This window comes from Xiphophorus hellerii, chromosome 5, assembly GCF_003331165.1.
Source record: "Xiphophorus hellerii strain 12219 chromosome 5, Xiphophorus_hellerii-4.1, whole genome shotgun sequence".
NCBI classification, from domain to species: domain Eukaryota; kingdom Metazoa; phylum Chordata; class Actinopteri; order Cyprinodontiformes; family Poeciliidae; genus Xiphophorus; species Xiphophorus hellerii.
In genome coordinates, this window is record NC_045676.1 from 16,147,266 (window position 1) to 16,252,724 (window position 105,459).

General features: G+C 38.7%; 3 protein-coding genes and 2 long non-coding RNA genes across 9 annotated transcripts; 3 read left to right on the forward strand and 2 right to left on the reverse strand.

Moving 5' to 3' along the window:
• The first annotated feature begins 4,333 nt into the window (after nucleotides 1–4,333).
• Nucleotides 4,334–18,772, forward strand: smox (spermine oxidase). Of its 4 annotated transcripts, none has more exons than XM_032562048.1 (7): nucleotides 4,334–4,467; nucleotides 10,020–10,254; nucleotides 10,827–11,053; nucleotides 12,360–12,533; nucleotides 13,619–14,363; nucleotides 16,653–16,831; nucleotides 18,232–18,772. In XM_032562048.1, the coding sequence occupies exons 2-7, from the start codon at nucleotides 10,047–10,049 to the stop codon at nucleotides 18,358–18,360; spliced, it is 1,662 nt and encodes a 553-aa protein (XP_032417939.1). In that variant the 5' UTR covers nucleotides 4,334–4,467; nucleotides 10,020–10,046; the 3' UTR covers nucleotides 18,361–18,772. The 4 variants fall into 4 exon arrangements, with proteins under 4 accessions (XP_032417939.1, XP_032417940.1, XP_032417942.1 ...); XM_032562049.1 differs by having other exon boundaries at nucleotides 18,241–18,772; XM_032562051.1 differs by having other exon boundaries at nucleotides 16,653–16,813; nucleotides 18,241–18,772.
• LOC116719510 (uncharacterized) lies at nucleotides 14,370–16,317 on the forward strand. Its single transcript, XR_004339198.1, has 2 exons — nucleotides 14,370–14,483; nucleotides 14,558–16,317. It is a non-coding gene; the product is annotated as an uncharacterized LOC116719510 (long non-coding RNA).
• A 2,728-nt stretch (nucleotides 18,773–21,500) lies between the features above and the next one.
• fbxo41 (F-box protein 41) lies at nucleotides 21,501–58,749 on the reverse strand. Of its 2 annotated transcripts, none has more exons than XM_032562046.1 (14): nucleotides 58,653–58,749; nucleotides 49,254–50,024; nucleotides 47,582–47,811; nucleotides 37,299–37,506; nucleotides 33,794–33,867; nucleotides 31,989–32,368; nucleotides 29,106–29,344; nucleotides 28,894–29,009; nucleotides 28,232–28,384; nucleotides 27,978–28,073; nucleotides 27,760–27,878; nucleotides 27,086–27,244; nucleotides 26,792–26,907; nucleotides 21,501–25,592 (listed from the first exon to the last, which is right to left on the reverse strand). In XM_032562046.1, the coding sequence occupies exons 2-14, from the start codon at nucleotides 49,800–49,802 to the stop codon at nucleotides 25,530–25,532; spliced, it is 2,502 nt and encodes an 833-aa protein (XP_032417937.1). In that variant the 5' UTR covers nucleotides 49,803–50,024; nucleotides 58,653–58,749; the 3' UTR covers nucleotides 21,501–25,529. The 2 variants fall into 2 exon arrangements, with proteins under 2 accessions (XP_032417937.1, XP_032417938.1); XM_032562047.1 differs by lacking the exon at nucleotides 58,653–58,749 and adding an exon at nucleotides 58,438–58,523.
• LOC116719509 (uncharacterized) lies at nucleotides 58,609–76,655 on the forward strand. The gene is made up of 2 exons (XR_004339197.1): nucleotides 58,609–58,777; nucleotides 74,708–76,655. It is a non-coding gene; the product is annotated as an uncharacterized LOC116719509 (long non-coding RNA).
• A 9,116-nt stretch (nucleotides 76,656–85,771) lies between these two features.
• Nucleotides 85,772–89,919, reverse strand: LOC116720687 (early growth response protein 1-B). The gene is made up of 2 exons (XM_032564078.1): nucleotides 88,730–89,919; nucleotides 85,772–88,542 (listed from the first exon to the last, which is right to left on the reverse strand). The coding sequence occupies exons 1-2, from the start codon at nucleotides 88,887–88,889 to the stop codon at nucleotides 87,254–87,256; spliced, it is 1,449 nt and encodes a 482-aa protein (XP_032419969.1). The 5' UTR covers nucleotides 88,890–89,919; the 3' UTR covers nucleotides 85,772–87,253.
• Nucleotides 89,920–105,459: the final 15,540 nt, after the last annotated feature.

The window sequence follows — 105,459 nt, forward strand, 5'->3', positions numbered from 1 at the left end:
TAACTACATTTTACAAGTTCAAGAATTGAGGGAAGGAATAATAGATAGATAACATGGGAATAGTTGTGGAGCTCCAGAGGGTTTAGCACTGGAGCCACTATTTTATACTTTGCTTCATTTATTAAACTAAATTAATTAGATTGGTTGGAATTCCCTCACTTTTCTGATGCTGCTGAACAGTATTTATCCACAATGCTTGGTGAATCAAAGCTGTTAGTAAGGAAGCAAGCTTGTGTAAATTGTCTTATTTCTAGTCTGTCGACCCCAAGTTGCCGGACAGCCATCCACTCTGAGTTTGTTTCTGCTGAACGTTTCTTCCTGTTTCTAAGGCATCGCTCATTGTGCTTACTCAGGATGGAGGATTGCATGAAAATGAGAAGTCACTGTCATCTATTTTTTTCCTTAGATAGACAGTTTCACTGATTAGAATTAGAAATGTGCTTAATCTTATTTTTCTTACAATTCATTTGAGCACAATGAAAATACTTATAATTGCTATTGGATTATATGAATATGTTTAATGTTTCTAAAAGAATGTATTCAATAGAACTTTAATGCTTTTTTATGTAGCTGACACAAAATTTGTAAAAAATGAATGAAATAAGCAGAGAAGACTTATTCATTCATTCAATCATTTATAATTGATATATGTACATTTTGACATAATTTGACCGCTGTGCAAACTTTGAAAAGAAATGTCTTATTTCTCTAAGGATGAGGAAAGGTCATATTTCTTGCGGTCCAATCAAAGGAATATTGAAACTGGCCAGTAATTCGCAGCATCCTCATTGGTCCTCTGCTCCCTCCTCCTCAACCCTTCATGCCGGTACTTGGAGGTAATGAGCCATTCTATAATATTCATGTTGGCTGTTGCTGGGAAATAGTTCAAGATAATGAAAGGCCATTGCTGCCAGCTGAGTGACCCTTCCCCCCCTCCTCCCCCTAAACCCCCCACTTCGCCACCTCTTAGTTCCTGTGCATGCTCCAACTGACCCATCGATGAAAAGCCACTTTCTTCCCCATCTCTGGTGCATGGCTGTGCAGGAGAATGAGAGGGAGGTGTGGACGGACAATAGCAGTAACCCAGGCGCTGGCCGGACACACAATGTGAGGTCTCTGTGCACCAAGGGAACAGCTAACAGAGGGGCCATTCTCAAATGTTTCACCGATCCCACGCCAGCATTTCTCCTCACTTGAATTATGCAGCAAACACATGCATATTCACGTGCTGATCAGATCACCTCATCGGAAACACTCTGCTGAGTGATTAAAATAGCAAAGGAGCATGTGAAGATGGACATATGTGGAAGGTGGATTAATTATTTTGTGATTACATAATGCTGTCAGTGAACGATTGGCTGATTGTCTAATCTGTGCTGATGGTGCTGTTGGGTACTATGCTGTTTTAGCTTCAAAAACAATCTGTCAATACACATATTAGTCTATTGCATATTGCAATATAATGCAAATTTTATTGGTTTTGTAACTCCTGGCCAGCAAGTAAAAACTTTTGGCATGTTTGTCTATAGATTTATGTGATGTTTAAAACCTTTGGGAGAAACCTACAAGCGAAAATTATTTCTGCCTCCTGTAAACTGGCATTTTTAATTTCCCTGACCTTTTGTTAAATGGTTTGTTCAATTTTTCACCTCTAACCTTTGTGTGTGAGCCAGTTTTGCAGTGGAAACATTATTATGTTGCTCTCAGAGGAAACAAACCTTTTCATAGTCAAAACATCTGAAGCAGAAAAGTATGTTTAGATGCAGTGCGTGCGAAAAGTATTTACAGTTTCTCACTTTTTCCAAATTTTATGTTACAGCCTTATTACATATAAAGAAAAGGCTATAAATTCTTATGTAAATGTGATTTATTGTTTTTTTTTGGTTTTAAAGAAATTCCCAAAACACTAAAAGCTAATTTTCTACATTCTCATAATGGAGTATTTATGTGTAGAAATTTAAGGAACGGGGTTAACTTAATACAATTCGGAATAAGGCTGTAACATAACAAAATGTGGAAAAATTGAAGCAGCGTAAATATTTCCGGATGAACTGCATCTAGAAATATTGTTCTGCTTCAGATGTTTTCACTATGAAAAAGGCTGTTGCCTCTGAGTGCAAAGTATTAATGTTTCCATTGCTGGCAGTAAAACTGGTGCTCATAGAAGACTAGAAGTCACTATATTTATAACTTTGATCTCTTGAAGCAAAGCTGCATATTTTACGGCATTTTCTACCTATACCTGTATATCCAGTGGTTATATACATGCATGGTGTAATTCAATAACAGAACAAATGTAGGTCATCCTTTCTCAGCTAAAATATTTGTCTTTTTAAGCAGTACATGCAAATCAAGACCTTTCGATGGATTTGCATATACAACCGCCAGATTCTATCAAAAAATAGGGACCATGAAAGTTAAACAAAGGCAGCACAGTTCTTTTTGCTTTTGATATGTACAATATAAGCAATATATAATGTACATAATGGCAAACCTTGCACTGAAAACATGCCTCTTTGAACCAACTTTAAAAAATTGCTCTAATTTCTTACAGCTAGTTACAATAGTTTTGCTCAAGCTATAACTCTGATGTGAATAATTCTCGCATGCTTTTATGAAGCTGTCCCGTAGATTGTTTCATTTTCTGCTGATTATTTCAGTAACTTTAAACCAAATGGCCTTACTTTTTTAAGGGGAAGAGACAACGTGGAGAGCAGGAAGGGAGGAAACCCAGCCTTCAGAGATTATTGTACACAAGCAAAAACAAGACGTCTAAGAGGTGAGTCACCTCATGAGTTGTCTACATTAAATTCCATTTCATTTCTGTATAAGATGATGGTTCAACCTACCCAACATAAATATTTCCACTGAAAAAATTATTTCTTTGAACCAACTTTTAAAAAGTACTCTTATTAGTTACAGCCACATTTATTAGTTTCGTTCGAGGTATAATTGTGATTTCAGAATTATTCAAATCAGAATTATACCTTCAGCAAAACTAAAATAGTTAGCAGTAACAAACTGGACTATTTTTTAAATTTGGTTCTAAGAACCATTTTTTTAAGTGTGCTCTACCACATCAAACAACAGCCTATGTGTCACTGAAAGAGAATAGAAGACACTCCTTACCCAGTTCTCTTCTAGTTGAATGCACTGACTTGAGAAAACAATAAAAGATGCTTTATGGGTCTGACGTTAGAATGAGCAAGTGAATACATGTTTTTCCTTTCCAATTTGAACCTTTATTGTGAGCGCTTCAGAGTCACATTGTATTTGTATCTTTTACTTTGTGTTCTAGTTTGCAGTAGTTTCCTTTTGCTTAGTCTCATTGATGCTGGGTATTATCGCAATATGTTCTTTTGTGAATCATGTCCTGAAACCCACATTTCTCATTGCATGGTTCAATTGACCGTGAAAACTAGGGCAAACAGAAATACTTCCTTGTAGCATTTGAATGAATTTACTTGTCCTCCTTTCTGTCCACTGGCTATTTCTTATTCATTTTCCTTCAGATACAGTAAGTTTATAAATTGAATAAATATTTTGCTTCCGGTAATTCTTAATCGTCTGCTTTTGCTTGTCATTCTTGTTCAGATATTTCCAATAAAACACAATCCCCATTTTATTAAGTATGCAGCCTACAGTAATTACATACTTTGATGTATTTTACTGTGATTTTATATAGAGCAACACAAGTTAGTGCATAGTTGCCTAGGATGAAGGAAAATACTATGTTATTTACAAAATGTTTAAAAGTATAGCACAGTCTTCTCCATGCAGTCTGCTTTGAGGACCACCTTTCAAAGGAGTTACAGCTCTAACTCCTTTTGAAGTTCTTTTCTACACGCTTGTACATCTAGGAATATATATTTTTTTTTTACCAATTTTGTCCTTGCAAGACAGCTAAACACAGTCAAGTTAGTTGAAGATCTTCTGTTAACACAACTTTTTATTTGTTGCCACAGTTGGATCAGGACAAATACACAGATAAAGTGGTAAGTTTTTCTTTCAATCCTTTCATAGTTTGGTGAAATCCTTCATGAACCTTAAAAATGCTTTCGTCCCAGCTTGCAGATATAATAACCTTGATACCTAAAGGCGATCACATGGTGTTCTGAAGTGAATGAAAACCATTACTCGGTGTCATCACACCATAATACCACGAGCATGATCATTGACTGACTGTGAAGTGAAGGGATTTGTTGTGGCTGGCAGGTCAGATGTGCGTGAATCCGAGTGTGCTAACAGCCCTGTGACGGCTTTACTCAACGGAGGGCTGGTCTGCGCCGTCATCATAGCTCATGTTTAATTAATGAGGAGGCGGCGGCCACCAGAAAAACTGGCTGCTTCTGGTTTCCAGACATAAATACAAAGCCGAGCCGGTCGGTCAGAGAACCAGAGAGGCACAAAAGGAGAAGCGGAGCACTCTGAGGGGGATTTTATACAGAAGAAGACCAAGAGAGTCAGGTAAACTGCGGCTCCACGTACAGCACATTCACTCCGGTTATTGCTTACAAAGCGGGTCGCTGATGGTGAGCGCGTTCATCCTCTAGAACCCAGGCTGCGTGTCGCTGGCCAATAACGGGAGATAATCTTGTTTACACGTTTTTACTGAATGTCAGCCAGGTGTTTGTGAGGATAAACACTGAAAAAAACGCCGTACAAAGACAAACTGTACACAGGAGCGCCGCGCTGACCAAAAACAACATCTGACACACTGATGTGTGTTAAACAGAGCAAAGTGGCTCTGGCTTTGAACGGAAACGGAGTTTTTCACCCGTATTTTTCCACTTCCAGGCGCGTTTGTGTGTTGTCACGTCACCATCGCTGCTCTGTCTTCCAGATGAACTCCGTGAAGTGGCTCGCTTTGTTAAGAGCTGCTGCCACTTTGGCATCACAGCCTATAGACGTGGCAGGCTTTCACCACACAGCTGTTGCGCGCAGCACACAGGAAACATCTGATTTCAGCTGTCTTTGTTCTGACATGCGGCGAGCGGCTCTCACTTCTTTATTCTGCTAGGAAAAGTTTCAGCTTCCCAGTTTGGTGCGCTTATGTACAGTTTGTAGCACTATACTGGTGTTAAAGTGGTATCCTGAAAAACAACAAGTAAAACTAATTAGAACAAAGATAATAGATTTCTTTGGTTGAAACTCCTATCGCAATGTTTCGTTTTCACCGTTTACAACTAAATAATATATTTACAATTTTGGTCATTGCTTCGGTGGAAATTCTGTGAATATCCACCCCATAAAGTCATGCATTTGTTTCAATCTTCCTGGCATAAGTACATTTTCTCATCAGGAACTGATGACATGAAGGACGAACAAAAACAAGAGATTATCTCATTCTTAGATTAGAGTAGATTAGACTAGATTAGTCTATAAAATAATTGAAATAAAATGCAAGCCATTTTTCTTTTTCTAGTCAAACATAAGTTTACAGGAATCAAATTTTTATTAGAGTTGGGCTGTAAATACATCTTACAACTATTTACATTTTGTTTGATAAGATTTTGTGATTTATCGCAGTATTGATAAACTCTAACTGATGACATTTGCAAAGCAGAGAAATGAACAGTGTGCTAGGGTTCTCACTTTTACCATATTCTTCCACTGTAGGGTTCATAAGAGTATTAATAAATCATAATGTATCCAAAAATCTGAGTGGTTCCTGTGTTCTGTTTTATGACAAAAACATGTGTCTGTTACCCTGTAATGGACAGGTGACATGTCCAGGCAATAGACCTCTCCTCGTGTCCAATAACCCCTGGAGATAGACACTAAGCCCCGTGGGGTCTTACAAGGACAAGTGGGTAAAGACAATGTCAATAAAATTTGGTGTAGTCTCATTTGTAAATTAGAAAATAAAATTTTTGCAAGCAGTAGCTGTAGAGCTCAGGATTCTGTGCGAAAAACCTGCAGTACATTGTTATAATCACTTTTAACAGTAGCACAATACATACCACAAAATATTGTGATCAAATTCTAAATCCACAGCACTCATCCCTACTTATTATGTAGAACAATAAAAAACACAAATTACTGGCACAGTTTTAAAAAAAACAACAACTTTTTCTCATATTCGGACCGCCTCCTTTTGTAGTTTACGGATGACCATCAGGTTCACACGCAATGGAAAATTAGGTGATATTATTTCACAATGCTTATTCTTGTTCAATCTTGTCAAATCTTTTACAGATGAATGAGTTCTGTATGTCCTTGTTCATCTGTATTTGTTTCTTGAGAAAATAATTACTTCCGACAACAGCAAAAAAAAGTAACATGATATTGCTATAAAACAGCTGATGGTTCAATATGTACACCATGTTAACTGAAAACATGAAGTAAAAGCAGGAGATGTCAGCAGCCCAAACAACATTAAAAAAACACAAACAACCATTCAGTGCTGCACCCACCCTGTCATGGCAATATTTTTAAGATCCATTGATATATGTCTGTCTGAAGTTGAGAAAGATGGAAAGACATAAAAGAAAGAAACCACAACCTAGTTGAGAATGCTGAAAAATTGCATTTGCATAATTTTTCTTTATGTCAAAAATTGCTGAAGAATGATTATGTTACATAAGGAACCGCAAACTTGAGACATCAGTGCACTATAGCCTCCTCAGAAGAAATCATAGTCTCCAGTTCAAACTTTAGAGAAAGTTCTCACTCAGTCATTTTTCTGTTATATTATTGATATGCTCCCATTAGAGATTATTCTTTTCATTTATCAAGAAAACAATTTATTTTCTTTTTCATTTTTATGATTCCGCTTTAGACTAAGCCAACAGTACCCATCAGGGGGCCAACCAGTGTGGTGCGCTGCTGCACAGCTGTGAAGTGCACACGCGCATTTGCGTGCTCCCACTTGACCCCTGCAGCATGGGAAAATCAGAGTTGGGAGCGAAATGAGGAATGTCTGACCCTTGGCATGCATCCGCAAGACTAAACTGCAAGTTTTTCATGTAGAGATGTAGAAATGTCTGCTTCCCTGCCCCTGGTCTCACGGGACTGGTAGAGGAAATGCAGATGTGTGCGAGTGTGTGCGCACACAGCTGGAAAGAGCTGTGTCTGCGGGTGAAAACAGGGAGGGGAAACAGTTATGACGAGAGACAGGAGCTCAGACACAGTCATTTAAAAGAGTTCCTGCTGAAGGCCAGTCCTGCTCTTTGAGAGTCCATTGGCAGACTCGCTTCTCTGTAAATTGCCATTTCTAGGTCAGTGTTGGCAAACTCCCTTCCCTTCATCCTCACCCCACCCCACCCGCAGCCACCTGTCTAACCAAGGCTAGCCCACACAGTAATCTGTGGTGCTAGGGTAAAGCATGGAGCGGCGACATGTGGTGACTGTATTAACCAGCCATGGAATTACATGCAACCAGGAACGGATGCATAATCTGTCAGAGTAATGTGTGTGAGAGGCTCAGAGACGGTTTGTGTTGAATATTGATCGCCTTACATGAAATCACATGAGATCATGATGTAGAGAAAAATTCCTTTACATGCATATGCACATTACAGTGATAACTCCACAGAAATATTGAATTGTTGAAGCTTGTTTACCACAAAATGCATGAAAACTGCAGCTATAGTGTTTTAATTATTTATAACGATGAAATGTTTGGAGTGGAATAAATGCACTGCTGTACTTCTGTGATTTAAAGTCACATGAGGGGAGATTTATTGCTTTTAATTTTCCAGAAATACTCTTTATTTAATTTACAAAGAAATTACCTGGTTGTTTGGTAAATAGAAAATAAATTAAGCATTATTGCCTGAATCCTTTTTATTCTTAATATATACAGTATTGTAGGAATTATTGTTTATGCACGATATTCATTTCTGATTGTCCTATAAACCTGCAGGGTGTTTAAAGTGAAATTAGACCCAACATCATATGCTGACTCCAGCATATTATTGGGTTTAACCCATATCTCCCTGAGGGGACAGCAGTCAACCAAAACTCTATTTCCACTAAACTGTGCTTGTCCTCCATAAACAGTCACAGTTTAATTTTGACTTTACAGAGTGATTTTCACATATGTTTTCTTGAAGTCCGGGCTTGTGATTTCCTCTTTCTCTGTTAGTCAGATGACTTCTACCTGCCTGTAACACTACTTGTTCTATACTTGACTAGCGAGTCAACAACAGATTCTTTAATTTCTCAGTATGAAGAACTAAAATGTAAAAGGTATGAAATAAATATAGTTAAAATTTGATAGAAAACTGTTGTGAAAATGGGTTTCAGAATTATTCTTTAACATATATGTTTAATGGAAAGTAAAAAAAAAGAAGCTTTATTTGGGATTGGTTTACAGGTCAAGGCATGCCAGAAAACGTCTGATGTGTAACCTAATCAGATCTTCTAGAAGAGTCTCTTCACAGTTTTTTTGATCCTGAAATTAACCAGTCTGCTTGGCACACAGAAAAAAATGTGTTATGTAAACAGTAAACTTCCATTCAATATAGTTCAAAAATATTTTTGCATTAATGAGTCAGGTCATATGTTTTTTTTTTGTGGATTTCTTGAATCAGTTTGAGCTTTAAATGCACATTAAATGATGTACAATTAGAACCATATTTAGACTAGGGGGAATATATTTTTGATTAGAATTTAACTCGTAGATCTATTGTGTATCAATATATTATTTATGAATGTAATAATGTAACAGTAAACATTTCTGTCAACATCATCAAATAGAATAGAATTCTCTGTTATTTTTCGTATCAGCTTTTAAAGAGGTACATCTTTATCCATCCATCCATTTTCTAACTCCCTTGTCCCTAGTGGGGTTGGGATTGGTGCTGGTGCCTATCTCCAGCTAACATTCCGGGCGAGAGGCTACATCTTAAACCATTAAACTTAATTTAATTCTATTCCATTCTATTCTATTCTTTATGTATTTTCCACATACTGCTTACTGGGGTAACATTTAGTGATCTTTGTGTACACATACAATCACACAAAGCAGGATTATTTCGAAGAATTAATTAAACCATTTTACAATGCTTCCTTATAATGTAGGAGACAGTTTACTGTTAATCTTTGATAAAAGGCTACAAATGTTGGTGCTGAGTAAATGTCTATATTATGTTTTCAATCAAATGTCCTCGACTTGTTTTTACACACAGCTGTCCATACATTCACAGCAAAGAGCCTTGTGCTGAAGTAACAAGGTCGGCTTTGTACTCTTTCACCAGGAACTTTGCCATTTCTCTGTCTGGGAAATTCAGGAAATTGTAATAAGAAATGCTTCTCTTTTGTGTACGCTGTGTTCTCTGACAGAAATAACAAGGTTCTCCAAAGACCTTCTAATTTGGCCTCACGCTTAATAAACAGTAATACAGAGCCAGGGGACGAAGCAATGTAAACATGCCACAAAATGAAGACTCTAAATTAAGTTAATGATTGTAATAAACTGTGCTGTAAATGTGGGTCATGTTAAGTTGACTGCCGACTAACAGCACGGGTCGCCTGTTCAATAGGCTTTTGTAGTCGTAGCTTGATAAACAGCTCAGCACAGCTCCAAATCAGGCCGAATTATGTGTTGAATCTACTGGTGAAAATATTTTAAGGATTTACTCGTTTAACAACAGTAAACAACAAACTCTTTGGTTCCAGTTTCAACAGGTTTTTAGATGCCTCACCTCAATTGAGGTCTTTTTTAGGTATATAGGTCTTTGCAGCAATGATGAACTCATTTGTAGAAAGAATATCAGCATCAACACAGCTATTGTTTAAGCGCTCATCTCTCTTTTCCTTTTTTTGATAACGAACTTCCATGACTGAGGTTGCAAGGCATCCTTGCCATCACCCTAATCTTTAGCTCCATCCACAGATTCCAGTCGGGACTCTGCCCGGTTAAAATAAAAGATTATTTTAACTCATAATCTGCCAGGGATATGAGTAATTGCGGACATACCTCTATATCTTAGTAGCATACTGTGAGACAGTGCTCAACCAGATATAACTCCGATGTTGTGACTACTAACACCGTTTGTATTTGTCTCCTCCAGACTCAACCGAAGAAGAGTTTAGACGGCATGCAAAGTTGTGAAATTTCCTCAGACAGCACTGATGATCCTCTTAGTAGCGGCTTTCGCCCTCATCGACAGCCTCGAATAGTAGTAATTGGTGCTGGCTTGGCTGGCCTTGCTGCAACAAGGGTCCTACTGAAAAACGGATTCACGGATGTCACCGTCCTAGAAGCATCAGACCACATCGGTGGAAGAGTTCAGAGTGTTAAGAACGGTGAGATCATGTGTTGCTGTTTCGCCAAAGTTTTTGTTTTGAAAACTTTCTTTTAAACGTAGGGAACAAGTCGGTCAGTAGGGCGCTGGCTATTTTACCTGGTCATCAAGGATAGTTTAAAAATGCTAAATGTTTTCATTTTAGATACATCTGCAATGTTCAATTCTGGTCTTAACATGCCAAAGCCCTCAATCTTTATGTTTCCTTGCTTAAATTAAATGAATGGATTGTTAGCAGAACTCAGTGATAATGTGAGCAGCTATTTGACACAGGTGTGATGGAGCTTTATTACATCCAAAACAAGCTGGAAGAACCGGAACTGGACAGCACTGATAATAAAGAATACATAAATTAATTTAAAAACTGCATTTACCATGTAGTAAATCTATTATGTTATTGAACTTGACTTTCTAATGATTGAAGTTGAGCTATTCAGACTTTGTATGCAGTGCTGTTCATTCAGACATTATAACTACATCTGTGTAAATCATAACAAATTCAAACAGAGCTAATGTATTTCATTAATCCAAGTCAAATGTTTTTTTTTTTTTTTGTTGTTGTTGTTGTTGCAGGAGAAGCAACTTTGGAACTTGGAGCTACCTGGATTCATGGTGCCAATGGGAACCCAGTTTACCACCTGGCAGAGGAAAATGGGCTGCTGGAGCACACCACAGACGGAGAGAGGAGTGTGGGACGCATCAGCCTGTACACCAAGAATGGCGTGGCTCACTATCAGACCAATGTGGGCAAAAGGATCCCCAAAGACCTGGTGGAGGAATTCAGTGACCTGTACAATGAGGTGAGACTACACAGAGATGGATATGTGCACATCTGAATTCATATTACAATGTACAAATTGTGCTATGCATGGTTCAGCCTGCAAAGTAACAGAAAAAAACTGTGTGTGCTAATCTCACAAAGACCATTCTGCAGGCGGTCACAGCACAGTAAGCAGGTTATACAAGGTCACCAGTTACTTTTAAAGTAGGTTGCTGTGCTGTAAAAATTTAAACTCTAACCCTTTGTTTAAAATTCAGAAGGGGAAATTTCCACAGATGCTAATTGTGGGAGTTTGGAAAAAAAGGTGTAATAGTAAAAACCTAAAAATGTAAATATAGTCATGTACACGCAAACAAGGAAATGTTACTCTCTATCCAGTTAATTAAATAGTGATATGAAAAACATAATAATAATAACATAATAATAAAAATATGCATCCTGGAAGCAAGACGTCATGCATCTGATGCACCTGATAGTTCAGGATATCTCCTGGTTGTTCATACAACATAGAAATCTCTGTGACATAATCTCAGTCTTTTAGGACAAAATCACTTTATTCGTTAAAAAAGTGTTTATTATTATGTGTTCACTAAAGCAGCTTTGAGCAGAGTGAACTGGTAGAGGCGACACTGCAGTAGTAGCCTCAACATTCAGATTGATAATATCTTTAAACACAGTTTTGATGGTTATAATGTCCACATTGGTTGTAACTTTCCATCCACTTTACTAGGCACAGCACTCAATATCAATATTTTACCTCTGTTCGTCTGATGTATTCTGGAAGTGAGTAATGCAGGTTATTCTTTCTAAGAAATCCAGCTTCATTAACTGGAAGTTGGGACATTGTGGCACGACACTGTGATTGTTTTCCCTTGAAACATGTTGATGCATAATTGATTGCTGTTCATGAGAAAGGTGTGTTCAGTGACACAAACCAGCATATGCTAAGAGTCAGTAGGTGTGATTTCACTGGACTACTGTCAAAATTTTAAAACAAGACTGTATGACACGACCTAATTACTTCTTTTTAAAACAGAGAAAATTGACAATCATCCTCACATGTTGGTTTTTACAGTTAATAATAATGTGATCTATAGTCTTTATTTGTTCTATTTCCTTTAAAAAAAAAAACCTTGGTATACCGTAAACCAGGTAACCAGAACATACCTAGTTATATTTTATTTTTTTACATTTTTATTTCTTTTACATTTTGGCATAATTGAGATGCGTTTCTTACTCAAGTAAAGCTTCCACTGACTGACTGTCTTTCCTTACTTTCCTCCCCTTTCTCTTATCTTGAATTGCTGCATTCCTCCCTCCTGTAGGTATATGAGCTGACTCAGGAGTTCTTCCAGAATGGGAAACCAGTTTGTGCAGAGAGCCAGAACAGCGTCGGCGTTTTTACTCGAGACCTGGTGCGCAAGAGGATTATGGTGGACCCTGATGATTCTGAAAGCACCAAGAAGCTCAAACTCTCGATGCTTCAACAGTACCTCAAGGTATGTTTGGGTTCTTCACATCCATCTGTGGATTCTTGACAGTGAAAAAAATATTTAAACTGTTTTTAATATTTTTTACAAATAAAAATTGTATTAAATATTTTGGTTTGCATTTGTGCTCAGCCCCCTTTATTCTGATACCCTTTAATAAACAATTAAATTAATGGCCTTCAGTTTACTGTGTTCTCCTGTTAGCTTTTTTTGGTCACAATTAAATATTTCTAATCAGGCAAAGATATTTTGATTAAACACAAAAATCAATTCTCAAATGATTCTGGAAAACATAAACAAAATTCTGGAGAACATAAACAAAATGTTGTTTGTCCCCATTGTTTGATGATATTGTATTATGTGAAGTTGGTTAAAACATCTCAAAAAGAAACATTTTATTCCCCAGTCTAAAGAACTAAAAGAACAGATGAGGAAGGGTTTTAGCGACTCAACCAGGAGGTCACAAACAAATCCAGGACCTCATCTAAAGCCCTGCTGACCTCACTGGTCTCCATTAAAATAAGAGTTCAGCTTTAAGAACTAACTGTGCACAATGACATCATTGTGGGAGTTGAAAATCCAAATCCACTGCTGACCAAAATGAACACAAATGACTGAAATGCATCTTGATGATCCTCAAGATGTTTGGAAAATATTAAAATTCCTAAATGAAAATAACATTTTGATATTAGACCAGTTTGGTTTGGCAGGATTTAGTTGGTTTTTTTTACTTAATGAATGAAAGCAAAATTTGAAAACTCCTTTTCGTATTCACCCGGATTATATGTGCCTGATAATAATATTTGTTGATGATCTGAAAAAAAAAAAAGAAAGAAATTAGCGTGACAAACAAATAAAATGGAAGACATCTGTACAGTGATAAGTACATTTTCACAGCACTGAATGTTTGCTTTTTGCAGGCAAAATAGAAGTTTTGTTGTAAATCACTTGGATCATTGCCTGTGAGTTCTGACATGTTTGAAATGATTCGTTTAGGCTAATTTCTGTTGGGGTAACAACTTAATTACTTTTCAGTCTTGTTGCAAAAGGGATTTGATGTTTACACGAGTGATATAATGATGTCTTTCTTTAAGGTGGAGAGCTGTGAGAGCAGCTCTCCCAGCATGGATGAGGTGTCTTTGAGTGAGTTTGGAGAGTGGACAGAGATCCCTGGCGCACATTATGTCATTCCTGAAGGCTTCATGAAGATTGTGGACCTCCTGGCCCAGGACATCCCATCTCACACCATTTGTCTTTGCAAACCAGTCCGCTGCATCCACTGGAATTACTCAGCACAGCATCGAGAAGTCATCGGCAAGGGCAGCCATGTCAAGATGGAGGACAACCACAACGACAACAACCACAGCCACCAACGTAACGAGGAACCCCTGATCCTGGGTCAGCCCATTTGGGTGGAGTGCGAGGATGAGGAGTGGATCCCAGCAGACCACGTCATCGTGACGACTTCCCTCGGCGTGCTGAAGCAGAACCACGAGGCCATGTTCTCTCCATCTCTTCCCGAAGACAAGGTGCTCGCCATCGAGAAGCTGGGCATCAGCACCACTGATAAGATTTTCCTAGAGTTTGAGGAGCCCTTCTGGAGCCCAGAGTGCAACAGCATCCAGTTTGTGTGGGAGGATGAAGCTCAGCTCGAACAGCTGGCCTACCCCGAAGATTTGTGGTACAAGAAAATCTGCAGTTTCGATGTCCTCTACCCACCAGAGCGCTATGGCTACATGCTAAGCGGCTGGATCTGCGGCCAAGAGGCGCTGCACATGGAGCGCTGCGATGACGAGACAGTGGCTGAAACCTGCACCAAGCTGCTGAGGCGCTTCACAGGTCAGGACACACACATTCAAGCACAGGGAACTGGTCATCTGTTTCCTCACTTCATGAGCCTTCTCTCGTCTGAAATTAACCTAGTAACCTTGGATGACTAAGAGTGAGAATTTTTACCAAGTGAGTCATAAGTGGGTCATTATCTGGGAGTTTTTACAGCGTAACTGATGCTGTGATGTAATCTGCTTTCCTAGAAAAACAAAGTTTTACAATGGAATCAGCTGAATGACTCAGCTGTACTGCACCATGAGAAAGTATGTTACTTCGTTACATTTTGTCACACTACATCCACAAGCTTTAATGTATTTTAATGTGATTCCATATGATTGACGAATAAGGTAGAGGATAACGGTGGAGTGGAAGAAAAATCACACACTGTTTCAGCATTTTTCACAACTAAAAAGCATAAAAATAAAATCCTGTCTATTGTATACTGTATACAATAGACAGGATGTTAACTGCATATAGAGGGCAATAATAAAATCAAAGCAGCCAAAAGTCCCGGCAGTAACTGGAGAAATCATGGAGGTCCACAGCTCAGACGGGAGAGTCTGTTTCTCTAAAGAACATCTATAATGATCACAGATGCAGAACTGAACACCGAGTATCGATCACTGAGTAGATAAGACAAGCCTTGTTCACATTATTGGAGGGTGAACAACTCAGGGAAAAGTAGCGTAAGGGCACCAACGTGATTGCAACAGAACATGTAACCTGTTCTCTGGGCTGATTTACTGTGTGCTGAATGACAGTAGGTCAGGAAGGAAGTACAGAACATGCACAAGTCTGGCTTCTTCCTCTGAACTGGGTCACAGTCCAAGTACAGAGGCTGTATGTGTCACTTCATGCTGAGGTCAGTGCACTTCCTATTTATGTGTAATGTGAATTACACAAAAGTCATTCTCACACACACACACATAGAAAAATGGTCTTTATAATGTATCAAGTACAAACCCCCCCACACACACTCCTCAATTAGGTCAGTGTGTTTTTATTTATGCAGCTGTTGTTTAATTACATATATCCTCACAGGGGAGCCTCTGTTTGCACTCAAAGTTCTAAGCAAACGACTTCGACTCGTTGAACTTTATCTTTCTTCGTCCACAGCGATCATGTGACATACTGGCATATAAGCGACAATATGGCCACAGCTTTTACATCACTTTTTTTTTCATCTGACTTGTCTTTGTCAAAATACAAGATTACAGCGTCAATCCCCCTTATATATTAAGATTTTAGATTAAGTTGCCAAAAACTGTACTCAAATAACTTCAGTAGAAGAAAAAGAATTAACCCAAAAAATTAGTAAAAAAGTATAAGGGTACTTGAGCATCACTGTGTAATCTGATTTAATTTGTTAAAATATTGTATTTATACAGAAATTATACAAATGGAATAATAAAAGAATAAGTAAATATAAATAACATCATCATAAGATAAAAAATGGGCAACAAAACCACAAACTCAACAAATAGAAAATAACATGAAGCTTTTTTTTTTTACAAAACTTAAGTCTCACCATTCACAGCACTGTGTTTCTGTATCAGGTGGGTTTTTAGTCAAAACATACTTGCTGTATTTTGTGAAGTAACCGGAGTAGCCAAAAATTTGACTCAAACAAGAGTTTTATTTGTAAAACTTTTGTTTGAAGTAAAAAATATGATGCCGTAAAACTGCTCCTAATTTTTTTTTTCAAAGTTACTTGGGTAAATGTAGCTAACTAAATGTAACTAAAGTAAAAGTAACTAGTAACTACGTACTTCTGGTTCTAGAGCTGTTTTCTTTCTATATTTCTTGCTTTACTTTGCACACCAAAGTCTAAGAATTAAATACACAGCAAATAAACTGTTTTTCTTGTACTTAAGTTCTTCCCTTTTGCTGATCTGTAGCTTGACTACAGTTAATGATTCAGCACATTGTCATAGTGAGTCATATGCTGACAAACCCATGATAGTAAACATGCATATACCTGCACATGGAGTCATATAATAGATAACCAGAATCTATGCCATCGTCATATCCTAATTTCTTCATCACCTATCAGAGTTACAAACCTTGGGCCTCACTGCAGCTTCATCTGTGTCAGCATTGATTTTATTTATCACTATTGATTTAAGATATAATATCTTACACTTAATCACTATGCACATACCCTTTGTACATTTGAACTGAGTCTGACCTAAAACACACTGTCTGAGTTTTGTTATGGCATGGAAAGCAAACTCTATTTAATTTGAACATTCAGTAGTATATATGCTGACTTTTTCCCTTCATGTTGTCTGTTGATAGGGAATCCTGACATTCCAAAACCCAAGCGTATCCTGCGCTCATCTTGGGGCAGCAACCCCTACATCCAAGGCTCCTACTCCTTCACCAGGGTCGGGTCCAGTGGACAAGACTGTGAAAGGCTGGCCATGCCTCTGCCTTATGCTAACAGCACCAAGGCTCCAGTAAGACAACTGAACAAAGTACATTTCGTGTTTTTCTCATTTGCCATGCACTCAAACAAATCTGTTTTTTTAGAGGACTCACAATCTAAAAACATTTTACCCATTTTGTCACTTTGAGACCTTCAGCGTGTTTAATTGGAATTTTATGTGACAGGCCAACACAAAGTATTACATCATTGTGAAATGGAGAAAACACGTCATTTTCAAAGGTTTCTTACTGAGAAATAAGAGTGCGTCACGTTTTTCGCTCTAAATAAATTATCATGCAATCAGTTGCCTTCAGAAGTCTAAATACTACAGAGTGTTAACCTGTAATTTAATCTCAGTCTCAATCCAGTTGTTGCTTGAAGGCCTTAGATGCTTATTAGAGAACATCAGTGGACAAACAGCATCATGAAGATGAAGGAACAGCAAACATCAGGGAGAAATGGAGATGACAGCAACTAAACTGACAAACCAGGCAAAGAGACTCTTAATCAGGGGGCAGACAAGAGGCCTGTGGTGCCTCTGGAGGAGCTGCAGAGATCCACAGCTGAAGTCTACTATTTTTTGATTGAACAACTATTGCACTCCAGAAAGCTGGCCTTTATAGAAGAGTGGCAATTAACAAAGACATTTGTGAAAGAAAGGAAGAAAGAAAGAAAGAAAAGAAGAAAGAAAGACTTAAGAAGCTCATTTAATGTTGTCAAACCATGTGGAGATGTGACAGCAGCAAATGTAGTTCAGCTAATATTGATTCAGGAACACTGGGAAACTGAACACCAGCTAAACACCAGCTGGAAATACACACCGCACCATTCAGCTTTTTATTTATATAAAAAAATATTAAAACTATGCTTCATTGTCCTCATTTTGCACCACTGGGGTTTGCAAAACTAAATGGTTGTAAAATACATAGAAAATCGTGATTGTAATGTGTCAAAATGTGGAAAATGAACAGGTAATCTGTCACCCATTCAGTTCAGAGACAGTCATCATAAACTAGGTAAATATATGCACAGATCTAATATATCTTTACAGAGATCAGCAACCGTCACACCACCAACACAGTTAGAGCAAATGCTGTCAGAGAGCAAATGCTGATTGTTGCCCACAAGGCTGGAGCATGAAACCTGATGATTCTGGGTGAAGAGGAAAAGGAGCTAGAGGTGTGTTTGATTGGTGGGAGTTCTTCATGTACATTTGACACTCCTGCAGGAACAGCATGACCTCTCTCAGCTAAAATCACACTCAGGTTAGCTCCAGCAGCACTTCAACAAGTGAACCTCCAACGAGGGAAAGAGAAATTGCAGACGGTGCCTCTGGGAAGGCTAAAACCATATGATACTGACAAATGTTACTATTAATCTGGATTTGTTCTCTAACATGTTTTCCCTTTTGTCTCTCCCCTCCCCCGCTTTCTTTTGCTCCTTTCTTAGCCGCTGCAGGTCCTATTTGCAGGAGAGGCCACCCACAGAAAGTACTATTCCACAACACACGGTGCTTTGCTCTCAGGGCAAAGAGAGGCCACTCGCTTGATGGAGGTGTACCATGACCACAAAGCCTAATATAATCTATATAAAGATATTGAGCCTCCAACTAGTGAAAAAATTACAAACCATTGACTTAAAACTTTCTGTCTTAACGATTAGGTTCCATGTATAAGCATAGCTCGGGCATTATTACACTGATAAATGAGTATTTTTCACGTACTGTAGGTTTTAAATCAGCTTAATTTCATTTTAAATGTTTTGTTTAAACAGTTATCAACGGTGCTGTAATTTCTTGTCTTGGCCATTCTTTCATGATGCTGTTACTGTTTTTTTTTTCTATATCAGGAATTTAATGTTCATAGCAGCAACATCTTTAATTTACCTTTTTATAAGTGCCTTCTGTATTTAATATCATGTTTCTTCAAAAATAATGGAGATAATTAACAAAAATTGTGCAAATTTTAACAAAATAAAAGTTCTATGCTCATTCATCAGCTTCATAGCTTTTTATGTGAAACGGTCTCTGCTTATCGATTAGCTGTCAAATATAACACCCAAAACAACAATTTTAATTGACTGGAAAAAAAAGTAACAAATACCAGTGGTTTTTCTGGAAGTAATAAAATCACCTGAGTGCATTAAACATTAATACGACACTTGGTTGCTGTATTTTAAGTTCCACTGAAACTCTCACAGGAGTTTTACAACATTCAGCATTTTGCCTGAGATTGTTAAATCAGTCAAATTAGAGGATTGTGTGGATGATAAGCTGAAACTTTGTTTTCTGTCGACTGTCCACTCTCCTCCTCTATTCAGACAGGGAGAACAAGATGAGGAGAACGCTGGGACAAAGTTCTGGCATGAGTCCTGCTCTGGCAGAGGAACATGTGAGGCTGCAGAGGAATTAACCATTCAGCTGCAGCTTCACCATCACCAGACGGTCATGTATTCTGGCTTAATAAATTTAAAGACACAGTTTTAACGGCTTCGCTCAACATTGTCAGCTGAGAAAAAGCACAAATATCTGGGCTTAAAATGATATGTATTCAATACTTAGTGAAACCTAAATGATAAATGGCTCTTGGTTAGTTTTTGTCTTAAAGGAGTGAGTATTATTCTACATTTTTTAAACTTTGACACAACTAGATATTTTTCAAGACTGTTGTATTAAGACAAAAGTCAAGGAAAGTGAACGTCTGTTCAACTTTTTGAAGTAGCAAAGCTTAAAAGAAAGTGAACTTATTCACATTTATGCATTTAACATATGAAAATAAGAATCTTTTTTTCGGCTCTTGTGGCCTTTGGTAGTGAAGCAACAGGAAAGCTGGTTGTGAGAGATGGGGAAGAAGTGGCAAAAGTCAATGGACGGGGACTCAAACCCGTGACGGCCGCATCGAGAACTGAGGCCTCTGTACATGTCACAGGTTTTACTCTTGCACCACATCCTCTTGTCAAAACTCATTTTCATTATTAGTTCTCTGTCGGAGGGCCATATAAGTCAAGTTTATTTGTATCACAAATTTCAGCAATGAGGCAATTCAAACTGCTTTAAATGATAAAAACATACAATAAACAACAACAGCAAAAGGACATTACACTCCAGTGGCAAAGAAAAGAAAAGGAAGTCAGCGTTTCAGCATTTTTGCAGTTTTCTGGAAGGTTGTTCCAAATTATAGGAGCATAAAGACTGAATGCTGCTTCTCCATGTTTGGGTCTGGTTCTGGGGATGCAGAGCAGACCAGAACCAGACCTGATACAACGACAACAGATCTTTAAGGTATTTTGGTGCAAAGCTATTCTGTGATTTATAAACCAGCAAAATAATTTTATAAAGTCTTGATTGATGAGCCCTATTTTTCTAGATTTCCTTTGCATGTATCACATGGATTACACTGAATTAAGGAGAGTAAAGGGGACCAGATATGTGCGCACTCTTTTCAGACTTTTATTTGTATTAATTTTATTTGACATTATTCACTAATTGGAGAACTTCCATCTATCCATCTTCTTCCGCTTATCCGGGGTCGGGTCGCGGGGGTAGCAGTTTCAGAAGGGAGGCCCAGACTTCCCTCTCCCCAGCCACTTGTTCCAGCTCCTCCGGGGGAATCCCAAGGCGTTCCCAGACCAGCCGAGAGATATAATCCCTCCAGCGTGTCCTGGGTCTTCCCTGGTGCCTCCTCCCGGTGGGACGTGCCTGGAACACCTCACCAGGGAGGCGTCCAGGAGGCATCCTGACCAGATGCCCGAGCCACCTCAACTGGCTCCTCTCGACGTGAAGGAGCAGTGGCTCTACTCCGAGTCCCTCCTGGATGACTGAGCTTCTCACCCTATCTCTAAAGGAGAGCCCAGACACCCTACAGAGAAAACCCATTTCGACTGCTTGTATCCGCGTAATTGGAGAACTTTTATCATTTAATACCTCATAATATTCCAATTAAATGCGTTGGTGTTTGCTAAAGCGCTTCACAATTTGTATGTTCAAGTGTATGACTACTATTAAGGTAAGGTGCTGTAAATAGCAGAACTTTTGATCCTTTCACAAATGATTTGCTCAAAAGAAACCAGGAAAACCCCCAGACAGGGCGGTCTTTGTGTGGCAAGTGGCTTACACAAGTTTAGCTCTTTGTTACTTCCTGTGTGATATGCAGCCGAGCTTCCTGAATGCGGCTTTCAGGCATAACTGTCAGGGCACCTTGTTAACTTCCTGCTCGACTGTTCATGTATACTTTTTTCTGGAAATAACCAGACTTCCCTCATATTAAAGCAAGGCTCACAGCTCTTAGATTTACTGTACATACAGTGCTTGTAGCTTCAGAGAGCAGAGTTAGATTTAAAGTTAAATTTGGATCTCGTGTGCCAGATTTAGGTGGAGGGTAAAGTTTTGGTAGGTTTGTAGTTGTGTCATGATCTTTCCATTTTCTGATGAATGACTTCATGTGGTCAAATGTTGAGATATTGTTTTTTTAAGACAACTCCGCTGAAAATTTCTTTACAAAATTTTGCCTGATATTTAGGATTATCTGATGGGGTCTTGAGTTTTACTTTAATGTCTATGTTCTTGTATTACAGAGTTTTCGACTAGAATCCCAGAAAGGTTGTATACCAATTGTTTTTGGGTCAAATAACTAGAGTAATGCAGTCAAGGCCTCAGACATATATTAAATATAGTTCACCCCATACACATAGACATATATTTAAAGAACAAAAAGAGGAAGTACAATTTAAAGCAGATTTATTGATGACATCAAATGAATGAAAATCCATCTATTGCAGTCATCGTAGAAGGCTGTTTGATCTTTTTGGAAAAGTTTTTTGTTTTCATCAACAGAATTCATGTGTTCGCAGAAATTGGGATGAATCACCTGTCAATGGCAGTAAGAAACAAACTAATAACTTTAAAAAAAAAGAAAAGAAAATGCATTAATAATTGCCCTGTTAAAGGTTGAGGTAATGTGTAAAACACACTTCAGATGAATGGGCAGAGTACAATCATTCATACATAAAATATATACAGAAGTACATTAACACTCACGCAGTTTTCTTCTCCTATTGCATGGCATGATAAAAATGTTAACAGAAGACACTTGAGTCAAAAAAGTTACGGTTCAAGAAAGATGCATTGAGATAAGGTAAGTACACAGATGGAAGCCAAAGATACAGGTTTTTCCAGTGTCACTGGCATCTTTACGCCGTAGTTTTCTGGCCTACTGACCCTGCAGCGTCTACAAAGAGTCCGTATTCACAACCAAGCGAGAATACCGTTGATGTGAGTGTGAAATTTACAGGGTAGAAGTAAAACAAAGATGGCAACAAATACAAATATAAGGTCATACTGGCAACTTAAAAAGCACTTAAATGTAGTTAAAAGGGAGCGATAGGTTCCAGTGTGGGAGATGTTGCCTGTTCTCAAACAGAGATAAGCAATTTATTACTGTTATTTCCAACAATCAAGCAACAGACATCCCAGAAATATCTGTCTAAATGGATGACCAACGGGCCATGGAAAGTGTTCAAAAAAGGAAAGTGCATCTTTTTTATTTTTTTTTAAATACCCGAAAACATTAAAAACACTCATAATAAACATCTGAAATAGTGTTTTTCTCTATAGTGCAACAACAGACAGGATCAAATGAAGATTATTATTAACCTGCAGGCAATCAAAGCTCTTTAAACATTTAATTTTGTTTTTTTTGTTTTTTTGCCACAGTAGCAGAACAGTTAAAAGGCAACTCAATGAATGATGCATGAACACAAACATGCCAACATTATACTGTACACAGCGCTCTTTTTATATAGAAATAAATAGCTGAATTATCATCTTTAACCTTTTTAAATAATCTCCATCTCTATATGAATCTGATGCACATTTAATATAAAGTATCTAGTACACAACTGCAATTTTAACACTACTGTTAGACATAATATAGTTCTCTATGTGTAATTATTCATTGGACTCTAAATGAAGACCTGTAAACTTCAGTTTTTCCACTCCGACTCATCACCTTATTATAATAACATCAAATGTCGGTCATTTTTTCAGGATTTTTTTTTTCTTCTTTTTTTTTTTATATACAAACATTATATACAGAGTAGCTGATAATGAATGCAGGATTGTCTGAAACTCAAAATCAACAAGTGCTTTGTGGGGAGTTTTCCCTACTGTGAAGTTTATCTCCTTTATCGTTAGCCTTTTTCCTTCAGGTTAGCCAGCAACCAATCCACATCAGAGTGGAATAAAAAGAGGGAGAGTCACAGCTTACAGAATATTATATGTGACCATACACACAACTTAACATGTGCTTATGGTGAGCATGTCAGGCAAAGGGTTCCTTCAAACTTTTCCTTTCAAAACTCCGGACTTAAAATTTTCAAATTTCTCATTTCATTTTCAGGCAGTTTTTCGCAGGCAAGTGAAAAACAGCATCATGTTGAGATGACAAAAATCTAGAGCTGATTTTGTTATGTTCAAATGTTACTTTATCTGAAGATATCAAGATCTTGAGCTCAATATGTAATGATAGAAATTTTAGTCTTGTTTTGATAGGAAAATGCCTTAAAACATTTTTTTTGTTGAGATGACAACTTCATTGCTTTATGCTCTTGTCCTAAGCTCTGCATCTCATTTTCTCATTATATAATGCTTTCATTATATCATAACCTCAAAAAAGTTTATTTTTTTTAAAGATTGGGGTTTCCCTGTCTCATTATCTAAAGATAATAAAATTTCAAGCTTGCAGTAACAGTTTTCTTGTCTTTATTTTGTCAGTAACGAGATTTTAAACTCACTTCTCATTAAATATTTTTGATTCTACTATGCAGAGAAAAATGTCTTGGGATACGTTGTGCTTAAGATATGGCAGTTGTGGTAACCGTTTCATCATACCATTATCTTGAGATAATGAGACCATGGGCTTGATTTTGCTATCATCTCATTTATCTGATATCCAAAGCTCATATGTTTGAAATAATGAGCTAAAATGTTTTATCAACAATCCCCCCCCCCGAAAATAAGTCAAAACATCTATCATAGCCCCATAAGTTTTTGCAAATGTCATGCAAATTTCACACTTGTAAAGATTATGTTAGAACCGTCTCCGTAACCTGCAGCAAACAAATGGGAAGGACTGTTATGTTCATCCTGTAAAGTGATTTCATTTCAATCTGTAATCAGATTTTGTGCATGTTTTAGAGAATGATAAAATATTGCACATTATTAAAGTCAGAGATAAGGAGAAATCAGTGCACCAGAATGCAAAACATTTTTGGTCCGAAGTAGGGATTACATTCTATCAAATAAAACAGTGAATCCTTTTTAAGGCCTGGCAAACACACACACCTCTAACATCCAAAACTTTGAGCTCAAGACAGAGCCATCAGATCAACGGGCTTGTTGTTCCACTGTAGTAAAGCGGCACTGGAATCAGAAAATGTGTAGAGCAGTGCTGTCTTTAACCCAAAAAGACAATACAGCTAATCAAAGATTGGCTAAATTTCTGCCAAATCAATTTTCTAACTTGAAGGGAAGTCCTGAAGCATAATACTTGCCCCAGATCCCTTAATGTACAGGGGTCAGCTCTCTTCACCCTAGCTGTGATACTGGGTGGAAGAAAACATCAGAAGAGGGTCAGAGGATGTCACCTAATTAATTAAAATGAAGAGAATAGCCCCAGTGATGCAAATGGCACTGTTCAGTATGAATACAAACACTAGAACACCTGTACACACCTGGATAATTTGCTTTATAGGAAACACAACACTTTATATTCAGTTTGAGCTGCTTCTGCTCACAGCAAACTTGGGTCCAGTAGGGACACTGGTGACTTGCCTGGTCCCTCATCCTTTTATAATTGGCACACCGGAGAAGGAAATACTGGAATAAAGATGAACGTCGCTACAAAATGCACCAGCGACTTACTATACTCCAAACTGTCCTCTGACGCAAACAGGTCCAGAGATTACAACAAAGTTCATAAACACTGAATCCAGTTTGGCTGACATGGATATTCTCATACAAGGAAGCAGAGGACGGTACTGGAGGCAAAACCCAGCGCTACCATGCACTTTCAAGATAACATGGTCTGTGTGTTGCAGGGCGGGAGCCCTCCACCCTTTCTGCAGGGCTTGGAAGCAGTGCATGTTCACACCCTTGGATTTGGCAAGTTTTGGGGACAGAGTACAATAAGCACTTATTTCCTCAACATCACACCTAAGCATAAAGCTCCTGTTACAAACCTTTAGGAAAAAAATGCCTCAACCTCTTGTGAAAACAGAAGCTTGATGGGCATCTGTGGAAAATACGCACGTTCCCCATCTTGTTTCTGCAGTTGATGTTGAAGCTAGAGCTAGCTTGCATTAAGCATAATGCAGATGCAGAAAGTAAGAATGCAGCGTGTGACACTCCAAGTGGCTCCACGTTTAGAGAGATTGTGGATGAGAGACAGTTTTGAAAGCAGCTGTGTTTCTTGAGTTAGTAAGGTTTATACAGGCTCTTGGTTGAGAATCTACTGCCACTGAATATCACCAACATTTAGCACATTTTCATCAAATCTGGTGCTGTTTTATGATTTTTATTTAGTAAAATATACTTGGTAATCCTGGGCCTTTATTCATCAATAAGATCTTTCTTGGTTCTGTTTCTTGTGCTCCAAATGCATCTAGCCACCAAGAGGTGGGCTCAAGCTACCTGCGTCCTGCGGATCAACTCATACTGTGGTCGCACTCTCCAGCAACCTGCACAAAGGATGTTAGCAGAGGCTGTCTGCTTTCACATGGAGAATTTTGGAAAAACCCGGTCTCTTCTTTAGAGCCTGAAAAAACAGAAAACAAAAGAGAGATAAAAGATAGGAGGCCCTGGCTGTTCCTTCTCTAAACAGTAATAAAATATTATATCCTGTGATTTTTTTTTTCACATTTTCATTTTAACCTTCCGTATTAGAACCTGTGTGATAGACCAATACATAGTAGAGCATTACAGTGAAGTGAAAAATCAAAAAATGCCAATATTGAAGTGTGCAGCTAAATCATTCTCAAACTCAACTCTTTTCAGCAGTCTGTTTAGGGCATTGTTCTGTATTTTGCTCCATTCATCTTTTCAAAAACTGACCAGCTTCCCTGTCCCTGCAGAGGAAAAGCCTCCCCACAGCCTGATGCTGCCACCAGCAGGACTCACCCTGACAGTGTTCTGGCTGTGCAGTATTACGTTTCCACTACACAAAGCATTTTACACGTACAGCACAAGTTGAATTTTAGAAAGCGCACTGAATTGTAGGCCAGTGCACTTTCTTCTGCAAACAGCATTTGTCATGACTTACTTTCAACAATGGCTTTCGTCTGGCCAGTGCATTTATAGAGAATAAAAATAAATCCCTGCCACTAATAGCTGCGTTGCTAACAGATTCTCCCAATTTAGCAATGGATCACTGCAGCTCTACAGCTACCAAGGGCCTCTTGCCTGATTCTCTGTCCACTTCTGTAGGATATTCAGGATTATTGGTGTAAATGAGACTGAGAATGATTCCATGTTACAATAATTTTTTTTTTTTTTAAAGCAATACAAAATCATGTATCATTTTTAAAATTATGCACTACTTTGTATCGGTCTGCCGCATAAAATCCCAAATAAGTTCACTGAGGTCTGTGAACATGGCAATAATAAGTAAATGTGTCCAACACATGTTGTGGTGAAGCCACAGCACTGACTTCATTGCAGCACACGTCAGTCTGACACATCAAAACAAAGCCTTTCATGTCTCTAGTCATGGGTGTTATAAAACCAGCTCACACAGTCAATCCCACCCATCCAACACCAATAGATTCAACAATTGAATCAAGAATCAATTCTGACAAAAACAGATGTTTAATTTCTAGTTTGCCACAGGAACATTTTGCACACCAGGAACTATTCGCTGACAGGTAAAAGGTCAGCTTGTAAAATTCTAAAACTTTAGGCCATCAGTGGTTTGGAAAGTGCAGGGGCACTGCTGTGAAACAGAGAGGTGTTGTTTACCTGCAGCTTGTTAACCATTTCATCAAACAGCTTTCTGGCTTCTGGGCTGTTGGGGTCCTCAAAGTAGTCTTCTATACCAATCTGAACCACGATGGATTTCAGGTTGCGGCAAACACCTGGTTGGAAGGAGGATTTGTGGATGTAATTCACATCTGAAAGTTGTGGTTGGCTGGGGAGATTTAAATTACTCAAAAGAGCTCTAAAGAAAAAGCTTTGAAACAAAAAAATAAAAATAATTGGCTGTATAGTCCAGAATTTGACTTCAAATCGTGTTACACATCAGTTTCAACTCACTGTTGAAGTGGAGCAAGGCTTTAGGGGTGACCGGTGTGGATGAAAGCACCAACATCTCCAGACCCTTCAGACCCTCCCTGCAAACCTCTGCTGCCACCTCCTGGTTGATTTCGCTCACATGGTCCAACTCCAACACCTGCAGGCGCATGCAGTTCCTCGCTGAACAAATGGGAAAGAGGAACAGCCCACATTCAACACAAGGACCAAGTAGGAACACGTTTTAGTACAATACATTCCCCCAAATTATTTTTATGATCTATATTTTCAAGAAATCACGAAACAACACGATCCCTGAAGTTGGCTTGTGATTCAGCAGTGGATGGATTATCTTACACTCAGTGTAGATTGTGCTGGAAGAATCAAAAACCAAAGTAAACAATATGTTGACACAACTTAAGTTCTGAAAAAGAAAACCAAAAATAAAAGGCATCGGTGGCACATAACCAAATCATTTTCTTGAGTTCAGATTGGATTTTTTTTATTTTTAAAGCCATATTTGTAGAGTACACAATGACTGGTTGCCTTGTCAACAGATGCTCCCAACTGAGATCTCTGATTAATGTTCTCAGGGCAACCACAGAGGTCTTGTGGAAAGTCTCACGCTATAAGAATATTTTTCTAGGGTATTAAGTAAAACAAAAACACTATAAGTCTGCTGTATGTTCTATATTTACCCAGTGAGGCGAGTCCCTGAATCCCACATCCAGCTCCACCCACACCAAGAGCACGGAGATGTGGCCAGCATCTTCCAATCGTCTGCAGGCATCGGTTACTGAAACGTGCTGGTTGTTGACTGAGAGAAACAAACACTCTAATGAAAACATGATCCCCGGATTAGTGTTTCTGTTATTAATTTTATGGCTGATTATTAATTAATGTCCCATCATTTTACCATGGATGTAGGGGCGCCACCTGCAGAGAAATAATATCTCTGCACCCTGCGCCAAGGGCCCAGATAACCTCCTGGCCAACTGGATCTGTGGCGCTCCTGCAGAAAAAATAAACATGATGTATGTTTGAAGATACAGTTTGAAGATAGTGGCTTTGTTTACCTTACGTGAAATAAAATAAGGTTAAGAAAGACAATGAAGTAAGATTAATGCTGTAAAATTTTAAGATAGTTGGGATTTGATAGCAATGGTTCACCTATAGGTTACGGCCTGGAGGGCACGGCAGTAGCAGCTGGCCAACCATAGGGAGCGATCAGTCAGCAGGTTGGGACAGTGTGAAATCTTTAGTATCAGCAGGTTACTTCCTGTGGCCTTTAACAACGCCTCCAAACCTTCCTCAAGACAGCCACTTTTGACGGAAATATAAGAGAAGGTCACAAGAGAAAAAGAAAAAAAAAGACGTAAAAATAAAGGTCAATTTTAATCATACTTCACTTCTAACAACGTCAAGACATGCTCCTGGGAGCTCTGCTGCTGGCGCTTTTTTGCAACAATCATCAGATGTATTCAGCGTACAGCATTTAAGAGAACTTTATGCAACTAAATGTGTGTCCTTCATACAAACAACAATCCACTTGAATCAAACCTTGTTGCTTGTTTTCTTCCGGCAAATAAAAGCTGATATCCACATGCTGAGAATAATTAAACCGCACAAAAACGTCAGCATACATCACTCGTGTTCACTCTGCTGGCTTTCCTCTCATCAGTCACTGTTCAGGAAATCACGCAGTACGTCGCTCGGCCACAACAGTTGGGCAAACAATGGGGTTAATCAAGTCAAGGCAGCACACAGAGCTAAATACCCCGGAGGAACTAAAGCCATAATCTGCTACAACAGTGAACATGACTGTGTCTCACCGTGTGCTTTTAAGGTAGTCCTCCTTGGATTCTTTCTTGCCTCGCTGCCTTGGTTTAAGGTTTTGGAGAATGAGGGAGTGTGTCTGAGTGCACCACTGAGACAATGTGGTCAAAAACTAGAGAAATACATATATTTACAATAGTTACACTGTTCCACAATTATTTTCTTTGAAACAGAGGATAAAGCTCAATAACAAATGTTGACAATGCACCTTGGAAGAAATGCGAGCGTTTTCCAGCAGCACTCTGGTCCACACAGCTGGGTGTCGGGCCACGAACCTCCAGTTGCGGCAGACCTCGGCGGTTTTCAGGAGGGTTTTGGTGTCCAGGTAGGTAAAGATGCAGAAGAGCGCTGCACGCATCTTCAGGATCTCTGGACTTATCACCTCATTGGATTTCGATGGGCTCTTTTCATGGCGGCATGGCTTGCTGTAAACCACATCAGACCGACCTGTAGCAACAACACAGCTTTTCAGACCTTTAACAGCCTCAAGAAAGTTTCCATAGCTCTTGAAATTGATCCCATTTTGTCATTACAAAATACTAGACTAACACAAAGATCCATCATGCTAATAAAAGACTGAAATAATTGTAAATCTACAAAGACAAGGGAGAACATTACTCACTGCACGCTAATTCTGGTAGACTGAAACAGCAAAAAAATTGTCTGATTTAATGTCAGATAAAGAGGAAGAAAAGGCTTTGTGTTTATTTGTGTATGGAAATATCTGGTTTCAGGAGTTCCTAAAATAAGACACTTTTAATACTTGTGTTGCTTTGTAGAAGAGACAATCTAAAAAGGTTAACATTCTGTGCCATAAAATATTGATAACTGCTTTTCAATTTAGATCCTGTTAGACTATGTTATACAGTTTTCTTTTAACTAGTGCTTTTATTAATTAAGGTCATCAGCATGTGAGACTTGTGGGGTGGTCCATGATGAATAACTGATGATGATGAATTAACTAGCTTTAAGATGACCAAAGTAAAACTATTCTCAAATGAGAATTTTTTTTGTTTTTCTAACTTGGGAAAATTTAGACACATAGTGCAGGTCTGTTATAAGTCACTACATACAGTAGAACCCCATATATAAAACTAATTTAATCTATTTCAGTAAAACTGGGAGTCTTTTGGAAACAAAGCATAATAATAACTCTGTTTTTATATATTTCAGATAATGTACAGTTTCCAAGCTTGCTTTTATTTTTTTTTCCTGTCTGGTACATCTTGAACTGTGTTGCAGCTGTTTTGAAAGACCCCTTTTTATTAATATTATTTCACTTATTTGTTTTTAATGGGATCTCCTTATTCCTGAACATTATAAGTCGTTTGCCCCTTAAGGTGTGCTTACCTCATGATGAGTGTTAAGCAATCGGCTAAATATCTATGAGATAAATGTTGTGTCTTCACCATCCTGTGGTAAAACCCTTTTTGTCACATGGTGGCGCTAATCTCCAACTAAAAACCACAGGACCAGATTGCATAATTAGTTTTCTGCATTCTGTACTTTTTAATCCCATCTAATGCTGTTGTTACAGTGTGTCCAATCCCAGCCTGCCTTAACCCTTGAAGCAAAATTGCTCCTCCATGACTCACTTCATCTTTGGCCTTGGTAGGCATCTGCTTGAAACCATCAGGGCTGTGAACCAATGCATACTATTTGACTCTTTCTCTTTCTCACTCACGCACACCTCCTACACTCAAGACTGCCGAATGAACTAAAAAAACAAGCCTGTGTGCTTGCAGATACATACCACACAAACAACTCTGGCAGAGTCTCTCCTAATAGGGAGAACTACGTCAGAGCAGAGAGGCAACATGTTACATGAGACAAAAAAAACAACTTTTCAGCTAATGAGGAGGCCAAATTTGTGCATGTGAATTTGTCACTGAGCCTCGGCCCAATTTCCTTCAGTTCCAGACTGCCATGGTCCACCTGATACGTCCACAGCAGATGGGAAACGCAGAGTGCAGCAGCAGGGTTTGTAAGAAGGTTGGCATGGGATGATGCTAACAGAAAAATGCACAATCTGTTGTGCAGCTGAGCTGTGCAGCAATGACTGGCTAGCTAGTGTCTCAAAGCTCCATAAGAACTGTAAGAGATGGTTTATTGAACCTGCTAATTCCTTGTGTACTTGAGAGTAAAGCTGGTTAAACTGCAATTGATGCAAAAGTTGGATCATGATATAAATACAGTTAAGTGCAAAAGTATTCATAAAACTGGGACTTTTTCTCAGTTTGTGAAGTTACAACCACAAACGTCAGTGTGTGGCATTTTGATTTAATGTTATAAATTACACATAATTGCAAAGTGGAAGTAGAATGTTTTCACAAGTCACATAAATGAAGTCCACTTGTGTATAATGTAATCTCAGTGTAAATCCAACGGTTCTGTGAAGGCCTTAGAGGTTTGATAGAGAACATTAGTGAACAAATTGCATTATGAAGACCAAGGAATACAACAGACAGGCCCTAGAACCCAGTTCTGGAGAGGTTTCAGGCTGGGTAAGGTTAAAAACAGTATTCTAAGCTTTGCACATCTGACATCTACTTAACTTATTATCTAAAAATGGAAAGAGGATGGTGCAACTCCAAACCTACTAAGACAAGAAGAAAAGAGCACTGAAAGTTCAGTCCATTTACACTAACTTGAAACAGATAGCCAGAGATACATTGGAGTCGTTTAGGTCAAAGCATATTAATGAGACCAAATGGTCCAGTTGAAGTCCAGACCTAAATTAAAATGAAACTCTGTTGCAAGACTAAAAGGTAGATGTTGCTCTCCATCAAATCTGACTCAATCTGATGAATGAGCAAGGGGCAAAGGTTTAATCTCTAGATATGCAATGCTGGCAGATACATATCCCAAATTACTAAATGATAAATAACATCTCACCGTCTCCTGTTCATATAATTAATACAGCTGTTAATCAGGACAGCACAGCAACTGCCAGTTCTACGATGTTCCACTAACCTTTGAAGTCAGAACATCGACTTGATTTAGCCCTTTATCGTGCGTATCATTAAACTTGCCTTGGTGGCAGGTGAAGAAAATAGCTCAAGATTGTGACCATTTTGCAAACAACTGTTACCCGTGTTAGGGCGATACGCTGCCCTGCTGTGGTGAGTATAGGGTACTGCAGACTGCTGAATCTCAGCCACGGCTCTCCGCTCTTGCTCCCACATCTCCACTTCAGACTCGGTGGTCCGCGAGCCCACGTCCGACACGTCCCCCTCCTCACCCTCGGTGCTGTTCCTGTACGGTCGCCGCTGCCAGTTCTGAATGGCCTGCTTGCGAAGACCCCAGTTTCTAGATCCGCATCCCGGGGAGCGCTCGTAGCCACCCTCACCCATGCGGCACTGCATGTGATAGTACTGCGCCTCGGGACAATCCTCCATAGGATGCATCTCGACGCTGTCGCTGTCGTAACCTCCAGAACCCTGGGAGACAGACTTTATCCTCCCTGATGCTCTGCAGAGGAACACAGTATTTAAACATAAACATGGTCTTCCTGCTTCAAGCCAAACATATCTATAACATCTCATTCTCAAAGTTCACTTTAGTCTTACTAAACAACAAAATAAGCTTGACTGACTATTAGCATGATAAAAGTTTTAGAAACATAAGCATGAACCTGCACAGAAACGTATAAGAATCAAAACCTCTCTGAAATCTGCATTAGAAATATAAAGCCATAAATTAGAAACGAGAAAAATGTATTTCTTTACTCAACCAGAGCATGTAAATCTCTGCTTTTCACAGAAAAATCTTTCTGAAAATGACAGATTGTGTTTTTAATGGGGGTTAAGTGAAAAACGGTTTCTTGGACCAGCATCATTACCACAAGTTTGCTTGGCGACAAACAGAAATTCACTCCACAACAGAAGGAAGTATTCCTCTAAACTGTGACAAAACTACTAACATCTACCATAATTTAATATGCGAATACAAAACCTAATCTGGAGTTAGAGAGCAAATCTAAAATACCTGAATCAGTAGAGAAGACATATTGTCTTATTTTGTCTCAGAAGAAAAGCCCTGTATAATGTGCACCACATGCTAAAATATTTTCCATTTCTCAGATGTATCTTTGCAAGCCATGCTTACGCTGATGAAGTCACATCCAATATGTCACATAAACCGCTTCCTATTTTCTGAAATGATGCCTAACAACAGCAAGGGTATAGAATGTATTGATCCTCAGTGAGGAGCTATTATTAACCCAAGACAGGAGGCTCAGACGAGTGCTTCTGGCCACAGTGTGTGTCTGTGTCTGTTCTGCTGTCAGTGATTCAACGGGGAAGGCCTGACGTCACGACAGGAAAGACATTCACTACCAACTGGGAATGACAGTTGGGTTAGTCAAAATACTACGGTACAGCCATGTGTCTGAGGTTGGTGCCAGAGACCCAGAAATAGTTCAGTCACACCTCAAATTGGGACATCAACCCTGTGTCTCAGTACTGCTAATTAGGGAGATGCTAAAACTCCAGTACACTTCCCATGACCCAACAACATCCATCATGGAGACAACACAAAACAATAAATCTTACCAGTTTATCACATAACAGCATTAGGTAATAGGTCAAAACCTCTTCACCTCCAATAAAGAGAGATTGTCTTTCTGACAACAGCGAACTGCTATGTTGTGTAGCCTTTAAACATTTTCTCACATCAGATTTGGGAAAAAAAAAACAGTCTATTGGCCAAATTTAGCACATTAAAAGGTTCTGACTATGTTCCTTATCTCTTTTTTAAATAAATAAATAGATAAAGGAAGCATGAATTACCTATTTTTTACATGTGAGAAAAACAACCTGTTTTTCTTCTGTTTTTGTCTTTAGATTTATCTGAAAAAATTATATTTCAAACTTCAGGTGATAGTTTCTGACCTACCCTGTGCTGGGAGAAGATCGTCTCTCTGATACTTGGTACATTCCTCTTGTGCTCCCAGAGAGGCTGGAATTTCTCTGAAGAAAAATGACAAGTAAACAAGTGAGACCAAAGAGTTAATTTGTTTGGAAGAGATGGAAATCATGAAAAAATAAAATAAAATCCAAAATGTTCATTAGTTTTGGAATCTGGAAATCGTCTGAGGGGTAAATGTATCATTTTTCAGTATGGTGCTGATTCACAACTCACTAACACTAAGAAGAAAGTGCTGACCAGGATGGAACACCAACATTCCTGGGGCGAAGCATTATTAATGCAGAGATCATTTTGAAAGAAAGAACTAATCAAAAACAACCAAATACTCACCTAAAAAATACGAGAATTGAGTATGTGTGAAGGATAGTTTCAGTTTTAGGTGCCACAAAATAAAACCTCTTTACTATAAAAACACTTACAAGATGTAATTTAGAATTACTCAGACTCAGCTGACACCTGCTACTACTTTCTACTTTCTATTATCTTTTCCATGACCCTGCCAGTAATGAACTCAAAAATCCTATTTTTTTTTATATGTAGTGAACACACCAGACCTAAGTACAACCAGGCTATTCTAAACAAAATCTGAACCTCTATGCAACCCCATCAAGTACAAATAAGAAAGTAGGGCTAGCTGAAAATTTAGGCAGCATACTGATCATCAAGACAGTAGCTGTTAGAAGTCAAAATTTGAAAAAATAAAAATAAAACAAACTGATCAATAAATATTTAAATCCATAAATTGTAAAATTTATGGAAAGCAGATCTGAAAGCAGATGACAATGCTATTTGTTCACAGGTCTTAAAAGCTGATTCTCACGCTTTTTTCTTTGAAACAAATTCCTCTCGTCACTCTTTCACACATCACTCATCCCCAAAGCACTTGCTGTTTGCACGAGACTGTGCACAGACATGAGTGAAGCACAGCCAGGTGTAGGTTTGTGTACTGACATGCCTCAGAGGCAGAGCAAACACAACCACAATTTCTCCTTTTTTCCCTTCTTTCTTGTCAGTGGAAATGGTCTATACAGGAAATAGGCAAACTGTCTGAGGCTCTGAGCCCGAGACACACTGGTGAAAAACAGAAGAGGGCCAAGTCTTTATAACATGGACGAAATACTAATGCATTCATCTATAGCGGTGTGGATGAAATTTGAGTATGTTTCCGCTTCAAAGAAATTTCAGCAAACGCTGACATTTGATTCAAGTTGTGTTCCCTTTGTTTTCTGTGACAAAACACTTCAAATCAGCCTGGAATTAAAATCAGAGAGAGCCGGAAACAAGTCCACTCTGAGTGTCAGCCCTCAAATAAGTCTTTGGCTGAGAGACCCGTCTCCTCGGAGATGAGGGCGACCCCGCTGCCACCGGATGGAGGGAGGAACAGAGGCTGTGAGGGTGGGTGGCTGCCTGGGTAACATCTCCAGGCTTCCCATTCACTGCGTTACAAGGTGTCAGACAGTTTGAGCTTTACTCCGCACTTATGCTCGTCATGCTGATTTTTCAAAGTCAGACAGCACTGCACATGCATGCAAACACGAAACTGAGATATCTCAACTTTTAACACAATGCAGCTAAATGTAGGCTGCATTGATCAAAAACAGTATTGATCAAAAATGGGTAACGTGGCATTTCTGAATGAATATGGTAACAGAAGTGAAACTTTTCAATCCTGGAAATGTAAGTAGCAGGCGTTTACAGGTTATCTGAGCTTTTATTTAGCTGAAAATACCACTATGCTCTTCTCTCTTAAATTCAGATCACTAGTTTTTCAATAAGACCTAGGTTTTAGAACTGGGATGGCCTTGGAAAAAGGTTCACCAGTGAACCATAACGGTATTGCTTTAACCATATGTTTTGGATCATGAACTTATTAAAAGATATGGTAACAACATGTAATAGCTTGCTTGTAGAGTCCATCAGATTGTGATTTAAAATGTCCTGATGATTCGAAGAGCTCATAATGCCATGCACAAGGTTCCCAGAGCTTCTGGAGGAGAAACAAAGCATCACAGATTTCCTATTGTACCTGGCAGCAAGCAATATGTGCCACACATTCATCATTTATTTTATGGCAAATAGCCCTGGACCGTTTGTTGCTAAAGAAATTGAAGTCCCATTAGAGTTTAGCATACTTTTAACATGTTTACATTTGTTATGGTAGGAGGGAAAAAGCACTTTGCTGCCATGTCTCGAAAAAAACAATTTGTCTTGTGTAAGACATAAAAAAAAATATACATTTGTTTTAAAGGGATTCATAAGTATTCCACTAGGGACTTTTGTTAAATTATCTTTTAGAATGTTTAACTAAAGAATGCAAATATAGCTGTGAATGCAAAGAAATTGCTTAATAAATTAAATAGTTTAACTTTTTAATTTGAGGTGGTTGTAAATTAGTATATGGAGCAGTTACTGTATATGGATATTTGGAAATTGCTTGATCAAATTTACAAATTAAAAGTTAGGGAAAAAAACTGTGAAAGTATGCTGCAGCGAGAAAAGAGAAACATAATTTAAGGATTAATTTGCACCTTCACAAGGGATGACAACAAATTTGTCAGTTTCTGTGCATCATGAACAATGGTAAAACATTGCACTAAGTCAGGGATTAATAATGCCTCTGTACAGTAACTGATGGTCTTTGAAGTAAAGGATTTTCACACAGAGTCTAAGAGAAAATTTAGTCTCAGGCAGATCTGAAGCACATCTGATTAAAAATCCTGTTAAAACCTTGATGGAAAGCAGGAGTTAGTTTCCATGGCAGCACACACATTTGCAGAATATGAAGCAGGTCACCTCTTTATCCACAGGTGTTGGATAATAATTTAAAAAGGTGTCATTTTAAGATCGACCTTTTGGGTATTATTTGTTTTTTTTTTTCTTTCTTTTTTGCATCGTTGTGTAACAAGGCAAAACACAAGGGGAGAGTGGCATAGTTCAAGCCCGGAGCCTGGAGACAAAAGAGCTGGACGTCAGTCTAAAGCTGCAGAGGCTCCTCTTTGTGCATTACACTCTCTGGTAAGGATAAATTGCAGCAGAGACTCGATGTTCTGACTGATGTGGTGCTGAATGATAAGCAGACAAGGATCATGCTTCCTGTTTCTGTAGTCTCCTTGTTCAGGAAGCATCAGCTGATCAAAAGATCATCTGGGGACTCCTGTTGGAGGAACTTAACCCAAAAACCTCCCTGATCTTTCACTTTAGGAGATCTGAAGACCTGCAGGTTTAAAAAGCAAACTATGTCTGTGACTAGCCTCATTAATTCAAATTGGCATTACTGTATGAATAAAAAATGCATTTGTGTGTTTTGAGGCAAAGATTGACAGTTCAGCATTCCCAATGAATTTGATATCTACGACTCTAGCTATTTTATTTACCCCTCAAACACATTTAAAACGGAACCAAAACAATCCAACAGTAGTGCATAAATACTACATTAAGAGCACAAACTAAAAATTTGTCGAAAGATCCGAACCTGGCGCCCAGTGCCCTTCGAGGCCTGCAGACTGCAGCGTCCTAAGCTGCCGTTCGGTGTGGTGCCACAGCTGCTGATGATCTGCAGCTGTTTCTCAGCACGGTCAGCTCGGTCCAGAAGCTCCTCAATGAACTGCTGCAGGCGGACCTTAGCATTGGCTTCCCGCGCCGCCGTCTCCTGAAGGAACTGGTCAATCTGGGAAACCTCCCTGCACACACGGTGGAAGGAGGCAGTTTTATAAGGACAGTCTTTAAACTAGAAGCTATTTCCCAATGGGACAGAAGTGTGAGGGCAGAAGCAGCTGTCCTAGTAAATCCCAGATACTCTAAGTGGATGCAACTGGAGCAACAACAATTTGTCGTTGTGGCACAGCATTATTTAAACATTTAGTCGACTCTTCCAATGTGATAAACAGATAATCTTTACTATACTTGTTTGGTATATTTTCTTTTAAGATGTTGAAATGTAGACAGATGCATTTCTTTTCTGTGCAGAAGAGCTACTGCACAGAATTCACCTGAGAATGAAAAAGGAGTCACTGAAAATGTCCCAGCCATTAAAAGAAAACTGGGCCAGAAGTGTATTTGTTTGTGAGCATGATGGTCATTAGTTTGGATTGTTTACGTTTAGCTGAAATCCATCAGTCAGTGCATCGAAACATCATACATCCCAGAATCTACTCCTCAGCAGCAGCAACACGCATAATAAACCTTTCTGGAATGGGGACATTTAGAGATAAAAATAGTTTGGTGTCTGGCACAGTTAACTTTACTCCTCTCCAGGCACAGATGACAAGAATTGTGAATCCAAAATTAGTCAAGGTAGCTGACAGTCAGCTAGACGTAAAAGCTGCATTACAAAACAATGAATCAGCAAATGAAATGACAGTGAACTGTTTAAGGAGGGTTTTTCTTTTTTGTTTTCACTAAAAATTGCCCTTTGAGGTTTCACATGGTGAGAAAATGCAGATGCATTTTTATTCAATCTTATTTACTTAAATAAGTAAATTTATTTCAGTGGGTCAATTTAAAAACTGAAACTTAAGTATTTATTTTAGACAGGGTGACATTTTTCAAATTATATTTATGGCAATTTTGATAGCTATGGCTTACAACAAATGAAAATAATTTGTTGTAATTTTAGAATATTACATACCACCAATAAAAAAAACAAAACAACGTCTTTAATACATTAATGCAATGTTATGGTTGAGACAATAAGGGAGAAAATTGCAACCAGGAAAAGGTAATTGTTAAATTAGCTGTCTATTAATGTGATGCATCCAAGCATACTAAAGGAAACTTAAGTGGAAGAAAAAAAGTAAAGTTTGTCAGAATGCCTGATTCAGAAAAATCAATCTTGAAGTCAGATTGGCCAGTCAAAGAGTCAGTCACACAAACAACCTAAAAATCTAACATGGCTGCCTTGCTTGGTAGGACTAATGACAGCAGCAGTTAAAACATTTTATTTGTGCGTCTTTCAGTCTTCTAAAATATGTCAGACACACAACTGCTAAAAAAAATATGAAACCATATAAAGAAGGGCTCCACGGTTCATCACAAATTCATCATTACCACTGCACAAATTAAGCACAGTGTGCAGAAGTGCAATAAAAGTTTCCAAACTAGGTACCATGCATTCAGGCAATGACTGCAAAACTTTGGTGAGGTGTGAGGTGGTCATATCATTATGAAAATACAACAGACATCAGTCAGAAGGAACTTTTTCAATAATACCTGATTGTTGAGATGGACATAATGATTTTCTTTCTTTCCAGTGGCTGGACAAACTACTCATTACTTGCGGTCTATGTCTGTTATTAACCTACGGCAGTAAGACTTTTTAATTATTTGTTTATGTATCCCAAGTCATATTCTTTGTATTTCACCAAATTGACATTTTCCAAAATTCTGGCAGTGATAGTTTGAAAATATAGAGAAATACATCATTATCAACTAGTGTTGCCTAGTCAGATTGGTTAGTGAGCACAATTAGCAAATCTAACAGTTTTTTTCGACAAGCAGCCAGAATGAAGTACATCTAATGTAGGTAAACAGAATGCTGCCTCATTTGTCAGGCATTTTATTTTATGTTATTTAAAAAGTCTAGTATAAGAACAGGGACAAATCATTCACCCCATTTATGTACACCAAAGAAAGCAGCATAGAGCTGTATGAGGAAACATAGAAAAATACGTTTTTGGTAGTAACCAGTAAGTGAAAGCATTTTGTGCTTTGGCATCAGCATATTCATGCAGCTTGTCTTCATTAATTATTCAACTGTATCAGAAATTTGCTTCATATGACGATAACAGGAGCAACCAATACATTAGACTGTTTCCTCCTCTTACAGAATGAAAGGATGAAATGTCTGGCAGACATAATACTTTAACAGCATAAAACCGTTCATACTGTTGACAATTTACCGGCAATATTGGTTGACCTTGTTTTATTGTATCCAGGAAGGGAGAAAATAGAATATTGTGGGGGGGGAGGGTTTATCCCTATGCAAAAAAAATATGTGAGAAAGCAGAGGGTGAGAGACAGTGGATTGTGTCAGTTAAGGCAAAGAGAACAATGACTGGGAAGGAAAAAAGAACATACTGCAGCGTCTGAAACAACAGGTGAAAATCTGCAGTCATGTGGAAGCAGAAAAAACAGGATGTTTGTCAGTAAAGGAAAGGAAATGATGGGAGGTGCAGTCTTCCTGTTTTAATCCATATTTCTATACAAACGCAGACATTTTATGATGACGTATGAACAATTTTATCTCAGCAATATTCACACAGATCTCTGAAATACATCTAAACACACATGTTCACACCGTCTTATGCACCTGAAACACTGCCATATGTCTGCCTTGTGACTCAATAACATCAGAATATTTGTGGCTTATGTTACTTCTGCCTTACATGTCAATCCTAAAAATGAGAACTGGAAAAATAAATCCCCAAAAAAAGACAAAGTTATCCATTCTTTTTCTTATCCTCACTTTTCAAATAGCTTCACAAAACTTGTAGGACACTCGTATTAGCTTCTTATTGCTAACCACAGACACACACGGTCCCTCCGCTCATAAATCCTCATCTAAATGTAGACCAATATCGACCAAGCCATCCATTCACTTCAGTCTGAGAAATCCATCAAATACGATCATAAGTGCCTTCATCTCGACAGAAAACCGGTCTGTACTGTCAGAATACAAATACTTGCTGTTCACAGAACATTCCCTTAAGACTGTCATGACTATTGCGCACTCCAGATACAGTAATATACCTGCAGATAAAAAGGGTGATTAAATGAGGCCCATTGATACCTAATAGTATATTCATAATATTCTTCCACAAATAATTAATGACTAATATTTTTAATAATGAAAACCTTTCCAAATATTCCTAGAGAAAACAGTGAAGGCATCTGCAAAACGAATTCTTCTGTTATCAAAAGCGAAGAATTTGTTTCTTTGGGACTAATTAGGTTTGGGCAATACTTCCCGTAAAGATAAACTACAATTTATTCACTGCAGTTCAGTAGTTATTTTTTATGGATCACTACTGAATTGCAGTGAATAATGACCCTTGAGCTATATTTTTCATTTTCCTTCTTTCCAATTCCAAATCCATTCCATGTTTCTGAGGGAGAAAGAAATCCCTACATCATAGTGCTGCCACCACCATGTTGAACCATAGGGATGTTGTGTTTGATGATATGTGAAATTGTAGTTTTCCAACACACATAGCCTTTGACAAGATACCCCAAAATTGAAATTTGTTCTTATCTGACAAGAGCACCTTCCTCCACACATTTGTTGTGCGGCCTACATGGTTTGTACACCAGTCGTTTTCTTTCAAAGGCTTCTTTTGTGTCACTTTTCCATAAAGGTCAGATTTCACAACCAGCAGCTGTAATGTTCACAGATCTCTGCAACTTGTCTGGAGTTACCATAGACCTCTTGGCTGCTTCTCTAAAAAAAAAAAAAAAAACTGCTCACAGTGAGAAGTCTGTTAAGTCAGGCAGAGGGTCATATCTTAGTGGATCGGAGCCAATATTTTCTAATAGTTGTTAGTCTAATAGTTCTAATTGTTTATTTATTGATTCAATTATATCCAATTATAACCAGTGATGGGTTTTGCTTGAATAGATTTTGATCATCCAGCAAATTACAAAGACAGATAAAATGAGCTGATTTGAGGGAAAATTTTAAAGGCTGAAATTAAGATGTTTCAGCATTTTCATTTGTCCGCAAGCCCTAGTTTTTTAATGATTCAAGCTGTTCTTATTTTTTCCAGCTGTTATTAAGCCAGTTAACAGCCACGCCCGAGCAACTTCTGTTTGTTTTCATCCCAGGGAGTTTTATCTTAATTATGTATATACAGTGAGTATTTAAAGAGCTGTTTGTGGTGCATAATTGTTCTGTGAATGAATCTCTCTACAATGTTATCTGCATACAAAGTAATAAATGAGCAACTTTGCGTGAGGCATTGTGCCTGCTCATCATCATTACCTACAAAGGTTTTAAGCTCGGGACAAATGATCAGACGGGTGTCATTTTATTCTTAGTGCTGCTGAAGGCAAAATTCAGTTTGAGAAAGCCATTTGTGAATGCGAAAGTCACAAAAGCTAGACCTCTGATGTGAAACATTACTCCTGTTTGGAGTTTCTGAGGGCCTTAGCAGCCGCTGATATCTTCGTGATCTTGACAAACATTGGGATGAGTCAAAGAAAATGTGTGACTGTGTTATTCAAAGGCTGTCAGCTCATTGGAGTCTGCCTAGTCATTGGGCTGGCAGTAAATTTTCTAACTGTGATGCCCTTTTTCCACCTCAGACCTATGATGTACTTTAGAGTCTGAATAAGCTCCCTGTTTCACTGCCAGCTTTTCCTCAGAGACACAGACACATGATATGTGTGTGTGTCCGTGTGTGGGGATGTGTGTGCACGCTGGAGAAGAGGTTGCTTTGGATAGGATTTTAAGGAAGTAGTTTCACAAATTTCACTCTGATTCAGCCAGAAAACATGTGAGCAGCAGCTTTACATTTCATAAGAGAAATAAAAGAAAAGCCGATCTCATTCAAATACATAAGAAAATTCTATGTATGATTTCCTGTATCTAGAAATGACAATTAAATGTAACATTTAAAGTGGCAGGTGTCGTGTATTTTCTGTCTCACAGATAGTTTTGACATGAAAAAAATGCTTAAGCACTATTTAGGTAGCCTATTCACGTCTTAGCTAAAGTTTGCACAGGAACAGTCCTGTTGGTAAAGTATTAGCAGGAGGATAATTTTTTTTTACACTCATCTGTGCATAAACCGAAATCAACAGGTCGTTTTTCAGGGTGCAATGATTTAACAAGTTACAACTTCTAGAATTATTAAAAACAAGAATTTGGTGAACAAATTTGGATTTATTGCAACATTCCTCTAATCCACACAGGGTCCACACAAGTATGCATTTTGAATACATCATTAAGTTCCTTTCATCATTGTGACTGAATATTTGTCCATCCCTTTTTCTTTTGAAATGGTGGAATGTTTTTAAGTCGGACTTGTTCAAGGTTTCATATGCGTTCCTTCTCCAACACGCCTGGAGCATCTTTCAGCCCAGCAGAGGCCAAGTAATGAACCATTCATTTGATTCAGGTGTTGAATCAGAGATGCTGAGATCCAGGTTCCAGCCTTCTCAGCTAAACAGTCACCACAAACCAAAAGGTTGCCTATGATGTTCACAAATAACCCAGGAATCCCCAAAGCTCAAGCTGATCAATGTGTTGATATTAATAATGTTTCTTAAGAAACCAAACTGGCTGGATGCTTCACACTGTCAAAAAGTAACAGCCATCTTTGACTACTGGCATTTTATAAACCAAACCATTTTTTGTAGTCAACAGATGACACCACTATCTGCTATCTGATACCGATAATTATAGCCTTCTATTAATCATCAATAGGCACTAATGCAATGTGTTCATTTGAATGTCTGTTTGTTATCTACATGGTATTTAACAATGCCATTAGTGAGAGTTGGTAAATAGCCAATGCATGCATCATTTCTAGACACAGAGTAGTGATGTGTGGAGCTGTGTTTGTACAGAATGTTTCAGTAGTTTAACCTGATTTTCTTTTTTTTGCATGTTAGTTTTTGAAACCGCTGTTTGAATAAAAATGGAGCATTTTATGATAGAAAGCACTTCTATATTTCTATATGCAGAAGAGTCAAGAAAGAGATAAAAATGAAAGGAGCCATGGTTTGACATGTAAAGATGTCTTTTAGACTTAGTTTTTTAGAAAGGTAAGACATTTCTTTTTCACTTAGGTTTTATTTCTAAATGCCTCTGTTTCACAACCTGGAGGATCTCCCTCTTATTTTTGAGAGAACTCAATTTTTAATTTATCAATAAAATAGAAAACAGTATTTTATTATTACTATTATGAAAGTATGCTTTTGGAAACTTCTAGTAGACTAATTGACATTTGAGTTGATTGGACACACAGCTGTGGATGTATTTTAAGGAAACACGTGCTTTCTTGTTTGACACAAGAAAACATGTGTTCTTGGGTAAGACACTTCACACACCCGGTGGCACTGGTGCATGGCAGGCTGGTTTCTGTCAGACAGCCCCAAGGCAGCAGCTGTGGCTATAATATAGTAGCTTATCACATTGTGTGCATGGTTGGGTGAATGAGTTAATATAGTGTAAAGTACTTTGGAGTTCATTGGACTACATGAAGTGGTATACAAATACATTGACCATGTTCAAGGAGAAAGTCAAAAGAAATCAGGCAAATTGTGAGCAAGAGTGGAGTCTGGTTCTGTGACCCAGAGATTAAAAATGCTTTGGTCAGAAATGTTTAAATTGACCCCAAAACAAAAGTCAAAAACCTCGTCTCCTGCTGAAGCTGGAGACGGCGCCATTATAAACTATAAAATGTGTCCTGTACTTACATGAGCAAAAAGGCCACTCAGCAAAGCAAGGTGGATTTAATAAATAAATCTCTAATATATTCTTTCTCTCTATGTGATTTAGAACATAGAGATAATTTTGGTAATTCTAACTGACCTAAACCATGAGACGTTTGGTCTAATTTAACTTTGTACAATGAAAAAAAAAAGTTTTTTTATTCAATATGTGTAAATTTCTGGTTTAATTATGTTCTGTTGGTCTTGTCATCCTCGGTTACATTCTCAGTGTTCATTATGCATTAGGTGTTTCCATATCAGTTCCTTCCTTTGTGTTTGGTTTCTTGATTTATTCTTCTGTTCAGGCCTTTGTTAATTTAGATTTATTTATTCCAGTTTAGTGTTGTTCTTATTTTTTTCCTAGATTTGTGGTTCTTGTTGAGTCTTAGTTCAGACACTTTGTATTCTTTTTTACTCCTCCCTCAAGTCTCCTGCTGTCATTCTGCCACTGCTGCTTCACATACATCTCGATTAATTCACCTACTTTCAATGTCAATCTCTAGTCTTTCCTACTGTATATAAACTCATCAGTTTTCATTGTTCTTCATTGGTTCCTTCCATTCCTCTGTCTCTTCCCCTCCACCTGTTCTCTTCGTGCCAGACCTGTATGTAGCTATGTACACTCCAAGGTTTTGTCTTCATTTAAGGCCAACAATCAACGAACAAAGGTGAGAGCTTTACAAGATCTCTGATCAATTAGTCTAGATGAGACATAAATTTAATTCTGTTTGTTTCTTAACAAACATAATGGATCGGATGGAGAAGGTTACAAGACTTACTCTCTGGTAAAAACATTTTTTTGCACAGCTTACAGGTTGCAACTAAAAATAACATCAGTGTCTGGAAACAAACAATAAATCAGTCTGGGATTAATTTCAATAAAAGCTCTGAAAGCATTTCAGCTCTCACTTTCAGTGCCAGACTGCCAGACAGCTCCAAATCACGTTCAACTTGCTTCATAATGCCATGATTTACGTCCAAGTCCATTTACAGAGCAGAAGTGGCACTAGTTCATGAAGGAGCTTGGCAGCTTTATGAAGAGACTGGCAGGATGTAGTGAGATGAATTTGCTGCTACCTGCCCAGCTGCTTCTTTCCAACCATCCAATCAGCACCTGAACGGTCCTGAAGGGCACTGGTGTACAAGAGGAGAGGACAGATGCAACACTCATCTGCTGAATTAAAACATCAACAAGGGTAAGGTGAAAGAAACAAGGGGAACAAGTCTTTCTTTGGAGGATAACATTGCCTGTAGCAAGGCATTGTGGAAAAAAATAAAGACAGCGTGTTAAAGTTAATTAGTGTGAGATAATACAACTGAACTGATTTGTTTATTTTTACCCTTTCTTTAAACAGGGTGCCAATAAAGGTGCAGCACATTGTACCATTATTGTTTGGCTAATTGTGCAACACAAAGCCTAAGTTGAGTCAACACTTTACAGAACCTTACAGAAGCTGCAAGCGTTTTGGGATATGTGTCTGAATGGTTTGCAGGGTTCTTCAATTAAAAACAACCAGACTGAAAGCTGACCATCTGTGGACATCAATGTATAAGTCTTGCCACAGATTTCTAATTCCTTTTAGGTCTGGATATTTGACTAGGCCATTTTAACACACAACTATGTCTCAATCTGAACCATTGCATTGAAATTTCAGCTGTATGTTTAGGGTCCTTGTCATGCTGAAGGTTCATGTCTTTTGCAGTTTCTGTCAAGTTTTCTTAATTCCATCTTAATTAAATCCACTGGGAACTTAGTCTCCACTAACACTCTTAAGCACATCACTCACTCACCTGTGACAAATGAAACAGTCCAGCAAAAGTTACAGAGTTTCAAGAGTCAGATATATTATGTTTACTTATTTCTGAAGGAAAAAGGTTTGAATCAGGCTTTTTTGGGGTTTTGTGAAAGCTACTGTTTGGCCTATAATCTTACAGAAGGAGGAAGAAAAAAATACGGAAAAACTTAGGAGGTTGCAGGCTGCTGTGCAACAGACAGACTCATGGAGTTGTCAAGGCACCATTACATGCTATCACTGTGTGGCTTGCAAAAAAATTAACAAAAGTTTCGGTTGAAAACTGGTACGTACTGTAGCTCTTTGTGTAATGACTTTGATTCTGATTTCTGCCTGCTGTCTTTTAGGCTGTCTCCAACTTCATCTGCTCCCAGTCACATGTACCGTGTTTATTTTAAGCCTAAAACAGTAGCCTGCGGTGAGGACTTTCTCTAGCAAGATGTGGTTAAATGGCTGCTCCAGAAATCACTGGAAACTAAAGAATGCTTTTGCACATGCAGGCTCATACCGTATCATCTTTCAGTTTGTTGTTTGTTTTTGTTTGGCATTTAATAATCTTCTGATTTGTTCAGTTAGGTGTTGTCACACTTTGTGATTATTAATCACAGAGATTTGTACTAACATTTGCAGCAGGACAGCTGCTCTGTTTTTATTTTTTTTTCATCCTGCTGTTGAAAACAGGGTTAGAGTCCGAGTCTCTGTTTGTACTTATAACGTTAAAACTTATTACATCTTTTATTATTATGTTTCATAAAGTTCATGGTATATTAAGATAAAGCCTGATTATTGAAAAATTATTTTGTGCTAGATCTCGGTTTCTGGCTCTGTAGATTTCCACAATGTTATTTGTCTAGTTTGTCTCCCATTAACCATGAAAAAACCCCCACAAAAACAAGAACACAACTGTATGTAAATTAACGTACTGAGAGAGAGAAGCCTGATTGGCTTTTTTGAAATCAGATTTGTCCTGATTAATGTTCTGTTTTAATATGAGCTTTCCCCACAATAATCAACTGTGCCATTTCATGCTAATATGGCCTGTGCTGTACCAAGAGGAAAGGCTTTTATAGTGTTGTTGGTAAATTACAAGCTCCTTGTTATTAACAACTCCACTTGTTTGTGAACTAATTTGTAAAGCAGCAGTCTGCTTTGGTCTTCATTTGAAATGAGCAGGTAGCAACTGTGGCTGTAAATCAGGAGCTCGCCCACACAACTGGTAACTCCCATTAGTGTTAGTAGTGTTAGCAATAAGGTGCCATTTTGTCCAACAATTCTTTAAAATGTTCCTATTTACTGAATCCATCCATTTTCTGTAAACCTTGTCCCTAGTGGGGTCAGGAAGGGTGCTGGTGCCTATCTCCAGTGAATATTTCGGGCAAGGGGCGGAGTCACTCTGGACAGGTCGCCAGTCTTTCGCAACCTATTTAGTGCAATCCATGTGAAATTTAGAAGAAAAAAAATACTATTGTACAAAATAAGACAAACTGACTTTGTTGCAAATGAAATCTCTGAAAACTGAAATTCCTCTCACTGCTGTTTGTGGTTTAGCTCCGCCTCCTTGTTCACCAGATCCTGCTTGAGGTTGGCCAGCATTTCCACGGAGACGTCCACCTGCCGAGAGAGCTCAGAGGCCTTGTCCTCCAGGTCCTGTTTCTCCTGGCTCAGCCGCTCGCTCTCCTGCTTGGCCCTCTCCAGCTCAGAGCTCTTCCTCTCCAGCTCCGCCTGGAGACGGCCTACACGGGCCGCTATTTTCTGCTCCACCTACAGAACAAGAAGGCCGACAGTTTCAGCTGCTTCATGTCCTTTTGAAATTTGCATACTGAAAAAAAAGAGCCTCAGCATAATATGCAAACAAACTAACGCAAAGTAACCATCAAGAATTAAGGACTTCTGCTAGGAAGCATCTCACAAATATGGAATTGATTTACAGTTTTAAGGTGTAATCAATTTAATGTAGTCATGCAATTTGTTGTTGAAAGAAGACCATAAATAGTTTTATTTCCTCAAGCAAATATGTGGAAGATTGTGTCCTGATCCGAGGAGATCCAACCTTAACTGTATTGGACTACATGTATGTTTAAGACATGGAGGTGGCTGTATCATGCTTTGGGGATGCTTTTATTCAGCAAAGAAAGAAATGGTGGTTGGGGTTGATTTTAAAAAATGGACAGAGCTTAACAGAGGACAATCCCGAGAGAAAACATTCTAATGGCTGCAAAACACTTGAGACTGGGGCAGAGGTTCACCTACAGCAGAACAAGAGTGGCAACATTTTTTTAGCTCAAAGTACATTCATGTGTTAGAATGGCCCAGTCACACTCCAGATGTAAATCCAAATAAGAATCTGTGGCAACACTTGAAAACTGCTGTTTGCAGCATTCTCCATCAAAACTGACAGAGGTTGAAATATTTTGGAAAGAATGGGCAAAAGATTTCAATCTCTAGATGTGCAAAGGTGAAAAAGTAAACACCAAAAGAGCAGCTATAATCACAGTGAATGTTCTACAAAATAGGGATGTGAAATATACAACTTTTCAGATTTCCATTTGTAAAGTATTTTAAAACCCATTTTCTTTTCATCTTACAATTCTGCATTTAGGTCCATTAAAAAATGTTACTTGTTGGTTGTATGGCAAATTACAGAAATATTGAAGCTGAAGGCTTCTTTCTTATGCAAAAAAACGTAACACAATCAAAAGTAATAAATAAATAAATAGGAGTATTAGTGTGCTCACATCGAAAATCTACTTTCCCACAGGCTAAGAAATATGCATTTCTGGTGGATGGGTAAACTCTTCAAATTTCCTGCATATTCACTTTGTTTATGAGAGTTTCTCATTAAAGGTGTAGAGACGCTATGTCTCTAACATGTAACATATTAGCTGTTCTAAGATTGTTACCTTCAGAAGGACTGGATCACATTCAGATTGTGGCTCTAATGAGCTCCTTAGTTTCCTGTCTGCTGCTGAGCTCAAGGTTCTTTAAAAGCAGAAGAGTGTCAGGAGAAGTGTTGTTGACGGTTTAATGTCCAGCCTAAGGAGGGAGAGGGATGAGTATTTCCCTTGATTGCTTCTGCACTTTGCAATTACCCCCTCCAGAAATCAGGCTTGCACTTTGAGCAAGTACATGGCCACCAGAGTCAGCCTGTTAATACACCTCCTGCTGATAAAGTTTATTCTGATAACAGCGGCAATCCCACTTACCTCCTCCGACAACTTCTCCAGCCTCTCGTCCAGCTCCAGCCGCTCGAACGCCCGCGCCTTCAGCCTCGCCAGGCCCTCCTCATAAGCCGCCTCTACAGCACTGGCAGCCACATTCGCAGCCACAGCCACAGCAGTACTGGGGTTTCCATGGCTGCCTGGATCCGTGGATGTCATCGCTTTCTTCATGAAGATCTCCCCCAGGGGGAACTCCACATTAGGAATGTACCTGGCCTCGGAGTTGGAGTTAGCTGGGGTCAAGCTGAGGTCGTCGGCACAGGGAAGCTCCCTGCAGGGAAAGTGGCGCTCCTTCAGAGCTGAAGGCCGGAGCGCTTCGAAGGGGTCGTTGTTGTTGGCGGGCGTGAGGAGAGCTCCCTCGGCCACTAGGGGCAGCAGAGCGGCAGCGTCACATACACTGTTGGACTTGGAGAGGACATAAAGGGTCTCGTATGTGTGGTTGTACTCCAGGTGGGCTCGTAGTGACGAAAGGCTTCGGAAGCGCTTGTGCTCCCCGCAGCGAGGACAGCGGTATGGCAGGTCCAGAGAGGCCATTCCGTGCAGTAACTGCTGGAGGGGAGGGAGGCGCTCATGCGGCACGACGGCAGCGCCAGTATGAGGGCACGGAGGTCAGAACTCTCATGGTGAGAACGGGGCAGACTGGGTTAGTCAGCATGAGGAGGAAAAGATCCCACCGTAAAATGGAAGAGCCAGGTCAGTCACATGACTGAGCAGGGAGGGAACATTCAGTCTCTGTACTTTAGAGGTCCTGAGTACCTGAATGGAGGCAAAAAAAACACAAGTCACAGTTAGAGTTTCATCAAGTCACATTCATAACATTAGGCACAATCTGAATATGTTCAGCTAGAGATGTCCTGGCAGGTAACTGGACTGGTCAGAGCCCAAGTGTTCAAATTGTTTCCTAATTGATAGATGCGTTTCCATTGACCATAAATTGCACAAACTGGAATACTCACTTGGAGACGTTTTGTCTGCTGAAAAAAGCCGAAAGGCTGACTTCAGTAGTTATCAGGTAAACTTAATGTTTACAGCAAAGTTGCAATTTTTGTCTTTTAGGTTTTTAAATTCTGTCATGAAGTCTTCTGGTTTTGGAATTGTTGGTATCTTTTTATAAATGTAAGAGTTAAGGTAAGGATCTGTAATCTGTAGGGAATAATCACTTGATGTTTAAAGTTGACAGTGCTAACTGGACAAATCACACAACCTACTAAAATAAAATGTAAAGACAGTTTAAAATGTCAATTCCAAATCATTTCATTTTTATCTAAACTTCTTAAACCTCTCATATTTGGAGGGACATCTTCTGCTCCTGATATAGTAAATGACCTCTAACTGTAGAGTTAGGATTCTTTCAGGATTCTGGCTTTCACTGGCTGAAAGAGATTGGGTTTTTGAGTTTAAAATCAACAAGTCAAGTGTGAAATTGTCAATTTCTCTGTGCTTTAGTCTTAATCTTATAAAATATATTCTGTGGTGCATTTTAAGTTAAAATACTATCTCGCAACTAATATCATTTGATTGGTGTTGCTGTCTTGTCATTTAATATTATCTTATTATTGTTAAAAAAAACTTCATTTCTATTTTTGTAAATAAACAAAGAGAGTTTACTTTTCCTTTTACCAGTGCAATCTTTTATACTGTTACTGTTTCACTGTTTAAACTCAGTTTTAGCTATTTAAATGCTACTATTCACAACACAAACTCAAGAAATATGCAAACAGTAACAAAAAGAGAAAATAAATAACAGTCCTTAAAACAACTGCAACATCCAGAGGTTGTTTAGTCACTGTTTATATCATTTTATGTCATCATTGTCGATAACAGTCCACACATTTAATAGAGCAGAAACATAAGAGGTTTAGTTCGAGTTAAACATCACGCTCCTGAACTTTGTCCTCCTATGTAGAGGAAAACTCTAAGAGGTCCAGGAAATGAAAATGGCTCCATTAAGGAGAGTGCTCACTGATGCCGACATCATTTTTCTGGGTTGAGTCTCTGAGGTCAAACAATATAATATTAAGACCAAAAACCTAAATGTGTAAATTATCTGACTCGCAACCATCTGCTCTTCTCTGTGAGTCGTAAATTCTACACTGTGTTTAAATTCCCATATTGAAAAATGAAAACAAACACAAATAACATGACCAACTCTCGAAAGTAAAAATACTGTCTTTTTCTCAAACAACACACACTTCTTCATTCACAAAACTTTACTTAACATTTTTTTCCTCCTTCTCACATATGCTACTTTAAATTAGGATTATTTAAAGAGCTGCCAGAACATTACATTTCTGGTCTATCTGGTAATGTTTGCTTTTCTTTGTTGTAACAATGTTTCTTGATACTAAATATAGGAAAGGCCTGTTTATTTTCCTGTATATGGCGCCACATTTGCCAGGAAAATGCATTTCTGAGTCAAGCAGTAGAGCTGAGGTTTGGGGTTACACCCATGAAAAAAAAAATCCTCTTTGCCAAACAGCTTTTGGTCGAGGTAGTGTGATAGTCCAGACCAAGACATAAGCAATCTAAGCTGCTGCTAAGAACCAACAAAACATCAATCTTTGTCATTTTAATATAAAATGAGACGACTATCAAATTTATTTGACTGTTTCAGCATGTATACATACCGATTTTAAACGGTTTAAAATTAAAATGTAAAATTTAAAGAAATTTGCAAGCATTCTTTCTAAAAGTGCTCACTTGTTATAAAGTGGAGTTCCGTAACATCCAACATGGTATCGACCTCAATCAAGTTGTAAGGGTTTTTTTCTACAGGTCAAAGCAAAGCATAGAGGTAGTAGCCTTACTTAGCAGTGATGAAGAAAATGCTGGTTAAGCCATATTTATTAGAGCTGACACATTAAAAAGATTGTCTTTAAAATAAACTAAAGAATGCAAAATATTCTCATCTCAAACTACCCCCAGTTTCTAGTACATGAACCGTTTCATTGAAAAATATTTGACCTCATATCCGTCTGTGAACTGCTGCCCAAATAGTGCAGCATGCACTGTTTTTATTTTAAAATTGGCTACTTTACATCTGGGTAGAAATTACAATCTAAGACTGAAGCCTGAAGCAGTGGAGATTTGTCTGAACTCTTCTACATCCTACAGCAGCTGTGAATGAGGAAAACAGCCACCATTAGAAGTTTAATAACAAGTCACAGATGCAGACCATTCATAGACTGGAAATCCCCTGAAATCACAGCGACTGCTATTAGACGTCTGGTAAGGCTGAATCGGGGAGAGAACTGGCAAGCTGTGCCCACTTATTAAGCAGGCAGAATGTCACAGACCTATTCACCAAACTGAAGTCAGCAGGCAAAGCCATTACAGAGCTGGATTGTTCACCGTATTCCTTTCTGTTATGACAAATGATGCAGAAGAAGCTTTTGCATTTTCCCTCACTGTTCCAATTATTCTTGCACAGATACATGAAACAGACATTGAAGTTGCATTCACTATCATAAAACTGATGTAAAACTAGGAAATGTTTAACTCGATTGGAACCAAGTAGTCGTTTACTGGCTTTAAAACAAATTGGAATCTTTTCTTTCCTTTAACTAAAGTAAAGGGAATAAAACTGATCCATGCTCATTTTCTGCACTGATCACAGGCCAATTTGCAACTACGTCAAAGTGACAGTTGTACTGCAGCATTAATCTGAGATGCAAACAAGCACTAAGTGAAACAAACAATCTCCCCAAAGCAGCCACCTGGTGGTAAGGCAAGACTTCCCTCTGTGTGCCACAGTGTGCAGCATTAGGAAGCGCAGTATGTGTATTTTGTTCAGTTATGTTTGTCTAATATTTGGACATACTCTAATGCCAAGCAATATTCTCAACTTATAAGACTCCCCATTAGAAATGTCCATAAACTATTTTCCTTTTAGGGGGTCTTCTGTCGATATTTATTGAAAAGCTATTGTTTGAAGCTCCCTGCAGAGATGTAATCTCTTCTTCCTCTATCATATCTCCACATTTGCAAGCTGTCTAATGGTCAAACAGAGCAATAAAACGTAGCAAGATATAGAGAGACTTGCAGGGGGAACCTGTTCCCTGGAGCAAGGTCACAAGTGACACAGATAATATTAAAGGTTCAGTAAATGTCTCTTTATCAGCGAGTGCATACATGAGGGCTGTGACCTGGAAAACTGTCGACTCCCAATCCATTTATCACACCCAGGAAAGGTTTCTGAACATAAAAGAAGAGATCAAGGCTGGGCAGCACAAACAGATGGAAGAAAACCACAGTCTTGATAAAAAGGAAGTAAACCTTTCTTAAATTGTAGGATTGTACATCAGGCCATAATGAAAAAAAGGCTGCATGGTAGCGGAGTTGGTAACATTGTTCCCTTCCAGGGTTCTCATCCAGATCAAGACTTGTTCCAAATGTTCTTCTGGGCGCTTTGCCTTTGTCTACAGTCCAAATATCTGCATTTAAGATGTGGCAACTTTGATATATGCTCTTTCATATAAGGATGTGTCTGTGTGTATGCATGTTCATTCAATGTGTCTCTTTATTAATCTATGATGGACTGGAAACTAGTTCATCATAGGGCATTAGCTTGTGAAGCGGTCATTACCTTGATGGCTAATGACCGCTTCAGATAGACACTAGAGATGGCCACCAACTCCCCCATCATCCAGCAAGGTTCTTGTTTTTACAAGGTTAAAAGAATCGCCGAATATTCCACGGTGTTCTTATTTGTTAAAGAAAGATCCATCTAAAATGGCTAGAGCTGTATAGAGCAAAGTACTCTCATGATATAATTTCTAAACACCTTCTAAAGGAAGAACTTGAAGTTCCTGTTTGCTCAATGTCGTTAAAGCACTGCTTCAGCTTATTAAAGTTTCATTCATTTCAATGAATCCTACCAAAGGGAAGGGAGTTTATGGGAGTGTCTTGATTATTTATTTATTTTTCTTATTTTTTTCTTCAGCCTTGCTGTCAGAGATTTGTTGTTGTGCTTGAGACCGTTGTTCTGTTGGTAACCCAATTCAGGCCAAGCTTCAGCAGACAATGTGACCTCAATATACAGAGGAGTTTGGGGTCAAATCAATGACGGCATGATTCTCAAGTCCCATGATTGTGAAAGAGTCCCAAATTATTACACCTCCACCACCATACTTGACAGGTGAGAGTAGGTATTCTTGCTGATGTAGTTTTTGGTTGTCGTTACACATGGATTCTCTTGTTTTGTAAAGAAATCTTGCTCCTAAAGGTCTTATCATGTCGTGGATAACTTAGAATCTACACCAGCATAACGCAAAGATGTTTTGTTTTTTTTTTCTCAGCGCTCAATGCAAAGTTCTTTTTACCAATAAGATAAGTCTGGAGCAGTAGAATGTATTTGCATAAGAGATGTACCCATAGACCAAATTAACTTGGACCAAATGTAATTTTCATGGCTAGCAAATTATTTCTCTTGAATTCTAGACCTTTCTAAAGAATAAAAACTGCCACCATGAACAAACCTTGCTACATTTGCTTTTCACTAAAAACTAATCAGAAATTTTTATATTCAAACATTGAGCAGCTGAAAAATCTCCATGTCTTACAGGAGGACCTTTTTTCTCATTCTCAAGTGGTACAGGTTAATGCAAAAATCACAAAATGAAGGAGAGAGAAAACACCCAGAAGATTCCAAATTGCTTGTTAGTGCTACATGTTGTTGCTGTCATTGATTTGTCCCTACAATGCTTTCATACGTCTCGTCTGTGTCCAGAACATTTGCAGTGTTGCTTTATTGTCTGAGTAAGTGCTGAGCCAGGCAGGTTCTTTCTTCTTTACAATTTTCTGTATTGTGAAGCCCATATTATTCATCTCCCTCAATCTACCTTTTTTCTAAAGGCCTAAAGCTTTGGTTTCTAATAAACTGGTAAAAGAAAACTATGCCTCTCTGTTTCACACAGTCTCTGCTCAGTATTCTCTCTCTCTCTCCCTCTGCAGCTCCATCATGCAGTCCGGGTAAAGATTTATTTCTGCGAGCCAGTGGTCTCTGACACAGATTTGTTTTGTTTGGGGGTGTGAGAAGGAGAGTGACTCAAGGTGCATCACAGCTAGCATGCCAGGCCTTCACCCAGACATGCTGCAGCTCTCAACTGGCACGTTGCAGTGCAACATCGGAGGTGGCGGGCGTTTATGAGAGGTGCGACACCACCATCGTCCCACAAATTGAGCCATTTTCTCAACTGGCATCTCCAGTTTCAAAATGAAACCCTTCACAGCCCAGTAATTTATTTTTAATACTTGTTTTATTCAAGTAAATAAAACAATTGGTTAAGATAATACAAGAACTGTTATCTTATATATGTTCTCACAATAAACCTCATCCAATAAAAGCTGAAAAGTATCCTCCAGAGCAGTATTATGATGTATGTATTATTAATGTCAATTAATAATGTGTGCCTAAATGTAATCTGAATTGCTTGCACAACATTTCCACCAACTGACACTCACTGAATAGTGAATTTCCCCTGACATGTCCTGTCATTTTCTCTTATGGGCGATTTTATCTTGCACAATAGAAATAAACTAAAATGCCTATTCTGTGAGGTTGGTAGGGAAAAATTATAAACATCTGTCCAATTAGCATAGCTGAATCCAGCGTCTTTAGGCTGCTGAAAATTTCTGTCTGGTGTCATTGATCGACTTTCACATGCTACATTGTCATTGAATTTAGCCTGTTTGTTCATTAGCTTGGTATTTAGTGTTAGCTCTTAACACTGATTTACTGCCCAGATACTGTATACTTTGCAAGTTTCTGAGTAGACATTGGTATCATTTTAGCAACTTAATGCTTTTAAATCCTGATATGACAGAAATTCTTGTCTTTGGACCAAAAAGACAAAAGAAATAAACTGCTTAGTCAATCACTTAATCCAGATGGTATAAATCGGCCTTTGGTAAAAAAGCAAAGTATTATTTTTGGATTTGCCATTCAAGTCCCATATGAAACAGGTTTCTAGAATGTCCCTTTGCCTCCATAATATTGGCAAAATGACAAATATTTTGTTCAGGAGTAACGCTGAAAAACTAATCGATGCATTTTTTTACTTGAGGGCTGTAATATTGTAATTCTTTACTATCAGGAAGTCCACAAAATGCAGTTAGAAGCCTATAGCTGATACAAAATGCTGCAGCAAGAGTTCTGCTGACAATAAAAAAGGCAGATCATATTTCTCCTATTTTAGCTTCCCTTCATTTGCTCATTGTTAAATCCAGAATGCAATTTCAGACTCTCCCTCTTACATATAATAACCAAGCTCCATCATACATCAAAGATCTGATTATTCCATATGTACGTAACAGAGCACTTCACTCTCAAACTGCAGGCTTACTGGTGATTCCTAGAATCTCTAAAAGTAGTTTAGGAGGCACATATTTTCGTTATCTGGCTTCTCTCCTGTGGTACCAGCTCCAAACCTTTAGTCTGTGAGGCAGACAGCATGTCTACTTTTAAGACCAGGCTTAAAACTTTCCTCTCTGTCGTTAGAGCAGCTTAGCTTGTCCTGAGCTGCCTGTGTACACTGCAAAAACACAAAATCTAACTAAGTGTTTTTGGTCTCATTTCCAGTGCAAATATTTTAGTAAACTTGAAATCAGACAAAACTACTTTAGAAGTAACTTTTCAGCAAGATGTAGGGGTTTGTTTTAAGTATTTTAAGTAAATAATTAAATAAATAATTGACCCTTTTCAGATATTTGTAAAGAATTTTGAAAATCATGTATTATTTTCCTTCTATTTTACAAATGTGGATTACTTGCTTTGGTCTGTTTTATAAAAAAGGTCAAAGTTTTATGCCAGCATAAAATACATGGCAGCATTGGTCTGTCAGCAGATGAAAAAATATAGAGGGTTATATTGATGGCAGAAAATAATGCCAACAATAAAATTATTATTGCAACAACTGTAGAGGTACACAAGGAGGTTCAGATCTTGCTTCTGCTATATTTTTCCTGTCTAAAGAGAGAAAAAAGGTGGCTATGCTAGAGATGCTTCAATAAATTTAATCAAAAGTAGCATCATAGTTTGATTTATGCAGCTGGTTACAAGACATCCAGCTGTTCGTGAAGAGAGAGAAAAATATTTGTCCAAATGCGTCATTATGGGGAATTATTTGAAGCACCAGTTTTGATGGCGCAGTGAATAACTCTTGAAATTAGCACCTTTATGCACATGTTTGACTTTGAACTAAAGCTTTTGCATGAATGGCGCCTTGGGCAAGGCACTCCTTCTGCTGCCCCACAACTAATCAAAATACTAGAACAATATAAATTCTGAAGCAGGATAAAATGCAGTGCAGTCCAGGACATTACAAATAAAACCCTCTCTCCCTATTCCTAGCAGAAGGTATTCCAACTTAACATTGACTGTAAGTTCTGAAATAAAATGAAAACTTGTCACAACTGACAGGCAGGTTATATCTGTCAGTTGTAAATAAATGGCCCAAATCAGATGCCACCACTGAACGGAAGCATGATTTGTAGGTTTGCTTGCGTTTTCTGCTGGAATACTGCAACTTTTGTTAAAGGAGATTTCGACGGAGAGCTTTAAGGCCCACTCTTAGTCATATGATGGTTCCCAAAACTCCAGCAGCTTCTTCATTGTAGCTAAGAGCCAATAGCTTACTGGGACAGTGTGAAGAGTCCCAAGGGAGTATTATTGTTTGAATGTTAAGTCGTTTTAATTCTTATTTTTTATCCATGTCGATGATCTTGGGTGTACAGTAGTAGCAAAATAGCCTGAAAATACAGTGTACAAAGTGCACTGTAAAACTGGCATGTAAAACTTGCACATATTGTACAGAAAATGCCCATTATTCTAAATACAGCATCAAGTCCCGCCGTGCGGACCGGCCACGGTTCCCTCTGAACACACTAACAGCAGCTAAAAGGGCTCCCAGTAAACACTGCCACGTCCAGCGGTAACAAAAATCATCGATCCTCATATCTGCACTGCACACAGATCAATCACAAGCAGCGGATCATGTGGGTGTGGACGAGTGGCATCACCAAACTGATGCTACAGCAGCGGTGAAAGACGCCGTCATGACAGAACGCATAAGCAGGCCGGGAGGCAGGTTAATTCACACCCATGCTGATTCGCAGCGGCTGCGCTCTCCCGGGAGAAGAGAGAGGCAGAGGAAAAAAGGAGGGCGACAACCTGGCGTGTACCCGATTCTCTCTCCCGGTCCTAGCAGCGGCTCTGGGCTCATCGCTGGACAGGACCACGCAAATCAGACCGCTGAGCAGACGCACCGGCGGCGTCAATGAAGCGACACTTACAGAACCTGCACCGGTGTGAATGATGAAGGGAGGACGCGAGGTTTTTTTAAAAAAAAAAAAAAAAAAGAAGAAAGAAGCGTGCATCTTACTCACCTCACAATCTTCTCCCCATTTTTTTCCTTCTCCAATCAACGAGCCGCTGGAGCCGCCAGTGACGTCACGAAGCCCCTCTCTGCAGCAGAGAGCGGTAAGGCCTGCAGAGGAGGACCAGACCCGAGGTAAGGCAGACCGTTTTGACATTTAATCCAACACCACGCTCCATTCACACAGCAAACTACAACACATAGCGTTGCCCATGTAAAAAGTTTTTTTGCTGTTGTCGTTAATATGACACACCCGAAAATGAAATAATTCATGTTCATTGTTGCAGTACCTAATTCTGTAGTTAAAAAAAGTTTACTGTCTAAATATGAACTTGTTCTCATTCAATTATCTTTTTTTTATTAATTATTATTAATTCCAAAAATGTACATCTCTTTGGTTGTGAAGTTGATCCCAAGCACAGACAAGAGAATGGCAGTCATTTTATTCTGGTGTTGATTAATCGAGAAAAGGAACTTAAAAGGTAGACAAAGATAAGAAAGCACCAGGAGAACTCTGGACAAGTTCAGATTGAATGATAGTGCAAGGCAAGCTAACATGAGGACAGGCGATTAGGTGAGGCAGCAAATGGACATAAGGAGGATCTGACAAAGAGGTAAAGTATGTGATGTTATTTTAGTAGTGTTAAACTTTTGTGAAGTAGAATGGGTTAGAGCAGATCTCTACTATGGAACCAGCTGTTTTGTCCATGAGGCAGACACCTTTTGATAAAGCTCATAACCTTGTCTATTTCCTAGACAAAGCAAATGAAGGAGTTATTGCTTGGTCTAATTGTATGAGCTCCCTTTTATCTTACAGACCAGGGCTCTCCAACTTATGACCTTAAGATCTATTGTCCAACAAATTTTAGGTGCAGCCCTGCTCTAACACACCAGAATCAAACGAACTGATCCTTTTCCACACTTTATGGCATGCTAAAAAGCTAATTTAATAATTTGATTTAGCTCACCTGCTGCCTGCATCAGACTCCTTAGCAGTAACAACCAAAACAGATGCAGCTTAGGTGTTCAGCACTCAAGCCTTCAGTTTGTGTGCACGCCCAGTCAACCTCCCACAGAAAAAAAGGTTTTATTAATTTGGTAAAATGTTGGCCACTCTGCTCTTTCTTAGAATTTTGTTGTAAATATCTCAAATATGAGTTTCTGCTGGTATAAGTTGGATTTCAGATATGTGTAATATTGATTACACATAGCAATATCTAAAGGATACTTTAGAATATCCTGAGGTAAAACTCCAAAACACAGCAATGAGACAAAGTTATACCCTTTGTCTCCTAAAGACTGATACTAGAGACATCTGCAATGTTAAATGTAGACAGGACAAATGTGAGATTGTCCTAAGAAATATATAATAAATCAGATTGCCCTAGACACAAGAGGGAGGAGAGACAGAGTAAGGTGGAAGAGTCCTTAAAAGCAGCCCCCTTTCCTTCATCAGGAGGAGGATATTGTATCTGAGCGTTTTCAAGTTGTGAGTTTGAAGATAGATCGATTACATTTGCCCACTAAAGACAGAGGGAACAGACAGACTGAATTTCCTCCTGCGTTACATAACAAGCACACTGTTAGACCTTTTATTGTAATTTTACAGTAACTTACTGGCAACACTGTTGCCAGCAAGTTACTGTAATTACCATTCTACAGTACCCTTACTGGCAACAGTGTTGCCAGTAAGTTACTGTAATTACCATTCTACAGTACTCTTACTGGCAACACTGTTGCCAGTAAGTTACTGTAATTACCATTCTACAGTACTCTTACTGGCAACACTGTTGCCAGTAAGGCAACAGTACCCTTACTGGCAACAGTGTTGCCAGTAAGTTACTGTAATTACCATTCTACAGTACTCTTACTGGCAACACTGTTGCCAGTAAGGCAACAGTACCCTTACTGGCAACAGTGTTGCCAGTAAGTTACTGTAATTACCATTCTACAGTACCTTTACTGTTATGATATTTCACAGTTAATTTTTACTGCGAGTGTGCTTTACAGTTATAACTGCATTACTGTAAATGTAGTTTCTAGTATAATACAGTAATTGTATTTTATAGTAAAGCTGGTCTACTGTAAACTTGTTTCACAACATAATGTCAGAGTTTTACTGTAAATTAAAGTTTACATTTCTTTAAGATAAGAATATTTTACCATAAACCGAAAAATTTCATAAAAGAAATTTTAGTCCAAGTACTGTGAATAACAGGTATTTATTTTCAGCAGATTTGTAGAAATAAAATCCATTTACATATTCGCAATGTCATAAAAAACAATGTCACAATACAATATAATGTGCTGTAAAACAACAAAACCATAGAACACATTTCCTACATCAGAAGAACTTTTATTCCATTTGTCAAACAAAAGCAGTGGGATCCATCTTGTGGAAGCTGAACTGTAAAGAATAAGACAGACAATGTGGGAGGTCATGAGATGGTCAGGAAGTTATCTACATTTTCAAATCGACAGGAAGTTGACAAATTAAGCTGAAGTGACAATGTTCACATGCATAAAATCTTTGTCATAAAGCAGCATTAAGTTGATAATTTGTTTAAAAAAAATCAATTGGACTGAAGTGATAATAAAAGCTGCATAAAGAATGAGCAGGACTGGCTTCACTTCAGGTTTTTGGATTGTTTATGGCAAAAGCAGTCAGTCAGTCTTCAGTAATTCAAAAGATTGCGTACTACAAATGTCCCCAAGGGGACAATGAAGTACAACAATCTTTTTAGTCATTTTGTTGGTGCTGACGGATTACTGCAAAGGTGTGCCTAATAAACTGAAAACTGCATAGTATAAAAATACACCACACTTAAACGACTACACACTTATACATTTCTGTGATTTATTAAGAGATGCAGCGACATCCACTTTTTACCACGGACACAGAAAAGATGCAGGCTACTCTAAAGGGCTATTGTGTAGGAATCACATGCCATTTATAAATAATCATTAAAATCATATTAAAAAGGCTAAAGTAAAGTCAGAGCATGCAAGATAGGAGGAAAAGACAACAAAATAATAAACATTTACATTTGGTAAAATACTTACCTAGTTGGAAGTCCTCCATTCAAATTCAGCAAGTTGTTGGAAGAAGGTGGTGATCTGGGAGTTGACACTGACTACTTTCCTCTTGACAAGACTTCCCGTCTTGCGGCTTGTACCGACTTTGGCTGTGCATTTGGTACCAACATCTGGATTGATCCTCACAAAGAATCTTTTAACAGAAATAAAATATATTAATTGTATTTTTTAATGAAGACGTACAATACAGCAATCAGCTATGGTTCTTCATCATCAGTCAAACTGTCATTAAATTTAATTCATAAATGGCTTGGTGTAGAGTACTTGCCATTGTATCATCTCCAGCGTGGTGGATGCTGACTCCTGATACTCCAGATTGAAGACATAATATGACCCAAAAAAGACAGCAAGGACGCTGGCAAAGTCATGTAGTTGCTCAGGCTGGAAAAAAACCTTCTCCTCCATACTGACCATCCACCGGGTTGCAGACATCGAGCTATTTCCTAAAATAGACAAACCCTTGTCAGGCTAACGCTAGTGAGTAAAAGTACAGACTACCATAACAATTACATACATTGCTACGAAAAAATTATAGTGATAGAAAATATTCCTCTTACCAAGCATGATTACCCTTGGTGTAGTGGGTAAGGTCATTTCCATTTCAACAGACATCTTGGTGGAAGATACCTTTAAAACATAAAAGGAAAACTCTCTTAAATATGAATTACTGGTAGTAATTTATATTTAAAGGGCCAGTTCACCCAGATTACAACAGGTTTTTGAGAACCTCATCCCGGAGACTAGACTAGACTTTACCCCTACATCCTGCTACCACTCTGAAACAGCGGATGTGAATGACAGTTTGTGGGGCTAAATGCATTTTTTAAAGCATTACATTCCACAAGTGTTCAGTCTGACTTCTGCTATGGCGGTGACTCCTGTGCATGTGGGACCTGAATGCAGAAAATGTTCTGAAGGAAGCAGGACATTGCTCTATTCCACATGCAAACTGATAATTAGCTGTGTGTTGATGTTTCTTCACATGACTACAAAATTCTGTAAATTCTGAAGTACAAATGCTGCAGAATTTACACCTGTACATAGTTGCACCTGTTAGTACTGACTTAACTTTAAATTTGCAGGAGCATGGTTTAAACATGTGAACAGTCCTTATATGTAACCAGGGTTGGAAATTAACTTTTTTGTCCACCTGCCACTGTGGCTGAACAAACTCAAAAAATAACAGAAACTACTTTAATTTTTTTCACCTTTGTCCTCATTTACAGACTCTTATACACTATGTTGGAGATGTAATGGTACTTTTGCAGGCTAACCAGCTGTAGCAAGCTCAAAGTTATAGATTAGGTTAGCTGCTCCTCTACATTTCCAGACTATTTTGTGGCTTCAAATATGTTTGAAGAGCTGTCTTTTTACCTGTTGTCTTGTCTTTTGAAGAGATGAAGCTATGTTAGCAGTCAGCAGGACAGAACTGCACAGCCACTTGGAGGGAAAAAGCTTGGGAGTTAAAACAAAAATCATCTGAAGAAAAGAAAAAAAAAGAGCAATGTTAGAAATTCATCCTTGCTGACCTACGTAGCTAATCTGCACTTTTAACATTTGCAAGATCATGGTTTAAACAAATGAACAGTCATTAGATGTAAAAAAAAAGAGAAGGGGGGGATCAATTATCAGTTAAGGTTATATTGTTCGACAAAGGATGTAGCAACAATGCTAACAGACACTCAGCACTGAGCTCATCTCAACCTAAAGCCGCCCGAGGAAGATTAAGCGGCAAAAGTCAAGCTAAAACCTTCAACGGTAAAATTAGCACCTTAGCTAACGTTAATTCCGAACCAGCTCAAAAAATAACAACATCATATTTTCCTTTCTTTCACCTCATTTACAGACACGTAACTTATAACGTTGCAATATGCCAGTTATATAAAACACCAGAGTTAGTAACGTAAAGATAACGTTATTTTACCAGGCTAACCAGCACAAACCAGCTCATGCTATAATGCTAAGTTATAGCATGATGCTATAAGTTACGTTAACTCCATCTAAAATGTACATTTCCAGACTAGGTTTTGGCTTCAATCAGTTTTCTAAGAAGTGGTTTTTTACCTGTCTTGAAGAGCTGAAGCAGTGTGAGCCCACAGCACGGAGACAGAGCTGCACTTGCACTTGGAGAGAAAAAGCTTCGGAGTTTAAAACAAACGTCATCAGAAAACAGTTGGAAGCGAAGCCACGCTTGATGACGTAGCTAGATAAACTGCATATTAATGTTAGTTAGGATGTGAAAAAACAAAAGTACATGCTCTCTTTCTGCCTTAAAAATATGTTAACCACTAAAGGAGTAAAAATACAGAAACAGGGAACCACGATGAAGCAGCTATGATGACCGTTGGAAATCAAATATAATTCTTACTGTATATTATAAGTACAGTACCACTACTGTAATGTGTAAACAGTAAATTACTGCAAATTCAAAACATACAGTAAATTACTGTAATACTATGTACTATACCCATAATGCAATGCAAACTACAGTAACTACTTGTAAAGATGTCTTATGGTAGGGTGACCAAACGTCCGTATTTCACGGGACATGTCCGTATTTCACGTCCTGTCCCGGGCGTCCCGGGGTTTTTTTAGAAAGTGAGGAAATGTCCTGTTTTTTAAATTACCTTCATTGGACCATTATATTTACAGGCACTAGGGCACTGCGCACGGCCCTGCGTGTGACGTAATCCCTGAGCCGAGTCAGTGCGGGCAGCCCTGTTCTTAATCAGAAGATAGATAGCGTGGCTGTCAGTACGAAAACAACATACGAAAGCGCAAATGTATGTTTACCTACTATTTACAAAAGAGTTTCCCCGCTTTCAGACCCCCCCTCGCTACAACGTGTCCTGGTTTTCCCAACTGAAAATATGGTCACCCTATTTATGGTAGTTTTACTGGGCATTTTGTGGTATTTAACTGTAAAAAATACAGCAAAGGCTAACAGTGTATGATGACCGTTGGGAATCAAATATAATTCTTACTGTATATTATAAGTACAGTACCACTACTGTAATGTGTAAACAGTAAATTACTGCAAATTCAAAACATACAGTAAGTTACTGTAATACTATGTACTATACCCATAATGCAATGCAAATTACAGTAACTACTTGTAAAGATGTCTTATGGTAGTTTTACTGGGCATTTTGTGGTATTTAACTGTAGAAAATACAGCAAAGGATAACAGTGCAGGTCAATTTGGTCTTGTTTGAGGTTATTCAAAGTAGACCCAGAATGACTGTTAAGACAGAAAAATGACCACAACTCAATGGTCATTATCACAAAGAGACACAAAAAACAGACTCAAAAGACAACAAAGGTGTAAAAATACATTAACCAAAGCTTTTCAGCTATTATTTAAATGTAATGAAACATATGAGCTTCTGTGTATTGTTTTGAATTCCACTTATATTATTATTATAATGTGTTAATGTGTTAATTTTGTTCTTAGCAATTATCCATGTCGTTTGAAACTGTCGTTTTTTTAAGCTGTTATGTTTTCTTGAAAACTTTCATTTACTTGTTTGTGGGTCACTGATAGCAATTTTATTTGTGAATGCTATTAAATTTTTTTTATTATTATTTAACAGTACTACAACATGGCAACACATCATGAAAGTATGTGCTCAAAGAAAACAAAAAGAAAAACTTAACATTAGCAAAAAACTTGTGAATATTGAATGTGTATTGGGATAAAGAGTGGAAAATTATCCTTTACTGCATCAAAGTTCAGTAGTTTTTGATGTGATCTTACTGTTTCCTTTTTTCAGTATATAATAATTATTTAAACATTTCAGAATAGAGGCAAAATATATGTTCTATAGTAAAATGGGCTCACAATTTGAAAGTGACCCCAGGTCGTTAGTTAATTATTAACTAGATTTATGAGGAAAGAGGTTACTCCCTACATTATCCTAAATACGTGCTTAACTGCCATCAATTAGAGCCAACTTAAGCATTTGAAATGCTGAGGTGAGTAAATTTTTGTGAGTGTTACAAGATAGTTTGCATAGTTTAGCATGCTTTTAGATTTTTGACATGATAATTGATTATTATAGGGTGGTTGATGCACAGTAGCGTAGTTTGAAGCACTGTTGCTTTGCAGCAAAGGCCCTGGGTTCAAATACTAACCTTGGATCTTTCTGCATGTAGTTTGTATGTTCTCCCTGTGCATGGGTCAGATCTCTCTGGGTACTCCACTTTCCTCACATGCAAAATATATGACTGCCAGGATAATTTGTTCCTCTTGGTGTGAAGGGGTGCCTGGTTGTTTGTCCTATATGCCTCTGTGTTGCCCTGTGATGGACTGATAACCTGTCTATGGTGTACCTTGTCTCTTGCAAAATGGCCAATGGAGACATTGACCCTGCATGAACAAAAAGGTACAGACAATGGATGCATTATTGCAACATTTGAGTAGCACTTGCGTAAATACTGTATCAAATTTGTATATATTTTTTTCATCTGTTTATACGCACTCTCAAAATAGTGATGCTCATACCAGAGAATTTCATCAAATTTCCAAGAAACTCTTCCCGGCTTTCCTAGAGAGCTCTCTGCTGAACCATCAGCTGTAGTGTACAGTACTATGATGCTTGAGCAATTTTTAAGAAAGCCAGTGGTTGATTATAACACTCAAATGTGGAACAAATATGCAACAGTGTATTGGGAGTATTCATTTACTCTTTTTCCCCTTCTGATATTAAAATAAGGGTTCAGACATAGGTTGATACAGAAACTGGTTCCTGCATGATTTAGAAACATCCCAGGATAAAAGATATGATCTACAGTGACAAAAAAAAAAGCTCCATACTGCTTCACTTCTTTTGTATTAGTTAAAAGCTATAGGCTGGATATGAAGCATATTCTATATAAAGTATGCCAATTCAGAAAGGAGTCAGCGCTAGTAAATATGGCTGAACAAGTTAGGGAGAAGGACATTTCTTATCCCCAGTAATTATGTGTAGGTGCTGAAGCACCACTTCCTGGTCAAAGAGAAGTAGTACAACTTCCATCGAAAAACCTAACAGTTAAAATGCAGTGTAGACCCCAATGTAATATAATCAAAGCTAGATTTTAAGATTTAAGTGTCATTAAGAAGTATGTAGATACATTTTATTCACATATCACATTTAAAGAAAATGATTAAAAATGACTTGAAAAAACATGTGCAAACATTTTGTGAACATTTTAGCTACCGTAATTTTTAACTATGCAGTTTATTTTCAATTACAGGTCAGCAATAATTTCAAAAATAAAATAAACAGCTAAGTCTAAAAAAAAAAAATTTGATAAAAATAATGTAAAGTTTAGTAGGAATGGGGTGGGGTTCTGCTTGTGGGACATTTTTTTCCTGATGGGGAGGATAAAAAAAATGACGTGCAAGATTTGATCAAAAGTGTTTTTCTAGTAAATAGTTATGTGAACTATAGCGTTAAAGTGAAAAAATATAAATATGTGTGTGTGTCTATATATTTGTGAAAACGTATCCAAGACTAAAAGAAAAGTATATCAAGAAAAATATATCTATATATTAATGATATGTTTAGTATCATTCTATTGTGAAAATTCACTTATATCTATTGTCATTTGGGAAGTATTCACTTTTTCCACATTTTGTTATGTTACAACCTTTTTCCAAATTGTAGTGAATTAATTTCCGTCTTCAAAATCTACAAACACCCCATTTTAACAATATGGAAATAAAAACAACTTTTGAGATTTTTGCAAATTTAAAAACATAAGGCCAAGAAATAACAATGACATAAGTATTTGTAACCGTTGTTTAATACTTTGTTGATGAAGCTCAAAATGTAACAGTTTCTAAGGATCATCTTTGAGATGTTTCTACAGCTTAAATGAAATCCACTAGTGATAAACTCAGTTGATTGGACTTGATTTGGAAAGGCACACATCTATTAATATAAGGTTGCACAGTGGACAGTTAAGGTCAGAGGTCAAACACCACGCATGAAATCAAAGAAATTGTCTGGGGACCTCTGAGACAGGATTGTCTTTAGGCACAAATCTGGGGAAGGAACCAGAAATATTTATGCTGCTATGAATGTCCCAATGAGTTCAGTGGCCTCCATCATTGGTAAATGGATAAAGCTTGGAACCAGCAGGACATCATCATATCTGGGTATTTATGTACAATTTTGACAAATGAAATTAATACATTTTGCAGTAAAGTTAGAGGTAGCGTAACAAAATGTGGAAAAAGTAAAATGTTGTGAATACTTTCAGGATTCATTGTATATTTAAAAACAACATGAGTTCGCTCATTATTATTTTTAGCCAGTTATTGTGAAAGGTTCAACAAGCCACAGGCAGCAGATCCCCTTTACAAAATAGATGGATGCCTATTCACGCTGAAACAGATGTCATACTTTTTCTTCATTATTTCATTTATCTAAGCCTGCAACCGACCAGATATTTTTTTTTCTCTTTTCTGGTGGTGTAAGACCTTTTAATGGAGAAAATTGGGCGTATTTACTTTCTTCTGTCGCCGCATGTAATTTCTTGCTATTGACAGGCAAAGCCAACAACTTCAGCCTCTATAATTCTTGCCATATGTTTTCTTAAATTTTTTTTTTTTAATAAAACATCTAAACCTGTTACGTCTCTCTCTTACCCCTCTACGCCCTCTACATGCCGCACATATCCAGCCATGACAGAGAAAGACTGACACACAAAAGCTTAAAAATTCTCTCCCTCGGGAGATTTTGATAGGTTGAATGTGATGCTGGGCCGTTTTTCTCGCGCTCACGTCAAAAAACCCTGGCAAATTTAGACCGAACACCTTTATCCGTCCCCCCTCATTCATATGTATGAGAGGTGACTGACAAATTCATTGTTGTGTAATTACAGTGTGGTGAACCTTCATTGTCTTTAGATTGGTAGAGACTGAGACATGCTGTGCTTTGGCTTGCTGCACTAATGCAAACCTCTTCCATGTAGATATTATTAGTCACTGTTTGCTTAGCAACCACAGCACATGTCTGCAAATGTTGTACAATGAAAGTGTTTCACCTAGGGTTCAGTTTATTTTTGTAGTGAGAAAACAGAATATATAAAAGATGATTAATATTTTCATATTATTTTTGTTTTTTGTTGTATTGCATTTTTATGCCCATTATTAGAGGAAAATTGATATAGAGATTCTACTTCACTCCACTCATTTGTACAGTGGATTGTAAAGCTGTAATCCTGTAAAAAAAAACTTTTAGCATTTTGTCACAAGCTTCAATGTATTTCATTGGAGATTTACCAACATAAAGTAGTGTGTAAATGTGAGGTGAGGAAAACAACTTCATGTAGTTTTTTATGAGTTGAATAAAATATGTTTTCAGAGTGGCAAGCAGATGGATCTCTGCATGTCAGAACATCATCAAAAAGGTTGTTTTTTTTCAGTTACGTAATTTAAAAAGTAAAACTCGTTTATTATGTAGATTAATTACACACACTTGTATATTTTATGCACCAAACAAAAACAGCACTTTAGGCATATGTAGTTTTACAACATAACCCTTCTTTGAGGTAAACTAGCTTGGCTATAATCGAACAGACAATTACAGAACCCTTCTACAAGAAGGGTAAGGCACAAAGGTCACTGGTAATGATGTTCTTTCTTTACAGAATGCTGTGTAATGTTTAAGTGTATTAATGGAAAGTTTGATGGAAGGCAAACCTTTGAAAGAAACGTACAAGCAACAGGGTTGACTGTAGCCTTGAGAGATCTATAAAGATATGTTTATTTAAGAGTTTGGGGGAGATTCCTTTTGTTTAAGCCACTGGTGAAGCGGAAACAGCATCAGAAGCATCTTAACCTGCATAAGGAGAAAAGGGACTGGGTTGTTTCTCAGTGGTCCAACGTTTCAGTTGGAAATCAAATTGTGAGATTGGAGAGGCACAGAATCCAAATTCCTTGAGGTGATTCCTTGAAATCACCTCCAGTGATTTTTTTTCTGTCCGACAGATTCCTGTTTGTTCATGTGAACGGCAATCTAAGAGTGTACGGCCGTATCTGACAGAGGTGGGGGAGGGGAACAGTCTGGAAAGATGGTTCTCCCTGGCTCTGCCTATTTCATGGCTCATTTTAAGGACTGAGATTATCCTGAGCTCTCTGTAGTCCTGCTGTTACAGGCTGCCGGAGGACTTTCTTCTTCTATTACTCCTCAACTTGAATGATTTACTATAATTTAAGCTGCTAATTTCTCTGTTTTTTTTTCTCTCCATAGAAACTACTCCTGGTCTGGCATTTTGTTTGGTTGTGCTGCCTTCCCGGAGGAGGGCATAGGCTGAGATACTGCTGCCAAACTTTGTCCGACTCCTGCTTCTAACATTTTACTTCTGATTAACATAGAAATCACTCCTTCATCAGTTCTTCTGTTTCTCTTATGTGTATTCTGCTCTGTCTTCTGAAACTCCCAGTCGGTCATGGCAGATGGCCTCTCGCACCCGGAAAGGTTCTGCTGGTTTTTTCTTCATTTAAAAGGGGAGTTTTTTCCTCCCCCTTACATTTGCTACATGTATGGTCGTTGTAAGGGTTTTTAAGTCAATGACAAAATGCAAGCAATTGCCTACTGTCACTGCAAGTCAATGTCTCAGGGCAATCTACCGGGCTTCCTGCACAACAATGCAGACAAGCTGAAGGCTGCTATCAAAGCAACCTGGGCTTCCTTTACGTTTCAGCAGAGACACAGGCTACACTGTGTTGATGGAGTAATTTAAACAAAAGAAGTCCTGACCGAGTATTGAGCGCATATACATTGTGGAAATGCTTTCGGTTAGCTTTTTTTTGTCTTGTTTCTTAACTCATTTTTACATTTTCTAAGAAGCTGAGTTTTGGGTTTTTGTGATTTCTAATCCATAATCATTTAAATTAATAGAAATTAATACCTAAAATATAACACTGCTATGAATTTGTACAATATATAACTTCTGCATGAATGAACTGAATTATTTTTGATGAAAAGTTAAATACTAAAGTAATTGTTGATTAGTAATGACCAAAGACCCAGAAAGTTATTTGAAATCTTCTTCACATTCTAATATTGACCTTGCCTTGAGATAATTCGCACTAAGCTGTACTCCCCTTTGACTTATTACTAAACCAAAACTCTTAGGAAAAGATAATTCTGTGCTATGAACAGCAGAGGGCACTATTACTATATCAGTTCTCACAAGAAAAAAAAAATACTTCTCTGTTATCAGAACCAGATCACAAATTAAACATGTCTGAAACATTGTGAAGATACTTAAAATTATTTAAACAAAAAAAGCTACAACTATTCAATTTGTATGAATGACTTGAAATCAATATCCATTAGCTATAAGTTCTGAGCAGATATTTTTATTACAAATCAATGCACTGACTGTATTCAGGGACCACACACTGTGCAAAATGACAGTCTGTTTGGCTTCCTCGGCGCATGAGAAAATTCTTGCTTCATCACAAGGTCAAACGGGCTTTTTTGCTGTCTGTTAACACTCAGAGTAACACAATGGAATAACACACAGCCCGTAGGAGCTTGGCCAATATCAATATATCACCTCGAGAGGCAATTATAGTCATTAAAGGGATAAAATGTGATGAAACTGCAGGCTAACAGCTTGAAAGTCATTATCACATTCACCACAAAACAATGTTGGTCCACTGTGAGTATGCCATATATTACCAAAGCAATCCAACAAGTAAAATGTACAATCTGAAGCAAGTGGTCAAAAAACAATAAATCTTTAAATTACTTCTACCTGACTAATTTCTCACTGAGTAATTGCAGCTTTGCCAACAGTAAGACCTGTTTATGAACAGACACCAACAAATGAAATTCTCAACTTTGCAAAGTATGTTTTGAATTATTTATCCTCGGCAAAATTTGGATCCATGCTTGAAGGTGTTTTTCTCCAGCTCATTGTCAGATTGTTTTATTCAGTTTGTAGGTCCTGTTATGGGGAATCTTTTTTAAATCTGTTGTCACTTATTTTTAAAGTGCTACCCGTAATTCAGTTATTTTAAGTGACTCCACATTGCATCAAAGCTATTTTAAAGGCTTTTTATATCCAGATCCTATTCATAGGCAGTAGTATTGAAATCACATTAGGAAAATTTATTCCAATGCAATACAGTTATAGTGTAACATACAAATAAAATTCAACATGATCATTATTATAGCACAGTGCTGTTGAAATAATTAGATTATATAATGCCAGTTAGTTAAAAAACATAATTAACTCGTATTCTTTTCAGATACTAAAACATTAACTTGAAAACAATGTTGAGATTTTTTTCTCTGGTACAGAAAAAATTACTTAAAAAACTGTCACCATTTAACTATTTCAGTGTGTGAGACATGCATCTCGCACCTGTGCAAGTAGTTCTATTAATTTTCTAAATAAGAATACACTGAAAGGGGAACGTGTTGCATTCGGCTCAGTGTCGCACATCCCTGCAGACATTTTGAATTTCTGAATGGGATGCGGTCCTTTGGACATTAAACAAGCATTATTGTCCAAACACCAACATTAAATGCATCACAGTGACAACGATTATCCAAATCTCTGCATTCTTAGCTTGAGCCATGGATGTTGTCATAGAAACACGAGTATGTCTTATCAAGTACAGCCCTTGTGAATTTTTTTTTCTTTTCATTTTTTTTTCACTGCAACTTATTTAGGCTGTTCACTGTAGGTATGACAACAGGCTATTAGGAGGTGTTGCATTCATTTCCATGCTAATAGACTTAACAGCTATTGTGTGTTAGCTTAACCTTTGATCTTGCCTTGTCAAATTGTTGTCAGCTTATATTAAATTAGACCTTTTTATGTAAATGATGTAAAATGCTTTGAAAACTATAAATAGGCATAATTCAGCTGAGAGCTGATGCAATGGTCGCTGTGAAATCAAAACCTTGTTGGTGCACTTTAACGGTCAGATTGTGCAAATCCATTTATGGAGCGTTATGTTCAGATGTGCTTGGGTTAAATGTTAATCTTGCACAGCATATTCACACTCGCACATCTGGCTTCTTAAATGCTTAAAAATGTTCAACTGAAAAGAAAAACCAAAAACAAACAAAGGTCCATATTTTATTGTTTTTAATAATCACACCAGACAGGGGATATACAGTACCTTTCATCTCTGCAGCCTTTTGCTTGTATAGTACAAGTCAAAGTGCTGATTTTTTTTTTTTTTTTTTCTATTTGAACTTGGAAGTTACTTTGTAGCTCCAACTGGTCACACACTTGCGCTCCTTTCCTTGTTGAAAATAATGAGGCCATTTGATGTGTGATAACTATAGGCCATAATGAGAGGAGTATACTGTTCGGGACACATGAAAGCCCTTGAGTCCATTTGGGCTGTGAGCGGCCATTACAGAACGGGCGCCGAGACGCAACAGAGGTGCATCGACTTCATGAAGGGGTGCAGGTTTTAATGATGGAGGCAACAGTTGAGTCTTTTACCCTTTTATGATCTGGTGGAAGGAGGGGTGAAATATTTTGAAGGTGTAAAAAAAACATACTGTAGCCACAATGATTATGAATACAGTAAATTATAGTGCTGTGCAAAAAATCCATGCACCTTTTTCACATTTTGTCACATTACAACCACAAACTTCATTTTGTTTTACTGTTTTACTTTAATTTGATGTGACAGTCCAGCATAAAGCAGTTCAAAACTGGGAAGTGGAAGGAAAATGATTCATGTTTTTCCAAGTTAAAAAAGAAAGAAATCATTTGTATTCAGCCTCCTGGAGTCAATGCATCGTAGATTCCCCTTTTGCCCTCAGTGACTATTATTATATTTGGGGGTTTGTATTTTATTTCTACAGGATTGCTTTTTAAGCACCTCTTTCCTTCTTCACATCAACTCTGACCAGCTTCACTGTCTGTGCAGAGCCTTTAAAAAATCATGATGCTACTACCATCACCATGTTTCTGTCTGGTCAGAGGATCGTGTTGTGTTAGATTCCTAAACACATTCAGGTTGATCTCATCTGACCAGAGTGCCTTCAACACATTTACTATGTCCTGTACAAACAATGCTTATGGTGAATGGCAAATGGAATTTTGAAGCATTTCTTTCAGTAATGGTTTTCTTCTTGCCACTCTTTCATAAAGGCCAGATTTGAGGAGTACACAACTAACAGCTGTTCTGTTGACAGATTTTCATGTTGAAGAAACCCATCCCTGCAGCATGATGCTGCCACCACTGTGTTTTATCAGGGGGATTGTGTGTTCTGGGTAAAACACACTGTTGATTTCTCACCACCCAGCAATTTTGCATGCAAACCTGGAAATTTAACTTTGGTTTCATCCGAAGCATCTTCTTCCAAATGTTTGGTGTCTCCACTATGTTGCTTGTGGCAAACAGAACTTATGCTTTTCTTTCAGTACTGGCTTTCTTCTTGCAACACATCAAGTTCTGTAGAGTTATTCTGTCAGCAGATCTCCATTGTGTTGCAAAGGCAATGAACACAACTGCATGTAAAACCTTCACATTTTTATTTGCTTAGTATTTTGAACACTATGTTTGATCTTTCTTCCACTTGCCAATTACACAGTGCACAGTGTTGATGTGACACGTAAAATCACTTTAAATTTTACTTACATTTGTGGTGGTAGAGTACTAAAATGTTTAAAGGTTAAGGTGGTATGAATACTTTTCCAAGGCACTGCATGAATAAAATATATATATATATATATATATATATATATATATATATAAAAATGTGTGCACTATTGTACTGGAAGAAGAAAGACACAAATGTAGAGAAGCTGTTCCATGAATTAAAACCCTTGATTGTGCCGGCTCGATTTAAGTGATTGTTCAACTTCAATCACTCTTCTGCATTCGTTCATAATGATAATTTCTTTGAGGGCTTTTCTTTGTTAAAAAAAATGTGTTTTTATGACCTGCAAAGTGATGAGTCCATAAATTATCATTCTCTCATCTGTACCCAGGCGCAGCACATGAACCTCGCTTCATATCAATCTCTTCCTCCTTTACAAGACACCACACTGTCAAAAGTGCCTGAGGAGACGCAAGCACTGTGAGTGAATGAGTGGGAGGAAGGAGAAGTTGATGGTGATGGAACGATCAGCAACTCTTCATTTATCTGCAGGCCGATGGAGGAAGAGCCCCAGCTGAGATGGGGTTAATATTTCTCCATCCTAAAAGTTTTGCAGGGACTTTGCGATTTGTCACCCCAGTAGTAAGGCCTGGTGTCAGGAATACAGTTAATGGTTAGACGCATGCCTCCCTCCACACGCCGACAAAGGAAGGTCCGCCTCAGCCAGGAAGCGCTGTGGAGGAACAGGGATCCTGTCACTATCTGTCTCCTCAAAAAGATGGCAGTTCCTGACCAGTTAATGGTTAACAGACATGTGGACGTGTCAATCTTCAGGAGTGACAAGGAGCATAAACGCACAAACCCGCAGACGGTGGGAGCCCAGTGCTGATGCTGTAAACATATCTTGTTAACAGGAAGCAGACCCTATGCCGCAGCAGCACTGAGTGACAGGATCACAGATGACTAACAACAGCAGCACTCACTCCTTTTCTTTTCCCCTCTGCTGTTTTTACCTGAGACTTTTTGCTGCTAAGTCTTTAAAACATGTTTTGCGGTCATTAAAATCAGAGGGAAAGTGACTTAAGAAAATTATTTATTTGGACATTTGCTGATGACTGGTCTTATGCAGCTATATGTAACAAATGGAGCTCTAAGACCACTGAATCACATTACATATTCACACAGTGATTGCTTGCAACACAAGACAAGGGGATTTGGGGACCCATAGAGAGAGAAACTGTTTTGATTTTTAAATGTGCGCTGCTGATCTGACTCATCCATATGAAAGCCTGCATTTAAGAGTCACAGGAGAAAGAGAAAAAAATCAGAAAGAAAGAATGAAAGCCACATCTCTTTAGATTTACAAGACTCTGCAGGTTTGAGATCAGAGACAGCTCCTGTCTGATACCACCAGCTCTTCAAGGAGCACATACTGTATCTGATACACCCCTGTGTAACCTCTCCATGGTTCCTATACACTCAGACAGGGAGGGACGTTGTTCTCCGCCAGCCCCCACCGCTGGGGAAAGTGACAGTCAATCACTGGCTAAAAGCTACCTTGCCGGAGAAATGGTGAGCTGGCTATTATGAACAGCTGGAGGGGGTGAGAACTGAGGAAGGGAGGAAGGAGGTTGTGAGATGCAACAGCTCTGCTATACTGTTAAAAGACGGATATATGGAGACCTGCACAGAAATCAGAGCGCTTTTCCCTAAAAATATTTCCACCTGCTAATTCATCTTCCAATTGTCACTTGTTTATAATATAACAGTTATAACAGCTCTACTAATTGCAGGAAGCAAACAAAGGAAAGGGTGTGCAATTAAATTTCTATATATAAAATGAAATACATTTAATTGTCATTCCTACATTTAAATAAATGCACTGTACTCTTATTTGTCTTCAATCTATCAAAATCTATCTGAAGGAGTAATTTTATGACTCTAAGTGGGCCCTAACCGTTACCATACAGAAAGGGATGAGAAATTGATGCCTTCACCACATGAACCATAGTCAAAGTTAATTGTATGCATTCATAGGTATTTGTGTTTGAATATGTATGCAAGAAATCAAGATTTCGGAGGTTTTACGATGCTCCTCCCAACCTAAAACTCTCTCCACATATACTGCCATGAACTGCTTTGACATTTGTTGCACATTTTTGTGAAAGTAAAATGTGCTTCCACAAAAAGCACATTTTTGTGAAACAGTAGTAAATTTTCATACTATGGGCCACAGATTGTGAATTAGTCTATACTAACACACAGTATTATATAATTGTGAAATGGAGCAAAAATGACAAAAAAAATATTTCTTTTGCAAATAAAATTCTGAAAAGTGTTTAATGCATTTGTGTTTAGCTTCACTTGTCCTTCTGGTGGGGAAATCTGTTCACAAGGCAACTATTTGCCATGTACTTCACAAACCTGGTCGATATGGAAGGATAGCATGTCTTTGTTGAAAAACTGGGACTGAGGTTTACCTGCTTATAGGACCAGGACCCATACAGCCAGAACAAAATTATAATGGTCTTATTAAGCATATTTGGGTATTTGAATACCTCTTTGCATTCGTAAATCCAATGGTGAATCTATGACAAGAATTGAAAATATTTCTCCAAAGAACTTCTTTAAACACACATTTTTAAAAGAGCTTGCTGAAAACCACACATCTCCTGTCTTCCATTTTTTCCAAGTATATTCTATTTGTATCACTCTATCACATAGCATCCCAAAGAAATACACAGTAATTTGGTGTTGCAATGTGTCAAAATGTGAAAAGAAAAGTTCCAGGTGTGCAAATCCTTTTACAAGGCACAGTAAAGTGTGTGATTTTCTTTCTAATGAGCCAGTTCTGTGTTAATCTTCACTAATGCCTCCACTTCACAGCTGTGGTAATTCGGCTGGGACTGAAACAACAGTTGTGGCGGAGGAAACAAGCTGCTGCTGAAGTAGCTACATTTTGCATACATTTCATGGAGCTCCAAAGAGCCGGCGCTTGATTTTCCTGGTTAATTTAGATGCAGAATAGGCGCTGGGGCTGCTGTTGCGGGCTGGTGTGCACATGCAAATCGTCGCCCTGCTTGACTTGACAGGAGGGTGGACTGTATGAGCGAGTTCGGCCCACTCATTTTTATACTCCTAGTCTTTATGTCCCAAGCCAGCCTCCTCTCCCAGTCTCTGATTCCATCTTGGCAATGACAGGCACAAGTATACACACGCACACACACACACTAAAAAACTTCACATAGGCTCTCGATGGGCCTCGCTCACTCACTTCCTTTCTAAAACACACATGCGCACAGTTGTCTGAGACTTCAACACGTTCCCGCTGCTTCTCCACTGGGTGAGCCATCATTATCTAGAAAGAATGCCAGTGTTTGGCCACACTGTGCCTCCCTACTCAGTGTTGAACTGAGCGGCTGAGACATAGGCTGCTGGTGGTGACACGTCTGTCAGAGACATGCCTCATTACAGCTGTTGCAAATGTCAAAGCACTAAAGTAATCACTCACAGCCCTACAGGATGCACGGTCACATACAGTAGTAATTTATTCTATGGTAAGAGGGGTTAAAAGTTGCAAGTATATAAAATCATAATAATATAGGTAGGTGGACGCGAGACTATTTTTTTGTTTGTTTGAGAAGCATGCTAATTTGACAGCAGATTTCTCGATATTTACAACAAGTAATAGCACTGTGGACATTTTCATGCAAGCACAAACTTCCGTCAAAGTTATTTCTGTCAACAACCTAAGATTTGCCCCAACGTTCCTGTGCAAAAGTTTTAAAGCACCTCTCATTTTTGTGAATTTTACTTCCAAATGAGCCAGAATTCCTCGTGATGCTTTTAAGTTAGCCTGGCCAATAATTTAAGGTATTGCCAAAGGTCTGTTGAAGGTTTTGTGTTGACACTGTTGTTTTCAAGCATTTTAAAAGGTTCTGGTTTGCTAAAGCAATTAAATCTGACCTTTAACGTTGTTTATGTATGAAAGGCTGCTTGGCTCAATGAATGAACCAGTTGTTGCTTGATCCACAAAAGGCATCTCAAAAAAGCTACTTCAAATTTGATCTGTAGTCACTAATTTTAGTAATCAGTCAAAAAAATACAATATGTTCCTTTTACACTATTTTACACCACAACGGATATTTTCTGTATCAAGAAGGTGATTCCTAAAGCTCTATTTGTTGAAAATATAACATGTGTTAGATGACTGATGGATGATATATCTTCCAGCTCCTCTGACAGGTAAGTGCTCAGTTTTGACTGTTTCTTAGAAACATAACTTCCTGACTGTTCATGTAGACAGTTTTTCTGTCTGACAGCTTTTCCTTCTATGCTCTACTTCCTGTTCATCAAGACAAGGAGATCCACTCAAGATGAGAATGAAAAAGCACTTTAGAAAGCCAGGCCTCAGGGGACCCCAGTACCCCGGTACCTCTCATGGCTCTAAAAGTTCAAGACAACAGAACAGCAGTCTGCATATATCACAATTGTAGACGTTCAAGAAAATCTTGAGAGTTGAACCTCACCAGGCACTGGTTTGATTCACATTTACTTACAAAAGAAACTGCCATCCATCAACACCCAGAAGCACAATCGAGGTTAACAGTTCTTGTCATAATAGACCCCTGAAAACTGGCAAATGTCTCCTGGTTGACAAATAACATTACTCTCCATAACATCTAAGCTTCTGTTAGGTCTCCTAACAGTTATTGTGAGCACACACTTAGGTCAAGAATTTTTTTTATTTCCACACAATCCTTGAGTACATGGAACTGCACAATGCTACTCTGAAGTACCAGGATCTCAATAGAAATGAGGAGGACACACGTAGAGGCCATTTCAAGAAAAGCTGCAAAGTCGATGCATAAACTAAAGTTATGTTCTGTTATGTTGCTGTTCTCCAAGGTCCCCCTTAGGTCATCACAAAGATCAGCCACAGATACAGCTTTCAGAGTGAAGAAATCATTTGCCATCAACTCTACATGGATGACATGAAGCTGCATGCAGGGGGTCGCCGGCCAAGAAGGCTAGAGCAGCCTGGTGTTCCCACTCTGCCTCCTGCTTTAACCTCTCCAACCCCAGGGACTGGAGTTGGTCTGCCCATCCTTCCAGCACCAGAAGTAGCCTGATGGCTGCTCCGAGGCGTCTGGGGGCAAAATATGGCTCAGACACAATCTCCACAAAGTCTCTTATGTTGAATAACGGATCATCCCACTGGGCTAGGTCCATGTTGAGGATGGCTCTTAATTGCGTGCTTCACTGTAGTACTTTTGGTCGGGTCCTACTGTCATGATTTGGTGGTGAGGCAGAGGCAGTAGACCCAGGTAGAGGTAAATAAGATGGTTTAATGAAAATCAAAGTCCAAAAGACCAGGTAGCACAAAAGGAGCGCAGGGCAAATGCTCACAACTGGTGACACAGGCAGACTAGACAAACACGACGAGGAACAAAGAACACAGGTGGGGTTAAATACACAGAGGGTAATCAAGGAGACAAGAAACACCTGGGAACAATCAAGGGGAGACAGTACAACACGGAGACTAAGAGACACAGAAACTCAAAATAAACACAGATAAGGAACAGATCTTGACACATAGTTGCTGTTGGGATAAAATGTCTGTTGCTATTTAGAAACTCAGATAAAACTCCTTGGTTCTGAACACCTTCAGTGAGTGAGTTAAGCGTATTGCTGATGAAATGTCTTCTTTTCTACATGAATGACATTGATTTTATTCAATTTAAGAAAATATTGGACTACGCATTATTAGCTAATACCTATGCTTAGATTACTCTGATTGGTCATAGGGACCAAAATGTAATCAGGATACATTAAGTGCAACTAAACACAGAAACTGTCATTGAAAATTGTTTAGTATAATTAAAACAAAAATCTATACAAATACAGTTTTACTATTTTTTTTTACGTTACATTACTTTTCAGATACACAATTTAATCTTCTTTGTTGTGCTTTACATGTTTCACTGTACAATATGTGCTGTACATAGAAGATAGAAGAAATTTTGCAACATACTGCAGACCAACCATTTATTCAGTTTAGGTGGTCATAGACTTCCATATACTCAAATCAGACATAACATTATGTCTGCTGACAGGAGAAGTGAATAACACTGATTATCTCTTCACCATGACACCTGTTAGTGGGTGCTGTGCTATTTTTGACGTCGGAGTTGTTTTAAGATGGTATAAATCTCATTTTCTTTTTGGGCCTCACTCTGGTAAGGTGCTAGCTTGACTCTCTGGTGAGAACCTCTGAAAAAAACTTCAACTGAGGCTTTTCAGATGACTATCTGCTGCAAGACATGTTCCTGGAGTCCATTTTTGTCCAGTCTCTTTCTTATTGTGAAATCATAAACAATGGCATAGATTAAGCCAGTGAGTCCTGTGGTGCTTTTGATGCTGTTTTAGGTTTTTTATCACCTCCTGGATGATTAGGCGATGTATTCGCAGAGTAATTTGGTTAGTTGAGGCACTCCTGGAAAGGTTAATTTTCATTTTTCGGTAAACTGTTTCCCTTGCTAGAGGGAATAATCACTGAAAATAATTATACTAACTCAGGTCACATTGTCTGATTTTATGCACCTTTAATAATCTGAAATACTTACATGAGGCAAAAATGCAACAACAGAAAAAAAATCCATAAGATGGCACATACCGTTCCTCACAAATATTGTGAACGGTGTTTTGCTGCACTGAAACGGCTGTTTACCCTGTCCATCTAGGATCCTGCAGGTTGCCGGCATTCAGCTGCATAACTCTGCTGTGGCAGTATTGCCAGGAATCAAATCTACAATGTTTCAAGGGCAGCTATGAATTTTCCTATCTAGACTGCAATGAAGGTGTTTATTAAGCCAGGACATATTCATAGTTTAGTGTTTACCTTAGCTGCATCATATACACTGCCTTTCACAGACAGCTCTAGTGCACAAAGAAAGAAAGGGCTGCTTGGACTCCTTGACCTCAGAGTTGAATTCTAATTTCTGAAGGAGAGAGAAGAAAGTTACTCTCAGGTTCATGCTTTGCCTGATAGGTTATACAAATGAAGAATTTGGGAGCGAGAGCAAAAAGAAAGAATTAGGCACTTTAAAATGTTTGTATAACGAGCACCTTCTCGACGTTCTGGTTCTCTTCTTTTTTAATCACCTGCGCTCTCCAGACCACCTACACCCTTCTTCATGATCAGATACCGGACCAACGGGTTGATGCATGATCCAAGGAATTAATCTGCTAAAGCCTGATTGCCATTACTGCCATGCGATTATGCACCTTGATTACCGAGCCCACCCCAAGGACCATGACGTGCCCGGGTGCACATTTCAAAGGTGCGCATAAAATTATGCGGTGATTACCCCTACAATGGATCAATCCAGCACGAGAATGAGACTGTGCAGCCATATAGACTGTCTCAAGTAGGACTGTGATTATTAATAGGTGCTTGAGGTGACCTGATATCTGAAGCTCAAGCCGTTAAGACTGCCTATGATCTTTCGCATAAGCAAATAAATTCATTTTCAAACATTCTGAAAAAAGTCATTATTGGATTATTGTTGTAGAGGTAGAATTGTTTGGAGTTCAAGCATGCATAAAAAGAGATGCTTCACCGACAGCTGAAGACGCACTTATCGTTCCTAAAGTAGACTTCAGAGGTTTTAAGGCAGAACAGTTATGGACAGACTCTAAGGAGAACAATATGCTGTACAGGTGCATTTCAATAAGTCAGAATATCACAGTTGTTTATTGTTGGTTGTTTATTTCAGTAATTCAGTTCAAAAATGGAAGCCAATATATCATGCAGATTCATCAATAGCGCACACACAAACACACAGTAATATATCCCACATCTTTATTTTTGTGCTCATGGACAGCAATTAATAAGCTGTAATGTTTATGTACTCAATATTCGATCACTTCCACAGAATAATGCATAAGTTTGTTGTGGCATGAAAGCAGTCGGTCTGTGGCTCTGCTGATCGAGGTGTTAAGGAAGTCTAGGTTGCATAAATAGCAGCTTTCAGCTCATCTTTGTTGTTGGATCCAACATCTTCCTGTTCCCAGTGAACTATAGATTCTCTGTGGCGCTCAGGTCAGGTCACCTTTCTGGCCAATCAATTAAGCACAGTGATATCATGGTTGTTACAGCAGATTTGTGTACCTTTGGCAGTGTGGGCAGGTGCCAAGTTCTGATGAAAATGAAAACAACATCTAATATCATAAAGGTTCTCTGCAGGAGGATGCATTAAGTGGGAAAACATTTTCTAGTTTCCTCTGCTGACTTTAGACATGAAGAAACACAGTGGAGGACCACCAAACGATGTCATGTCACCCCCAAATCATCAAAGCTTCCCACCAGACCCCCAGTTACTAGATTTATGGGTCTCTCCACTATTCTTCCTGACTCCAAATGCTAAATTTGATTTCATTTGGAAAAAGTTGACAGAACTACTGAGCAAGAGACCAGTCCTTTTTTTTTTTTCTTGGCCCATGTATGACCCTAAAATGTTCTGATTCAGCAGTGGCTTAACACAAGGGGGAAAAAACCTTGCGCTCTCCAGACCGCAAGGGTTTCCAAGACATAACATGTCTTGGAAATGTCTATGTGTGGTGGGTCCTTAAGATTTAACTTCATCTGAAGTTCACAGTAGGTTTGTTTCTTCCTCTCAATTCTCCATTAAAATACTTGGATACAGAACTCTAAGCAGTTCACTTCTTCAGGAATTTGTGAATCACTCTTCCTATGAAGAGTTTTACTGCCTGTCTGATGAACAACTGTAAAAGTAGCAGTTTTACCGATAATTCCTTAACCTAACCTTTTCTTCATTAGAAATCACATTTTAATAACATTATATATTCAATATATATGTTCACCTACATGTGACAATCTATGATCTCAATGATATTTATTTTTTATATTCAGCCACAAATCCCCGAAGATCAAATTTCCAGTGTCCATTGAAATGGACACATATTTACATTATTCATAACCTTTCTATTTTATGGGTTAGTTTTCCAAATGTGTTTAATGTAAAACATAAAGATGTGGATGTGTGTTTTATCATTTAAGAAAAAAAAATGAAGCAAACATAACATGTAAGCACCCATCATTTTGTAGTGACACTTATCCTCTGCTATCAGGTCCATGTAATCCTTATTTGTCATGTTTATGAATTAAAAAAATAATAATCCTGAGGGAAAGTGGTGCAGCAGATAAAAAGGCCAGTTGACTAATTCAAAAGCAATCCAGTATCAAACGATTTCTGTGGATTAGGCAGTACAGAAGTGAAATTACCTCTGTTCATCTGTTTCTCCCTTGTTGCTTGTGAAACATATGATTCAGACAGACAGACTGCCTCGGATAAACACCCTGTTGCAACATCTCTAATGTTAACATCTTAGCATTAGTAATGCCTTGGCAAAGGATTTAATGGACTTCATATGCCACCATTCGCAGCGATCCACTTTCTTAGAGAGCCTGGTTCTCAGCGCTCCTGCAAAATTACTTAATGGCCTCAGGTATTTTGCATATCTACAGGAGCAAAAGCCATAAATGTCACTCTGCTGAAAGGAAATGATTTATGTCTTTTGTCTCTATCAGGGGCTTTTGTTAAAACAGGGTAAACATATACTGCCGTACCGCAGATACATCAAGGACCATTTACTGTATGCAAATGTGAATTTGAGCTCACCAAATGTACAATTGCAGAAATTCCATCAGTAGCCAGAGTTCAATGCCTCTTCAGTCTTCAAGTGTGCGGATAATGGTCACTGTGACTGCACATCGCTGCAATTCAAAATCTCATCTGCTCCATCACTGGGAAATGTTTGCCACTAAAATAACACAGATAAAGGCAGCGCCTGTTGATGCCGGTTGGGCTCTGTGCTATTGTAGGAGATGATGAATGATAGACAGCAGAAGATGGGTACATACTATTCACAGTGCTCCATGTGGCAGCTTGCATTTTCACACTGGTACAGTATGTTTGTCAGCTACAGACAGCTCAGGCACTTACGCACTGACGTGGGCAAGCAGTGTAGTGTTCTGCCAGTCGACTGCGTCACGGACACATGCATGTCCTACGTACCACCGTGGAGACCCTCTTATACATGCCTGCATGAGCTGCAGGGACAGATTGGAAGGTCTTGACATCGTAAAAGAAAAAAAGAATTATGCAAAACAAAACAGAAGCCCCTTTGAATAATTGCCCTAAAATCTCCTGCAGGTACATTTTACAATAGAACTGTGTGCTGAAACATATAGAGTGCCTTGCAAAAGCATTCCCATAACTTTAATTTTAAACTTTACCTCTTTTTAACTGCCCTTAAAATCACGAAGCTCAGTGTGTGGCTCTTCAGACACAAAATTTCCCTGTATTATTTAAATAAAGTATTGGACATGTACAATAGGACACATAGTTTTTCAAACCGTTTCTAAAAACATTTTTTGCAAGCTACACATAGTGTCTGTGAGCATAAGCTTTCATGTGTAGTAAGATGTTAACTTTAACTTGACCAGTGTAAGACAAACAACATATGCTTCGATTTAAACTGTACTGTTTTAGATCTGGTATTTTGCTTGGGGACATTGTTTTGCTACAAGGCTAACCGTAACCCTAGCCCTAAGTGTTTTGGAGCTTCTAACAGGTTTTCTTCCATGACTGTCCTGTACTTTACTCCATCCATTTTTATGTCAAGTCTAAGAAAGGTTTTTATTTTCTTGCACAAAGGTACATTCTGTCAACAGAACCTAAACTTGTGCTCAAAAAGTGAAAATGTGACAATGTACTCTGATATCCGAACAGCTGAAAAGTGATTGTGGTTTATAAAATGGGCCAGCCAAACCAGACTTGCGACACTTTTCTTGTGTTTAAATTTGGACAGAATCTTTGAGCTAAAATGTCTCAATAATGACCTGGCCTTGTAGCTTAAATACATCAAATAAAAACCCACTGTCCTGATTTTATTTATTTTTTTCACTCAGCTTTTAAGTTCCAGAAGAGACCAAAGCACATATATTATTACCTGCATTTATAGAAATCCAAGTGCAGTTTTGACAAGAGGAGACAAGGAAATGAATCAAGCAGGAGCTTCAGATCGTTTTCCTGACAGGGCAGGAAAACGTCCTGATTAACAAGATCACAGAGGCAATCACGGTGTTACACCAAGAGAGAATCTTTGAGAAATTAAAATGAATTCACGTGAAATACGTCTTTGCTCTGTGAGTCACAGAGAGGAGTAGTGATGTCTAACATTGGGCCGGCAATGAGGAGCCACAGGTGGCCTGTTCTAATGTGTATTTTGGGAAGTGACACACTCATGCATGGAGCTCGAACAGGGGCGTCTCTGAGCGGTGTGGCACGGATTGGAGTGAAGTGATAACAGGTAACTATAGGCAAGCTTTTGTTTTGCTTTTTTCAAGACACACACAAGAAACTCGAAGCTTCCAGAATTTTTTTTTTATTTTATTCATAAACTTTTAATAAAAATAACAACATCGATATTAATGTAATATATTGTAGAAATCATCTATGTACAAAATCTTTTCTTGAACAGTTAATATAACTTAAGGCGAGTTAAATTACTTGTTTTTGCAATAACCTGTTGGTGACAATTTCACCAAACGCTTCAACATTTTTATTGTATGTGCTTTTTTCCCTCCTTTTTTTTCTTTTTTCTTTTTTTTTTTTTTTTTTTTTTGCTAAAGTGAACATTTCAGCAAAACCTTCAGCAAAAGATACCAGAAGTCAAAAACCCTTTATTCTACAGTCTAACAAAGACTCGCAGCAATGTGTGCTACCGGATTACTCAAAAGCAATGTTTATGTGGTTTGCTAGAAACTTCTAGCTTGCCTGAACATAATTCTGTACAAACTGTAAACACGCCTTATTTACTGAAGTACATATCCGCATTTAAAATCAAGATCAACAATTCAGTGAGACAGCGCTCTCTATCTTACCAATAAAAGAATGATGTGTGAAAAGGGTTTTTCTCATATCAAATTGTAACATTTAAAATATTGTTACTAAATAATAGCCCTCCAAAAACGAAAGAGAGAGAAGAAAAAAATCAAGACATTATTTATGATTGAGAATACATTTCACCTTAGGATTAATTGTCAAATATACACTTAATCTATAAAAATACAAAGAGGTACAGTGATACAAATATATTTATTTCCCATTTATGATATATCTTTCACAACTGTAATAATCCAAACAATTGTAACACAACACAAAGACCAGTGACAAAAAAAACATTGACGGTAAAATGATAAGAATAAGATAAAAACACTAAACTGATCAAAGATGAACAGCTTCATGGTCAAAACCATACATTCATGTTAAAAAAAAATCATAACAAAAACAAAACAAAAAAACCCCTTCACTTTACTGCAATATGTGAGGGGCTGAGAGTGGCTGACATTCCAGTCAAGGGAAAGAAAACATTGAAACAAACATGCATTTTGTTTTTGAAGTAAACATAGGTTAAAATCATTGCTCTACGAATGCTAAAAGCAGAAAATAAGGAATCTGTAAATGGAGATAGTCATGATTTATAATCTGTTAAGTGCAATCCAACCATGGCTCTGAGGCAAATGGAGGCTGGAGCTGTCCAGATTCAAGAGGTGCTGAAACAGGCCAGCCATGCAGTGCAGAGCACAGAGGCTTTGGCACCTCTGAAAGTTGAAGCAACAAGTCTCTGTTGGTCTGCTGCCGACCTGTGCAGCTTTGGCATGGCTGCAGAAAGTCAGCAGCAACATACTGTAAGGCTCTTTTCCTCCTCTCTGCTCCTCTTTAAAAAACCTCTGAGGTTGCAGACTGATTTGCAAAGCAAAACCGACTCAGGCTGGCTTCTTCTTTCAACATCTTATTCCCCCCGAAAAAACAAAAGGAACAAGGGGGTGTGGGGGGGGGCGCAACTTTCATATCCCCTCAGGAAGACTGAACGGCCATGCCCCGGCGGTCACCTGCGGCTTTATTTCCATTTTCTCCTTCTGCTTCAGGTGAACGCGTCCGTGCCGCTTCCTCTCGTCGCTGCGGGCGAACCTCTTGCCGCACACGTCGCAGGAAAAGGGTTTCTCCCCGGTGTGAGTCCTGGTGTGGGTCGTGAGGTGATCGCTCCGGCTAAAGCTGCGCAGACAGATGCGGCACTGGAATGGCTTGTGGCCCGTGTGGATGCGGATGTGCCGGTTGAGCTCGTCGGAACGGGAGAAGCGCCGGTCACAGCTCTCCATGGGGCAGGTGAAGGGCTTCTCCTTGGCCGGGCCGTGGGAGGAGGCCGCGGGGCTCTTCCTCGCCCTGCTGCCGGGGGGCTTCGCCGTGCGGTTGGTGTAAGTTTGCGGGAACGAGTCCGGCAGCAGGGAGGAGTACAGGATGGAGTCTATGGTGCTGGGTAAGGCTGGAGATGTGTAGAGAGGGTCGCACTGGTTTGATGGCTGTGGAGGCTCTGGGAAGGGCTTCAGGCCCATAGTTGGTGGAGGTGGAAGGTAATTATTGTAAAGGGAGCTGGAGTAACTCTGAGAACAGGTGTCAGAGAAACAGGGCTCCTGCTTGATGCCCCCCTCCACTTTAAACTCCATGTCTGGATTGGGGCAAATTGGGGGAAAGGTCTCCAAGAGGTCCTTGACGTCCATCTGCTGATCAGGCGGGAAGTCATTGGACATGGGGAATGTTTCTGTGTGGAAAGTGGTCTCCAAACAGTCAGACTTATTGTTAAAGCTCCCCCACTCATAGCAGCTGCTTTCAAACTCATTCTTAACCACAACGGGGAAGGAAGCGGCTTCCGACTTTGGTTCTGGCTTCTTCTGAAAGCCGAACTGGGAGGTGGACGGGTCTTGGTGGGCCTGGCCGTCTTGCGGGGTTTGGTCTGGATCGGGTCCAGAACAGGTGTACGGCTGCCTCTTCGAGTCTCCGAAGCCGCCGGAGCTGTTTTCCGGAGGCCCAGGCGAGGGGTAGGTCCCCCGGCTGCAGTTGCCGTTCTGTTGCGCCTCTGAGAGCGGCAGCGTGGATATGCCCACGATCTCGGTGATCATGTTGAGGAGTGTTTCGGTGCTGCAGGGCGCTCCCTGAGATGCCTCAACATAGAAGCTGCCGGAGTAGGCGAGCGAGGAGGTGGAGGAGGAGGAGGTGTATGCGTCTTTTGGGCACTCGCAGTGGTTGAAAGCGTACTCCGAGTTGGAAGCCTCAGTTTTTAGGGTTGCAGGGGTTCCTTCTGTTGAAACAGAAAAAAAGAGAGCACTTATATATAAATATCTATATAAAAAAAAATCGCGTCTTATATAAACCTTTATGTCTCATTATAAATCCCGACTCGACAAAAGTCTCACTCACCTCTGAGAGTACTCACTGTCTACATATTTAACGCCATGCACAGAGGGGTTTATTAACCAGCAACTCACCGTGGCCAAACTGGGCAGGTACCCCCCGTTCTGCATCGACGAACACCTCCTGGTTACTGTCTTTCCTCACGCTGTTTTCCATTCCCAGGGAAGAACTGTTGCAATTCTCAAATTGAGGATAAAAAGAATCTTTCGCGTTCAAATCCATATTGTTCAACATAATGATGCACTTGAGAAGTCCGTCTCTCCCAGGGAAGAAAAGGTAAAAAAAATAAAAATAAAAAATAACAAAAAGAAGAGGAATGGGGGGAAGAAATAATGTAGATCACCGTTTTATATCCACCCACCTTTTAAATGGCTTTTAAAACAAATGATCCAAAGCAGTGAGAATAAAAAAGAAATTCAATTAAAGGTATTCCGTTTCGTCTCCGGTCCTCGGTATTTGCTTGCTGTGGGTTTCACATCAGCGACTTCCCCTTTCCCTCCTTATATACACTTTGGCAGCTCCCTCGGACCCTCCTCCCCATTCATCGGCTCCAGTGAGAGGATTCCCCGCTGCGTGTAAACTTCATGCCCATATGTGGACAGAGGATGTGACGGAGTCCCCCACTTCTCCCTCCCTCCTCCTGCTGTACGGGGAGATAGGAGAGAGATGGAGTCTGACGTTGCAACAAGTGGCGGCCACTGTTGGTATTTCTCTCCACAGAAAAGACGAGTCGTCTCTAATAAATGATCTCTATTTGCATTGTTACAGCATCTGAGACAATGAAATAGCTTAAAATATCATTCTAAAAAGCGGGTTATTTAAAACATTTCTTTACTCTTTTACACTTGGATGAGATTACCTTTCAGTCGTCATCTGGTTAGTAGAGTCCACTTGTTTGTAATGTATTCTCTGTATGAGTTTAGCTGTTCTGTGAAGGCCTCAAAGGTTTGTTAGAGAACATTAGTGAAGAAACATCATGAAGATTAAGGATCGCAGCAAAAAGGTAAGAGACAAAGTTTCGGAGCAATTCAAGGCAGGCCAATGATAAACCACGCTTTGAAGATCTCATAGAGATCTGTAGGAAGATAGAAAGAGTAGGGCACAGCTGCAAAACAACCTCAATTTGGAGAAGCAGACAAGAGTCTGATGGTATCGTCGAGTCTGCTGAGAATTTACGCGCTGAAGTCTCAATCATTTGAATATAGTTTGAAGGTAAACCTCTGCTCCAGTTTGAAGTCTTTCATAGCCTCTTAAAGGTTGTTTTTTTTGTCAGGACTGCTTTTTAATTTAACTTGAAAAGTTATAGTTTATCTTAACTTTTCGATAACATCAATCCATTGAGCAGAACCCTTTAAATATTACTGTGGTGTCAATACATTATTTGAATTAGTATTTGTTTAATTTTGTTGTTTGTGATCTGTATTTTGATCGTAAATTACTATGGTGTGTGTTGTATGGACCTTCTTGCCAGGCCATCTTTCTGAAAGAAATTTAAATCTCAATGGGACTTTGTCAGGTTTATTTATAGTTTAAAGAGGAGAAGACAAAATGAAAAAGAATATTGTGCACTCTTTGAATCTGGACATTTGACGGAATTGCTAAATTGTTAAAGGAAACCTATCGGAGGACCTGTTTAAAGTTGACCTAGAAGGGAACACCTCAAACGCGCAAGAAGGTGATCTGATCAGACAAGAAGAAAACTGAACCTCTGGTCTACATTCAAAAACCTGTTCATGACAGAAAACCAAGACTGGACATCTTCCTGAACACACATCCGCCCACAGTAGAATGTTACCGCTGTGGCTATATGCTTCTCTTGTGCTGGAATGGGGAACCTGGTCAGTGTTGATGGGAAAATGATGGAGATGATTACACATGAAAGAAAGCATGTCAGTTAAAAAAAGGGGAAAAAAACATGAGAATAGCAGTAGGCTTCACCTTCAAGGAGGACAAAGGTCAAAGGTCAGATAATAATCCAAACATGACAATCTAATGGAGATATGCAGCTTTGATTGCAGCAAAAAGTGGTTCTATATAGTATCGACTGCATACAAATCCTTGTCACACTGGCTCATGTATCCCTTTCCTCCCACTTTACAAGTATGCACTATTTTATGTTAGTATGTCACATAAAATCCCAATTAAACATTAATGGGGTCCAGGTAGATATCAGCCCCAGGCGCTTTATAGTATTTTAGTGTTGATCAAATCATTACTGAGGAGATGTATGGGGATTATAGTGTAAAGATGAGCCTCCAAGCTGTTTTTTATAGTTCTGAAATGACTCAGCATCCAGCCTTCAGTTCACAAAAACAGTTGCCAGGTTGCAAAAGGATGGCAAGAATAGAAAAGCAAGATTAAAAGTCTCACTACAATTGAACCATCACGCCATAGAGCTGACTATTATTTTATATGTCATAAACATAGCACATACAAGGGCAAACTAAAGCCACTGGGTGTGAGACATGGATCATCTTTACCTGGATTGTCAGAGAAATGTTATAGTAAGCAATATGGAGAGAGTCTCTGCATGCAGTTGTATTTGCCTGATATTGCCTATAGTGTTTGAAGCATGGATACAGCACAATAAATAGATACATAAATAATTTTATTGAGGGGGGAACAAGCAGAATGTTTAAACTCATACCTTTAGACGTATCAAAATATAAACTAAACAAACTCAGAAAACGATCATCTCAAAACATTGTGTTCAGTGCCTTGTAGAAGTATTCATAGCCCTTTAACTTTCTCCCATCCTGCCACACATTTTCAGTCAAATGTCAGTATTGTCCTGCCTAATGTGAAACTCTGCCTCAAGGAGCCTCTTTCAAGTTTTCCTCAAGTATTGTCCCGTATTTAACTCAATGTCATGGGTTGTGGTAAATGTCTGACCCACATGTAGAGACACTGAGTAACAGTTTAATTGTTTAAGGATTTCATTCGCGACAGTAAATGTTCTCTGTTCTGCATGGTTGATGGAATCAGTTGGGTTTTCAGGAAATGGCACTGAAAGGAAGGAAAAGGGACAATGTTAATGGGGCAGTATTAGTTTCCAGTCCCATTTTAAAGCAGAATCAAGTTAACTGCGTTATCTTTTGCTCTGTACTGAAGGCACTATAGACACCTACATTTTCCATGCTTGGGTGTGTGGAAGGTTCTGTGAGCACCACAGGTATAAAAAGGAGCAGAATGGCTGTTAAACAGGAAACAGTCATATCAACACTTAAAGTGTTTGTGAGGAAAATATGTTGCTCAATCCTGATCTCAAAACTGACCCTGGCAGCCATGCCAGGGTCAGTTTTACCATAAAAGACTTTACACTTTAAAAAATCTGATGATCCATGTTATCTATGCAGTTCAATGAGATCTTCAGTTAAATTAAAGCTGAAGGGAATAAATGGAGTGAGATAAATTAATAAAAGAAAGAGATCAAAAGACCAACTAAACAAGAAAATCCAAAGCTATAATAATATTCTAGCGCCTGTTAGGGTGTTTGTAAGCATCAGAGAAAAAAAACATGTTGGCACCAAATACACATTTCAGAACCACCTTTAGTCCAATTCACAGTTTCTCTCCTCTGTCTTTATTCCTACAATCAGCCAGACTTCGGTTCCTAGATGCATCTCAGCACTCTCCCACTTCAGACAGTCCACTGCCTAAATTTATTTTCTCCAATTCATTTCCCCCTCAAGGTGCTGCTGGAAATTGTGGTGGCCTTCACGATCAGGGAGAGTGGCTGCAGAGCCAGTCTGAATGAACCCTTGGCCTTTAAAAGCATGGAAGGGAGTCGATAACACCCCTGAGGTGTTCAGTGGTTGAACCCAACTGTTCACATGACATTTCAACCCCCCCAAAGCAGTTTTTTCCTTTCTATTTAGCATCTGTTGCCAGGTGCACTCCGTGGTCACACTTCCTATTACAAAAAGTCGATACTCTTTCATAGGATGCGGCTCTCTGCAGCAGACCTCTTGCACCGGCTGGGGGTTCAGGACCGCGGATAGCGCCGGTGCCGCATTCAGCCGTGTAATCACACATGAACCAGCAGGACACAGACCCTTTGCTTTTTTCATTTTAAACTGAATGGCTCCTGTCATTCTCTGCTCAGGCAGACTGCATTATTCTGTGTTAAATCAATTCAATCCAAAAGTACAAAACAAGCACATTCCTGGACTCAACTTGTGAGCTAGTACTATATATACATTCAGATATATACAGTATATCTATCTATATACACATACTGTATATCTGTATATGTAATATAGATAAATAGATTTGTAAACAGGATATATATATATGTAGATATTAATTTTCCAAATATATTGCATAAAAGCAATTTATTTATTTATTTGTCTATTCATCAGTTTTGTCTACATGTTTTTAGAGCCTCCAAAAGGAAAACTGATCAATAATGAGGTGAAGTTTTGACTTAAAGTGACATGAAGTCTCCATAAAATAATTACACTACTGCCAGTCAGAATGACCCCATCGCATTGTTTCTTAATTCTGGTCCTCAGGCAGTAATCACTGGTCCTCAGGAACTAAAACATATTTTAGTTGGTTCCCCTCTGCCACACACCAAGCGTCTGGCGTGCAGAAGAGGTCATGCAACCACTTAAATCAGTGGTACCTGAGGACTGGAATTGAGAAACATGGCCCAAAAGAGATCATACAAATAATCCTCACCACAGTTTTTCAGTAATAGACTATGAATACACATTTTTTTAACACATTTTATGTTCTTACACAGGCATGCTAATTTGAAATATTTAGATATGACACAATGGAATGAGATCTGTCAATGCAATTCAGGGAGTATAGAAAATGCAGGGATGTTTTACAAACAGTCATCTTAAAACGACTCAAAATTGCCCTGATAACATGTACAAAATTGTTCTTTTCTTTATTCTTTTGCCAAAAGCAACCTACATTTATAAGATACATGAACAACAAATGTAACACTATTAACAAAATATTTACAAACAAGAAGTTGTTGTCAAAATCAGTCAATTTTATGCAGAATCTTTATTCAGAAACGAAACAGTGTTGAATCTTTTCAGAAGTGTGCAGCCTAACAAAATAAGAAGGCATCAGTGAAGATGATCACACTATCGTCAAAAAGCTGCGATGCAAACAGCATCTTACATTCCAGCATTATGCTGAGTTCTCTTTCTGCTCGGATGTAGGACATTCTAAATTTCCGGTTGGAAAAAAAGAATATACTTAGAACTTAGAATTCTGAGTAGGAATGTCAGATCTGCCATGTCAGATATCCAATATTCTGTGTGCATACAGAATGGAGTGAATGTTGAGAAAATATTAGCCATCGTATTTACGACAATCTGTATTTCACTGAACCAGCGTGAGACATTGTATTATAGAATATGAATCTGTGAACATGTTATATTGGTGTTTGAATAAATGGGATGACAAAATGCTTTGTTATCAGCTTGTATTGGTCACTGCACTTAGGACCTTAATGGTGAATCACACAACTTTACAACTTTAGAACCTGCTCATCTTGGTGTTACGTCATTTCCAGAAAAAGAGATCCAGCGTCAAAGGCATCATAAATGCTATGTTGGTTGACTTAGTCACTTTAGCTTATCCTAACATTAAAATCATGGCTTATGGAAGACTTTGTTAATGAAAACTGAAGAACGTAGAGTTCAGCTGAGCAGCTGTAGTTGGAGTAAAGCTGTAGTTAATAAAATAAAATCAAATAACAATCATATGACATTGACTTGTGATTTTTTCTAAAAAGCGGTAAAGGATATTAAAAACCTGAAACATTTGGTAAAGACTCAATGTGACCCAGTTAAAGTTTGAATGGCATTTCTAGCTGAACGTAAGGGGAAATATCGAACCCTTACAAAAGCACAAGGAGCTTGAATGATGTGAAAGCTTGTCACATTCAATTCAATGTGGAAAAAAAGCTTAAAAACATTTATAAATAGTAGAAGTCACAACTGTGTATGTCCTGAACATTTTAATATTTGAATGGCTGAAGCAAAAGGTCACACATAAAAATGTGTACAAAAAGTATTAACAGTAGAGGGATCACAGCAGTTTAGAGCAAAGACAGTAAAAGACAAAACCTTAAAGCAAATAAAGTTTGCAAAAGCAGTACAGCAGTAAAATAGAAAACAAAAACATGCAGGAAATATTTGCGTTCAATGTGAATAAAAAGCAACAAAGACAAATAGATTTTCAGGTTAGATTTTTGTGTTTCTGACTGCAAAGGTCCAGACTCTCCTGTCTAGATCTGGAGACAGCTAAAAGCAGATGATAAAACATGATATTTGGGGTCTGGGGAGTACATAAGGTCGCTGCATGTTAGATAAATACAGAGGAGCTTCCTCCTGTAGTGCCTTATAGGTCAGCAGAAGGGAAAGCAACACAAGGTCCATATGGAAAAGTCAGTCAGCCATTAAGTTAGAACTCACTGTTCTAACTTGATGGAAACAGTGTTTGGTGCTGCTGCACCACCAGCAACAGAAAAATCCTATTAATTAATATTTCATCAAGGTTGACATTGTTGAAACAAACTATTGTTCCAGAGGTTGCTAAGTGCATGCAGTTTCTGCTTTTTAGCAGATCAACAATAACTGTGACCTCTTGAAGTTCCACAAAGTAAAGTAATCCTACAATCACAAAACCGTAAACCAGGGCCAAATTAGTGATTAGTATTAGTATATTTTAGGGAAGAATTATTGTTTTCTGTTGCAATTGTCTTGCAGAGGATTTTCACACTTATTGAACCCCAACATGTTTAACTGGGATTTTGCCTGACAGATCAACACAGTGCATTCTTGTGAAAGAAATTGCAATGTTTTCATTACTTTTGCAAATACAAATGTAAAAAGTGCTGCCTGCATTTGTGTTCACTCGCTGATTCAAGACTTTTCACATCTAGAAACGTAGGTTTTTGCACATTCTTCCTGCATATAACTCAAGCTAAGAGAGGATCAAAAGTGTTGCAGTATATTATTGTTTTTGATCTTTATCACAGTTTCTCATTTGGATTTAGATCTGGTGATGTTTGTTGTTAGTGTTCAACCTAACACAGTAATTTGTATGCATGTTAAAATTTTTCCACATATTTTTTGTGTCCCTTTCGATGAGCAGGGCGTCACATGGCTTTTTATCAACAATGGCGTTCTACCTCCCACTCTTCTTGAAAACAACAGTGGAGTGCATGAATAACAATTGTCCTGTGAACTGATTTCTGAGTTAAAATGGACCTCTTGGCTGCTTCTTTGACTAATGCTCTCCTCTGTCCATTTAGGTGGATGTTTGTATCTTCATAGGTTTCCACTTGAGTCATACTCTTTAGTTTCAGATGATGGACTGAACAGAGCTCCGTGGGATGTTCAATGTTTAGGATTTTGCTTTATAACCTAAACCTTCATTACGTCTCCAAACACCTAGGGCCTTGACTGAACAGCTAAATTACGCACAGATGGAGTCTATTTAGTTAGAGTTAGTTAATTAATTTAGTTAGTTCTTGATTGTTTTTCAGACTTAATTACATCTACATTTAATCTGACACGTCGTTTATGTTTTTGTAATGAATTCGTGACCTCTACGGGTTCTACCCCAGTTTTTTACTGATCAAGATTGAAACATATTTTCACCTAGAAATTGTTGTAAAAAGTAAAATAAAATAGGAGAACTGAGGTTGCACTTCACCGCAGCCAAAAACAGTAGCCAAAAAACAGCAAACTGCATGTTCAGAAGAGAAACTGCATCAAGCTAAAAGAACCGTCAACAGAAATTCACTTCTTCAGACCTCTAAGGGTGCAGTTTTTATACTTTGATCTAGAATTAAAGAACTAATGTTTAAAAAAATCATTGGGAAGATTGACTAAAGAAAGGTTGTCTGGTGCACCTGATAAAAACAGCTCGCTTTGACCAGGCTCCTCAAATTTAGCGCTTTCCATCAATACTGAGCAGCAGACAAATGCATCAAAGCACCTCAAAGTTCCTACTCTGTTATCTTTTTTTAAGGCAAAGTATGATAATAGCACATAAGCTCTTTCACTGCAGCTGTGACATTCTCCAGAAAAAATGGTTTTCACCTCAGCCTTGCACTCTAATTCCAGCCCCAGAGATGTTTAGCTAGGAGGGACTGCCTCCAAGTAATCCAGAGTCTATTAAAACCAATCTGATCACACAGAGTTCAGATCACGGGACGCTGTTATGATAACTACAGTGTGGCTAACCTCTCTCCTCTATGAAATGCCACAGTGCTGGGACTAAGTAATGGATTTACGTAATGTTAGCACTTACTGACATTATAGTGCAGGGCTAACCGCCACACCTGTGAAAGCCAAATGACAGCTTTTGTCTTGTTGCTTTGCATTTGAACAAAATGCTCCTGTTTCTTAGAGAAAAGCTTAATGGGTTGAGATGGAGCGCATTGCAACACGAAGCCGTCTCCACCTTTTAGCAAGCTTCCCTTCAAAAGAGGTTCAAAGTGTTGGAATGGAGATGAAACGTCGTTTTAAAGAAGAGATGTCTTGACTCTTCTACTGAACAGAGGTATTTTCAAGGAGTCACGGGTATAATATGGATTTATCTGTTTCTCACGCTGCAGCGTGTTTGAATCTGTCTGTGTCAGTCACTACGTGTGCTGAATATGATTTACAGATTTTTAAAAACCAAGAATTAGGGGACACCAAACGTCTGCGTGAATCTCTGCAACAAAAAAAAAAAAAGCCAGCTTTATCACAAAGGTAAATATAATTTTTGCAACAAAAAAAGGTAAATACTTTTCATTACCCTGCACATGTAACCCACTGACCATGATATTTTAAGGTTCACTTCTGTCGAAGGAGTGGGAGGCTATTTTTTATTTTTTTATTTATTTTTTTTGCTTGAAGGCAGCCTATTAGGATTAAGGCTGCAACATGAAGGATCCAGCCGAGAGATTTCTGCATGTGAGGTAGAACTGGGTTTTTGTGCAATCACTATATTCATCTTTGTTAATATAATGAAAACGATGCATTTCAATGGACAGTCACAAAATATTTAGAGTTTATGTATAAAACAACTACAAAAATGTGGCACCTTTAATTTAAAATCTGCTGATGTGCTGATTCACAGCTCTATGCAGGTAACATGGACACATGGTGGATGATGAAGATTTCTGTGACTTCAGGTTTCAAACAAATGAAAGTTAATCTAGTTAAATCCTACACTGCACATATATATAAACACAAAAAAAGTTAAAAAAACACCTTTTAATTTGAGTGGCGTGGCATCTTGGGGTCACCAAGTCTCTATAACAACCATCAGATGGTGTCTGTATGGCAGCCAGTTGATTAAGAAGTGACATCAGAAAAAGTATTTTCTGACTTAACATAAATGTAAACATGGCCAGTTTGCTAAACTCTATTTGTTCCTGAGCTATAAAAAACTGCCGCTTGTTCTACTTTAAGATCTGAACCATTAGCTATTGAAAGACCATTATTTGCTGGTGGCGTGGACTCTGTTAAAGTTTTAAATAATTGGATCTGATTTTACTTAGTCGGTAACATTTGGCTGTGACATATATATTGCGCCACCTCAATGAAGCTTGTCTGAATTTGTAATCAATCCCGTGAGGAGTAGGGCTTCAACATCTTTGCCAACAATAAAATTTCTTAAACATTTCTCTTGCTCCCACTTTAATTGTTCAGTATTTGGAAGCATGACCAACACAGACTTAATGGTTTGTTCACTTCCTCTCCTGCCATTGGCAAACTACAATTTTAAAAGAGTGCAAAAAATTTACTTCCTTGTTTACAACTTCTCCTTCTATTTGCTGATTGTCGACTGAGGGAGATGAGAATCAAGTAGAATTACATGGAAAGCTAATGGCCAGAATAATCTTAACTAGAAATAAGTTCAGTCTTAGAGATGAAACTGGGACTAAACCTTTCCAGCAACAAGCACTTGCAAACAGGCAACACCAAACTGTCTGCCAAATACTGCTAAAGTCAACCAAAATACCACTGAGTTACCTAAACCTCTATTTGAGAATCACTGTCACAGAAATCTAAGTGCTGTCCCACGGGCACACAAAGTATTAACAGCAAAGGTGGATTTTGTTTAAAAATTAGTCCTTTCTTTTCCCTCTGTGGAGAAAACATGTCATAATTAGAGTCTGTCCTTTTTAAAAAAAATTTAATTAAATTATTATTAAGATTTTACCACACGTTTCCAACAGGTTCCAATAAACAATACCAAGTACAAATCTGTTTGGGGTAAAAAAAAAATATATATAAAAAAAACAGATCAGTGGATGGCTTTAATTCAGTGGTGTCCAAGTCCAGTCCTCGAGAGTGACCGCCCAGCAACGATTTGACTGGATATCAATCTAAATTATGAGGTTTTAGTTGTTACTTCAAAATGATTTTAATGTGCAGTCAGTTCTGAATATTCCCATGCCGTGGCTTGCTGTCAACCAACTTAGCAGCCCACACTGTTTGAGAGTAAATAATGGAAGAATCGAATCCATAAAAAAAAATCCACTGAGATGCAGAAGATGTCATTGTTGTTTCAAATAAAAAAGCAAAATAAAATCGCACTTCAAGCACACTATTATCTTAAAATTACTGCACTTTATCCACAAAACATTTACTTCAACAGTATGTAAATAAAATAAATTTGGGAAATACAGCCATGACCCAATAAGGAGCACACATGTATTCACATGTAGCCACCAGTGCTAGTATGCACTTTTGACTAATGTCTTACAAAGTACATTTTTCTGGATCAGTCCTCTGAAATCAGGTCTGTTCAGAGTCTGAGAAATCCATCTGCCTCCCCCAAATCACATTCTGACACGTCTCGCAGTCAAATCTTGCCCCCAAGGCGTAAAACGAGGGAACATCTTCAATCTCAGCCTGAACACAATAGGAGCCTGTAAGGCACCGCAAAAATGGATTGGGGTTGCTAAAACCGCAGAAACCTCTGCCGGAAACACGACTTTCTATAAATACAAGGAACTCGCCTCAGCTGCCAAGTTCGTTATTCTCTCTCTCTCTCTGTCATGGTGGGCTCTGCACAGTTATTTATACTGCATCATCATTCAAACACTGGGCAATCGAAAGGAATAAAGCACAAACAGGAAAAATAAAAGCAGCGGAAGCGTGGTTCTTCTGCACAGGGAACATCTCTCTCTTCCCGCTCTTCCTCTGAGAGTGGGAGTGGGTTAGGGAAGCCCGGTACCAGGCCCCGATGCTTCTGCTGCTGATGATAATGATGTTGGTGTGGCAGGTTTCCCATGTGAGCCAAAAATACTTTTGCGCTCGCCCACTTTGGTCCCCAGCCGCTTGTGCACTGTTTGGTTCTACAACACGGATGAGTGAGACTCATAATTCAGCTGTAGGATCATGATGCTGGAGTGGCCCAGTGTTTCTTTAACCGTGCCCCCTCCCCCCCATCCCCCTCATCCTTCCCAGACTCCTCCACACACTCACACTGCTCCCACCTTGCCCTGTTTTCTGTGCTGGATCCACCTTGCAGCACTTTGACGGTCCAAAACCTGGGCCCAGTCCAACTGCTGCACCTGGTGTTATCTAACTGCCTTGCAGAGAAAACTCACAGAAATAAACACTGGCATCTGATATTTTTTCCAGTTTTATGACCTGCACAACTGATTCAAATGGAATAATTTTTACTATTAGATGACTGACGAAGCAGTGCTGGCAAAAATATTCATACCACCTAAATGAAACTTCAACGTGCCATCAGAATTTGAGCAACATAACGCAGTGCATGCTTTTCAAACATTAGGGAAATACGTTTCCATAACGTATAAGGGAAATGTTGGGGTTGTGTCTAAAAAAAAAGACACAACCTAAAGCCACCGTATTTGTTATAGAGAACAAACAACATGATGAAAATCAGTGAGTATATAAATGAGACGTATGAAGGTTTTTATAGAGCAAGGTTAAGCAAGGTTAGTTAATGAAACAATGTCCCAAGCTTTCAACATCTCAGGAAGCACAATTGAGTTATAGAAGGTTTGGCACATTGACTAACCTACTATAAAGACATTTATATTAGGTCTAAACTGGGAGGCTGGACAAGGAGAGAAAGCAAAGCAGCTAAGAGGGCCATAACAACTCTGGGGGAGTTGCAGAGATTCACAGCCCAAGTGGGAGAATCTGTGGAGAGGACAATTATTAGTGCTGCACTCAAAAAAATCTGCCCTGTACAGAAGTGGAATACCAAATGCCGTTGTTGAAAGAAGACAGTAAGAAATCCTGTTTACCATTTGGGGAACACAGGAAATTTGTGGGAAAAAGCTGCTCTGGTCAGATGAGATCAAAATGTAGCTATTTATTCTATTTTCAAAATATTATAAGCAACACTGCCCATAACCCCGAAAACATCAGCCTTACAGCAGAACATGGTGGTGCTGTGGGGATGCTCTCCTTCAATAGTCAAAGCTTTCCAGAGTTGGTGGAAAAATTGATAAAGCTAAATACTGTCAGGGTCTTAATAACTCAGTATTTAGTTACTCATAGTTTTAAGTTTTGATTCATTGCTGCATTTTTTATCTTTCTCATGTTTTGGTATTGTGATTTTTAAGTATTTGGTCATGTTTAAGGTTTTGTTACTTTCCCTAAAGTCTGGGTTTCTTTTCTGCTTATTCTATGTCAAAAGCTCCTCAATTTCCTCATCCCCAGATGCTACCATATTGTAATAAAATTCAGCCAATCATTGAAGCAGTAATCAGGGTTGCAACGAAGTGATTTATATCAAAGTGTTTTCATATGTCATAGTGACCCTGTCAAAGTAAAAATATCAAACGTCTAGACCAGGGGTCTCAAACGCCAGTCCTCGAGGGCCGCAGTCCTGCAACTTTTAGATGTGCCTCTGTTGCACCACACCTGAACAGAATAATTAGGTCATTAAGGCTCTGGAAAACTGATCTACACAAGGAGGAGGTCATTAAGTCATTTCATTCCAGTGTTTTGTACCTGTGGCACATCTAAAAACTGCAGGACTGCGGCCCTCGAGGCCTGGAGTTTGAGACCCCTGGTCTAGACAAATGCACCCCACACATTTCAGATTTTGTCTGAAACAAATTTTATTGGAAACTGCTGTGCAATTCTGTGCTACTTTGTGTTGCTCTATCACAAATCCTAATAAAATAGAATGGAGTTTGTAATTGCAATGTAACAACAATGCAAAGGGGTTTAAGAGGTATTAATACTTTTGCGAGGAACTCTATGTTGGAGACAAATGCAAATATCTGCTTCACAGCACTTGAGGTGATATGAGTGAATCTCACACAACATGCAACTAATTGCATGTACTTTTGACCAGCAGAAGTTAATAGGTCTACATATTCTGGTCTCTGACTCATCTGCACCCACACTGATTTCTATTTGTTGCTCTTTTCTCTCAGAGGGTGACACTGCAGTGTTTATAAAAGATACGTTGTTAATTAGAAAGAACTGTTTCTGTTTCTGCTTTATTTGCTGCACGTCCACTCATTACGCAGACATGCAGTACAAACAGATTCAAACAAATAGCCAACAGTAGGCATGTGAGGAAACAGATGAAGAATGTTAAGAGCTCGCAGCTAACAAAAGTAACTATGGAAACGGCCGGCTCTACATTGCACCGGCTTCCACAGCTCTCTCCAGAAATAAAAACTGTTGGGCTAAGAGCGAATCAGGTAAAGACAAAAGATCCTGGGTGAACCTATTTATAGTGGGCCTTACATAACATACATAGACCTATGTTGGCTGAGGCGAGTTTGGTACTACACGGTAAGCTTCCACTGAAGAGTGGGTGGGGGGGGGGGAGCAAAGGCAGAGTACACAGATCCAGAGATGCTGGATCCCTGAAGCACATTTTGCAAGCAGGCACATAGTATAAACAGCTATCAGCATGATGTGGATCATGCTGTCTGATGTCAGTGGGGCCGGTGAGGTCAGTGATGTCAAAGCTGGAGTTTCACAGACAACATTAACATGCAGTAATCTCATTAAACATGGATCCATTACGTAGCCGATAGCCACAAGTCTTCAGGTATAGCCCACACAAGCAGGGGAAAGAAACTGCACATTCAAGGATGAACAAGTTCACTGGATCATTTGTATCTGAGGCAAAAAGTTGTCACACTCGAAAAACACATATTATCACACGGCCTCGGGACACAGAATCGGACATCTGAAGTGAGATACTGTGAATGCACGAGCCCACATATGTAGGGAGCCAGTCCAAGAGCCGAACAGTGATCACGCAGAAATACAGCCTGCCAACAAATCTTAAATCCTAATTGAGCTATTAGCATAATTATCCACTTATAACTGCTTTAATTCTAAGTAGCTCTCTCTATTGTGCGTAAAATGATAGCCAAGCTGTAGTGAAAAATCCACTTTTCCCACTCACAAATGCCTTATTAATTAGCTCCCTCTAGCATACCTTCCCAGTAATTACATTCATTACAGCAGTCAGTGCTGGGGACTGGGGGCCCACTTTTAGACAGCTTTATAATAACTGCACATCTATGCTGATTTCCATTATTAGACACAAAAAATATCTACCGTGAAAAGCAGCAGTGTTTTTGGTCAGTGCATCCAAAGCACATTTATAGCACTCACTAATATTAACTGTCCAGAAGCTCTGATCAGGTTGGGATGGGATGACATGATATGCAAATGAACAGTGACTCATCTGTTTATTATGCAGTCACATTAGTTAGCTCTGATGCCGTTTGGCTATTATCCCATCTCCCTGTGAAAAAGGGGGTCTCGGGTGAGGGGGATGGATTGCGCAGTGAGTGTTTTAGTCACACAGATTGTGTACACTCTTCAAAGAAATGAATCCAATGCAGTTACAATCAGGAGAATCCATTTCAAACGAGAGGAACGGCAAAAACAAGCAAACGGATATGTCTCATCCATGGTAGAAATCCCTGAATACTGCTCCCTGCGTCACTGGGTCAAAGGGTCAAATGCCGAGCTTAGGTCCTTTCTGACCTCCCTAAGGCATGTCATTTCACTTCATACATGTGTGTTTTATGTCAATTAAAATAATAATAATGGAAGCATGGAGAGTTAACAACCAGTCTGTGGAACTGGAAAATGTAAAACATTTGGCAAAACTACCAGCGTGCAGCTTCACAGCCTACTTGCTGTTCTGCTAACTGACAGAGGCCCTATTTTTAGCCATGCAACCTTACAGCACCATGCTAAGCTTTCAGCAATACAACTGCGAATCTAGCCCATTCAAAGGATTCATGAAAGTCTAGAGGCTGGAACCCGATGGTCACATAAGCATTCTGAGTGCTGGTCAGTACCACAGTTTTGTTTTTTTTTTTCTTAATACATACGATGGCGAAGCATTAACAAGGAACACTGCCACTGTGTACCCTGCTGTGTGAATGTATGCCAGCACATGTCAAGGAGTGAAAAGAATTTGCCATCAATGTACTCCATGCCTTTTGATGTGGGTAATTAAGCACCAGGCCCTCACAACAACCGTGCTCCATGGAAACCGATAAAAAAACAGAAGAAGAAAAAAATAACTGACGTCAGCTAGAGGCCTTCAAATGTGCCATTTGAAAAAGGAAAAATTATCAGGCTGCTGTACTTAAGGTCACAGTATTGAAGCTACTGTCTGCCTCAGCTGAAATAGTAACAGCTGCCTTCTTCATCGGGGGAAGTGTACAATTTAATTTCAAGGCTTTAAATTGGAAACAAATCGGGAAGCAGAACACTTATATTTATTAATTTTTATTTTCTAACATTCAAAAACGTAGAATCTGAACTGCAATACAGTGCTCCATGAGTGTATTTACAACACTTCAGCTGAACTCTTTACAGCCACAAACTTCGATGCATTTTCGTTTTATGCAACAGAACAATATAATGCAAAACACAACGGACAAGTGAAGGGAAATAATACAGGGCTTTCAACTTTTTTCTTCTTTTGATGAGAAATATCAAGTGTTACTTTCTCCCCCCTTTACTCTGACGAGCAGAAAGCCATAAGAAGTCCTGTTTAAAGTTTGACCCAAGTCATGTAGGAGACACAGCAACCAGATGAGACATAATGTAACCTTTTGACCTGCATGCAAATAATGCATGGCTATGTTCAGGTTCATGCTGAACCCATCATTTCTGTGGTTAAACATGGTGCTGACGGCATTATGTCATTGCATTATTCCTTCTGCATTTCCTCAGAAGGAATAGGAAAGCCTATATACATATTTAGCCTGAGACACAGTTTTATGTACATTTAAAACCTTACATCACATCCTTAAAAGGAAAACCTGCAAAAAGAGTTTCTAGAGTGAAAATGTTCTTTTGGTCAAACTGTCTTTTTCTGAAATTACTGCTCATCACTTTGAAAGAGGTTTGGTGTGATAGTGAACCTTGGGGCAGGATTGAAAGAGCTGTCTGAGGCCTTCAAAAAGAAAATTGTAGCAGCCGATGAGTCTATTAGGGGTTTAACCAGGTCTCAACAGAACTTGAAAGCAGCCATTCAACAATATGGAAAATACAAGTGAAGGGAATTCAAAACTGCCAATGTGCTCAGGTCTGACTGTCCAGGCAACTTTACCCTAAAAGCAAACCAACAAGATGCCTAAAGAAGTCTCCAAAAACCTTAACATGTCATCATGGGTGCTACAACAGCCTCTTGCTATAGTTCTTATAATAGTAGATTAGACAATCAGAAAGAGAATGAACATGTTTGGAAGGTGTGCAAGGAGAAAACTTTTCCTCTTTACAAAAGACAAAGCCCAGTTAGTCAATGAAAATGGACAGGCATCAGGACTTCCACACTAATGCTC

Coding starts and splice junctions, on each gene's coding strand:
- fbxo41 (XM_032562046.1), bottom strand. CDS start 49,802: ATGGCCTCTCTGGACCTGCCATACCGCTGTCCTCGCTGCGGGGAGCAC. Junction 29,345..31,988: donor AGCGTATCGCCCTAACACGG/GTAACAGTTGTT, acceptor TTGTTGCTACAG/GTCGGTCTGATGTGGTTTAC. Junction 28,385..28,893: donor GACTACCTTAAAAGCACACG/GTGAGACACAGT, acceptor TTCCGTCAAAAG/TGGCTGTCTTGAGGAAGGTT.
- smox (XM_032562048.1), top strand. CDS start 10,047: ATGCAAAGTTGTGAAATTTCCTCAGACAGCACTGATGATCCTCTTAGT. Junction 10,255..10,826: donor AGTTCAGAGTGTTAAGAACG/GTGAGATCATGT, acceptor TTGTTGTTGCAG/GAGAAGCAACTTTGGAACTT. Junction 12,534..13,618: donor TGCTTCAACAGTACCTCAAG/GTATGTTTGGGT, acceptor TCTTTCTTTAAG/GTGGAGAGCTGTGAGAGCAG.
- LOC116720687 (XM_032564078.1), bottom strand. CDS start 88,889: ATGTTGAACAATATGGATTTGAACGCGAAAGATTCTTTTTATCCTCAA. Junction 88,543..88,729: donor ACCTGCCCAGTTTGGCCACG/GTGAGTTGCTGG, acceptor CTGTTTCAACAG/AAGGAACCCCTGCAACCCTA.